Here is a 125601-nt window from a genome sequence, read left to right as displayed (position 1 = left end):
AAATTAATTAATTTTATGCTAGAAGTATTTATCAATTTCCTTATTTTCTCATTTTGCTTGTAAGGTTTGTAGCCATATTGCTCTTTTTTGCTTCTTCGATCCTATCCGTCCATCCTATTCATATCCGTCGATCATGTCCATATATTCCGTCATAAATGTTGTATTTATTTCCCAACAGATATTTGTTATTTTACATTTCAAGAATGCTCTACTTTTAAGTTTATTCAACTATTCCACTTATTATCATTATATATATTTTTTTACTTTTTCATTTAAAATATAGTTTTGTTTTATTATATTTTACTGAGTATTGCTTGTTAAATTATAATTTAGTATTGTATTGGAGGGTTAAGTGTAAGAGAGGGCCGACTGCGCCCTAACTTCGCCCTCCCAGGTATAAAATAAAGGCAGTCATTCTATTCTTTTCTATTCTGCTGAAGGTGGGAGAATTTGCGAGGCTATCATAGCAACATCACTCATACCAGAACATGTCAATACTAATTATTTTCCTTTCAATAAACAGTTTATTTTTTATTGGATAGAGTAAATAATACAGTAGTCGGAAAAGAAAAAACAGCTATTGCCCAAAACTTCTTCAATTTCCTAATTTATATCTATAAAAATCCTTCTTGCTTTCATGTGTATAACTATGAAGTTTCATTATTATCAATCGATTGGAGCATATACTGGATAAATTTGTTGCATAATTTCAAAAAATGTTATCACAACATAGTTGTTTTCTTTTTTAATTACTATCAATTCATTCTAAAAATAGATTACAAGAAAAGGAGAATAATTCACTTTTTTGATGATATGTTAATATTTTGTTAAAATTCGTTTTGATGAGTATTAATAAACTTTTTTTAATCCTCCATTCACTTGTTTTTTATAACATAGCTATAAAGTTCCATTCTTATCGATCGATTGGAACAATTATTGTTTTATTAGCACTCTAATTCAGTAGGAATAATTTTATATTAATTGAATACTTTTGTTCGTTTCAAGAGTATGCTATTTTTTCACTTCCGTACCATACAAACTATATATATTTAAAGCTGAATTTGGATCATTTTCCTAGTTTCATCACTTGAAATAAGGAAAAATTGTCCAGTTATTGGTAATGTGCAACTGAATACATAACCCCACGTTTTTTCCATGAATTGGAAGAGAAGAGGATGTATTAGGTGACTTGGGTCGATCCTATATCGGCTTCTAGCTGTCACAATGATCTATAATACTGTAATTATTGTAATTATTTGAGTTTGTATAGAGATATTCTGCTGTAAAGCCACATTGATACACATCAATCTTATGCTGTTATTCTTATTTAACCCTCCGATAGGTGAGCCATCAAAAGTAACACATTAGAGCGCGCCGGCTACATATGTAGCCCATTTTCTTTTAATTGTATAAAATAGTTAGTTCACTAGGTTTCTTTTCAAGTCACAATCGTGAGAAATGTCTTGTATCATATTTATTACCACGATGAAAAATAAGAGCAATTGTACAGTTGTTTCAGCTTGGACACAATAATAATTCCATGCTACATTCTGCTCAATGTATTCATTAGAAATCAAATTAAAAAAAAGATAATATTTTACAAATTTGGATGTACTAATTCAGATAATTAATAAAATATAGACTTTTGAGAAAAGTATACAGAAAATTTACAATAGGAAGAAAGGAAAATATATCACCTGCTCATTTTATTTTCATTCATAGCTTTTTAATCATAGCTAAGTAGCAGATTTCCACCCCAGTTCCATTCGAGTTGTCCCAGATATTCATTGTTTTTTTTCTACTACCACCGATCACACCTGAGAGCAGTAATATGCCAAAAGATGCTTGAATTTCAGTATCATGTGTGAGTCTTGCATCTCTTTCTCGATGATATTTTTCTTTTATGTGATTTATATAGATATTTGTACCAGAAACTATCAGTCCAATAAAAGTGTTTAAAAAAAAGATTAAAACATTCTATATCAGTTGCAGCATTTTTTGCTTCACCTTTAGAACCAGGTAAATGTAGAACAATATTTCTACTTCTTTTGCAAATATTTGGACAAGAAGGAACAATTTCTCTTCACTTAATGATATTCTTCAATTTGTCCTTGGAAAATTATAAATCCGACAACGGTTCATCATCACCACTATCCTCCTCATCCACATTCATTGGATCATCAACTAGTCCCTGACTGGAATTGAAATTCTCATCTGCATTTTCTGTATTAGAAGGGTAAATTTCTTCTTCAACATGATATATTTTACCATCATTACTATCACTCGAAATTATATCTTTTTTATCAGTGAAATAATCGCATTATAAATTCCACTCTCATCCGACTTTTCTCTTGGGCTACAGGTGTAGCCCAAGCAACTTTCAAGGAAATTTATTAGCACACATGCACTCTTAGAATGTTGACAACCAACTGCCTGAGTAGTAGGGGTTACAAAAGGCAGCTACTGAACTGCTCATCCCACCAGATATACCCATAACACGAGGACAGCAGAAACAAAAGTACTGGTCTACACCTGTAGCCCGCGCGCCTAACGGAGGGTTAATTATAATTTTCATTCAGAATCATGGGCAATTAAATATAAATCATAACGGTAAAGCCCCCGCGGCAGCATTTCATCACTATAGAATAGCAGTAAAACAATTATAGAAATAGACCAATATAATATACCGTATTGAATATAATCACTTTATAAATCACAATTTATATTTTATTTGTAGTCTGGGAATAGAAAGGTTCCATTGTGGGAAATATAAGCTAGGCGCAGTAATTATATCCTGCAGCAGTAAAGTAGACGGATCAGTATAAAAGGTGAGTGAATAGAACTGGTCCCATTTTTCGATAGTAGATTTTTACCGAGCTGATTTTACAAGTGTGTGTGGTAGGTATTTTACTGCACATATAGGCCTAAAGCCACCATCAAGCACCATATTATTATCAACAGTAAATTTCCTGCCGAGCAGAGCAGTAAAATACTGTCTGAGTAGCCGTACCCTTACAATATGTACACATGTGAGATGAATACACACTAATTCAGTAGGAATTAATCGATATCAATCTTGTGCTGAACAGGCCAATAATAATGATCTGGTAAATCAATCATCTCCCGGTTGCACGTAGGCCTACACTTCTATTAAATTTAACCATGATTAGGTGATGCTTCGAGAACCAGATATTGGTTCTACGTGCAACCTAGGCCTACGTGCAACCGGGAGATGATTGATTTACCAGATCATTATTATTGGCCTGTTCAGCACAAGATTGATATCGATTAATTCCTACTGAATTAGTGTGTATTCATCTCACATGTGTAAATATTGTAAGGGTACGGCTACTCAGACAGTATTTCACTGTTTTCTGTACAGGGCTACTTGTAATATAAATATAAAGAAAATAAAAATTTCAGTACCCTTTTTTTGAAATATTTTATCACAACATGTTTCGGACATTTATGCCATTTCAAGTGATATGAAGTAAATAAATAAATAAATACTACTGGAAGATTCTTATTTTGATCATATTTAGTGTATTCATATGTTTTTATTAACAAGAAATATTATTTATTGGCACAGATATGTTGATGATATAATATGCCTGTATAATAATGAAGATAAAACACATGAAGATTTTTAATTATATTTAAATTCAATATCACCTTCTATAAAATTTACGATGGAAGCTCAAGAACATGAAATAAATTTTCTTGATTTAACAATTAGTATGAAAGATAACAAACATGATTTCAGCATTTATAGAAAACCCACACATACAGATTGTATAATTTCTAGAGATTCAAATCATCCTTGGCAACAAAAAAATTCAACTTTCAATTCAATGATATACAGGCTAATAAATATTCCCATGTCAAAAGATAATTACAGAAAAGAGAAGAAAATAATAAAATATATGGAAATAACAAATGGATATAATACCAAAACTATTGATAGAATGATTTACAAACAAAAAGGAAAATTAATACAGAATAGAACTCAAAATAATCAAGTAAATGTAGGAAATAAAGAATATATTTGTGTTCCATTCAACACAATATTTAATAAAGCTATAAGAAAAACCTTTACAAAAAAAAAAAAATTCATTCTAGGTTATAGGACAACAAATAATGCATTCGAACTGATAAAAAAGAAATCAAAATTAAATGTACAGCAAGATAAGTAAATTTAACCATGATTAGGTGATGCTTCGAGAACCAATATCTGACGTGGACTTGACTAATGAGCGGATAAATTTAATAGTAGTAGTATGTATGAATGGGCAACCAGGCTTTTATCTTTGGATAATATTCACGAGAAACTAGTTCTGCTGAAATTGAACGTCTCTCGTAGATGTTAGAAGCAGACGAATGAATAACACCAGACACAGAAATGTTTATCTACATCAAGGTGAAATGAAAAATATGTTGTCAGTTCCAAGATGAACTTTGTCATCTTTTTCATTTCACCTAGCTAGGTAATTTTTCCAATACGACAGCGATTCAAAAACAATCTTAAGTGGTATTATTCGTCCCATATGATAAAACTACAGCAACTGCAGTAGGCCTATTCATCAGGATTCCTCACTAGAAAATAAGACAGTTCTGTAGTGGGGAAATTCAATAATATTTTAGAGATTCAAACCTATCATTGGATGTTGAATTCTTTAAAAAAATAATAAAGGGGAAAGTTATTCAAGATGTTAAAAACAATTCATATAATAATTTTCAGATGGAAAATTATAAATTAAAAGTTTTTCAAGATGTTAGAAACGATTTTCTAAAATGTAACTTTCAGATGGGAAATTATAAAGAAAGGCCCAAATTAAATGTTTACCTGAAAAAAAAAACCAAATAAGCTACAGTAATTCATAATTACAGGAATAGTGATGATTTGAGCTGAACAATTACTTGAAGACCTTTCTAAGCCTTAGGCTCAGAAAATTTAAATTCATGTTCACTCTTTAATATATCATATTATGCGATTATTTTTTATGATCCCCAATTAAATTGTTGGAATTGTCATTGTAAAAGAAAAATGTTTCTTTCTCCATGATTTTTAAGAAATCTGTTTCAGTGTATTCCTACTTTAGGTCCTATAACTAAAGGGTCACTATTGTAGGTCCATATTTCTAATAAATATTTCATGATTCAATAATACTAATAATGTATATATGTTTGTATTGATACTTCAACCACATTTTTATAAAACTGGAATAAATGAAGTATATAATAACATCTTCGAATGTAACATTTATGGGGAAAAACCCAGAACCCTCTATCCTTTAGGGGTATTCCTTCCCCCCTTCATACATTTTTCCTCCCCCCCCCCTAGCAGTTTGGTGAAATGGCGTCACTGTGCGATTCATGAAAATGCTTATTCAGAATCACCGAACACACGAAAATTTCAAATTTGTGACTGTTGAAACACCACCATTATACGTATATTTTTAGTCTATGAATCAGTATCTCTTATTTTTAGTGATTGTTAAGCTGCGCGTTCACTAGGTCGGTGGGGCGGCGCGGCTGAAACAGCTGAATACTTCTCTTACAAGAATAATTTAACAGTAGGTTTTATTGGGGATCCTATTTGAATTGAAAAATTAATCTTCAAATATTAACTTACTCTGTCAATTCAACATCTTAATAATATGTATCCAAATTCATTATACATTTTTCGATACAGTGTTTCAAAAGAATACCGCACAATTATTTCAAGTCATATCATTTTGTAGATGTAAAAGTTGTGAATTATATTGTATATTATCCAGCTGTAATCATGTGTCAGAGCGTGTGATAGCTCATAAATTTTCTCATCTAATGTTATGAATGAATGAATGGAAAAACTGTAGTATAATTCTGTAGCATACAACTGTAACTGTAGCATGCAATAAATTCTTCAGATGACTAATTGATAAATCATAACAATTTTTTCTTATGCACTTTCAATGTTATTTTTATATCCTGAACAAGGACGAAGGAATGTTGTGAATTTTGTTGTCCAACAAATTTGTCCTGTTCAAAGAATAGGTGTTCGTAATTTGAAGCTGATTGATCAATCCTATCTGAAGTTATTGTAGAACATACAAACAGACGGACAACGACGTTTGCCTTCAATAAGTCAAAAGTGAGAACTCGATAACACTCGTTCAATAACCAGTAACTTTTTATTTATTTGTTAAATTTATTCAGAACACACAAAAAAACAAAAATGAGAAAAAGCAATATACAACAACTATGGTTATATAGTTACTGTAGCTTACTGTAGCCTGGCCATGTTCGAATGAAGCAGAGCTCGGAAACAGCCGAGCCATCACGAAATTACCTAAGTGCGGAATTTTTCCGACCTGACCTCCGTGCACTAGGAGCGCGGCGCGACGCCGTTCCGACCCCGAAAAGACCAGAAACTTTTCGACCCCGAAAAGACCAGAAACTTTTCGACCCCGAAAAGACCAGAAACTTTTCGAACTCGACACGCCGCGCTCCTAGTGCACGGAGGTCAGGTCGGAAAAATTCCGCACTTAGGTAATTTCGTGATGGCTTGTCTGTTTCCGAGCTCCTAGTGCACGGAGGTAAACTTGATCTCATGTATTTAATTCCAGGTCGGAAATTCTCCGCGCCGCTCCACCGACCTAGTGCACGCTCTACTTTATATTGTTTGTTGTTCAAGGATTCACAAAAAATTAACAAGATAAACTGATTCATTATAAATTTTTAGTCAAAATATTAATAGACATATTTATTTGAAAATTTAAATGTTATTAACTTAGACGTTCATCATATAGTCAAAAGTTTCAAAATTAATAATTAGAATAATATTAGGTAATAGTAGTAAAGCAGTGGTTTGTAAATTTTCCACAAATGACAACCCCACAATCTGAATTTTAGAATACAATATATACATATTTTTCTGACATGTATTTCCATAACATCAATGATGGATTTTATTTTTAAAAAATGGATAAAATAATCGTGTGCAAATAGTATATTTCCAGTGATAAACTACTGTGGTGTGATTTTTCAATTCAATAACTTTCAAATATTGTTTCATTGTTATACTAGCTTCATTATTCCAATTTATAAAAGATTCATGTCCATTGCACATGGACAAATGAGCTCGAAATTCTATTCCAAGAAGAAATGGCGGGCTCAAAAAGATAATATTTTCAGCAAATTTATCAAGATTACTTTTCACATAAGAGCTACGGTATTATTTGACATTGGAATGATATTTTGACATATTATTTTTCAATTTGCTGTAATATTAGTTCATTTTCCGACTGATCTTGGATATCTATAAATTGAAACTCTCTTAAAAGGAAATCCTTTGCAAGGTGAGTTATGCTTTTATATACAGGTGTTTCAGAAGTAGTGTCGAGAATTTTAGGGTATTGTACCTGGATGCTAGGAGACTACAAATGTCATATTTGAAGTGTCCAAAACTCAGCGGTTATCCTTATAGCTGCCATTTTGTTTTTTTCACTTAAAAATTTTTATCTCAAGAACGAAATGTTGTATTGATCTGAAATTTGGCATGAATATTTATGCTATAAAGACTCAACTATAAAAAATAAAAAAAAATTTTTTCGTTGAAATTTTTCAAAATGGCGGCCATTTTAAATTTTTGATGGCGAATATCTCGAAAACCGTCCATTTTACAGAAAATGTACAAGAGACAAAAAAGTTAGCAAATTCTTTCACAATTCCAATGATACCTAATTTATTAAGATTGGTCGAAGAATAACAGAGAAATTAATTTTTTTCGTACTGCATGCATGACCACTTTTCACCATTTAAAGATCAATATTAATTTTTTAATTCCAGATGTATTTAAGATGAAGCTTTGAAACTCGGTATGGCTCCATATGGGCAAACAGATGATTTTACAATGGTTTTCAGATGATAATGTTTGTCTTGTAAAATTATTGTTGTTTCATTAAAAGTAAAGAACCAGATGTAGTGCTTCCTATTTCTTAGTCTCACGTTTCCTAGGTCTTATTTCTATCTTAAATTTCCAGTTTCAATATTTTCTTACGTTGCTTCTACACAAATATTTAATTATTGTAATGGAATTTAGTTCGCTGGAGTACACCGATATTCACTTCATGTATGGAGCAGCTCATGGCAATGCGACCGAAGCAAGAAGAATGTGCTGCATTTCCAAACCGCCGTCTCCCTTCCGACAAGGTGTTCACAAGAACTCACAATCGGCTGAGAGAAGTTGGTTCATTTGAACGGAACAGGGTAATTGCTGGTAGGCCTCGAGCAGTTCGAAATGTTGCTTTTGAAGAGGAAGTATTGCAGAAATTCGATTTCAATCCTAGAACGAGTACGAGAGCAGTTGAAAAGCAAATCAATTCAAGTGCTTCTTCTGTGTGGCGTGTACTAAACAAGGAAAGACTTCACCCCTTCCGCTTTCAAAAAGTTCACTCATTGGTTGAACGCGACTATGAGCCAAGAGTAAACTGTGCCCGTTGGTTTCTTCAGCAAGACATTATCCAACCAAATTTTCTAGAAAATGTGTTATTTACCGATGAGTCCAGCTTTACAAGAGAAGGAATCTTCAACTCTCACAACAGTCACGTCTGGGCCTTAGACAATCCTCATGAGGTCAAAGTGCGTGGTTATCAGCATAGATTTTCGCTGAATGTTTGGACGGGTATCTTAGGTAATCGCGTGATTGGACCATACATTCTTCCTAATCGTCTGAATTCTCCCACGTACATTACTTTTTTAAGAGACATACTACCAGAACTTTTGGAAGATGTGCCTCTTGCAAACAGATATAATATTTGGTTTCAACATGATGGTGCCCCTGCTCATTTCGGAAATGTTGTTACGGACTTTCTGAACATGACCTATCGTCAGCGGTGGATTGGGCGGGGTGGACCAGTACCGTGGCCCGCACGTTCACCTGACCTCAACCCTTTAGATTTTTTTTCTGGGGCCATATGAAAGACCTTGTTTACAGCACGCCAGTAGAAAACGAAGAAGACCTTGTGGCAAGAGTGGTTGCTGCAGCAGGTGCCATTCAAGATGATGAAAATGCTTTTATAGCAGTTCGACGGTCCATGATTGAAAGGTGCAGACTGTGTAATCAAGTTGAAGGACGGCATTTTGAGCAATTGCTGCATTAGTATCAGTGAACCGATTTGAGTGAAATTAATATTTTTCAATGTAAAATAAAATTTGGAGGAAAGTTATTCTTGTATATTTCTGTAATAAGAACGGTTTTCATGAAATTATAAAAAAAAATTAATATTGATCTTTAAATGGTGAAAAGTGGTCATGCATGCAGTACAAAAAAAATTAATTTCTCTGTTATTCTTCGACCAATCTTAATAAATTAGGTATCATTGGAATTGTGAAAGAATTTGCTAACTTTTTTGTCTCTTGTACATTTTCTGTAAAATGGACGGTTTTCGAGATATTCGCCATCAAAAATTTAAAATGGCCGCCATTTTGAAAAATTTCAACGAAAAAATTTTTTTTTATTTTTTATAGTTGAGTCTTTATAGCATAAATATTCATGCCAAATTTCAGATCAATACAACATTTCGTTCTTGAGATAAAAATTTTTAAGTGAAAAAAACAAAATGGCAGCTATAAGGATAACCGCTGAGTTTTGGACACTTCAAATATGACATTTGTAGTCTCCTAGCATCCAGGTACAATACCCTAAAATTCTCGACACTACTTCTGAAACACCCTGTATATTGTTATACATTGTTATACATTGTTATTCTAGTAGTGAGAGACCTCAAAAGGAAGGCGGATGACAGAGAGGCATGCTCTCATCTGTGGTAGGCCTCTACATGACTCGTATCTTCTTCTAGAAGTCTGAAATTATTAAAAATGAAGATATAAGATTTCTGATTCCATATTTTGGATTCAGCATCTCTAAATTATGAAATAGTGTATGTCCGATTTCAAAAATAAAAGGGAGTGAAAACACCTTAAAACTCAGGTTGCTAAAAGCCACGAGAGGGGTGGCTTTGGTCGCAGGCTGCGTCCTATTTATTCTGGTTCAGGGGCTTAAAACCCAATAATCCTCGGAGATCCCAAGAAAAGGTCAGCAGAGTTAGACCCGGTTGCACAACAGCCGGTTAAATTTTAAAAGTGATTAATTTCACGAGAACCAATCAGAGAAGGCGTTTTTGAAAAGACATTCATTACATTCAAAAGACATTAATCACGGTTAAAATTTAACCGGCTGTTGTGCAAACGGCACTTAGAATTAAGCTTATAGGTGACATTCAGATTCAGACTCTACGACTATTATGATGAATATTATCGTAGGGTAATATTGATATATAGGTCTAATGATAATGAATTCGCTGATAATTGAATAAGCGTAATGATCAAATACATCTCCAAATACAGAAGAACTTTTTCATGAAAAATAATTTCAAAGAAAAATTATACTTCAAGAAACTTCTCAAAGTAAATAGTAGCCTATATGTGATGATCAGAATAGAAGATAAAACTTACTGATTTGAATAAGATGGGTTGATAACTGAAATATTTGAAATCTTATACTACTTGGAGTATAACACAAATTATAAAAATTGATTCACAATATAATAAAAATATATTAAACACTTTTTCATGTTTTGGTTCTTAAAAAACTGAATCCGAATTTTACCGACACCACTGTGTACAACAGCACAGAGAAAAACTGCCTACTACGTATGCTTCCCTTCAAAATTTTTTAGATTTAAAAAGAAAGTACAAAAAAAATATATATATATTTTGGTAATTTTTTCACGACTTTTTCATGTAAAAAAAGAAATTAACTTGAATTTTATCCTTTGAGTTGCAGTTCAATATTATTCTGTGAGATTTATAGGGAGCTTTCATACCAGGACGCAACAGAAGTCGAAAGTGAATTGATAAGTTCTCAGTTATGCAACCGTTGTTATGTTCTCCGTTTGATATTATACTTGTTACAGAGCTACAGGTGAGCATTTTGAAAACTAGATAAAATATTGCACACGCCATAGCAAAACGTTTCCAAATTTGATTATTCTTTATTCATTGGTAGCAGGTAACCCGTGCTTCGCAAAGGTCTATTTTTAACTTTACACATTGAAAACTTGACGTGATAAAATATTGGAAAATTGAAAATAGGCCTATAACCATCCTCAATAAAGAATCTCTATGCAAATTTTAAGTCAATAAGTACATTACTTCAGACGTGATGATTAACTTGCAATTTAAAAATTTAAGCAATTTAAAAATGCGTCAAACATAATTTTCCTATCCTACTATGTGTATAAGGCAGTTCTTTCCATTATTATAGTATAGATTGATAATTTATCAGTGTCTTTGAATGAAAATAACTTTTGAGCGGTTTGAGAAATCTCTCAAAAGACAATAAATGATCACAAAATTCGAGATAAACGGACAGGCAATTTGAAATAAACCAATAGGCATTTACCCAAAACTGATTCTACAGAGTGGGTGAAAAGTCCGAGAACGGCTTAATATCTCATACACAAAGGTAGTTTGATGTTGGGTGTGATTGGGGATCCTACTCAAATTGAAAATGCTTCTTTACTCTGACTTTAAAAATCTGGTCTGCCATATTGAATATGGTGAAACTCTATTTTTTTTAAATAGGAAGGTGGTCAGTCAATACACGATTTCGATACGGAATTTCAAGATAAAAAGAATGTAGAAAGCCACAAACCGTTTTGAAGATATACACATTATTAATCAATACTATTCAAAGCAGACGAGAGAAAAAAAGTCCGAGAATGGCTCAATATCCCATACACAAAGGTAATTTGATGGTGGGTGTGATTGGTAATACTAATCAAATTGAAAATACTACTGTACTGTGACTTTAGAAACCTGGTCCGACATCTTGGATCTGCCATTTTGAATGCAACTTTTTTTCTTATAGAAAGGTGGTCATGCGATATATGATTCGAATACAGAATTTCAATACAAAATGAATGGCGAAAACCGCACGTCGATATCTCGAACCGTTTAGAAGATATCCACATTATTAATCAATACTACTTTTTCTAGCCTGTTACTGTAGGCTCCTAATTTCATTTCTGATTTGCATGGTATTGATTAATAATGTGAATATCTTCTAAACGTTTCGAGATATCGACGTGCGGTTTTCGCCATTCATTTTGTATTGAAATTCTGTATTCGAATTTCATATATCATATAACAGCCTTCCTATTTAAAAAAAAAAATGCATTTAATATGGCGGATCCAAGATGATGAACCAGATTTTTAAAGTCATAGTAAAGTAGTATTTTCAATTTGAGTAGGATCCCCAATCACACCCACATTCAAATTACCTTTGTGTATGGCGGACCAGATTTTTAAAGTCATAGTAAAGTGGTATTTGTAATTTGAGTAGGATCCTCAATCTCACCCACCCTTAAATTACCTTTTTGTATGAGGTATTAAGCTGTTCTCGGACTTTTCACCAAACCTGTATATCAAATTCTAATAATACAAGCCGTCTAGAAGTTATGCTAATAAAAGGATTCACTAATAATTTAAAGTTCTAAATAATTATTCACAGAAATTTCAAATGTTGAAGTTCAATTTCATCCTGATCACAAGACAGTGGCGGCTGGTGTAAATATAGTTTGGAGGTTGCAGATACCAATCCTAACATTCTTAGTAAAATAAGAACGCAATAAAAATAGGGATTATTAAATTGTCATTACATAGAACTTGAATTCACTGTAAGAGATAACAATGAGTGAAATGAATAAGTTATTACAATGGAAAACATTGGAGCAATACGCCTTACCAAAAAGGTTCATTAGTCTAGCAAAAATGACAATGAGTAGGACTGCAGCGATGGTCAAGATTGGTAATAGAAGGAGCAGCACTTTTGAATTTAACACAGGTGTCAAACAAGGCGATGGACTATCTGCAATCCTATTCAATATTGCATTGCATAGAGCTATTGAAGGATTAGACAGGGGAAATATTTTCCACCGAACGTATCAGGTATGTGCATATGCGGACGATGTAGCAATAATTGCAAGAAGGAAAGATGTCCTGCAGGAAACGTATTTGTTGCTAGAAAGAGAGGCGAATAAGATTGGCTTGGTAGTGAATGAAAGTAAAACGAGGTATATGAAAATATCAAGGAGTCAAGCAAGAAGAGTTCCACAAATCCTCCGATTTGGAAATAGAATCTTTCAAGGTGTAAGGAGCTTCAGCTACTTGGGGTTGAACTGAATAACGAGAACAAGATGGGTTACAGCATAAAGCAAAGAGTATTGGCTGGAAATAGAAACATACTTCAGTAACATGGAACTTTTGGAGAAGAACTTTTGGAGAAACACGAAACTTAAAATATATGAGAGCCTAATTCGACCTGTTGTAACGTAGGCCTACGTCTTCTTGGACGCTAACAAAAGATGACAAAAACCATTTAGGCGTTTTTGAAAGGAAAATCCTAAGAAATTTTTATGGTCTAGTTAAAGAAGGAGAGGAGTGGAGGAGAAGAAATAATTCAGAGCTCGAGGCATTGATAAAAGGCCGAAATATTGTAAAATTTATAAAGGCACAGCGGCTTAGATGCGGTTTGGACATATCTGTAGAATGAACGAAAACAGAATGCCTAAAATAAAATTCAAGGAGAGGCTACATTCAAGAAGAAATATAGGAAGGCCGAGAATAAAGTGGGAAGATGAAGTGAGAGACGATCTCCAAAAAATGGGATATAGAGGATGGAGACAATTAACAGAGGACCAAGAGGCGTGGAGAGCTGTAGTGGTGGCGGCCAAAGCTCATATTGGGCTGTAGTGCTAATATAGAAAATAAGTTATTACAAGATTCAAACAATACAATAGAGATAGGAAGCCCAAAACTGTTTTACATAAGATCAGTCTTAATATTATTAGCCTGGAAATACAATAGCGCAATTATTTTTTTTAACTTTTTTTTAAGTTCAATTACATTCTCAATTGTTATCAACTAAATATCCAATCATCCAATAAATTATCTATAGAATAAATACAGCTTTCGTTTATTACACAATTTCTTACATATCCTCGTTTATTAGACACACGTTTATTTCATTTATTAGCCTACTCCATCACTTACAATCCTCAAATCAAAACAAACAAAACTTTTCAACGTGGTCTGTCTTCTGATACTATCGATTATCGATATGAAGACAGTCTTCATAGATCGATATTGTTGGTATTGCTGAATTGAGTTTCTATACAATGACTGGCTGTAGCAAAGACTGTCACATAGCAACCAACTGGTTAGCAACCAATGTTACTCTCCCATATAAGCGACGCGTCATAGGGGGTTGCAAATGCTATGAGTTTCTTTTTCGGACCGCGCAAATTCAAAATGTAGGACTATCTGTTCTGGCTTTCTGCTGTATGAATTTTGTAGGAATTGAGAAAATAATTTTCAATAATATAAACATCAAATTGAAGTGTTATTAAGACGTTTAAAAAAGGAAAGTCTCTTTCTATTGCCTGATTTGTTGGGGGTTGTGCAACCTTGCAACCTTAAGAGGAGCTGCCAGTGTCACAAGATGAAATTACCGAAATATCAAACAATCTTTAAAATATTAAAATTTCATACAAACTACATGGCAAAAACTTCAAACTCCTTGTTAGAAAAAAATTTGAAGTTTAGGTCAAGTTTGGGAGGTTGAGGGTTTGGTAAAGCTGTGAAGTTTGTAAGGTTAGGGTCAGGCCAAAATAGTTTGGTTGAGGTGCTATTCCTTGCCATCACAGCTAGACCTATATACCGGTACACTAATAACCGCAGCTAGAGCCCATCACCTATAAATTTATTAGAGTGATTCATTCATTTCAGTGATTCATTAGGTTGAATGAATGTTATGAAGAAGATAGCGACGCACTATATATCCAGCTAAAAAATAATACTTTCATTGACAATTACTTGCTATGAGGATAATTTGCACATTTTTGAGATTCATTCAATCTACGCCCGGCCGATTGGTCTGAGGCGTTGCAAATTCAAGCTGGATTGGTACACAATCACAATGAATTGTGAAAATATTCCCATGAGTTCTAATGTATTATTGATACTCACTTGGCCGAGGTGAGTGGGAATATTCCGATTATAAGTCGTGGGAATTTTATTTTAACTGTCACTTGCTTTAGTCTGCTCTGCTGTCACTGCGGCAGGTTGTGGGTTCGAAGCCCATCCAGAGAGATTGCTGACAAAGAGGACCCAAATATATTAAAAGCACAAAAATAATATAAATGAGAAAATAATAGAGAAGTAGAACATGAGCTTAAAGAATAATGAGGATAAAAGAAAAACAGCACTTGGAGAAACTTAAAATACATACGAAGAAAAAAAATTCTGCCACATGCTTCCCCATCTTCTGCTGAATGTGCGAGGCTATCATAGCAAACATCACTCATGCCAGAACATGTCAATATTAATTATTTTCTTTCAATAATCAGTTTATTATGATTATTGTATATCTATAAAAATCCTACGAAATTGCTTTTGTAATGGTGATGTTATTGAAATAAATTTATTGATTGGGTTCATTCAAAAGGTATAGAATTAGGACTTTTCCAGTGAGACTTTAGTGATCTTGTAGATGAATTTTGTGTGTAAATTTTATCGTGAGAAATTCATTTTCTGTTGAAAAATAATTTTCTCCCATTAAGATGTTGCTAACTTGCGTCCGGGAAGACTCCAATTTTATGCAGGGTTGAGGAATTCTCATGGAACTGTATTTCCGATAGCGATGGAAAATACAGGAGTATTTGGGAATATTTAAAACTTTGAAACATATAATTGAAAACATATTGACCAAGTCCCCAATTATTCAATGAAGTAGAGAAATGAATAAAGTTCACGCTACCATTGTAAACATTTGGACTTCCAGACGAACAGTTAGCAAAATCTTACAGGCAGTTTTATAGAATGTGCAATGAAACGATACAGATTATTTGTTGTCCAAATTTAAATTGGATTAAATTCATTCGATAAAATTTAAAAGTGAGAGAGAAAGCAAAAATTTGTAGTTTATCAAGTCCCACGACTCGCCCTTTAGAATTTGGAGATCTCTCTCGTCTACCCCCATCTGGGGCGGTTACACTTTCATCTGTATAGCTATGAAGTTTCATTATTATCAATCAATTGGAGCATATACTGGATAAATTTGTTACATAATTTCAAAAAATGGTATCACAACATAGTTGATTATCAACTTATTCTAAAAATAGATTACAAAAAAGGAAAATATAGTTCACTTTTTGTGATATGTTACTATTTTGTAAAATTTCGTCTTGATGAGTATTAATCAACTTTTTTTTAATCCTCCACTTACTTGTTTTTGATAACATAACCATAAAGTTCCATTCTTATCGATCGATTGGAGCAATAATTGATTTATTAGCACACTAATTCAGTAGGAATAGTTTTGTATTACGAGTAATATATATATAATAGTTTTAATTACTCGTAACTGAATATTTTTGTTCATTTCGAGAGTATGCTATTTTTATCACTTCCGTACCATATAAACTATACATAATATTTAAAGCTGAATTTGAATAATTTCCCTAGTTTTATCACTTGAAATAAGGAAAAATTGTCCAGTTATTGGTAATGTGTAACTGAAAACATAACCCCACGTTTTTTCCATGAATTGGAAGAGAAGAGGATGTATTAGGTGACTTGGGTCGATCCTATATCGGCTTCTAGCTCTGTCGCTATGACGATCTATAATAATTAGTTGGGTTTATATAGAGAAATTCTGCTGTGAAACCATATTGATATACATCAATCTTATGATGTTATTCTTATTGGATTATAATTTTCATTCAGATTCATGGGCAATTAAATATAAAGCATAACGGTAAAGCTCCTCAGGCAGGATTTCATCACTATAAAATAGCAGTAAAACAATTATAGAAATAGATCAATATATATAGATCAATATTATATTGAATATATTCACTTTATAAATCACAATTTATATTTATAGTCTGGTTATATATTTGTAGTCTGGTTATATATGGTTAATGAAGCAGAGCTCGGAAACAGCCGAGCCCTCACGAAATTACCCAAGTGCGGAATTTTTCCGATCTGACCTCCGTGCACTAGGAGCGCGGCACGACGCGGCGCGACGCCGTTCCGACCCCGAAAAGATCAGAAACTTTTCGAGCTCGACGCGCCGCGCTCCTAGTGCACGGAGGTACACTACTTGATCACATGTATTTAATTACAGGTCGGAAATTCTCCGCGCCGCTCCACCGACCTAGTGCACGTTCTACTTTATATTGTTTGTTGTTCAAGGATTCACAAAAAATTAACAAGATAAACTGATTCATTATAAATTTTTAGTCAAAATATTAATAAACATATTTATTTGAAAATTTCAATGTTATTAACTTGGACGTTTATCATATAGTCAAAAGTTTCAAAATAAATAATTAGAATAATATAGGTAATAGTAGTAAAGCAGTGGTTTGTAAATTTTCCACAAATGACAACCCCACAATCTGAATTCTAGAATACAATATACACATATTTTTCTGACATATATTTCCATAGCATCAATGATGGCCTCTAAATGACTCATCTCTTCTTCTAGAAGTCTGAATCTCTTAAAAATGGAGATATAAGATTTCCGATTCCATATTTGGATTCAGCATCTCTAAATTATGAAAGAGTGTATGTCCGATTTTAAAAATAAAAGGGAGTAAAAACACCTTGAAACCCATGGTGTTCAAAGGTATGAGAGGGGGGGGGGGGCTTTGAACGCAGGTCAGCAGAGTTAGACCCGGTTGCACAACAGCCGGTTAAATTTTAAGCATGATTAATTTCACGAGAACCAATAATCAACGCAGAGAAGGTGTTTTTGAAAAGATGGCTTCTCTGATTGGTTCCCCTGGAATTAACCACGTTTAAAATTTAACCGGCTGTTGTGCAAACGGCACTTAGAATCTCTAGGTACCAGAGATTAAAGATAAGACGACTTAAGCTTATATAGGTTACATTCAGATTCAGACTCGACGAACTATATGATGAATGTAGGGTAGATTGATATACAGGTCTAATGATTATGTATTCGCTGATAAATGAATAACCGAAATCAAAAAATACATTTCCAATTACAAAAGAATTTCTTCATGAAAAATAATTTCAAAGAAAAATTACTTGAAAAAACTTATTAAAGAAAATAGTAGGCTATAATATAGCCATATTATATGATGATCAAAGTAGTAGAATATAAAACTTACCGATTGAATAAGAAGGGTTGATTACTGAAATATTTGAAATCTTATACAAACTTAGAGTATAACACAATTTTTTTAAATTTATTCACAATATAATAAAATATCAAACACTTTTTCTTGTTTTGGTTCTTAAAAACTGAATCCGAATTTTACCGACCACAGTGTGTACAACAGCACAGAGAAAAACTACCTACGTACGCTTCCATTCAAAATTCATTAGATTTAAAAAGAAAGTACAAGAAAATATAAATTATGGTAACTTTCCTACGAATTTTTCATGAAAAAAAAATTGAATAAACTAAAATTTTATTCTTTGAGTAGCAGTTCAATATTATCCTATGAGATTTATAGGGAGCTTTCATGCCAGGACGCAACAGAAGTCAAAAGTGAATTGATAAGTTCTCCGTTTTGCAATGTCTTTGATATTATACTCTGATACAGAGCTACAGGTGAGCGTTTTGTTAACTAGAGAAAAAATAGTACACACCATAGCAAAACGTTTCCAGATTTTATTATTCGTTACTCATTATTTATACACCGTTAAATTATTTTACACCAAGCCTGTACATCAAATTCAAATAATACAAGCCATCTAGAAGTTATGATGACACTTCTATCCAAAATGGCAGCTGATTGAAGTTTTAGTTTTTAAAGAAATAATTGATAAAGTTAAATCAGCTACCATTTTGGATAAGAGTAATATCTTGGAACATTTTTATTGATTTAATCTTTCTTGCCTTAAAAAGGCCTTTAATACCACACAATGGGTGTTTACATTTAAAATATTTGAGTTACAACCACTGAATCACCCCCCTTATGAGGGGTTACCAATAGCTTATCCTGGAAGTTACAGTATTATATCAACATCAGTCTCCAACTTATTGAAGGGTTCCCATACTCCTAGTCATGACCCTATTTTTTTCTGACGTTAGTCATGACCCAGGGTCCCAGGGACCCACTTCTTTCATATTTGATATTTCAATATATTTCAAGATATAATGTTATTCTATGATTGTAATATGTCCAAGGGTTATTGATGAACGCATTGAGCATCTATGTAAAAAAGAGATCGATCTTTATTATAATTATAAAAATAAATTTGTGAAACCTTGCATTTTTAGGTTAGTGAAAAGTAATGTTTGGATATTATTTTATATGAAGTGAACAAAAAATTGTAGTGATGAATACTATGATGCATCTTACATGCAACACTACTAGAAAGATAGGAAAACAATTGGAAGGTCATAGTTCACTCTTAGGGTAGTTTTTACCCTACCCTCAATTTCATGTTGCACAATCTTTGCAAGACTTATGAAATTATGGTGATGAATACTATTATAACCCTAAAACCTACATGAAACACTAATAGAAACATTAGAAATATATAAGGTATATAAAGTTCACTTTTAGGGGAGGTTTAGTATTCCTGGGATCACCTGAAGTTCATTGGTTCCACTATCATCCCACTCAGGGTCATTATAGTAGTTCATAGTTCAATTCTTATCTTGAACTATGAATTTATTTTTAGCATCACTGATGTCATTGAAATAGAGATCTAGAATTTGTACATTCTTCGAAGTGTCTGTTCAAAATAAACATATTGACTGCTTGAATCCAATCACTATATATTGCATTTGAAAAAAACGAAAAAAGTTGTGTCAGTCATAACCCTTGAGTCCCTGGGACACAGAAACGTCATTTCACGAAAACAACAAGTCACAGAGCACTAACACTCTACATCAAGTTTAAGTGTCTACTGACATGAATTTACATGGGTCACAATATACAGTACAGTAAACGAAAGCAAAATTATAACTAAAACAAAAATTGCCCGGCTCCCTGGGACCCAGGGTCACGACTAGAAGGATATGACTCACTCTGTATCTTTAAAGCTGAATTTGAATAATTTTCCCAGTTTTATCACTTGAAATAAGGGAAAATTGTCCAGTTATTGGCAATGTGCAACTGAAAACATAACCCCACGTTTTTTCAATGAATTGGAAGAGAAGAGGATGTATCAAGTGACTTGAGTCGATCCTATATCGGCTTCTAGCTGTCGCTATGATCTTTAATAATTATTTGGGTTTGTAAAGTGTAATATTACATTTTTCTTCTCACATTGGAATCGAATCTTCAATTCGAGATCTATGGAACTTTATAGTAAATGTCAGAGTTATCAATAGACGGATAAACTTTTTGATGGAGAATTTATTATCGTAAATGTTTGTTGCATTGTTCCATAATGTCACCGAGGCAGGGTTAACAAATTACTGGATAAACAGTTTATTTAAATAGAATATATATAAAAAATTTTAAAATAACATTTTCAAAATAAAGTTTTATTGAGAACAGATGTAGAATATGAATTCTAAACTTGTAAATTATAATATTTTGGTGACGTGTCTATAATGTTGGAGGCGTTGTCTTCGTGACTGGCAACTTGTGTCTTTTTCCTGTTCGATCTTCTTCTGAAAAACATGGCTGGATGTTGCTTGTATAATTTTGTGCTCTGAGTTATTGTCTGTTTAAATGAATTTATTAATGTTTTAGATTGAAGTTTATATAAATTTTTGTGCAAAATTCGCTATTAGTGTAGTAAAGCCAATAGCCACTGTGTTTCAACTGTAAACTAGATAAGTATTTTTAGTTCGTAATAATTCTGAAATCATTAGGCTTGTAAGTTATTGTTCTTTGTATATTTCTGTGTTTTGCAAAAATTTTCATCTGAAGATTATAAGTTAATTTGCTCTGAAAACTGGATTTCTCATTCATAGGCAATAGATCCATTCACAGTTTATCAAGAATCTATTTTATTGGAGCCGACAACTTTCCTTAGGTGATAGGTGTTAAATGCTAATCCAACCGTTTAAGGAAAAATTGGTAGCACGGCAAATGGTACGCCCTGGTGTGGGACTCAAACGGCAAATGTTACCCCTGTGGTGGGACCGAATTACAAAATAAATATGTCCCAAATGGTACACCATGAAATCCCTGGTTATAAAAAATATTAGTAGCATAGATATCTTGATAGGTTATGAATGGTTTGTTGCTGAGTGGGAAATCAGTTCAAGAGAGATCAAGTCCTAATGAATATATTATCTGTGCAGACTAGCAAAATGGCATACAATATGAAAAATATTAAAAATGATGATGAGTTAATAGCTGCCTTAACACAACTGTTTGATAATTTTAAACAAGAGCAAAATGCTAGGTTTGATGAGCAAAATGCTAAGTTTAATGCTAGGTTTGATGATATGAAGCAAGAATTTGCTGAAACATTGAGTGATAATCAGGAAAATGAAAACAAACTGAAGCAGAATGATAGTAGTGTTAAGTTACAAGATCAACTCATTCAAGTTTCTGACAATGTAGGCCTAGTTACTGTTGTTGAAAAAGTCAACCATAGTGAAAGTGTAGAATTGAGTAAAGAAGTAGGTAGGGAGTTGTCTTCATTGAAAGTCAACTATCAAGAAAGTACTATTGCTACATTGAAGGTTAGGAAAACAGTAAACAAATCAAATGTTTCTATGGATCAGATTACTACATTGAAGGTTAGGAAAACTATAAATAAAATGAATGATTACATGAGACAGGTTTCTGTGGAGGTTAGGAACAATGTGAACAAAATGAATGTTGCTTTGAGTCAAGTTGATGAGTTCAACTTTCAACTGAGAATTGAAAAGGTGTATGCAATGCATTCTCAAGTGAGCATGATTGACTTTTGTGAGCAAAATTGCTTTGTTGAAACAAATGAACCCATGAATAAAATCATGCTATTGAAGAAAACAAAACGCAAAGTTTCCATTGATGTGTTAGTATTCAAAGGTTGTTTCAAGTTGCTTATTTACAAGATGATGACTGTGAATCACATGATGAAAGGGTATTCCCCAACACACAATGATTAGGAATCCTGTGTCATGCCGGGATTCAGAATAGCAATGACCGTAAATACTACGTATGGTAAGAGTCCATAATTGTATCTTTTTTCTTTCCTGTAGCCTATTTTTCTTGGCCCTTGATCTTTTCAAATTTCAATTCTTTCCTGTCTTTGTGTAATATTCAGTAAATTTCTTCTATGATACATATCTTAACCAATCTTGTCCATAGTCATTTAAATTTGTATTTTTTCTGAAATAATATTAGAAGTTGAAATAGTAGCTTATTTTCCTAATCTTTTAATTGTTGATAAAACTTAACTTTTCTAAAATCTATCCATTGTAATGTAAATAATTGTTTGCTTGTGGTATATTTTTTCATCATGTATCACTTATTTTGAAATGTGTGTTGTTTTAGGGAATTTATTTACCCAGTTTTCTTTTTCTCTTGTTTGTATATTTTAGGGAACTTATTTACCCAGTATTTCATCTTGATCATCTTTGTATCATAATCTTGAAATGTTTATACTTATTATACAGTCTTTAAATTTTAAATTATTTTAAAAAATAATTGGTTTAATTTAAAACGTTGTGTTATATTATCAATTGAAATGAGTTAAAGGCTAAAATTTTTCTAAAGTGTTTTGTAATTGATATTTTTTTTCAAATTTTAAAAACTGTTTGTTCTATAAATTTTGATATGATTGATTATCGTTTGAAATGGATGCTGGAGTGTATGTAGAATTTTTAGTGGGGTTTGTTGATTAGAGAACAAAATTAAAACTAAATAATTTTGAAACCCTGAATGATAAATCATAAATGTGAAATGAACATGCTATAAATGAAATGTTATATTAAATAATAATGAAATGCAAATATATTATGAAATGATTGAATAGAAGACCAAATGTCTGAAATTATTGAAATATGTATTGAAATTAAATTTTTGTTGTGTTGTTATGATGTTTGTTTTTTACAATTTTGATAATGATACAGGGTGTTATGAAATTATATTTCTATTTTGAAGAATGGATTAAAATGTTGATATTTGAACAGTGAATAAATGAATGATTTTTTTTTTAAAATTTATCATTGATATGTCCATATTTCACAATTTATGTATTGCTGACTGTATACTAAGATGTTAACAAATTTCAATTTTATATATATTTAAAATTAATTTTATGCGTATTAGATTGTATGGATAGCCTAATCAAGTTTTTCTTTTTAGTTTATAAGCATTTTAAGATAACAGGTACAGCACAGACATTAACATTGAAATAGTTATCATGTGAATCTCGAAATCAGTAACAAGTGAACGCCATGAAGAGTGTTAAGAACATTTGGGTGATTTTCAAACTAGTGTGACATAACTACGCCAATATCTACGCCAATATCTACGCTGCGGCCTACACCAATAACTACGCCAATGTCAACACCAATAACTACGCCAAAATCTACGCCGATGCCTGTGCTGATGCCAACGCGAATATCTATGCCAATAGCTATGCCAATGCCAATATCTGCGCCAATGCTGATGCCAAAATCTGTGCCAATGCTGATGCCAACAACAAAAATCAATGCCAATGCCTGCGCCAATGCCAATAGCTACGCCAATGCCAAAATCTGCGCCAATGCTGATGCCAACAACAAAAATCAAAGCCAAAATCTGCGCCAATGCTGATGCCAACAACAAAAATCAATGCCGATGCCTGCGCCAATGCCAATAGCTACGCCAATGCCAAAAATCTGCGCCAATGCTGATGCCAACAACAAAAATCAATGCCGATGCCTGCGCCAATGCCAATAGCTACGCCAACGCCAAAAATCTGCGCCAATGCTGATGCCAAAATCTGCGCCAATGCCAATAGCTACGCCAATGCCTGCGCCAATGCTGATGCCAACACCAAAATCAACGCCGATGCCTGTGCTGATGTCAATAGCTACGCCAACGCCAATGCCAATATCAACGCCGATGCCAAAGCCGACACCAAAGAATACGCCAATAGTAATGCCAACGCCTATTGCTGACCAAGTATCTCAAACTTCAACACTACTGCATTACCTGGAGGTAATTGCCATCCATGTTCACATTCACAACTTTGAATTCAGAAGAACAGTCACAGTATCATGAAAGAATTGATTCAAAAAATCCTCTCCTAAATTATTCCTGTATGCAGAACTCTAAACCTTGAAAGCTGAAAATATCAAAAAACCAAACCTTACCTAAATTAATCCTCACCTAAATTAATCCTGTATGCAGCGTCTATCTCTTTTCCAAAAAACGAATTACATTGTCATTTCAAGCCTGAAATGTACATTGTATAATTACAAATATGATACAAAATTTATGTGACTCTGTATTGAATTTGGAATGCAGCCGTCTACTACAAACATGAAGCAATGCTAACTGAGATGTCACCGTATCAAGTTTGGAATGCAGCCGTCTACTACAAACATGAAGAAATGCTAACAGAGATGTCACCTGTATCGAGTTTGGTATGCAGCAGTCGACTACAAGTATCAGCCCAACACTACGTGCATCCAGATCAGCCCAACACTTAACGTCATCACATTGGAGTCACACTTAACTGAAAATCATACTGAGTGCCTTAACGGACTGTTTTCCAAAATGTGCATCAATAAAATCAAACGCGGCAATAGTGAAAGAAATGAACATTTTTTGATTTATTGAAATTTTATGTGAAAATTAAATGTAACAATTCATCAATTCATTTAAAAAATAAATAATAATAATAAATTTTCCATTCAACATAAATAATTTTTTTTTATGCAATAAAAATTAAACTTTTCTATCTATTAAATTTATGTGCAATTTCAAAAAACTATTCTTTACATATTAAACTTTCTGTTGAGATATTTTTCTTTAAATTATAAAGCTAAATCAAAAGTAATATTGATATTCTATATTTTGAAATATTGTTTGGAAACATATAACAAACGCTATTGATGAATTTTTATAATAATTTTCAATTATAGGGTGACATGTATTGTTTTTCTAGAAAAAATTGTTACTGTTCTCAAATTTAAATTTCAACAATTTTCATTAGGGTCAATGTAAATTTTTTCTTTGAATTTTCAAACAGTAAAATTTTTTTATGTCAAGAGGGGGGTATTTGTAATATTACATTTTTCTTCTCACATTGGAATCGAATCTTCAATTCGAGATCTATGGAACTTTATAGTAAATGTCAGAGTTATCAATAGACAGATAAACTTTTTGATGGAGAATTTATTATCGTAAATGTTTGTTGCATTGTTCCATAATGTCACCGAGGCAGGGTTAACAAATTACTGGATAAACAGTTTATTTAAATAGAATATATATAAAAAATTTTAAAATAACATTTTCAAAATAAAGTTTTATTGAGAACAGATGTAGAATATGAATTCTAAACTTGTAAATTATAATATTTTGGTGACGTGTCTATAATGTTGGAGGCGTTGTCTTCGTGACTGGCAACTTGTGTCTTTTTCCTGTTCGATCTTCTTCTGAAAAACATGGCTGGATGTTGCTTGTATAATTTTGTGCTCTGAGTTATTGTCTGTTTAAATGAATTTATTAATGTTTTAGATTGAAGTTTATATAAATTTTTGTGCAAAATTCGCTATTAGTGTAGTAAAGCCAATAGCCACTGTGTTTCAACTGTAAACTAGATAAGTATTTTTAGTTCGTAATAATTCTGAAATCATTAGGCTTGTAAGTTATTGTTCTTTGTATATTTCTGTGTTTTGCAAAAATTTTCATCTGAAGATTATAAGTTAATTTGCTCTGAAAACTGGATTTCTCATTCATAGGCAATAGATCCATTCACAGTTTATCAAGAATCTATTTTATTGGAGCCGACAACTTTCCTTAGGTGATAGGTGTTAAATGCTAATCCAACCGTTTAAGGAAAAATTGGTAGCACGGCAAAAGAGAAATTCTGCTGTGAAGCCATATTGATATACTTCAATCTTATGATGCTATTCTTATTGAATTATAATTTTCATTCAGAATCATAGGCAATTAAATATAAATCATAAAGGTAAAGTTCCTCAGGCAGCATTTCATCACTATAGAATAGCAGTAAAAAAATTATAGAAATAGACCAATATAATATACCGTATTGAATATAATCACTTTATAAATCACAATTTATATTCAATTTGTAGTCTGGGAATAGAAAGGTTCCATTGTGGGAAAAATAAGACATTCAGTTTTTGACTTTTATTACCATAATTAAGTATTTTCATATTGGAATTTATATCTGTAAAATTATGGCCTGAATCTATCAAGTGTTCAGCAAATGCCGACTTTTGTGTATAATTTTCAGATTTCAGTGCTTGGATATGTTCTCGAAACCTGATATGGAAATTTTTACCCGTTTGTCCGATATAGAATTTGTCACAATCACTACATTTAAGTTCATAGATTCCAGATTTTTTAAACTTATCTTGCTGTACATTTAATTTTGATTTCTTTTTTATCAGTTCGAATGCATTATTTGTTGTCCTATAACCTAGAATGAATTTTTTTTTGTAAAGGTTTTTCTTATAGCTTTATTAAATATTGTGTTGAATGGAACACAAATATATTCTTTATTTCCTACATTTCCTTGATTATTTTGAGTTCTATTCTGTATTAATTTTCCTTTTTGTTTGTAAATCATTCTATCAATAGTTTTGGTATTATATCCATTTGTTATTGCCATATATTTTATTATTTTCTTCTCTTTTCTGTAATTATCTTTTGACATGGGAATATTTATTAGCCTGTATATCATTGAATTGAAAGTTGAATTTTTTTGTTGCCAAGGATGATTTGAATCTCTAGAAATTATACAATCTGTATGTGTGGGTTTTCTATAAATGCTGAAATCATGTTTGTTATCTTTCATACTAATTGTTAAATCAAGAAATTTATTTCATGTTCTTGAGCTTCCATCGTAAATTTTATAGAAGGTGATATTGAATTTAAATATAATTAAAAATCTTCATGTGTTTTATCTTCATTATTATACAGGCATATTATATCATAAACATATCTGTGCCAATAAATAATATTTCTTGTTAATAAAAACATATGAATACACTAAATATGATCAAAATAAGAATCTTCCAGTAGTATTTATTTATTTATTTACTTCATATCACTTGAAATGGCATAAATGTCCGAAACATGTTGTGATAAAATATTTCAAAAAAAGGGTACTGAAATTTTTATTTTCTTTATATTTATATTACAAGTAGCCCTGTACAGAAAACAGTGAAATACTGTCTGAGTAGCCGTACCCTTACAATATTTACACATGTGAGATGAATACACACTAATTCAGTAGGAATTAATCGATATCAATCTTGTGCTGAACAGGCCAATAATAATGATCTGGCAAATCAATCATCTCCCGGTTGCACGTAGGCCTACACTTCTATTAAATTTAACCATGATTAGGTGATACTTCGAGAACCAATAACTGAGGCGGACTTGACTAACGAACGGTTAAATTAAATAGTCGTATGAGCAACCAGGCCTTTAACTTTGTATAATATTGATGAAAACTCGTTCTGCTGAAATTGAACGTCTCACTTAGATGGTAGAAGCTGACGAATGAATAACATCAGATACAGAAATGTTGTGAAATTTATCTACATTAAGGTGAAATGAAAAATATGTTGTCTGTTCCAAGATGAACTTTGTCATCTTTTTCATTTCACCTCGCTAGGTAATTTTTCCAATACGACAGAGCGATTCAAAAACAATTTTAAGTGGTATTATTCGTCCCACATGAAAAAACTACAGCAACTGCAGTAGGCCTACTCATCAGGATTCCTCACTAGAAAATAAGACAGTTCTGTGGGGAAATTCAATAATATTTTAGAGATCAAACCTATCATTGGCTGTTGAATTCTTTAAAAAATTAATAAAGTGGAAAGTTATTCAATATGTTAAAAACAATTTATATAATAATTTTCAGATGGAAAAGTATAAATTAAAAGTTGTTCAAGATGTTAGAAACAATTTTCTAAAATATAACTTTCAGATGGGAAATTATAAAAGTCGCAAATTAATTATTTAACGCAAATCTATTAATGTTTTACGGTACCTGAAAAAACCAGAAACCAAATAATCTACAGTATTTTATAATTACAGGAATAATGATGATTTGAGCTGAACAATTACTTAAAGACCTTTCTGGTCTTTTTAAAACTTTTTTAAATTTTAAAACTCATGTTCAGTCTTTAATATCATATTTTGTGATTCATAAAAATGCTTATTCAGAATCACCGAAAACACGAAAATTTCAAATTTGTGAATGTTGAAACACCACCATTATACGTATATTTTCAGTCTATAAATATACATTATATCTTGTTTTTAAAGATTGCAATATTGGTCGTTGTTCAAGGATTCACACAGAATTAACAAGATAAACTGATTTATTATAATTTTTTATTCAACATAATAGAAATATTTATTTATTTGAACATGTCAATGCAATTACTTAATTTAATCAAGAAATACGTTTATCATATAGTCAAACGTTTCAAAATGAATAATTAGAATAATGTAGGTAATAGTAGTAAAGTAGTGGTTTGTAATCTTTCCACAAATGACAACCCCACAATCTGAATTTTAAAATACAATATATACATATTTTTCTGACATGTATTTCCATAGCATCAATGATGGATTTTATTTAAAAAAATGGATGAAATAATCGTGTGAAAATAGTAGATTTCTAGCGATAAACTACTGTGGTGTGATTTTTCAATTCAATAACTTTCAAATATTGTTTCATTGTAATACTGGCTTCATTATTCCAATTTATAAAAGATTCATTCATGCCAATTGTACATAGACACAATGAGCTTGAATTTCTTTGAAATTCTAGATTTCCAAAAGAAATGGCGGGCTCAATAAGATAATATTTTCAGCAAATTTATCAAGATTACTTTACACATAAGAATTATTATATCATTTGACATTGGAATGATATTTTGACATGAAATGATTTTTCAATTTGCTGTAATATAAGTTCACTTTCTGACTGATCTTGGATACCTAAAAATTGAAACTTTCTTAAAAAGAAATTCTTTGCAAAGTGAGTAATGTTTCTATATATATTTATGTTACGATACATTGTTATTCTAGTAGTGAGAAACCTCAAAAGGATGGCGGATGACGAGAGGCATGCTCTCATCTGTTTTCTCCAACGGAGTTGCTACCAACTAGCCCAACGGCTGTTAACAAAAAAAAAGAGTGAGAGATTACATCAAAATATGTGTCAAAATTGATGAATTCCATTGCTTTAAGCAGTTTTGATTTTCCGAGATTGACATTGACACTATCAATTTGACCCATGATAGTACAATGTTGACCAAACGTTCAACGAACGTTTATCAACGAAATAATAAATCAATTCAGTTGTCTCATGCATCAGCAGGTTGCATTTGTCACAAATCACTAGATCCGCTCCAGGATTTACCAAGGTCATTTGAAATGTGACTCTTGAACATTTTTTTTATTCTGATTGGTGAGATAGACAGAATGGTTGTCTTCAGGGACATTCCTGAGTCACTGACTCGGCTGACCCGGGGCAGACTAGTGATCCCATGGAACGACAACCAGACATCGACCGGTCGATGCAGTTTGGCGCGTACTTTTGAATATTTGAATAGAAATCGTAAGAAAAAGAAGTAGCCTGAATCGAAAGTAAATATATTAATGTAATTTAAATACGACTTGTGTAAATAAATCGATAACTTTCATGACTACACAGAATATTTAATAATCACGATTTCTTGATCAACGCCAAAAAAACCAACAGTTTTGGATAGATCGCATGATGAAAATGCAATAATGCAAACAATAGACTCACCAGCCAATAATACATGTATTATTGAAAATAATAAAATACTAAAATATTAAAATACAATAATGCAAACAATAGACTCACCAGCCAATAATACATGTATAATTGAAAATAATAAAATATTAAACACTCCTTCAAAAACGTACGTATGTTCGTAATAAATTTCATCCTCCATATTAGCATTTTACTTCTTGTTTACTTGTTTGCATTTGCAGACCAGTTTACAGCAGATGACGCTAAAATTATCAACCAATAGGAGCGCTCCGATTCAGGGTGACCAGGGCTAGAACTTCGTAGCCCGTACTATTTAGTCGGGTCACGATTGCTGACCCGGTCGAGAAAAATCAAAGTGTCAAATGGTCCCATGGAACGCGGGTCGTCTAGCTCGGGCCACCCGAGTCAGTGGAGCAGTGTATCCCTGAAGACAACCATTCTTTCTTGATCCATGAACATTTATACCATACAGTGCAAACATTTATAGCATATTATAGATAACACACGCTACACTAAATATTATAGTATATTTCGCACCTAGGGCCGAAAATGAGACTTTTCTCGCTCGAAATTGGTTTTCAAGTCCGAGGCCGTAGGCCGAGGACTAGAAAAGATTGAGAGCCGGAAAAACATTTTTGCCCATGGTGAGAACATTATTTTTCGCCACACAGAAAAATAAACAATATATATATATATGAGAATAATTGTCTATTATAAGCACTTCCCAAAGCAAAAGTGGAAGGTCATAGCTTTAGCAAATCTGAGGTAATCTGAATATCAAGAAATTGTCCAAGTATTTTTATGTTTTATTCTGATTTGTCTAAATATCCTAAAAGATTATTTTCAATTATGTAAGAGGTTAAGTTTATACTTTTTATTCTTCCAAATGACGATAAGATGATATTATTATAAATGTTTTGATTATTGAATGATAAACACAAAGAATGAAAAGTTTTTGATCAGCTGTTGTAGCACACTTGAAATTTGGCCAATCTGAATGTCAATGGAAGTTTAGGTTAGAAGTTCTATCCTACTCTGAAAATAGAATTGTTTGAATAGTTTCTAATATATATCTTATCTGTATTTTATTCATCCAAATAAAATGATAGTATATTATTACAGAATACTTTATTGAATTCTAGAAGCATAAAATGATTCCGTTTATCCACCATGTTCCATGATAAACGCTGTACTATGAGGTTTGAGGTTAGATTCTATTATACTCTGAAAATTGAATTTGAATAGTTTATAATATCTCATTTGTATTTCATTCAACCAAATAAAATGATAGTATCTTATTGCAAAAACTTTATTCAATTCTAGAAGCATAAACTGATTCCGTTTCATAAACTATTTTGTAAACACGTTCACATCAAATCAGAATCAGCTGACTTTAAGGTTAATTTACATCCCTAGGGCCGTAAAAATTTTACCGGCCTCGTCAGAAAACAATCACTTTCGGCCTCCATATGACGCACGTAAACCAGCTCATTACATCCAAGTGGGGCGAAAAATTAATTACCTCTCGGCCACTATCTAGAGCAACCAAGATCGAAATCTACAAGACACTGATAAGACCAATAATCACATACGGCTCAGAAACCTAGAATTTAACTGCAGTTGACGCCTCTAAATTGAGAGTTTTTGAAAGAAGGCGCAATGGAGTCTGGAGGAGACGGTCAAATGATGAAATGAAATTAATTTTAAGAGGAGAGGATGTGGTACGATTCATCAAATCACAAAGATTACGTTGGGCTGATATGTAGAGAGAATGACAGACCATGGAATGCCAAAAGGAATTAATAGGGCCAGGATAGAGGGTAGAAGACGGCAGGGGAGACCACGCAACCGATGGAGAGATGAAGTGGAGGATGATCACTTTGTCTACTTGTCTTCGGTCTCCGTGTCAAAATCGAAAACAAGTTCTTACTAGCGGTATCTTCCACATCTTCGTAAATAGTACCGGGTGACTCAGAATAACGGGAACATTTGAAAACGCCATGAAACATTAGTAGGAAGGGCAAAAATGATTTTATTCAAACTAATGTAAAGTTCAAGACTTGCCATTTGAAAATTATGAATAACATCTATCACTTTTTCACAATTACTTCTTCAAGATGTCTTCCTCCTGCACGAGTAGACTCTTGAAATCTGTTTTGAAATTCCTGAACGATTGCTGCAACATTTCAGCTGGGATATTGTTAATTTCATTTTGAATTGTCTGTTATGATTCAACCACAGTTATTGGTCAAGTTGTGAAAACGTTTGATTTGAGACAGCTCAACAAATAGAACATCACAGGTGGAAAGATCATGGGATCACAGATGTTGAAAAGCAGATGTTGCAGCGATCAATGAGGAATCGTAAACACAGATTTCAAGAGTGTATTCGTTCAGGAGGAAGCCATCTTGAAGAAGTAATTGTCAAAAAGTGATAGATGTTATTAATCAAATGGCAAGTCTTGAACTTTACATAAGTTTGAATACCATCATTTTTGCCCTTCCCACTAATGTTTTATGGCGTTTTTAAAAGTTCTCGTTATTCTGTGTCACCCAGTATACCAATTTTCTGTCTCTCCATATTTCTCGGTCTTCTTTCTTCTTCCTCTTTTGCTGCTGATCTAGTTGCTACGGCAAAATCTGTCTTTAATTATTTTCTTAATGTTCGTTTCTTCTCATTTGCTGTGACTGGAATTTGATTGATTCAGTTCATCACCTTGGCACTCACCTTCTTCATCATCACTGGATGAATGGTTGATGATGCGTTTAAGCACCGTTAGAACTGCTGCCATCCTCTGAACATTCTAAGCCCCTTTTTTCTTTTCTTGCCTATCAGAGTTATTTCCACAGAATTAGACTATCAACTATTTCTATCAGACTAAAATATTTCAATTATATCAGAATTTGAGAGAACTATTCTAGTTCAGGTAAAGAATGTATTCGATAATTGGCAGAGAAAATATTTGTCTTTACTCAGTAAATTTCAGTGCAGATTGTGTAGTCATATTCGTCATATGATTATAGTTGCCATACCAACACCACTATTGTGAATGCCACTAATAATGAAACAAATAGTTCTCTCAAACTCTGATATAATTGAAATAATTTAGTCTGATGAAAATAGTTCTAGTTTTGTGGAAATAACTCAGAAAGGCAAGAAAATAAAAAGGAGCTTAGAGTCTTTAGAAGATTGTAGCACTTCTGACGGTGCTAAGAAAAAAGATGCAACGTATTATGAACCATCAATCCAGAGATAATGAAGAGGGTGAGCGCGAAGGTGATGAACTGAATGATTCAATGAGAAAGACTGTGCAAAGGCTAAAAATAAACATTCTACTCGTGATATTTTTCAAAGTTTTTCGATTGGTATATCATCAAGCTATCAAAATGAATAAGTTTTCTCAGGAAAACATTTTTTTCCGATCATTACTTTTTGAGATATGAGCGCCTGAAGTTTGAACTTTTGGGACAGAACATTTCAATTTCGGTAACACATAAATCCATGAGATTTAGAGGATGGATTCTTCATGGTATTGTTGATCTAGTAAAACAAAAATTATCTGAAAATATCAATTTTTGAAAAAGGTAATGATCAGAAAAAAAATGTTTTCCTGAGAAAACTTTTTCATTTTGATAGCTTGATGATATACAAATTGAGAAACTTTGAAAAATATCACGATTAGTAAGTTTATTTTTAGCCTTTGCACAGCCTTAAGAAATAATGAATGACAGAGATTTTACAGTAGCAACTAGATCAGCAGCAAAAGAGGAAGAAGAGAGGATTATGGAGCGACAGAAAATGTACAATGGTATTTACGAAGCTGTAGAAGATATCACTAATAAGAAAGTAAGTAAAATTGTTTATATTTTGACACGGATTCCAAAAACAAGTGAGTCTAGTGGCCAAAAGAGGAGTGAAGTACATGATACATCTTCTGAAGACTCTTAGCCCCGTTTTCTTTTCATGCCTTTCTGATTTATTTCCCCAAAAAATCTGTATGCATTGAATCACAAAACTAGAACTATTTTTATCAGACTCAAATATTTCAATTACCTCAGAATTTGAGAGAACTATTCTAGTTCAAGCAAAGAATGTATTCTTATAATTGGAAGATAAAATAGTTGTATTTACTCAGTAAATTTCTGTGCAGATTTTGTATTCATATAGTTGCCATACCAACACCACTATTGTGAATGCCACTATTAATTAATCAAATAGTTCTCACAAATTCTGATATAATTGAAATAACTGCCACTAAGAGAGCCTGGTGGTCAGACCTAGTTGAGCCACTCAGCACTTGGACGACATGTCAGTCAGCTTCAAGCCCATTCTGTAGTTCTACTTCCTCAAAATGTGCTACGAGATCGGCGACTTATTTTTGGTGTTCAGCTTGTCGCTGTACTTTGATCAAACTTAAATCTTTCTGGGGGAGATGGACGATGCAACACGGCTCTTGGACAAAGGGACTCCACTACTTTCGGCTCGGTCTCGACCATGGGCGTAAATCGGCTGCCTGGATAGAGTTTCAGTCACGAGTCCAACAAAAATGCCCATCTGTTCCTGATCTTGACAAAAACGGGCGGCCTGGGCATCAACCTGAAGGCCGCAAACCATTCATCAATTGTAGAAAGGTACTACATTTTTTATCGTTGCCTACGAAATAATCTAGAAGGCCAGAACTATCGACCCAATCAGCTGTTCAAAAGCGTACACTTCAACCCGTGTTTACATTGAAAACCCTATGTGGAATGGAATTTTTCGTCAATAAACGTTAATAATTCAACTGATATTCACTATTTTCGAATAAAGGCTTGTTATTTTATTTTTCCAATTCGAATTTTAACCTACATCATAAATTTCAAGGGTGGTAATCATTGAATTCTCTTAATATTTTTAGTTATTGGTTGAGCAATTTGTAGGTTACTTGTTTCAAGATACTAACTTATTAAAATTCAAACTTCTTTTACAAAAGTATTAAGTTTAGCAGAGTAATGGTTTATAAATGAGAATTATTATGTTAGTGAATAACAATAAATTATAAAAACATTCTTAATAAACTAAACTAGTTACTTTTCAAACAAATGTAAGTACGATGTATTTACGATAGGAGTGCGCTCAACTCTATTCTGTTGTTTAAGACTATTTTCATTATTCAAAACTTTCAAGTATAAAAGTATTAATTTTGAATACTAAATTACTGCAATTACTGCAGTATTTAAATGCATTTACTGCAATTAAAATTCATGATAAATGTTGAAATATGTATCGGGAAAATAAAATAACAAGCCAATATTCTAAAAAGTTTTGAATATCAGGTGCATTATTAACATTTATTCACGAAAAATTCCACTCGACATAGGGATTTCAATGTAAACACGGGTTGAAGTGTACGCTTATGAACAGCTGATCACCTGATGGTTCGTACCACCCCATGTAGTTACGTACGTAAGCGACGTTTTTATGTTTACTGTTGTTACTGTATATCTACACAACTCACTGTACGACGATTACAAGGTCACTAAAAATTGAGAGCTTCACACCACAGTAGTAGTATTAGTAATAGAAGTAAAGCTAAAAACTTGATAATATTACTTATTTATTTTTGTACTTAATCTACTCTACACACGAGAAGTGAGACTATTAGGATAAATATTTACTATCTCATTTTTTGGAGCTACAGATTTCTCAGTGGCTTTCCTAGATTTACAAGTTCATAGTTCAGTTAACCAGCTTCAATTACTAAAATTCATGTGCTTTTGCTTTTTTCAAAATTATGAAAGTGTTCAACATTTGAATAGTATTAATATTTAAAAAAAAGTATTAAGCATTTCTACAAGTAAGCTTCGTATGATGCTTATTGCATCATAGTTTCTGCACAGTAGCAGAATATTGGCCCATAAAGAATATAAGAAAGAGCCTTATTTATAGACTAAAGTCGTCCAAAGTTGGACAATAGAAAAACAGAAAAAGATACAATTTTACAATATCGCCCAAAATTAAATCGTTTTGATGGACTAGTCTCGCTGGAAAGTGAAGTACAGTGTTGTAACAAAGTTCATCGAATCAAATGATCAAATCATGAACTACCTGAATCGCATGAATGAAAATATACCAGCTACAATAAAAACTCCCGATATCAGTCACATTTGTTGTGTCGAGTTGCCATTCCATGTTTTGTTATCATCGTCGTCATCTTTACGTTCACGGCTGTCTTTTAGAGTGTGTACGTTGTTTCCTCTTCTCGTTGGATTAGGTTGTCTATTCGACCTGATAGAAGAAGAAGAAAATTATTCTTTGTCTCAAAGCATAATACAGGTATCAAAATTAAATAAACCCGTAATCGAATTCTTGATAAAATATAAATACCTTTTTCCTCGCACTTTAAATTCAATTGTAAATCATTATAAGTTAAGGCCCACTGCAAATAGATATGTCATATATCACACCAATATTGAATGTTTAAGGAAACAGTAGATCTATATAAGCAATAAAATAATAAACCTTATTCCGGACCACTTCCTCATAAACTCTAAGATTAGTAGAAAAACTAAACTAGAAATAAAAACCTGGACATACAGTAACGTTTTCTTCCATATCGACATATGAATCTCGAGATTTCTGCTCAAACTACTGTTTGCAAGGCCAATTCTTTTAGATACATTTTTTGAAAGTGGACTCGCTTACAATTTTTGCATATTTTTTTTCTACTTTCTTCTCCAATACTTCTATTTTCTTCTCTTTACCCTTCATTCCTTACTTTTATACCCTCTACCTGACTATTACATGACATTACATTGGCTAGGTATTTTTCCTCCTTTCTTTTTCAGCACACTCCACCATAAAGCCTGTTTTTGGATCTTATTAGACATTTATTTTTGATTGTGATTTTTTTGTATTTTGATTTATTTTATGTTGCGTGTATTGTGTTGATTTGAATGAAATTATTGATTGATTGTCTGGCATTCCCATATATTGGAACCAAATACTTGTAAATCTGACATTTGAAATCTAGTAATCTAATATAATAATTGGTGAATGGAACATGTTTTGGGGTTGATCGAAAATGCCACTCACCTCACTGGTAGTTGAGGTGCCACATTCTGCCTCGTTGGTCGAAACATATTCACTATGAAAGAACAAATATCCCAAATTGGATTCACCATGAACCACAATACATTTGAAATTCCTGATACCAAACTCACTGCATTTTTGGATTGTACCTGGAAAATGAAAAAAAATCAATCATTCTGCGCTCTTGAATAGAGTGTATTCAAGTAGGTACAACCATTTGGTTGAATTGTACAACATTGGTTGAATTAAAAATAATACTATAATGAGGTCCACGTTATAATGACAGTATTTGATAAACTTTGATGTTGCTATCCTTGTCTATCATTCGACAAAGCAGTTAGTACTATCCTTTTCTAGTTCCGCAACGATGACATAACTGTTTTTGACAATGTATAAATATAATTAATCAAGGCAGACAAACGGCAACGCTGTTCTCCTATTTTTATCCACTGACATTATAACGTGGACCTTACTATAGTAATAAACCCCTAAAAGGTTACCGATGATTCAGAAGACACTTTACAACTGCTAATAATTTATTTTAATATAATTTTATAACCATTCACATTTAGAAGCTAGAATAAGCCCCTAGCTCTTGTCTTCTGAAAACGTTTTCCACAGAAGAACAATTATGTGAAAATACAGTGATTCCAAAATATACCAACAAACTTCATAGTATTTTGCTGACATTAACATGAAGAAAGGGTTCTAGTAAACATGTGTCCCAAAGTACTGTTGGAAGTATGTAACTTCAATGATTGTTGAAATGACAAATATTATTCTAAAAACTTAATTTTCAAATTTAAAAGTTATATAACTAGGATACTAAACACTTATTTGTTTAATAGTATTTTAAATAAGAGAAAATTGTAGCTACTCGTTTATAATTGAAAATGTCCAGCTACTCGTTTGTCTAAAATTCACCTGTATTATGATGTCAGATTACAGCTGTGGTAATTGTCATGGAAACTGTATCATGTCAGAATATGTTTGTGTTAATGAGAGTTATTGCATTAAATGGCGAGTTAATGTTGCAATCGTGTCTTCCTTCCTAGCTAATTGTACAGCACCCAAGACCCATAAATCAGAATTCAGAGGAGACAGAACAGACAAAAATTACACATTTGAAAAATATCAAGTGATTATCAATAAAATACCTTAATCATGAGGTTTGGGTGCGTTTTAAACAAAAAAGTAACAGAACATTTTTTCTTTAAAATTAGAATATCTACTATTTTTTCTGATTTTAAATACTGTTAAACAATAAGTAAGAATAAGAATGTTTACAATCTCCTCTAATTTTAAATACAGTTAAACAATAAGTATTCTGGTTATATTTCAATCAAATTTCATTCATTCATTTATTGTATATAACTCTATAATCATAATACAATTATTACATTGGAGGAAAACTAGGCTGAGCCTGTACTATTTCTCTCCAAAAATTTTGATAAAATTGTAATGTTGTCCAAAAGTTAAGGTTATGTAATCACACACTACTTCGTCACTTGATTTTCGGTCCAGGAATAATGATTTGAAAATTTTGAAGGATGATGTTATACTCTAAATGAATAACAGAATATATCACAATAAATTAAAAACTTTAGTAATATTGCACTTATTTGAAAAATTTGAATAACGTTAATGTTGGTAATAGTTTCTCACAATTAGTTAGTTACAGCTGATCCTCAAAAATTAATGAAGTCACATACTTCTTATTGATTGCATTCGAATCTTCAGCTTATTTAAAATAAGAATTTATCATTTCAGTACTTTCATTAGGCTGCCGCAAAATAATAAAATCATACATTTTGAGAAAAGTATGCAATCTTCAGCCATCATTATATCGGTAACAAAGAATTTTAAGACACATGTTTACTGGAACCTTTTTCTCTATTTTGATGTAAGGAAACCATTAAGATTGTCGGTCAATCTCAGAAACACGGTAGATTGAAAATCGTAAAGCACTTGTTATACGAACATTTTAATTTAACTCATGCTGCATGCAGGCATTCAAATAAATGGAGATTACTCGGCATTACTGGGAAATTTAGTGCTATACAGACATCTAATTCCAAGTAATGTGCTTTCAAAATCATTTCGCAGTTGATTCAAACTCCAAAGAGAGTAAATCTACGAATTATTCATTGTCATTCTACTCAAGCGCTAGTTTGAGATGACTGTGAAGAACATAACACGCAGCAATAGATGATAGTTATCAAGCTGAAGGTATATTTTCAAAGAGAATAAAATAGCGTAGAAAAATATTAAATTAATGGTAACTCATATAGGAGTAGAATATTGATAAAAATTAGTGCTAATAGTTACAGTGGAATAAGTGCAGAGTCTTATTTAAATAAATATGAATATTATAAATGATTTATGATAATAAATTGCATAAGGGCAACATTTGTGATTAATTGTTGAACGTATAGAAACATCAAGTTGAATCATTTTAATATAATTACCGGAACAATCATGAGAGCTGCTGAAGGAAATAGGTTCAATTCACGAATTGTACTTGTTAAATTGTGATATTGTATATATGGATGGTATGTGACAAGCTCATACCTGGAAACAAATTTCAGAATCTTAGTATTGTTACACAAATAATTATATTTTAGATAAAACAATCGGTAGTCGAATAAAACATTAGATAGAAAGAAGAAGAATACAGTTTGGAGAAGATTAGTTTAGATTATAGCAAAACATAAATTAAATAGATATTTATTTACTGAGAGTGTAAAACGCGACTTTATTGCTTGGGCAAAACAGTTATCGCGCGACACGTAGTGGAGAAATTTTAATTTTACGCTACAACAATTTTTCTACAACTGCAGTATGGGACTACAAAAAATAAATACAATTAATACTGTCGCCATTGTTGAGGTTATGTAGCCATCATGGCAGTGCTTAATTTCTAGGTTTGAGTTTTAGGTGTGGGAACTCTAAAGCGGGATGCTCAGACCGGGGGGTCTGAAATACCCCCCAGGAAGGACGAGGGTTCGGGGGCCCTCCCCCGGGAAAAAGTTTTGAAAATTATAACTGTGAACCCGCGTTTTTAGGCCATCCAGACATAACACAATTATTTTTATAAAAAATTGATATTTTAATGGTGATTACTTTTTAAAGTGCTTGATTATGATGTAAGAAAATAAAAACATGAATTTAAATTGAGTTCACCCTTTGCTCCATTAAAATCTTGTTGACTACTTTCACTGACCATTTTGTTTGAAGCAATGAAGCTCACTAATATTACTTTTTTAATGAATGGCAAATAAAAAAACAAATAAAGCCTTATTTAAAATTGTATTGATAAATTTTTATGCTCCTATTTTTTTCAAAACATCCCGTTACTTTCCGGAATTAAGTGAAATATTTTTTTTAGAAAGGTGTGATATTCTATTATCTATTTATTATCAATCTATATAAATAAAAGCGAAATGGCACTCACTCACTGATTGACTGACTGACTCACTCACTCACTCACTCACTCACTCACTCGCAGAACTAAAAATCTACCGGACCAAAAACGTTCAAATTTGGTAGGTATGTTCAGTTGGCCCTTTAGAGGCGCACTAAAAAATCTTTTGGCAATATTTTAACTCTAAGGGTGTTTTTTAAGGGTTTAAAGTTCGTCTTTTAGCATGTATATTCTTCTTATTCTCTCAATTATAATTTAAATAAGGCCATACCATATGTTAATATAAAACTATAATCTAGAGAGAGTACCTCTTCGAAACAGTTGTTAACTGGTAACTAAATTAATAATTTTGTCAGGTTGGCATTAAGTTGAGTTGACTTTGTTAGGTTGGCCCCAAGTTGAAGATTGAAATGCATTTATCGCGGAAAAATTGATTGGGCACTGCTACTTCAATCAGAGCTATTCCTGGAAATATTATGTTACTAGCCGTCAGGCTCGCTTCGCTCGCCATATCCGTTTAGCCAGACGTTTAGTCTGGACCCCCGACTGGATCAATTCAATTCAATTCAATTTATTTATCCTTTTTACAACATAGTTATTGTACAAAGTAGTTATGAAATAAATAACTTAAAACTAAAACAAAATAACTTAAAATAGCAGGTTAACAAAAACACGGAAGGTCCCTGCAAAGGCAAAGCCTGTGCGCAGGGGCCGAGTGTTACAAAAAACTACAGAACCAAAGTGAAAGCATAAAACAAAAATATAAATTATAAGTATGAAATTTGTATAATAAAAAATCTCGAGAATACAGACAATTAACAAGAAATAATGAGCTTATTTAAGAGAAAAAAAGAGTTGAAAGGTGAACAGTTACAAGAAATCGAACAAATCAGTAGAGTTATGCGATGTGATCCATTGACTTATTTCGTTAGAAAGATTTCTGGTCAAATTGTTAGAGATAAAATGATCAGGTATTACGTTAACAAGTTTATGGACAATGTAATTGAACTGCCTTCTACAAATGGATAAAACTGTATGATGAGATTCGAAAGTGATGGATGAGGGACGAAGATTGTACGGTGATAAACGGAGATTGAAAATATTACTATGCTTATTCATGTAGATTATCAAGTTTTTCGTGTGAAGCTGCCTGACAGTCAGCACATTCAGTTCCCTGAAAAGATTGTCACTAGGGAAACGTCTGGGCTTTCCAAGAATTGCCTTTAATAAGGTCTTCTGAATAACAATTATCTTATTCAAGTGATTCATGTAGGCAGCGCCCCAAACGATAATCCCATATTGAAGAAAAGACTGGATGTAAGCACAATAAACCAATCTAGAAACGGCTATGTTACTCAATTTACTGATAGTGTAGAATTTGTTGATCCAGTGTTTAAGCTTATTACAAATGACATTGATGTGGACATCCCACCGAAGATGTTGATCAACAGTGACACCCAGATACTTGAAGAATTTTTCTCTACCTAATTTTGGACAACTACAATCTGATGAATCTGAAAGGTTACAATCAGGACTATGAATATGAATATGAGTGAGATCAAGCGGCAAACCAACAACATTCGGTGAAAAGGCTAAAAATACACTTTTCTTTGCGTTGAGGGTAAGAATATGCTCATCTAACCAGGCTTTAACAGTTCTCAATCCAGATTCAGCCCTATCTTTAACCTCTTCCCATGAATTACCAGTAAATATTAAGGCGGTGTCATCTGCAAAAGCAAGTGTCACACAGTTCTCAATATCAAGTTTGATTAAATCATTAATGTAAATGAGAAAAAGGATAGGAGATAGCACCGTGCCCTGTGGGAGACCAAAATCACTCAAAAGTCTAGAACTAGTTTTATTTTCTAAGGTAAGCTTTTGATGTCTATCACTCAGGTAACTGGTGAATAATCTGAGGGGTACACCACGAATTCCTAATTTCTCCATCTTGTTCAGTAATTTTGAATGAGGAATGGTGTCAAAGGCCTTAGCTAAATCCAGGAAAATGGCTATTGTTTTCTTATTATTAGTGAAGTTATTGGCAATTGTTTGAGTTAAGAGAGTTAATAATAGCTGATATTTCACTTTCGTTTGTGGGTGATAGGAAAAAGGAGCCATGACCATTTACAGATGAGTTCATGAACAGATTACCATCAGATGCATTGGGATTATTACTTATCAGCTTTTCAGCGAAAGTTTTACCTACTTCAACAAAATGACGATTTAAGATGTCTGCATCAATTTTAGGAACAACCTTTTTACGGCACTTACCCAATAATTCATTCAACGAGTCCCAAACTCTCCTAATATTGTTTTTATTCTGATCAATCTTGTTTTTATAATAGTCGCATTTACACTGTTTTAATAATTTATTAAGCATATTTCTGTAAGAGATGTATTCGGCTTTTAATATTACATTAGAAGGCTGTTTAGATAGCTTTTTAAAAAGTTTATCGCGTTTAGCAATTGCCACAATAAGTCCCCTGGTGATCCAAGGCTTCAAAGGTTTTAATCTATGTGGAATATGTACTTTAACTGTAGCCTGTTCTACATGGGATGAAATCTTGTCAGTCAAAAAAAGCATTTGATCATCCAAGTGTAAATTAGGGCTTAACACCTCACTCCAATTTTCTTTTTGAATAGAAGACAATAATTTATCATAATCAACTTTATTGTAATAATTAATAGGTTTGTCAGACCCATCAATATCAGCCGCAAGATCAACGTGAACACTAGTACAAAAATGATCAGTTATATTAGTTTTAATAATAGAGCTGATAACATTATCAGAATTGAACGAAGAGTTCTTGAAAAAAATGTGATCGATACATGATTCAGTATTGTTATAAATTCTTGTAGGTTTATTTATGTAGGATTTCAAACCATTTAACGATAATATTTCAAAATATTCACTGGCTAAATTAGTATTTCTATTCAAATGAATATTCATGTCACCAGCGAATATTACGTTAGATTTATTCCTTAGATTTAACAAACAGTCATTCAAGCTGTTCAGAAAAATATCAACATTGGATGAAGGCGATCTATAAACAGCGATAACAGTTATCTTTTCGCTAATTCCTGGCACTTGTACATCCAAACAAATAGAGTTGGCTTCATTAATCTCACAATTCAGCTCATCTACAATCAAGTTACTTTTAAAAAATATACAGATTCCGTTACATTTATTGATTTTTCCTATTTTATTAATTACTGAATAACCATTTAGGTTAAAATTGAATTCATCATCATCGACCACCCAAGTTTCACTAAGAATTATAATATGAAAGTCAATTGAACAATTACTAATTACGTAAGAGAACTGATCGAAGTTTTTTTTCAAACTTCTAATATTTAAGTGGATGACATTAAAAAAAGAGTTGCATTCTCTATTACCAAACAACTCAGTTCGACACTGGAAAATATTCTCAATTTCAATAGTATTGTAACATTCGAGGGAAATATGTTCGTCAACGTCATTGACAAGAACCATACTTAAAAAAAGTAAGAAAGAAGAAAGAAAGAAAGAAGAAAACGGAAAGTTAAGAAGATATGAAAAAGCTTAGAAGAAGCCAACATATGCACGTTGAGTCTCCACAATCTTATCGTAATGATTCATATTAGAGAGAGAAAAAAGATGACCATATCTGATGCAAATAAAAAGGATCGTCCTAACATATGATAAAAATGCTCAAATGAAAAATGCAGGCGAGCGAAGCGAGCCTGCTGATCTCACTCTTGGACGATCCAGTTGGGGGTCCAGGGGGCGGAGCCCCCTGGCTAGACGGATATGGCGAGCGAAGCGAGCCTGACGGCTAGTTAAATATAAGAAAATTAGTACTTTGTGTATTTTGTTTAAAAAAACTGAAGATTGCCTGAAGGCCCTCTTGCGGGTTACGGTGTAAAATTATTCGGACACTTTTCCTCTATTAGGTATTTAAAAAGTGCGTGTTAGAGGGTTAAGTAGGGCGTTCCTCCTGCCCTTGCGTTCCCACTGAAATAATTAACCACTGCATCATTGAACTTGAATGATATAAACTATCATATGGGCTGAAGCCAGCAATCAATCAGTTGATCATAGACACATGATTTTAGCGAGCGGTAAAGTAAAAACATACTGAGCATGCGCAGCGAGCGTGAAATAGATTATAGGTTGCCTACTCAACAATCGGCTATTTTACGATGAGTTTTTAGAACTTTAAGAAGTTTTTTACGAGCAGTTGTAGAAAAACATTTATTCAAAGGGCATAATACAGAAGAAAAGCATTTAGGTTTCGCATTAATCTAGTTTCACTCAGTTTTAAAAATTGTAATGGGTAAATATAGTTTCAATTAACTGGGCTGCTTTTGTTTATTTTTTGTAAGTATCCTTTTGTTGTTTGTTTTCCAAATAATTGTTTTTATAATTATACTTGACTTTAAAAAGATAGTGATAAGGTTCAAAGTAGAAACGAAGTAATTGGCTTGTAATGCTGTAAATATGTAACAAATTGTTAAACTAGGCATCCGTACCTGAAAGGAGGTTTCATTTGTGTATCCACAAAATTTCTCAGAGTTTGCAATGTGTCATCCAATTTGAATGTATTCGACTTTGAATTATGATCAGGCATCCGAAATATAATGCGGGATTCGACAATAACTGGTTTTCTGTAAAATTATAACATCACATTAGTTGTGGAACACACACATAAATTTGTCAAATCAAAAAGTTGAAGAAACAGTCAATGAATTAGTTAGGAGTTCAAGTTACTGAAGATGAAAATGCCGAACACATCTAAATGGGAAAAGGCGAAGAAGAATCAGCTATTCATCATCTGAACAGCCAGAAGATATTATAATTTAGTAGAACTTATTTTGAATGATTTTATAAAAATGAATTCAATACGAGACCGCACCAATGAATAAGTTGATATCACGCTTCAACTTGTAGAATTTAATGAATCAAGGCCTGGTTTCTAGAACGCTCTTCAACTAGATTTAATCATCGTCACAGTTTATGCTCCATTAAACTTTCTAGAACACTTTTCAAATCCAATTGGGCTTAAAATATTTCATTAAACTAATGGACATACATAAGTCCATTAAATATTTGCTGCCGCATGAACATTTTGTTATAAACAGATGGTTTTTCAAAAGGCACTCAGTAATTGAGTCTATAGTCAGTTTAAGAGTTCTGGCGACCATCATAAAAAGCTACTAAGCATGCATAAATCTGATAGAGACATTGCAACAATACATCGAAGATTTCAACTTTATCACATTTTTAGAAATTTCAAAAAATATATAATCAAAGACTGAATGTTCCTTCGTTTTTCCCGACTCATGCGTTTATTAAATAATCGGGAATTAAAATCGTCCTAGAAACGTCCTTTACGTGGAGGGCTGACTGAAGTCGCTTCAAAATTTTGTCCGCCTTGTAGGATCCGCCAGTTGAATTCAACTTCATTTTTTTTTAAATGGGAAGGTGGTCATATGATGCATGATTTCGATACTGAATTTCAAGATAAAATGAATGACGAAAGCTATTCACATTCAAAGATACTGAACATTATATAAGGATGGAATGAATGAGTACATACCAATATTACGATCAAACCTATCAAATTTTACTTTTTCAAGTGTTAGTAAACACGCATAGTAACATCTACACACATATTTTACAATTTCAAATCAAATCTATTTCCACAAAGAAGAAATAATACAAAAAACAAGATGTAGTGTACAAACTGAGAATTAATAATTCTAAAATTACAAGATTTCTTTATTGCAGAAAACATTGATACAAATCGTCATAGATTAAACAAGGTGAATAAAAAGTATTTACATTCAAATAAATAAAAATACAAACACAAGCATACAAACAGCAAACAAGATACCCTCAAATTAGAAACTCCTTTTTTCTATATGGACATATTTCTATTACAATAGTTCTCTTAAAATTACCCAATTCTAGCTCCTTTAAATGCGCAGGAAGCTTATTATAAGCTCTTATACCAAACTCCTTAAAGCAGTTCAATGTATTCGCATAATTGTACTGGTTCACTCTAAGACATTCAGAATTTCTAGTGTAATGGTTGTGAACGTTGCTATTTACAGAAATGCTTGCTAAATTAATTTTCACATACATAAGACATTCAAGAATTTAAATAGCTGGTACTGTCAAAATCTTGAATTTTTTAAATAAATCTACACAATGAAAACGACTATTCACATTAGCAATGACCCTTACTGCTCGTTTCTGTAACACAAATAATAGTTTATTTACATTCGTATCATTACCCCAGACAACAACACCATAATACAAATGAGAATGAAGATAAGCAAAATACACTGAAATTAAAACATTCTTATCAACAATGAACTTCAATCTATTCAACATAAAAATTCCCTTCGACAGTTTACCACATAATATTTTTATGTGTAAGTCCCATTTTAAATTGCTTTGAAATGTAATACCAAGAAACTTTGCATTGTCAAGTTGTGATCTAAATCCAAATTCCAAAAGTTGAGTTTTGTCCTTATTAAGACACAATGAATTAGAAGCTTTTCAATCTTCAATTATTTCATTAACCGTATGTAAGCTACCAGAAAGACTATTATTTTTTATTTGAACAGCTAAATCATCATCAAACATAAATGGTTTTACATTTTTACTACTAATTGCTGCAGGAAGATCATTAACATATATAATAAAGAGGATAGGGCCTAGTGTGGAACCCTGTGGAACACCAGATGATACTTTCAAATAATTAGAGAAACAGCCATCATAAAAACAGTTTGATATCTATCACTCAAGTAAGATGCAATTAAATTGGTTGACATGTCATCGAAACCATAGAATTTGAGCTTTTGTAATAGGATGGGATGAGATATTGTATCAAAAGCTCGGCTTATATCATAGAAGCTGCCTAGTAGATTACACTTCTCATCAATAGAATAGATACAGTTTTCCATGAATTCAGATATAGCTGTATTTTTGCTTCTATTAGGTCTGAACCCAAATTGACTATAGGAGAACAGTGAGCTATTTTCAAAAACTCAAAAATCTGACAATACAAAATTACCTCAAAGATTTTAGAAATAACTGGAATGATAGAAATCGCTATAAAATTATTATACTCACTTGCCGAACCTTTCTTGAAAAGAGGAATTACTTTGACAAATTTTAAGCAATTAGGAAAAAACAAATTAAGAATAAAATCATTAAACAGAGAGCTCAGAACTTCAAAAATATGAGAAGCCAGTTTCAACAAGTAAGAATTCAAGCAATACACATCAAGGCAAGCACTATTCAAAACACTATTCAAAACACGGAAACATCAAAACACGGATCAGGAGTTAACTAGTATTTACTTCCATAAATTAGATTGTGCGCAACAGGTGAATAATATATTGTGTAACTGTGAAACTATAAAACAAGCACGTACAGTTAAATATCTGGGCCTCATATTGGATAGTAGGCTCACTTGGTCAGATCATGTACAGAAGATAAAAAATGAGTTATTTGTATACATAAGGAAGTTCTATTACCTCAGACAGTTATGTCCAAAAGAAGTATTGTTACAATTATACCATGCAATTATTGGTTCTAGAATAAATTATGGAATAATATGCTATGGGAGTGCATACAATGTTCATATTAAACCTGTGATTACTGGTCAGAAACATATATTAAAAATAATTTGTAATAAACCTAAACAATATAGTTCAATGATGCTCTTCAGAGAACTATCAATATTATCAGTGAGACATTCTTTTCTATTCAAAGCATTGCTGGATTTAGCTGAAAATAATTTCGATATTCAACAGATGAGAGAAAGAATAAACCTCAGGAATTCACAGGACATTAACCTCCCAAAACCAAGATTAGAACATTCCAGACGACACTTCAAATACATAGCTATAAAAATATTCAATTCACTTCCAGTAACAACAAGGAAAATAACGTCACGTCAGTTATTTAGAAAAGAAATCAATAAATTCATTTTACAACTAGACAACCCGAATGATTTTTTTACTAAATTAATATAGGTCTAAATTTAGTATAATTTACACATTACACGACATGAACACTGCAACAATCAAAGATCATTGAACTCACAAATCCCGTCCGGTATGCGTAAACAGTAAGACAGTATCAAATTTCAATCACTGTCTCTTTCTTCTAAACGCATTCATTTATGGTCTAATTACATCAGCACTTTGAAAAAAACGAAACGTTAACTATGAATAAAATTGAACTTAATATGAAAAAAAAACAGCAACCACTCCGTACATAGTTTTAAGTTTTGTGTAAGTGTGTGTGTGTGTGTGTGGTGTGTGTGTGTGTGTTTGTGCGCATGTGTGAATGTGTGTGCGTATGAATGTGTGCGCATATGTGAATGTGTGTGCGTATGTATGTGTGCAAGAATGATTATAAATATTGACGTATTGATTTATTTCAATATAATACCATATTCAATTATTATGTTCTTCATGATATAATATTTAAATTTGTATATAAATATTTTATTATATATATTCAAGTGTCCCCACACAGGGTAGCCTATAGGGAACACATATTAGAAATTAGGAAACAATATTGTATTTGATTTTTGGAATGCATTTGATTGTTTAATTATTTTTTTGAATAAAGAATTTTTTTTGAATATTTTTCAAGGAATCAGTAGCTATTCTTCAAGGATAATATTACACTATGAACCTGCTCAACACTCGTAAGATGAAAAGAGAAGAGGGTTTGGCAATGAATTCTTGTAATTGTAAAGATAATGAAAAACGTCATGGACAGGATCTGCTATTGAACGCGATTTTTCATCTACACTTTCAATTAAAAAATCATTGAAGCCATCTGGTGTATGACTAGATATTTTATCACCTTTAGCCACTTCATTCCTATTTAAATTCTCTCTGACTATTGACCACAATTCCCTTGGCTTATTTTTAGCACGCAAAATACGATTATTATTGTAATCGAGTTTAGTCTTTTTTACCATTTTTTTAATATCTTTTCAACTGATTATACAAGCTTTTATAAGTAGCAGAACCGGAAATCTTATAGAGGTCGTACGTGAGTAAACATTGTTCCTTAATAATTTTTATCTCTTCAGTGTACCACAATAGTTTTACTGGAGGACATCTGACAAAATGCTATAGAGTATAGATAATAATACTAAATTACTAGTAAATAAAACTAATAATGATATTAATAGTAAATAAAACATTTATTGTTTGAACAAAAAGACTCATCTGATAGATTTATAATGTACTAATTCATTCCAGTTTTGTATGATTTATTTGACGAAATTGTAACGGTTTGAGATATCGATGTACGGTTTTCGTCATTCATTTTCTCTTGAAATTCTGTTGATCTTGACCTTCCTATTTAAAAAAATGAAGTTGGATTCAAGATGACGGGCAAAAATTTTGAAGCGACAGAAAAGTAGTTTTTTAATACAAATATGAACTCAATGAAACCTACCGTCAAATCATCCTTGTAACAGAAATATTAAGCTTTTTCCATACCTTTTCACCAATCCTGTATAAGTACTAGTAAATTGTTAGAAGATTTTTTTCAAAGACTGGAGTGTGTTCATCAAACTTAACTTTCATTTTTAGTCCAGACAATATAGACATAAAAAAGGGGTGTGCTTGCAATTTATATTGTAGTTCTGATTTTTTAATATATTATTTGGGTACATAAGAGAAGTCCAAAACCAATTTCTTCATGCAAAATTTCCTTGTGCTAGATACCGTACAGGGTGACCCAAATACCTTGTATTGTCGGCTCATTTTCGAGTTTTCAGCCATTTCTGCCAAATCTCGTAATATAGATTATTCATATAAATCAAATTTTATAATGAGGGGTTACAGAGATACATATCTTTGAATAGATAAATCGGCCATTTTTTATGTATTGAAATATGGGCTAAAGTAGACTCATCTATTTTTTCATTTTTCGACCGAATTTGACTTATGGTGCATGATTTTGGACCGCCTTGACGAGCCGAGAATAATGAAGTGTAGTACGTTGAAATCTGACCATTGTGTCAAAAGTTATAGGTGCTTGAAATTTTGCCTGGAAATCTATTTGAGATAGAGCGCTCTCCCTGATCTCAGATTGTAGAGCACAAAAATACGCCCAGAGGGATTTTGAATTATACATCTAAAGAAGACATCTAAATCGGAAGATATTGTTGATCAAAAACTAAAATTCATCAAAATTGATTTTTCCTTCAAATTTCACTAATTTTTGAAAAATCATAACTCAGTACTCATTGGAGATAAAGAATTCCGAATGATCTCATTTTATTCAGAATTTTATGATCTAAACAAAAGGCGAGAGCAAATTTCTCTGTCCGATTACGAGATTTGGCAGAAATGGCTGAAAACTCGAAAATGAGCCGAAAATACAAGGTTTTTGGGCCACCCAGTATCTAGCACAAGGAAATTTTGCATGAAGAAATTGGTTCTGAACTTCTCTTATGTACCCGAATAATATAAAAAATCAGAACTACAATATAAATTGCATGCACCAATGTATATAGTGACTGGACTATTTGCAATAGCTCCCAAAATTAGCTAGCAAAAATATTTCGCCCAACGTGGGGGCTCGAACCCACGACCCTGAGATTAAGAGTCTCATGCTCTACCGACTGAGCTAGCCGGGCTAATAACAAATTATATGTTTATAACCTTCTTGCTGATATGAGCTATATGAACTGATATGATTGTTCATGCTAACAAAAAGTCCAGTTTCATAAAATATCGTTATCTGGGAGAGGTAATCATGGAAATTACAGATAATCATGGAAATTTATCATAAGACTTTCTTACCATTTAAAAAATGAAGTTGGATTCTAAATAGCGTATCCAAAATGGCGGACAAAAATTTTGTAGCGACAGAAAAGTAATTTTTCAGTTGAAATAGGATCACAAATGAAACCTACTGAAACCTATGATTATGTACAAAGCTCATGGAAATTTCAATAATTATCCTCACAATCGCATTTCTTAGGAAATACAATATAGTATTATCACAATGATTTAAATATGAAAATAATACTTACTCATACTTTTTGGGAGATTCAATGAGAGGTGCACTCTCAACTGGTTTTTGTTTCAATGATTCTCTAGAGCGTATTGATTCAACTTTTTCATCTGTAAATAATCATAAATGAACATCTAATGAAATTATTACAAAAAAATGTCTCGAGAGAAGTATGATGGAACTATAAAATCTAACACGAATATGAATTATGAATAACAAAAGCTACAAAAATAAAAAAAATTAATAATAAAAATTACGTAACTTGTTTTTGAAAGAAGTAAAAGGTGTTTAAAAAAAGGGTAGGCTACTATTTTCATGTTATTTTTATCACTGGTTTGAAATATAGCACTATCTGGCAAGGTCTTCATTGGGATTTCAGGAACGTTAATAAGCGACAATAGGTAATTTATAAAAGTATTATACATCTTACAACATTGTAACGTTGTTGCAATAAAATTAGTCCTGGAACATTTGCCCTTATATTTTTTCACTTCAATACTCTAAACTTTTTCATACATTCTTATATGAATAGTTGCTCCACTCGCCTTATCTGTCTAACAAGAGGGATCCGTCCCTCTGGACCCCTAGCACCTTCGCTTACCATATATCCGAAAAATAGGGAATTTCAAACTAGATTCAATCACCTCTTGATTAAAACTTATAAACTATACAGATCTTAGATTGTTAGTGCAAAGATCTGTGTTTATTATGATAGGTTGACAAAAATATCCTTTCCTGAATAAATATTGTAGAGGTTTTTATTAGGATATTTTCACAATTAGCCTATTGTGCTACACTTGAGTGTTGAAGGATTTCAAATAATAATGATTTGGAGAACATCTATATTTAACCTTTTCAAGCACTCATCTACTTAATGGAACTGCGAAAAGGTTGAAAACGCATAGAACAACTAGTAAACATTAGTACCGGGTGTAATTTTATAATATTTCCCAAACCTTCTAAGGCCACACCTCAGCTGAACCTGTTCTCTGTTCATTGAGTTTAATCTTTTCTATTCCAGACGTTCTTGAAATTGTTGGAAAACGCATTGAAAATGCAAAGAAAAACAGGACAAACGCCCAGGAATGGTATTATATTGAAAAATGACGCCAGTAATAGGCGATTCAACTGTTTTTATTTGGGCTTTTGAAATGTTTTACAGCAAATTTAAGGAACGACTGAACTAGAAAGCTGTTGGTTTGTTTAGAGGGGTTCGATGATATTACCTAATTAATACAAAGATAAAGATAAAATTCAATTTTTTCTTTGCATTTCCAATGAATCTTTTAAGATTTTTGAATAGTTTTTGAAAAAAATTTAGTTATATTGAATTGCTATGTGTGACAAGGCGATCGAAGCGAGCATGAAAGTCCCTATTGATCGATATGGCGGCTAAAGCAAGTATCAATATTTCAAAGAAATAAACTGGTATCATTAGTGGCTGATGGCATCGGGGTCCATGGGGCGGAACCACCTCGCAAGACGGACGACTAATTTAGATAGAAATCTGTTCAATTATAGAGATTGAATTATTGCAATAATTAGAAAACAATTAAATTTATCGTTAATTGATATAATGCTATTGCATTGACCAGTAGGCCAAGTCAAGATTCAAGATTCGTTTATTGTCAGAACATTAAAAACAAATGCAAGACATCGTCAAAGCGGTGAAGGGTTACAAGGTCATAAGACATAATCTGAATGTTGAATTCAAATACTTCAAGAAGGCAATTAATAATTAATTTGATTTTTTGAACTTATTTTATTGATTGAAAAATGAAAATAAAATGGAAACTTACTACAGAATCGAGCAGTTTCTTGAAGACAGCCCAACATGATTCTAGGGTCTGATATTCCATTGATGACCTTCAAAGGGATTCCTTTATTCTCAATGAATGCCAAGCATGGTGTTCCTAGATTGCCATCTGGTTTATTAACGATTAAGGACAACATTCCAATTATATTACTTAGAATTAATCCACATCCAAAAATTATCCACATCTCAGTTGTGTGTTGCGTTCAGAAAACTCCGTATTGACCGGGATTCAATAATAATTATGAAATCAAATTGTATTGCAAATTTGTTAAATACAGATTCATACTTGGAACTAGAAAGAGAGCTTTTTAATAAATTATTATAGGCTAATTATTTGGCGTTACCAGCAAAACTTTAGTTTGAGTGATAGTGACTAGTAACAAAAACAGAAAGCGATAATGTTACTGCAAATTTAAAATTGACTATATTAAAGTAGATATAATTTCATAACAAAGCAATTGAATCAATCACAAAGTAAGGAAAAGCTAAATTTATACCGTACCAAATAATTATGATGGCAATAGTAGAAAATAAAAATCAAAATGTGTATAAATTAAGTGGAAAAAATTAAATACTGTTTGATTTATAAAAAAAAAAACATTTGTAGATTTAATTCATTCTATTATTTTCAAATACTTGATTCAGTGATATTAAACGAAATTAAATATGTTCAGGTAATAGGTTTGATCAATTTATTTATTATAAGGGGAATTGTTTACGCGTCTACGGCATAGTATCAGATGTAGACGATCACAAGGTGTACTATAGCATCGGTTCAAGTGGGTCATTCACGGTCAGATTCGTTTTCCAAATTGTTGGACTACTAGTAGGATCGTGTTTACCACTCACGCTCCAACTTGTATTCCAACATCAGTATTCAGACTCTGACTTCGCGGCTAATTGGATGTCAGACATTAATGTTGGACCTCTATTATGAGGTAACTCATCCGACTCGACTAAAATTCTAGTAACTTTTAAAATATGTCAAAAAAGAAACATCAGCTCTTGTCCACAAGAGTTGACATCTTCACGGTTGAGTTGGAAACTTTTCAGACCACTCTCGTACATTATACATATATTTTCTATAATATAAGAAGTTATATTATAAATAAGACGAAAACTAGTACTATAAAACATCACTAACACAAACTATTATAAATAAAACTGTACTAAGCTGATTCGTTTTAAAAACTATTGAGTAGCCCTGGAGAAATATACGAGTAATAGTACCCTGTTACATATATTTTTGTAAACAGGACATATTTCGGATATAATACCATTATCATACCATATTATATATCATTGATCATACCGTTATAAATCATTATTATTAGTAAGGTGAAATAAAAACGATATTGTCAGTTCCACATAATTTATTTGAGCCAAACTTAAGTTTCAATGCACTAAGACAACATCTTCAGTGGTCTAACGTTACGACCCAAATTTTAGGATAGAACCGTTAGGCTCAAATAAATTATGTGGAACTGACAATATAGTTTTTATTTGACCTTAATATGGAGCGATTCCACAATATCTCTGCTCATCGTTGGCAGGACTGCCTGTCGTGGATGATCATGATCTTTATGGCTCTGTGATTTTTCGGTTAATTATTCTGTTTTACACGTTAATTTGAGTTAGTTTTTGTGCTGTTGTGATCTATATGTTGTATTATCACTCTACCCACCTGGACATATGTGTGGTTCGTAAGTAAGGTCGATTCATTCGTTATACCATATCCGCATCTTCTAGCACTTGGTTCAACATGATTAAGTTATTTGTTGTTTTGCACTGCTGAACTTGATCTCACCAGCCGGTGGCTGTATTGTCGTCTGCTACTACACTGTTTTGCGCTCCAACTACAGTTCTGTGATTCCTTATCAGTTGCCTGCGGCAATACTATTTTTGAGATAAGCGTGCTTCATCAATCGTCTTTCTTCTCTTATCTGCTATCTTCTTCGGTATAAACCCACTGACCTACTTTTTCACATCTATTGTATTATTATTATCCAATTTTTCCTTCTCCAATCTATCTTTCTCTTCCTCAGTCCTTCTAAATTTCAGGAGCTTCCAAATTTTCCGACTGCTTTGACTGCTCTCTTAGCATTCTTTTTCCTGTCAATTTCCTTACCAATTAAAATAGTTTTTTTATACGATTCGCATTTGAACAGCATGTGTAAGAGAACAAAAAAGTACCCTTGTGGTAAATGTAACAAAAATGTAAATAAGTGCAATAAAGCTGTACTTTGCAGGGGAAACTGTTCGCAGTGGTTCCACTTAGTAAAATGCACTGGTCTCTCTAAGGATGATTACGAGTTAATAAAAAATGGTGAAATGATATGGTCTTGTGTCGAGTGTAGTGTACAGGCATCGGATAAGATTTACGATAAGACCTCAATCTCAGTTTCATCTAATGCTGATGGTGAACAAAATGAGGGGGATCTAAATGTAGAATTGAATAGCTTTCTCATAGAGGAAATTGAGAACCAGAAAGCTATCTTAGGAATGCTTAAAGAAGACTTAGAACAGGCTAGGAAGGAAATTGTAAATTTAAAAAAAATTATTTTGGAGAGAGATGAAGAAATAGTTGACCTCAAGCGTAATACTCCGGTTTTCCAGTTAGAACCTACTAACAGGAGAAATAAATTAAGAAATAGTCTGCCTAGCAATTTCAACGTCAAGCTACGTAACTTTTACCAGCCTCTTCAAGTAAATGAGGAGGATATAGATGCAAATATTGCTGCAATGGCTGAAGAGATTGCTACCACAAAACGCAAACGACCTCACAATAAAAAAAATGCACCAGAATTAGTAAAAAACAATCTCCCTAAAAATATGCTCAATGAAACAAAGAAGATACTGTTGGTATCTGATAGTCATGGAAGGAATTTAACGTGGCATTTGAATGGTAGGTTGAAACACTCCTATGAATGTATTGGTTTTGTAAGTCCTGGCGCTAGGACTGAACAGATTTTATGCCATGATAATATATGTGGTGAAATTGCAGATAATGATATTCTAATTATATTGTGCGGCGCTAACGATGTTGCAAGAAACGAGGCAGAAAAGGCACTAACGGGAATCGAGGAGACGATTAATCGATTTCAAAAAAATAAAATTGTCTTAGTGGATGTTCCAAACAGACACGACCTTGTTGAGTGGTCTTGTGTAAACGGGGAAGTAGCGCGGACGAACTGTTTACTCAAAGCTATTGGCGGGAGGTATGAGAATGTGATACTTGTAGAGGCAAGTCGGGCAGAAAGATTCCACCACACTCGACACGGCATGCACCTCAACCGTTGGGGCAAGGGCTGGCTGGCTGGAAGGATTTCTGCGGCTATTGAGGACGGTGACTATGCGATTGTTGACTCTCCTGTTTCTCTGGCCGATGACGGCTCACCTTCGCGGGGGGCTGCTTCTGAAGGCTGCGTGGCCTCTCCACCCCGGTCACCAATTGGGCGGCTCGGCGACATGCAGTCTCCCGAGGTCGAGTCCCAGTCTATCGCTGCATCTCCTGCGGCAAATTTGGGAAACGACTGCCGCTCGGTGGAAACTACTCAACCTTAGCTACAAGTGTCTCACAGGATGGATCCGGAAGAATATCAATTTTACATCAGAATGTTCAGCACTTGCCATCCCGTTTAGACTTGCTAAGAATTAATTTAGAGGAGCTAAAACCTGACATACTGGCAATATCTGAGCACAAGATGTCAGAAGCTGAAACTGCACTGTTAAATATACCCGACTATACTATAAGCTCGAATTTCTCTAGGAGTAATAATATGGGAGGCGGGGTCATGATTTTAGTTAGTAATAAAATCTATTCAAGTTGCAAGCCCGTTGAACTGCCGGCAATAAAGTCTATAACGATGGAAAAAGAATTTGAGTGTTGTGTAACCAAATTTTCTATTAATAGTTTCTCTTTTGTTATGGCCTGTTTGTACAGAACACCCCAACATTGTTACTTAGATTCTTTTTTAGAAAAACTTGAAATTCTATGCAGGAAATACAAAAATGTTGTACTAGCTGGTGACATAAATATTAATGTACTAGAAAAGAATAATGTTTACCTTAAGTTCAGAAATATTCTAAAAATGTATAATATGTCATTTAAGGTCGATTTTCCAACTAGAATAACTACAACCTCTGAAACAGCTATTGATAATTTTATTACAAATATTTGTGATGAGAACTTGAAAGTGTCAGGCATTATAACCCATATATCAGATCATGATGCTCAGCTATTTGAAATTCTTAATGTTAGTAACTTTCACAAAAAACCAATAAGAGGTCTTAGCAGGAGATTTGACGACTGTAATTCCAATATATTTTTCAAAGATTTAGAGAGTGTCAATTGGATGGACGTTTATCAATCTTCAGTAAGTGATAAGTATAATGCATTTATTTCAATTTTTTCATATTATTTCAACATTAATTTTCCAAAGCTATTTATGAATGAGAAGGAAACAAATAAGGATTCGAGCAGCGAGCAGCGAGGTCATTAGGAAAAAGAGAGACTTATTGGAGCTTGAAAGAATATTTAGAAATACAAAGAGTGATGATTTAAAAGATCAAATTAAAACTAGAAAGAGAGATTTGAGACAGGAAATAGCAATAAATAAACAAAAAGTCTTTGACAATAAAGTCGCCAATGCAAGAAATAAAAATAGAGTTATCTGGAAGATTGTTAACGATAATGTTGGTAAAAACAAAAATAAAAACTCAAATTTAAGTGTTATAGATAATGGAATTCATGTAACAAACCCTCTTACTATTAGTAATATATTAATGATTTCTTTGTTACAGCAGTAGATAAGTTTGTCATACCAAATATTCCTGATAGATGTGAACCTGTTGAAACCCCGATTTATCCAAACTGTCAATCCACACTGAGATTCAGATTCAAAACTATTTCAGAATATGAGTTAGTAAAAATAATAATGTCATTTGAAAATAAACTTTCTTCAGGGCCAGATGACATCCCAATTACAATAGTTAAAAAAGTCTTGCCGGCGATAATTAAACCCCTGACTCATATAATAAATTCCTCCTTGATATCGGGCCATTTTCCAAACATTTTAAAGGTAGCCAGGGTTTTTCCAATATTTAAGAAGGGTGATGTCAGAGAACCTGCTTGTTATAGGCCAGTATCTATTTTATCAGTATTTTCTTAAATTATTGAACGTGTGGTGTACATGCAGCTAATAGAATATTTAGAAACAAATAACATTTTGGACAAAGAACAGCATGGTTTTCGCTCTAAAAAGTCCACGATAACGGCTGGAGTCGATTTCATTAACTCTATCGTAAATGCAATCGACAAAGGGGAGAAAATTGTTGGCATATTCTTGGATATGACTCGTGCTTTTGACAGTGTGAGGCATAATGTTTTGATAGATACGTTGAAAACTCTAGGTGTAAATGGAATAGAACAGACATGGTTTGAATCGTACCTGAAGGATAGACAACAATTTGTTGAGATAGAGCATATTGAAGAGACGCATGCGCTTCAATATAAAATCAGATACCGCTCTGACCTGAGGAGTCTTAAATATGGTGTCCCTCAAGGCTCAATATTGGGTCCTTTATTGTTCCTGTGCTACATCAAAGGGTTGCCTAGGGTGGTCCAGGGGAAAGCTGCTGTTTGTCTCTATGCTGATGATGCAAACATCATCTTCTCGGGTGAATCCATTGAAGAGATTGAAGCAGCATCCGCTGTTGGCTTGTATTCCATTAATAAATTTCTAAATAATAGGAATCTTCTTTTAAACGCCAGCAAGTCTATTGTAGTTCCTTTTTCTACAAGGCAAAGAATTAATCATTGGTCCCCAAATGTTGAAATAAATGGCGAAACCTTAGAATTAGTGGATGGCACAAAATTCTTAGGCCTTGATATTGATAGCAGCTTATCATGGGATAAACATGTTTCTCAGGTTGTAAAAAATATATCCCCCGGCCTTTTTGCTTTGCGGCAATTGACAGATATCTGCAGTATACAGACAATGAAATCCCTGTACCACTCTTTAATACATTCTCATCTGGCATACGGACTTGCTATCTATGGAAGTACAACCAAGAGTAACCTTGATAAGATACTATTACAACAAAAAAGAGCTCTCAGAATAATAATGAAGTTAAAAAGATTAGACTCAGTAAAACTCGTTTTTCCACAGTTTGGAATCTTAACAATCTATGGGCAATATATTTTTGACGTAGTCATGTACTTTAAAAAATGCTCGTCAACAGGATCAAGAAACGAAACACATGGCTACAACACCAGATTTGGAAGGATCGAGGAGAGGCATAGAAAAAACACTTTTTATGGGGAGAAAATTTTTCAATATACTTCCTAGAGAGTTGAAAGAAATAGAGGAGGTTGAATACCTACAAAAAAAAATTAAAGGAATATTTGGTGGGACTATCTCTATACTCTTTGCAGGAGTATGTCAATCTGACTGTAAGATTTTAGAATCTTGTTTTTTTATCAGAATTTTTGACTTCTGTATGTGTAAAGGATGATTTTGTGACGATATTAATAATAATTTTTGTAATTTGACACTGTTCAGATGTATTTTGTGCATTTTGATGAATAAATAAATTTTCAATTCAATTCAATTCAATAGTGTAAATTTCATTATGATTATATTATATCATGCCATTATAATACCATGAATAGTACTCTTATAGGTACCTATATTTTTGGAGACACGACATGTATCGGATAAGATATGTATTGAATGTGTCCATTCATTATATCACATTCCAATAAATACCATAGGAGTTTATGATTAAATCATTTCCATTCAGAAATCGTACTTTGAATCGAAATCTAAATCACAATTTATTATGCTCAGTGAAAATCGAAGTCGATAATTGTCAGGTTTGCCAAGGATACAGAGTTCTATGAAGTCTGAATAATGAGGAGAGTTCTGTGGCAGTTTTGTAGAAATCAAATTTGGAAATTTCTTCATATTCAGCTCTGAAACTGCATTTTTAATTATACTGATCTTCTTTTCATCACCGCCTGTAAATAAAAAAGTAATAGAAATTATAATTTATTTTGTAAAAATTTTGATAAGTAAGTTACAAATCAACATGATAAACATTATTATGAAAAATCACATACACATATTGTACATCAAAGAAATGTATAAAAAATAAAATTCAATACCTATATTCATCAAGTGTAATGTAAATATAAAATATTGAATCATAAACCGGTATCAAACAGCACATCCTATAGGTACTATAGGTAGGTATTGACATTTTTGGATTCCTTCTGAACCAATTCAAGAAACTTCAACTGAGTTGTGGTCGATGTTGTAGAAACGTTCCATGATGAAATAAAAACACATAGATGTTGTCAGTTTTCTACACTTTAATTTGGTACACGACCATGGTTTCGTGACCACACAGGTCACATTTTCAAGCTGACTTTATTTCAGCTTGAAAATGTGACCTGTGTGGTCACGAAACCATGGTCGTGTACCAAATTAAAGTGTAGAAAACTGACAACATCTATGTGTTTTTATTTCACCAATTCAAGAAATAAATTTCTTCGATTTAAATAAACTCAAGACAAAATTACTGTGAATAGCCTAATAAACGTTTCATCATGGAATTTAATAAGGAAAGTGGAAGATGTACGATCTAGTTGATCTAAATAGGAGATTCTCTACTTTCTTGAGCAGGGATTCTGGCAGCATCAAATCAACAAAATATTTCAAAGTTTATAAATATATTGACAACAATGAAATTTATTGACTAAAAATCATTCCAATTAGGCCTACTATAGATGGTTAATTGAAGAGACTAAGTTTGAAATTGCTGCGGCTCGAAATTAAGTAAAAAACCATCTATACGATATCTGAATTTTTAGCGTTGCGAATTTTGTTTGGTCGCATTATACAGTGTATGCGTTCTTTTCTATTATTTTTCATTGCGGATGATACCCACAAGAGCTTTTTGCTTGTGTGTGGGTAATGGAAAGTGTGAGGGTGATGAGATGAGAAGATTAAACGTCCATGCCAACCGGTGATATTCGAGCCTGCGACCACGTAGTGGTAGCAGACTGAAGGGTGCAACACCTTAAGGCGAAACCATATAAATATAAGGGGTATTTTCAGGCGGTTCCAGAGTCGGCAGGGCAGGAAGCTCTCCGATTGGCTAATTGGGTTGGCACCTGAAACTGCTTTTCAGGTGCAAATCCTTAGCGACAACTCAATAAGTCCAAGTTATAACTTCAGTGGAGGAAGATAGAATAGCGTTGTTGATTCACAGCTTTGACTTACACACGGTCTTCTATAAAGGATAGCTGATACCTGTATCACAGAATGCATATTAGTCCAGTGAAATGGTCGTTTTTCATGGCAGCGAAAAGAGGTGAAAATTCTCTACAACCGTGACTACTTTTTGGATTTTTCATCTGAAGTATTTCACAAGATACGCAACTTTAGATATGCGAGACTGTGGAAGTGATTAACGTATCAAAAAATTTTCGCATATTCAAAGTTACGTATCTTGTGGAACACTTCAGATAAAAAATCCAAAAAGTAGTCACGGTTGTAGAGAATTTTCTCCTCTTTTCGCTCCCATGAATTGTTTTTCTGATTTCAATACCGTTCAAAAGTTACAGCTAATTGAAAAAATTATTATTTTCATTTTCTCATTTTTTCTGCAATTTTACTGTTATTCAATAGTCTCTAAAACGAGTAAGATACTTGATAGAAACTTGCGATTGGTCTCAAATGAAAGAGAATTACATGCTCTATAAACTAGGTTGCCTTAAATCCATCTTGCATGACTGTTTTTTAACGAAAAACTGTCGAGACTGTGAAAATGAGGAAAATATCGCAATTTTCTCGATTTTTTGAATCAAACGTATCTTAACTCACGATTATATTTTTACAGAATTTTACGAAATTACGGAGATTCTGTTATTCAAATCAAGACCAAGTACTATTTTTCATCATTTCGGGTTACCGAGATACACAGTTTTGAATATATAAATTGGCCATTTTTCTGTGTATTTAAATATGATCTAAAATACACTAAAGAGGAATTTTTCATTTTTTCATCAAATTTCAGTTATGATACATGATTTAGAACCGTCTTACGAGCTGAGAAGAATGAGTTGTAGTACGAGGAGATTTGATCATTTTTTCAAATTTCAAAAGTTATAAGAGTTTAAAGTTTTGATCCTTGACGTATCTATAAAGTGGACCTCACTATAGTCCAGTCAAATGGTCGTTTTTCAGGAAACAGCACCGAAAGAATTTTTCTCGACGGTTGTAAATGTATTTTGGGGCGCTGAATTCGAATCTGAAATTTACTGACACTTTCTGACCTTTTGGCGAGCTGCTTACCATCAGCTGATTAGCGAGCGTAAAGAAACTCTTCTGCGCATGCGAGAATGATTACCGAGCGTAAAGAAAATCTACTGCTCATGTGCGGCTGGTTGGCGAGCGAAAAAGTAGATTCTCCTCAGAAATAAGCTGTTTTACGAGGAGAATTGAGTATGTAAATTCTTTTTTTACGCGCAGTTGTAGAAAAAGAATTTTTGTAACTAACTATTGTATGAAATATTGTAATTTATCTAATATTTTGTGTAATTGATGTTGTAGTTTTAGTTTTTTTTGGAAATAAACATTTATTTATTTTATTTATTATTTATTTTATCCTTATTTCCCCCCCCCCCAACACTAGGAAATACTGAGATTAGATGTTTCAAACGGGTGATAATCATAGAAAATAGCCCTCGTGAGATTATTTCAGCCGAAATATGTATTTTTTGTTAGGAAGGCCTTGAAACGGTATTAGCCTATAATGAAAAATTTGTATTTTGGCTGTAGGACATGATTTTCTATTTTTGGGTGTAATCTCCCTCCCCACTCTACTAAATTCGAACATTTCTAAGGAATCCTGTTTATAATGAATTGTTCTTTCACGTGACGTGTGGTTTTTTATCTATACTAGATAAATATCCAAGTTGTATAGGGTAGAAGTGGAAGGTTTGCATAATTTTGAAAACCCCTTTTTTAAAATTCGTAGCTCCGGAACCAAAAATAGTAGAATCCTGCGCGACCACTGAATTTATTGGAAACTTTATTCTCTTTTATTTTGCTGGGAATGATTTTTCTTGAGAAACTCAAGGTTTACGAGATTAAATGGGAAAATTGAAAAGTCTTAAATTTTGGGGGATTTGGGAGTGAAGCCGCCCTCTGGCGTGTCAGTAAATTTCAGATTCGAATTCAGCGCCCCAAAATACATTTACAACCGTCGAGAAAAATTCTTTCGGTGCTGTTTCCTGAAAAACGACCATTTGACTGGACTATAGTGAGGTCCACTTTATAATGGCAGTGAAAAAGGATACGAGAACGGCATTGCTGATTCTCTGCCTTGCCAGATTATATTTCTACATTGTTGAATAACGATCTGGTAGCGTTGTGGAGCTAGAAAAGGATAGCGCTATCAGCTATATCGAATGATAGACAAGGATAGCAAGACCAATGTTAATCAAATACTGAAATTATAGCGTGGACCGCACTTTATATTATGTATTATGTGCCTGTATATCTCATGTTGTAATATTAACTGTTCATTCGTGTTCAAAATAATCAAATATATTATTTTATTCCTTAAGAAATAAAGATAAAATAATTTGCTAATTATATTTCAAAATTATTTCTATATCATTAAATAATCAGGTTTTTTCGCTAAAGTCACTATTCAACAAAACTTGGACTGGAACTTGACTTGATTAGATCTCAAAATTGTAATTCAATAGGATCAATATTGTTGAATCATACAGATGAACTACTCAACACCTACAATCGACTAGGCTATGCAAAAAATGTCCTTTATTCTTGCCACACAAATAGATTATAAATTAATATTAATTACCTTCAACAATTACCATAACAATTTTGTCATCTCTCTTGCTGACTTCCAACGCATCATTCAAATTCGCTTCAAAATTTGGCATCTCAGTAATTAGGCTATTGGAACTTTTTCGTTTAAAATCCAAGAAAAGAATCAGCTCACACTGTATATTATTATCACCAGTGACAGTGACCACAGGATTTTTCTAATAAAATATTCAGTTCCCTTTTCCTGAACTTTATAACCTCAAAACAAAAACGTAGGTAGATCGAATTGGGGCGGTACAAGTTATTCGCTCCGCCATTTGTTCGACTTACAATCTGTTCGCTTGACAATCTGTGCGCACTAGTGAACAAAGGTCACGTGATGGCATTTTGTGCGCACGATACTTTGAGTAACGTCATCGACTGTAGCGCTACCTACTGCTTTAATATTACTCTTTTTACTTGCCTCTCTAATAATTCTATTTATTTCAATCCAACCATTATTATTATAGCAAGATGGCGCGAAATACAAATCACAATGGTGGTTATTTGGAAATTATGAATTAATTTGTTTATGACAAAAACTTTGTAAGATACCTTCCTCCAAAGGGGGTCCGAGAAGCTTTCCTCAGAAAATTACGTATTTTACTTGACAAGAAATACCGGTAATACCCCAAATATAGTTTTGTTGTGTCCAGTTAGTAGGCTACTTGTTCAAATTTGCCCTTGAAAAAGCTCATTTCATTTTAATAGTATAATTTTGATAATTATTTAAAGTTTTTTTTAAATACAGTATGCTACTTTGTTCTATTGTTCAAATTTGTCCTTGAAATAGCTCATGTCATTTTAGTAGTATAATTTCCATGATTATTTAAGTTTTTAAAAAATACACAGACTTGAACCATTCAAAACCTCCTTCACAAACTAACTCGCGTAGGCCTATATACTGTGTAAGGTTTCAGGATGAAGAAGGGACAGTGGAAAAATTCTACAACTTTTTTCTTTGTCAATTTAACAAATTTCTAAATTTTCAAATCAATCTGTCAAAATTCTGGAAAATCATTAACGTACCGTATTTTTGAAACGCATACCGTGTATCCCATGATTTAACATACACAGTCATTCTTGTTATTTTCGATATTGTAGCCTAAATAATACATTAATATATTCAAGGTTCCCTCTAAAACGTTTACGGTATATATTTTATTAGTTATAATAACCTTCCAAAACTCTAAACAGACATTTAATACTGTACTAATTATACGGTAACGTTTTCTGTGCGAGCTACAGAGAATAATCTATTAAATTTATATAGTTTTCTTAGCTTCATAATGATATGTATCTACGCGCTGTGATGACAGGTATCAAAAAATAACAGTACATTTCTCTCTTTTTCTTTATAATGACGTTCCAGGCGTGGAAAATGGATTTAGCCCACAGCCCTCAACTAGATGTCATTTCTGAAGTTTTACGGAAATATTCCATGGCGCTGTTTCAACGTAGTTAATGTCCACTGCAGAGATGCATTATTTTTACAAATTGAAGGGTAAAATTTTGTCTCCGAAAAATGTATAGGGTATTTCAAGTTTTTGTCCACGGAATGCCTTTTCTAGTAGCCTACCTACATTTGCGCCTGGACTATGTAGGCTACTAAATTTGAACGTTTTCTATCAATCTGTTAGGTACTGAAAAAGCAACAAAACGAAGATTATGGGCGTATGTTTTTGCGTTATTTTTAAGCCATTTTATTTTCAATACAACATTTCAACATCTCAGATGAACCTGTTCACCAAGCTTGAAAATTTCTTGTGAATTAGTTTTTGAAAGAGATGAGAAAACGCAGAAAAAATGCTAGGGAACGCTTAGAAAACGCAGTAAAATCTTGGGCGTAATTCTCAAATTTTCTCAAGACAAAATTTCTAGACCCTTGCTGAGTTTTTGCAATATATAGTTCTTGAGAATGCCTAGAAAACGCAGGAAAAACGCTCAGAAACCGCCGATCTTGGGCGGAACTTAATCTCAAAATCCTTACAGTACAGCATTCATTTGTAAACCTCTGCTGAGCCTGTGTACCAATTTTGAACATTTTCTCTCGATTAGTTCTGAGAATAAGCAAATTTTTGGTTTATTTTTGATTTTTTAAAATCCATTCTTAGTACGCCTTCAGGAGGCCAACTGAACAAACTCGCCAAATTTTAACTTACCCAGTAGATTTTCAGTTCTCTTGATTATGAATGAGTGAGTGAATAAATCAGTGGCATTACGCTTTTCACTACCACTCTAAGTAATGGACAAACGTTTTTATTACTGATCTAGAGGTAAGAATAATGCTCAGAGATATTTGATATATTTTACATTGCTAGCTCTGATAGATCATAGATTCCAGATGACAGAGTGTGAGAGAGAGAGTAATTCAATATCTTTATTTTTCAATTAGAATGTAATAATTATGTGTTGAGCACACCAGTGAGAGTTGTCTACTGGGGACGGGGCGATCATTTCAATCAACCATGGTTGAAACGTTTTCACGCTCCCGTTGCTCACACTGTTGTGCCCAGGGGTTTATATACTAAATTAATTACTATCATAATTTAATCACCATATTTATTTAAAATTCCGACTGTTATTTCAAATCGTAGTGTCACTTCCCATTTATTGATTCATCGCAGTGATAATAATATACTCTCAGATAAGTTTATCAATATTAATGATATAAAATGACTTGTAGTTTTAAAACATCCAGTCTTGATGTAAATTTACTTTTCATGGCAGCTAGAGAAGAAAATCCAGTTTCACACGAATAAGTTGTCGCAAATGAAGTCAATATTTTCAATGCCTTTTCACTCAAAAATGGGTGTTCCTTGTGCACACCAATCCAGAAGGATGTGAGAGAATATTCTCCAAACTTCATTTTAAGCGCATAGTCACCTTGCAGATCAACGAGGTTTTCTTTTTCTATAATGTTGGGGGAGCACTCATTGATTGAGAATTTGAATGGGATTTGAATCCATGCCAAACCATTCAAGTTCTCATTAAAATATTTTCAAGTAGAATTTTAAAAGTAGAAAGATTACTTATAGTAATTATTTTAGAAGTAAATTTAAATAATTTACTTCTAGAATAATTACTATAAGCAATCTTTCTACCAAGCTTTGCGCCCCCCCTTGAACATTCATCGCGCCCCCCTTGGGGGTCGCGCCCCACACTTTGAGAACCACTGATCTAAAGCACAAATGAACAGAGTTAGAAATAATAGGTTTGTTGTGAAGCACACTCACTCCAAAAAATTCTTTCTATATAAGTTAGCATTATGTGCAGAAATAATAATTCTTCCCGAATATTCGCACCTATACCTCAATATAATCTTAGAGCATTCAGCAGATTATACTCAATTCCTAGATATTGTAACAATTTGTACGGAAATAGACAATTAAAATACACTATTCCAAAACTTTCTAATTTGCTTCCAATATTATCATCCGAGATTACTCCAAGGAAGATATTTTCCAACTTACTAGTAGTTCTGTGAACAGTAGACCTCACGCAGTTATAAACCACAGCCTCTTCTTATACTGTCCATACGAGTAAAACGTGTCTGTAAGTCGTGTCGGCGAGATATCGGTGTGAAAACGGCTAATAGCTGTTGTGGTTGTTGTATAAAAATGCTAACATCAAATCCTTATCTCCTTCAATACATACTGGCAACAGGTCAGCCTGAGTTGAAAGCAGAGAAAGGTCGAGAGAAAATACTATGATACTTTCTGTCTTTTTTCTTCAGGGCTACTTTAAATATAAATAAAAATATAAATCTTAGTACCCTTTCATATCATTTTGTCACGACATGTTTCGTCGTGACAAAACATTTAAATTTAATGAATAATGTTTTCTCTTTAGTCTATAGTTAGCATATCATTCTATACTTATGTATTTTATTATTTGTGGGCACCTGCTGTAAAATTCATTTAGGCTTAGCTGGACCAATTTTGTAATTCATTTTATTGGATAAAATGATTGAGTTCAAAATAGAATAGATTCAGTTTTATTAAACAGATCGTACAATGTCTTCGTTTATAAAAATGGTATTATAGCTATTTTTATTAAATGAATTACTATAATGTTTCTTAAATGCAGTATAAAAACCAACACACACAATGAGCAGACTGCGATGAGGACTTTGTGATATGTTTTCTTGTCTGAAATAGAAAACAAAAGGATAAATTAACATACATTTTTGCAACGGGCACAAAATATTTTATAAGATTACGGGACAACATTTTTTTTTCAATAAACTATCTATCAACAAATCTTTGAAAAATGTTATTTACTGTGTCTTGAAATATTAATACAATGATAAAGTGAAAATAACCATTAATAAAATATCAGCCTTTACTATTTAATTTTCATGTGTCAAAATAGTTCAACAACACTCAATGCAAATGATTACTTATTTTGTATTGAATGATATATTATTGTTCATACAACAAATCTCTCAACCGGAATATTATGAATTTTTGTTTTTCTGTCTCAATCAATTGTGAATTTTAAACAAGCAATTTTAAAGATCGCTGACGCTATATGACACGCATCATCAATGCAACGGTTACCAACGTACGGTTGCCTGATGTGGTTAGAGCACATGCCTCAGCGTGTCTCTATGCAGATGATGCTAATATAATATTTTCAGGAAAATCGATTGAGGATGTAGAACTCTCATCTGCTGTAGGCCTGTCTTCTATTAATGAATACCTAAATAGCCGAAATATTTTGCTGAATTCAAGTAAATCTATTGTAGTGCCCTTTTCAACAAGACAGAGTAGGAGTGAATTGTGTCCAAGCTTAGCTATGAGTGACACTCTTTTAGATTGTGAAGATCAAACTAAATTTCTTGGTCTGTTGATAGATAGCAACATTTCGTGGATAATCATGTTGCCAATGTAGTGAAAAAAATATTGCCGGGTCTATATGCATTACGTCAAATGTCCAGTTTATGTAGTATACAAATGTTAAAATCAATATACTACTCAGTAGTACATGCACATCTATCATATGGTCTCTGCATATATGGCAGTACAAGTCAAAGTAACCTTGATAAAATTCGAAAACAGCAAAAAAGAGCAATAAGAATTATGTTAAATCTCAATAGAACTGATTATGTAAAATTGGCTTTCTCAAACCTGGGAATTTTCACAGTATATGGACAATACATATATGATGTTATAGTCTTTTTCAAAAAATTTGGTGACAAAAACTTGAGAAATAAAACTCACGGTTATAATACAAGGTTTGGTCGTATAATAGAGAGGCACAGATTAGATCTTTTTACGAAAAAAAACTATTTACAGGGGTAGGAAGTGTTTTGTAAAGTTACCAAACAGTCTCCAAATATTAGAAGATCCAAGAATGTTTGCAAAGAATTTAAAGGAATATCTGGACAAATTGTCGCTGTATTCTTTTCAAGAGTTCAACATTGATTTTTGACAAAACGTTTGTGTCCATATATATTAGGATAGCCTAGTTATTTAAATATTCATATTGTAATTTATTAACACTGTTCTATGTATTTCTTACATCTGATGGATAAAGTATTTTTCTATTCTATTAATGTATCTGTTGCTCCATATCTCAAGCAGCACCTGCGCTTTAAGCTGAACAAACAATGACACTTGACCACAACTGAAAATGTGATCAAATAAAAAAATGATGAAAATTTATATGTTGGTGTGAACTGTTCAGTAGCCTGCATATTAATACGCTAGGATACGTGATAGGCCTATATCACCCAAAGACGCTCTATGCCGGTCTGAAATGGCCTTAAATGTTGCGACAGTCTGAAACGACCTCAATTTGCATGCAAGCTACTTATGATACACTATATTTTGATAAAACATTGAACTGCAATACGTAGTTATACGCAATTACGTATTTTGCAATACTACAACGTAGTTGTACGTTGTTTTGTTCTCTTTACGTTCACCATCAATAAAATGTATAATTTTGTGGACCCCTCTGTATACTGAATATTCATTGGATAACAATATTAAATTCAAGTAGGACATTACTTACCGTGGAATGACTTCGTCTTTTGGGAAGCTTTCTCAGTTTCTCAACAGTGATGAGGGGGCGGATATTACTGGCACTTTGCGTTTCTAAAAAAGAAAACCCTATTAAACATGACAGTATAAAAACACATAATACAGGAAAACATAGTTACTAAATAAATTATAGGCATATTATAAAAAAATACTAGACAAAAAGAATAGTGTAATAATGAATCCTTCCTCTAATAGGTATTTTCCAATGATAACACCTATTCTATCTTCTGAACAAACACAATTTATTGAATACAATACAATGCAAATAAATTTCATTTCCATTAATATATAAATAAACAATCTAATCAATGAAATGTACATAATATTCAAAAATACAATATATGAAATTTACTACAAATATAAATAAATTGCATTTTTTCGGAAATTAACCTACTCAACTATGGGAAACCCATGTTCTAGAGCAGTTGTAGTAGTAATACAATTAAATAAAATGTAGAGTGGGGGTGCAAATACATTGGGTAAGTGAGCTCACATATTGCTCGAAACTATGTTTTCTATATTATGTCTTCCAGTTGTTGTGATGTTGTGAATGTGAGCATCATCTTTGAACTTTGAATATATTCTCAATCTTCATGATATTTGGATTGATGATCAGTGATAATATTCGATTAAGATTATAGGCGGCTACACGATGTAGATTGACCTTTCAAGGAATTCTTGTTGATCATCTCTGAAATGGTCAAATGTTCATAACATAGATAACCTATTCCAAGAATGACCATTCCAATTATTATGAGTTGAAAATTTATTGTCTCACTGGGCTAGCTACACATACGTCGATTTTTAACGTTCGGTAAAAGTTCGTTTGAATTTTGACATCACGACCAAAGTTTGGCATCTGGTTGCTATGTGGTAGTGAACCCGATGGAACGCTAGACGTTCAAACAAAATCTGCTTTTCACACACATCGATTTTGGACGCACAATAAAAAAGTCGAACGTCCAATTTTGTGGCACAATAAGATGAATGGGTGATTACAGACACATATCGATCAACAATTTTTACGACGTGTAGCAGTCGTCTCTTGTCTGTAATATATACTCCTTTATAATCCAATATCAACTATAGGCCTATTGGAATTTCGACGTTCAATTTTTTATCATAGAACCAAAATCGATGTACGTGTGTGCGAGGCTTTTGGTTAGATACACACACATCAATTTTTGTTCGTACGATATTCTTCCGTCCTTATAAATTCTATTAGATTGAACAGATTATGTTTGTATCTGATAAAATTCTTAAAGACGGCAAAATATCGTGTGAACAAGAATCGATGTGTGTGCAGGGCTTTAGCTAGATGGTCTACTTCTCTTTTTTTATTCCATTGAAGCTGAAAAAACGAATTCTCACTGAGTATGTACTGTAAATATAACCTACTGATTCATTGAAGTCACTGGGGCTGATGAAGCTCCCAATTAAAAGTGATATAGAAATGTGTAAATTAGCGATAATCAATAAATAATAATCTATAGAATAAGCTATAAATATTTGTGACAGAAGACACAGGAGATAACATTATTACCATGCTTTGAAGATCATTCCAGTAATATTGAAATTAGAACTTTTTCTCAATTAGTTGTTCAACACTTTCAACAAAGTCAACACTTTCTGCAATGAAGTTATCAATCCGATCCCTCTAACCAACATAGATGCGTAAAATCAACAAAATAGTTGATACAGTCAGAAACAACGTAGTTGTGTGTTTGAATCAGAATTATGGCGTTGTCTGTAACTATGATCAGTTGCATGGCAATAAAATTATATCTATTTATTTAGAACATAGTTTAAGAACATGCGCTTTCATTCCAATTTTTTTCTTACAATTTACACTTATAGTAAAATTCTACATCTTTTTTGTAAAAAAAACCCTGCTCTAAGAAATTAGTAATGCTTGCCACACCTCACTCATTCTTGTTTATTTCATACCGTATATTAAAATAGAATATCATCTTTATTAACTTCATTTTACATAGAGCATAAACAATAATATAAACATCAAGTGCACTCCTCATTATGCTAGGCCTGCGTTGAGGAATAATTAGTCTTGAAATAATTAAAAAAAAAAACAAAAACATTTTCTATATTGAATAAATATGTTGCAAAATAGTTTTATGAAAAATTAGAGAGATGATGATGTAAAGAGAGAACATGATGTCAACTGCATGCTCTCTTCGAGCGCATGGTGGTTGTTTAGCTTTTCCCTATTTTCAGCATCGAATAATCAAGTTTATAGATAAAACCAAAATACAAAGTATTTTTTCAGCATCGAATAATCAAGTTTATGGATAAAACCAAAATACAAAGTATTATAATTTGAGTGATGAACACATTGTTCGTGGACATTGGTTCCGCTCTGAACTATTGCTACTACTGCCATACAGTCTTCATCTAATTAAAAAAAAAAACAACTGCCATAATAAAAAAAATTAGTTATTTGTTTGGATTCACCCACATTGACTTTCTGGGCCCTGTTGCATGATAAAATATGAGCTAATGTTCTAGTTATTTTCTATTCTAATAGCCAACTGAATACTAATATTATTGGGTTCTTTATTTTCACATGGAATAGCCCCCTAGTGGGGCGTGAATAAAATACAGATATTTCTAAAACTGCAATAGGAGATCAAGTAGAAGATATTGAAAAACACAATTTTATTACATTATTAGTAGGCCTATTGAAAGTAATTAGTAACTTTGATATAGCAAAAACTGAAAATTATCAAGACCTGATAGTTGATATTGAACAAACTGACCTGATACTTGATAAATTTTTCACCAGCCATACATCAGTTTTAACCAGCAGCAAGTTTCAACAAGAGGTCAGAGAGCATGTGCTACATTGGTTGAGTTCTAAGCCACTGTTCAATTCCATCGTGTTTTTTTTACGTTCAGTAAAAAACCTGATCACCGATAAGTGGCGTTGAACGGGTTTTCATGATCATGACAGCTGATGTCTCTTCTGCTATTTATATTTCTAAACAAAACTAGAACCCTAACCTATTTCATTTGTAAAATGGAAAACCATCAAGTGATTGGAGTTGTTTTAAATGCTTTGGAAGATAATAATGTTAATAATATTTTAAATGTTATTCCCGCAGTATTGGACCTGGCTATGCCTTTGCAACAGCCGAATCTGTTTTATAATATTAGAAGGAACAGACCTAGAAACGACAATTATTTTGAAGAAACTATTCCTTTATACAATTTTGACGATTTTAAAAGTCATTTTCGTATGTCTCCGCAAACAATGGAGGTAAAGTTATAAGCATTTTTGGTAAAATACCGTAATGAAAGCAGTACACTATAGCATATTAAACGTCTATTAATACAATTCACATAAATGCTACTTCAAAATTTACCAATAAAAAGATGTTATGCTTACCTTTCAATAGTCCAAGATCCAATATAAATTAAAATTATTAGATAGTATATACGGTATTCTTTTACTATAGGTTCAGTTTTAACATCAATTAATATTGCTTGCATCAATTAATTACTAAATTTACTTGTGGATCGTTTCTTTGTTCTGGCATATTTTTAACACTAACACAATAGTGACCCACAAACAGTCCCCTACATCCTATTTCAAAATAAATAATATTGTAGGTTTCCTAAGTCTTTTATTTGAGCTTTACGTTGCAGGTATTAATCCAAGAAGTTGGGCAAGTTCTCCGAGGGCATCAGCATATTGTTCCTCTTCAAAAGAAAGTACATTTTGTTGTTTGGATGCTAAGCAAACCTGAATCTTTCTTGGCCGCTGGTGACAGATTCAGCTTTTCCAAAAGCACCGCACATCAAATTTACACAGAGATTGTATCTGCACTTTCTGGAATAGTTAATAACCACATTACTTGGCCTAATCCAGAGAAACAGTTTGAAACATCACAAGTAAGTTATACTGATGATCACAGATATCTGCTAATAGACGCTCTATCTATTCGCCTCAAAAATAGCCTAGGCCTAACATTTTTTGGCTTTCCATTTTATAATAGTGAGAAACGTCTATTAGGCATTTTCAGTCAACGGTTACACTTGAAAATATAATTTTTTTTCAGATAAATCACTCACTGACTGGGCTTATGACATCTTGAAGCTTTTTAACGGCTCATAACGTATGTGAAGGTACCTTATTTAAAGGCTGTATTTAACTTTTTCGGATGCGCTATTGCATTGATTTGTTTGTTAATAGTTACATATAATTTGAAAAAAATATTAATTAGTGGTTTGAAATTCAGACATTTGTAAAACATAATTTAACTTGTAGATTTTTTCTGACTTTGTTTAAGCATCTATGTTGTGTGTGTGATACTCTCATACTGGGCCTTTTACAGGTATTTCAAGTAAGATCTCATGGATTTCCTGGAATAATTGGTGTCATGGATTCAACACACATCAAAATTAAACAGCCAGTAGATAATGCACATGATTATTACAATAGAAACAAATATCATTCAGTTAATTTGTTAGCTGTTTGTGATCAAAATTGTAAATTTATCAATGTAGCCACTGGCTTCCCTGGAAGACTACATGATGCAAGGGTATTTAGAGTTAGTGATCTAGGGCAAGCTCTTGCCAACGACCATCACCAGCTGGTGTTCTCAGATGAACGCCACCTACTTGCCGATTGTGCCTACCCTTTGTTGCCGTACATTATGACTCCATTTCAAGACAATGGACACTTAGATGACATACAACATAATTACAACAGAAAATTATCATCTGTTCGGTCAACAATAGAACGCGCTTTTGGACGATTGAAAGGTAAATTCAGGAGATTAAATTTATTAGAATTGACTACTCCACGCTTGATTACCACTACCATCATTGCAGCCTGTGTCCTTCACAACATTGTTATAGAAAATGATGGATTAAGTGATGACGAATATGAAAACGATGAAGATGAACAACCCAATGTCCTTGAACATCAACATGATCATATCCAGGCCAATTTAAAAAGAAATGCTATTGCTCAGGCATTACCTTAAGCATATGAAGGAAGAGTTAATTGTGAAGGAAGAGTTTTGTTTGGATTTGTGTTTGGAAATTTTTGTTTTAAAAGATAGAATATTATGTAAGGAAATAATAATAAATACCGTATATTTTCTCAGTGTTGAATTTCATTAAATTGTATACTGTAATAATGAAAGGCACCTCTATTGTAATGGAGCCTTCACAATAATTTAAAAAATATATAATTAGCTATTATTAAAAACTATCTTATATTATTTGAAGTGCACTTTCATTCAATGACAGTATTAATACTTACTTGGAATAATACTGCTATTAAACAAGTTTGGCCACTAAATAATATAACTTAATTTTTTCTAAAATTTGGAAAAGTGGATGATCCACCAGTTCCAGATGGGAATATTGTAAGATTGTGAGTTGCAAAGCATTTGATGGTAAAGCAAAAATTAGCTTTAAATTTTCAATAAAACAATGGAAATTTATTTAAAAAATGAAGAGAAACATTTTAATTAAGACGAAACTTTTATTTGAATCGAAACTTGATATTATTATGCATGTATAATGATGTTTTAAAGTTGATAAGAAGGTGTCATAAGATGTATCTGGATTATTATCTAGAGTCTGAGCCCATGCTCGCTTAGAAGATCGCAGTAGTCATTCAATTGATGATGTGGCCGAATTTATCATAATATTCACTGTAAACAATCCGGTTACCTATTCAATTACTTGTTTCAAAATTACATCATTAGACAGCAATTCCAATTAATATTTCTCAAACTAAGACTTTATCACAATGATTCATAATTAATATTTGAACAAGAATTTGCTAACTCACTCTACAATTTAGGGCCTTGGTGAAATTATCTGGTCAAACTATTCGAGCTATTTTCCATACTACTTGCTTTTTAAAAGTTAAAATTATAAAGTTTAATCTTCTTTAATACCAAGTGGGACAATTAAATGCGATTTTTCACATGTTTTATGAATTTTTCACGAAGACAAGTCTGTCAACCAGGATAGCTTTTAGAGAAAGTCTTTACTGTCGAATGGGGGAAAAATATTTGCGTAATTTTGAAACTGGAATTGAGATGAAATAATTATTTTAGAAATTGTTATTACTCTGGGATTCGTCTTACTCCGTATACTTTTAACTGAATCAGCTAATTGAAGTTCAAATCAATGATAACGGGTGCGGCAAAGAGGAAGGACAGTTTTAAAAAGTCATAAAATAGTAAATTTTCAATCAAAAACAAATTTATTGATGCAATCAGGTTCGCAAGGGAATACTATTTGAGACAGTCAAGTGTGGAAAATTAATTATTTTATGACTCTTTTAAAACCGTCCGATCTCTCTGCCGCACTCAGTACCATTGATTTGGACTTCAGTTAGCTGATTTCTGTTTAAAGTATACTGAGTGAGGCAACTTATAAAATATAAATCAACCTAATTTATTTAAAAACTCTCTCAACAAATCATTTCTCTCAGACTGGATTCTGTTGCTTTCTTTAATAGTCAGCGTAAGATTCTTTAACTCATTCACCCTTTCTTCTTCCAAACTGAGTGCATCTCTTCGTTGCCTTTCCAAGCGTACCCGCCGTGTATTTTGGAATTTTGTTCTTTTTGGTTGCACATCATCTTCTTGAGACAAATTGTTGTGTGCTCTTTTATTAGGTGGTGATGAAGGTTGGGGGGGGGGAATTGAATGAATGAATGAATGAATGAATTTATTTGCCAAAAACAAAATACAAAAAAGCTTTACAAAAAATAAATATAAGTATATGCTACTGCACTTAAATCAAGATACATACATTTATTTAATTGGATATAATAACGAAATGATATCCTTTACATTACAAACAATAGTTTTAAAATGAAGATTCAATTTATGATCACATGCATAAGTACAGTAGGTGAGGCAAAAACACCGGCAAAAGGAAGATTCCTTGTGCGCCAGTGTGAGTCGTGAATCAGCTTAATCAGGGATGTAATATATAAACTTGAATCTAGCGTATGAAGTGTTCGAAAATATAATTTATAATATGAAGTTGATTATTGTATAAAAGTCAACGATTGGAAATAATTCAAGTTTAGCCATGCCTCTATGGCTCTTTTTCTGTGTTTATTATTTCGGAAATTATTAAGTGGAAATTCACTTTCTAGTATATTTATGAATTTACTGCTAATGTAGTAAAGTTGCCTTCTAAGAAGAGCTGAGTTGGTGTTATATATTTCATATTTTCTTATTGTATTAGGTCTAAGATTATAATTTATGTCATCGGCTAGAGGGAAATTATGCTCGTATTTGAAACTGTAATTTGTTATGCAACTAAGATATAACTGTCGTATAGTTTTAACATCAAATTCACTGAACAAAATCTTACTATCATAAGTTCTAGGTTTCTTTAAAATTGTCTTTATGATGAATTTTTGTATTAGAAAAAGGTTTTTAATATGGGTATCGAAAGTCCCACCCCAAACTATTAAACCATATCGCATTAGGGATTCTACTAGTGCCGTATATACCTGTTTGCATTCTGAGAAAGATAGCACATTTTTCAATTTATAAAATTTATAAGATAGGTATTTTAGTCTCTTACATAGGAAGTTAACATGGATGTCCCATTTGAGACACTCATCGATCCATATACCAAGATATTTGAGGTTTGATTTCCTATTAATAACAGGGCAGGAACATCTATTAATGTTTGGTTGATTTATTGAAGAACAGTTTGAATGGATTTTTAACTTATATTGATTGTTAGGTTTACCCTCTCTATTTGCTGAAAAAGCTATGTAATTGGTTTTTTCTACATTTAAACTCAAAGCATTAGAGTCCATCCAGTTCTTCACAATTTTCATATCTTGCTCTGCAACAATGAAAGTATCATTCCAATTATTTTCTGAAAATATAATCACTGAATCATCAGCAAAAGATGAAATTCTCCCATTCTTTAGCTTAATATTCAGCAAATCATTTACATAAAGAATGAAAAATATTGGTGAAAGAACAGTTCCCTGGGGCAGGCCGTAAGATGACAGTTTCTCTATACTTTTATTGTTATTTATTGTTAAAATTTGGAATCTATCTTCCAAGTAACTTCTTATAAACTTTAATGAATGACCTCTGAAACCATACTTCTCCAATTTGTTGCAAATTTTATCATGTGGTATGGTATCGAAAGCCTTAGATAAATCCATGAAGACTGCAAGTGGTTTTTTCTTGGAATTTAACATATCTGTTACATTGTTTACAAAATACACTAGCGCATCCTCAGTACTTTTATTAGGTTGGAAACCATATTGGTTTTCATTAATAATGTTATTTTTTTGTATGAACTTCATTATTCGTTTTTTAAATAATTTTTCAAATATTTTGGCAAGGTTGCTAATTAAGCTTATTGGTCTATAGTTACCTGGATTATTTTTATCACCTTTTTTAAGAATCGGTTTAATGTTTGCTATTTTGAATGAATCAGGAAATACAGCTGTTTCAAAACATTTATTTACAATGTAAGAGAGGGGTTCAGCTATTAGATCTGCTATCTGCTTTAGAGCTCTATTATTAATATTATCAGGACCTGGACAAGAGTTATTTTTTAGAGTTTTTATAGTTTCTATCACCTCCGGTGGATTTACGGGACTGAGAAAAAAAGATGCATTCAATTCATTGGTTCTCTTATATGGGAAATCTGATGTGGTGGTATTTTGTTCAATTTGAGCAGCCAAGTTTTTACCAACTTGCGAAAAATATCTATTTAATTCAGCTGAATCTATTTCTGGTTCATCATGTTTATTTTTTGTATCATCAATGATTTCATTTATGTAATTCCATAGTTTACGTTTATCACTCCTGCATTCATCTATTTTTGATCGATAATAGTTTGTTTTTGTTTCATCAATTAATCTATTTAATACATTTTTATATGCTTTAAGATCATGTTTCAGTTTTGTGTTGAAAGGTTCTTTTATTGATCTCTTATATAATTTATCTTTAGTTCTTATTGATTTTATTAGTCCAGAAGTAATCCATGGCTTCAAAGGCTTATATCTGTGTGATATTTTTATTTCCTGACTAGAATTTTCAATACACTTAGTCAAAACCGAACAGAATATTTTTAGCAAAGCGTTAACGTCATTGGATTGATTTTCATAAATACTATCCCATTTTTTATTACTCAATAAATCCTTTAATTTTGTATAGTTAATTATTTTCTTATTGCTTATATAGTTGATTTTTTTATCTTGTTTAAAATTACTCAATCCCAAATGTAAAGTCACTGAGTAGTGATCAGTAATAGTTGTTTTAAATATGTTTCCTACCGCACTGTCAAATACATTATCAGTTGTTTTAAGAAATATGTGGTCTATAGACGACTCTGTTCGATTTGTAACTCTAGTGCTACCATTTATACAAGATCTAAAGCCATTTCCATTTAGAGTATTAATATATGAAGTTACAATATTATCGTTAGAAAACAAGTTTAAGTTAATGTCTCCTGCTATACAGATGTTATGATTTTGTGGCATTCTCTGGATGTAATCATCAATACTTTCAATGAATCTTATCGCATTCCTATTTGGAGACCTATAGATAGCAACAAAGTTTATATAGTTATCTAGCCCGGTGTTCACAATTATATTGATTGCATTTGCTTCACAGATATCACAATCTATATTCGTGAAAGATAGATCTTCTCTTATATAAACTATTATACCGTCACATTTATTATATTTAGCGTTTTTGTTTACAACTCGATAACCATCTAGATTGAATAGAGTGGGTTCATACTTTTCAAGCCATGTTTCGGTTAGTACTATTATATCATATATTAATTTGAAATTTTCCAGACAATATACAAAGCTGTCAAAGTTTTTACTCAAACTTCGTATGTTCATGACATAAATATTAAAGTATTTTGTATTAACCCCATATCCTTCAGGTGTATAGTTAAAATAATCATCAATTACATTTGAAAGTTCGTTATCATTTTCTAGAAGAGAATGCAATTCCAGTAAACTGTTCATTGTAGATTATTAGATCGATAATAGATACCATTTTATCCGGTTTTTTATCCACTCGCCTCCTTGTCGTCAGCTGTTGTTTCCTCTGTGTTATCGGTTGATAACTCCTTCAGTGACTGGATGTTGTGTATACGAATAGTCCGAGAAGCTTCATTTTTCTTGACGAAAATTTTTCCAGTCTTTATCCAGGTGAATTTGAAGTTGTTCTTCTTTGCTGCCAGTCTTGTTTCATTGAATAGTTGTCTTAATCGAGGTGTCAAATTTTCATTTATGTAAACAGGTCCATCTTCAAGATTTTTATTTATGTGTGTGGTGCGTAGTCCCTTGAAGACATGGGGGTCATTTTGTCTCATTTCCTTTTGATATGCCTTATAGTTCATAATCCAATTATCCCTGGTCTTCCTTGACGAGAATGCAACAATAATAGGAGGGATTTTCTTCTTATCTCTCGTTGGAAGTCTATGCGCGGCTTCAATTCCCAGCCTCTCATCATTATTACCTATGTTCAGGACCTTTGCTGTTTTTCCGATTATTTCTTCGATATTCTCATTTTTAGTTACTGGTATTCCATGAATCTCTAAATTTTTCAGTCTTCCATACTGCTGCAGTTCTGTTAATTCCTTTTCCATCTCAGAAAGTTTTGTTTTCAATATTTCGTTCTCTTTTTTTAGGGTGGAATGATCGCTTTTATATTCCCCTATCTCTTTATTATATTCATCAATTTTTGCAGAGAAAAATTCCACAGACTTTTTCAGTTCAGAAACATTTTCATTGGTCTTTTTCATTTCGTTTGTGATCTCTTTCATTTCTTGTGCTATGGTATTTCTAATTTCCCTTTTCAGTTCAGCGATCAAGTCACTGTTTCCTATCGTCTGAGTTTTAGACATGTTAATTAACTTATCTTTATTCGAACTCTTACATTCACTGCATCGCCACCTGCGGGCGGATTCTTTAGATAATTTTTTATAATTACTTTCTGTAAAATTAGCGCATAAGAAGTGAAAATGCAGCTTACACTCAGAGCAAACCAATAAAGTTTTTGAACTGATTTCCTTATTGCAATTACAGTCGCATCTTTGCATAACGTGATAAAATCATGTACGTAGCATAGTTAAATTATAAATGAGTGTTCATAATTCGGAAGCAAGACTATGTCATTGCTATACTGTAGAAATTCTATTCCAAATTATATAGTACAATATACATAGGAATTGTTGTGAAAAGGGTGAAAATGCGTCAAGAGGGCTAACGTGACGGCTTAGGAAATGGAGGCCCCTGAAATTTTTACGCAAGGAAAAAAAGGATTCAGATGAATGATTAAGAATAGGTGGGAAGTAAATCAGTACCGTAATAGAAAATATAAAAATAAAATTGAACTAGAAATTGTTGTGGTGCAGTTTTAAAGCAGAAAAATAACCTTACTTTTAGCAGAAATATTCACTAGTCGATGCAGGATTCACTGGTAACTTTTATCTCAGCACAGATAGATAGCAGAGCACAGAAACACAGCACTAACAGTTCGGCGTCCGAACTACGACTGAATTGCTGGGGTTGATGGTGTAAGGACTGTGAATGTTTTAGATGATGATGATGTAGTTGGGTGAGTCTGTCGGTCTATGGATGCAGCATGAGGGGAAGATAGAAAGGGTGATGAGGAAATTATTAAAGACCTATCCAGGTTGACAGACTTGTCCTCGTGAAAAATTTCTAGAAACATGTCAAAAAATTCCCACTTAATCGCACCTCGTCCTGTCTTGTTTTGATTGTCCATTATCTGTGTAAAAGTTCTTTTCAAATTCCGAAATTTGTTGTCGACCATGTCATGGGTCACCGAAGTGTGCCCAAGAGCATGGAATTCTCCGGCAATGACCCTCCAAAGGTTATTTTTCTTCTGTTTCGGATCGCGAAACTGCGCTTTTCTTCTCTTATACCCTGCTAGGAGCAGGGTAATCTTTTCATGCGTCCATCTGAATTCTGGAGAACCTGAAATAAATACAAATGGTGAGTTTTCAAATTGGATAGAAGTTTACATTTGAAACAAGTCATCAATGGGCCTTATAACTGTCATATTTCAGCCGGGACCGACAGTGGTTCTATACAAAGTAACAATGGTTAGTGTCCAGTGCTGGATTTTCCACTAGATCCACGCCTTGAATGCAAAATTTAAGATGTGTAACACAGTATCCAATTTTTCAAACTAAATTGCAAATATAGGCTATAACTTTCCTAGTTTAAAATTTCAAATTTTGACACAGTATCCAGCTCTGCTGGTCAAAGATAAAGCAATCAAGTCTCAATTAAGTAACTCAAACAACAATTAAGTGAAGAATATGAGACGGTAAGAGTTTTAAGAAATGTTTGAAATTATCTTCGTTTGTTAATAATATTAATAATAATAAAAGACTTATATAATAATAAATTTATTGTTAATGCTCGGTTGCAGAGTCCTAACATTAGTTATGTACGTGTAGTCAAAACAACCTTAAAACTTACAATTCTATCTACAAGGTTTAAAAACTGGCCGGGGGGAAGGGGAGGGCCCCCAGACCCGCCTTGACTTAGAGGGTATTTTCTACCCCCCAAGCTCATTGGTCTGCTCTTTCTAAGCTGAACATGTATTTTGGTCCTTGAGTCGCCAATGGCTTTCACTTGTTTCTCTATTAAATGAAATCATCATACCTTTGCTCGAATCTTCAACACCACCCGTGGACCCAGCAACACCCTGCACCTCCAGGTTTCCAACATTTTCCTTAAAAAATGCTTTTGCATTCTCAGGACCTAGAGAAAAATAATTTTCATCAGCTAATGATAAGATTTTATTAGGCTATGTACACATGGTAGCGTCGCACCGCGCGGTTTGAGACGCGCGTCCGACCGCGCGGTGCGATATACAATGGAGATAATGGCAGCGTCCACATGCACAGCTCACTCAAATCTGGACGCGCCGCGCACTGCGCCGCCCAGACTTTCAACCTGAACCGCGCGGCGACAGCGCAGTTCCCAGTACACTACAGACAGTTGGACTGTACACATGAGAGCAGTCGGACGCGAGTTTTGATCTAGTTCACTTGTTTTGTGTAGTGATTTTACAGCAACTCTGTTCAATGTGCAGCCATGGAAATGAACAATTTTGACACAGAATTGTTTATAGAAGAAGTAAAAAGTCGACGTGTCATATGGGATATGGCGAGTCCTGATTACAAGAACAGAACAAGAACTTGATGTCAAGTCGTCTTTTACAATCTCCAACAACTCGTCAAAAGATGAAATCGACATTCGCAAATAGTTAAAAAATTTGGGTTTGTATTTCCTCAAGTTAGGGTAAAGTGTCACAAAAGCACCATGCGTTAATCTATTGGTCAAAATAGGGTGAACGCAATAGTTTCTTTGCCTTCGTTTTCTCGCTTTATATCTACGATACACAAGCCACATACATGTTACCTCTTCAACTTCCATTGCTAAACTGGAGGTGGACGCCGCGTATAAAACGCTTGCATGTGTACAACTGCAGAATTTTGGACGCGCGTCGCACCGCGCGGTACGATGCTACCATGTGTAGGCTACATAGCCTAAGAATAGCCTTCACCCAAAAAACATTAGCCATAAGTTGTGTTGTGAAAGAAATAAAATAATAGAACCTATATAAGTTTAATATTTATCAATAATAATTAATATTATTTCAACCAAAAAACATTCAAGATTCAAGATTTCTTTATTGCAGAAAAAATTTATACAAATGCATAGCATCGTCATAAGTTACATCTGGTAACACCCAATATTATTGCTGACGCTGTATTCCATTGTAATGCTCGATCATAGTACTTTTAGTCAGTCTACTGCCAAACTTCACCGAGAGCACTTCTCTCTTTTTCGATGTATATTTTATAATTATGTGTTTGAAAATAAAGTTTTCTTTTTAAAAAGGTGTTTGGTTACCTTCCTTACGTTTTTTCGAGGTTGTTCATTTAACAACAAGTTTTTTTTCGATTCGCGATCTTTAATTTCGACTTCGTGAAAAATCCGGAAAACCAGTGAGTGAGGTGAACCCTTCAAGACAAGTTCTCTGCGTACCACACCTGCGACCTTCGAAGTTCAACCTGGCAGACAACGAAGACTCCTTCCACAAATTTGAGACGGAAGTAAAACTACCATCAACTGTAAGTACAGATGCGAAAATTTTCTTCACTTCATCTTCTACACTCATTCGACCGTCAAAATTAGACCCTGTGATCATGTCAACCAAATCTATCCCGAAATATTTGCTGGACTATATTCCAAAATTCGATGGAACTTCCAATAAAATTCCAAAATTTATCAAATCTCTCCAAGACATTTTCAATCTGTATTGTAACGATAAAATTGAACAATCACAACGCGAAGAAAATCATTGGCTGTTATTTACTGCCGCCCTCCACAGTTTGGGAGGTGCTGCAGATAATGTTGTACAAAATTGCGAGTGTCCCAACTTAGCTGAACTTATTGAACTTTTAACGAAAAGCTTCTCTGATAAACGCACGGTCCCTGACCTAATAGCCGAAATTGCTGTAATGAAATCATTCCAATACGAACACCCCCTCGACTTCCTACAAATACTCAGTGAAAAACGCACCAGAGTGGTGACCCGCTATAAACTTGATGGTGTAACCGGGGATCTCCTGAAAAATCTTCTCGAACAACTCGATACAACTCTTGTCCGCACGCTCTTTCACGGTGTTCATCCAACACTCGGAGCTCATCTTCAGGTATACAAACTCAAGAACTTGGACGACGCCCGCGATACCCTGCGCAGTGATTGTAGCATTGTTTTGAAACAATTAAAATGTGCAGAGCCCGTAAGTGACAAAAGTGCAGTGAGTGAAAAACAAATCAATTCTCAGTTCCAACCGCGGAATTTCTTTCAACCACAACCAGTGTTCAATCAATTCCGACAATTCTCTCCTCGGAATTTCCGCCAGCAACACTTCAATCAGAATCGATTCCAGCAACCCTTCACTACTCAGAATCGGTTCCAACAACCTCATCAAATCCATTTTCAACAGCCTCAACATTCTAATTTCCAACAAAGTGTAGTTCCCTCTACCTCTACTTTTCAGCAGTCGCAATTCCAAAATTTCCAACCGAAATCTTTCAATAACAATTCTCGTAACTTTTCAAACGGAGCACGAAACATTCAACAGTCTCACAACTGGGACTCGCAGAATACTGTCTCCATGCGTACTGCTTCTACTAATAGAAATGCTAACAATTCGGCAAGAAACAATCCTTTCCAGGATCTTCACTATCTCGATGAATCAAATGATGATATCAATCAAGTAAATGCATCCACTCGTATTAAATTGTTGCAATCGCAACTCAACAATCTAACATCAGCTGTGAATGAAATGGCAGATCATTTTTTAGGGTGTGGCCCCAATCCGGCGGAAACCCCCCCATAGAGCTTGAATTGAATATTATTGATAAATCGCTACCCTATTTTGTCGATGATGTAAACAGAAAATGGCTTGTTGACACTGGATCGATGATGAATTATGTACATCCTGCAATTGTACCGCCAACTGTAACTAGATATAAGGAAAAATTTGTTGTAAAAACCCCGGCTGGTACAAGTGGTGGACATGAGTATATATTTTTTGGTCCATCCACATTATTTCCGAATCTTTCTAGAATTAAGATGTATATATATGATTTTTCCGACAGGTACGATATTCTTTTAGGTAATGAAACTATGCAACAACTCAAAGCCCATGTAAATTATGAGACTAATACGTTAGATTATGGCAATGTATCAAAACCGTTATTATCTGTAATTAATTCTAGTAGAAAACAAATTGAATTGAAACCTGGATTTAATGTAATAACTATCCCAGTTAGGTCTATTCCCACTGTAGGACAGGGATTACTTAAAACTATAAATAATTCTAACTATTGTATTGAAGAAGGTATAGTTGATATTGTTAATGGTGAATGTACTTGTATAGCTTTCTCTCATGAACTCATGACCATCAGTCCTGAACCCATGGAAATTGAGGAAGTACAAACGATTCTTGGCTCGCATAATGACTCAATGACCACACGTCCTGAAAATTTTGCATTGATAAAGAAATTGATCCATGAAACTTTACGAACTGACCACATGAATGACGAAGAAAAAAGAGAGATATTCGATTTGATTATCAAATTCCCTGCGATAATAAAGCTTGATAATATTCCTCTTGGTTCAACAAACTTATTAAAACATAAGATCAATACTGTAGATGACAATCCTGTGTACACACGAAACTATAGGTACCCCCAAATATTCAAGAAAGACGTACAAATCGAAATTGATAAACTACTGCAAAATAAAATCATTGAACCCTCCAACTCTCCATACAATTCCCCAATATGGGTTGTTCCAAAAAAACTAGATGCTTCAGGGAAAAAGAAAATAAGAATGGTGATAGACTACAGGAACCTTAATGACAAGACGATAGCTGATAAATATCCTTTACCAAACATTGAAGATCTTTTCGGTAAAATTGGGAGAGCCACTTATTTCTCCACAATAGATTTGTACTCAGGTTTCCATCAAATCGAAATGGACCCAGAATCTGTTCCTAAAACTGCTTTTTCAACGGAAGATGGTCACTACGAGTTTCTTAGGCTCCCTTTCGGGCTGAAAAATGCACCCCCATTCTTTCAAAGAAATATGAATATATTGTTTGCTAAAATGCCGAATGTATTAGTATATATGGATGATATAATAGTATTCTCTGACAATTTGGAAGAACATTTGAAACATTTGAAATCTGTTTTCAAGAAACTACAGAATCACAATCTCAAAATACAGCTTGACAAAACCGAGTTTTTCAAAAGAGAATTGTTATACCTTGGCCACATTGTTTCAGAACGCGGTATTCAACCCAACCCAGCCAAATTGCAGGCCATAAAGGATTTTAAAATACCTAAAACCGAAAAACAAATCAAACAATTCTTAGGGTTAACAGGCTACTATAGGAAAATGATACAGAACTATGCAAAAATCGCAAAACATCTGACTCAGGCATTGAAAAAGGATGTAAAGATCGATATTAATAATACAGAATATGTAAATGCATTTGAGAAATTGAAAACAATGTTACAGAACAGTCCAATATTACAACTCCCTGATTTCTCTAAACAGTTCATTGTCACGACTGACGCGAGCAATTATGCTATAGGAGGGGTATTATCCCAAGTTTTTGAAGGAAAAGATCTACCAGTAGCGTATGCTTCGCGAACTTTGAATAAACATGAGATCAATCTCTCCACCATAGAAAAAGAGTTATTGGCTATTGTCTGGTGCTGTAAATATTTCAGACCTTATTTATACGGACGGAAGTTTCTCATTCAAACTAATCACAAGCCTCTCCAGTGGCTTCATAGCATCAAAGAACCGAACTCGAAACTCATTAGATGGAAACTATTATTAGAGGAATTTGATTTTGATATTATTTACATAAATGGGAAGACCAATTACGTAGCGGACGCTCTGTCTCGTCCTAATAATGTTCACATGATGGAAAATGAGGAAGATGATTTTTTAGGTTTTGAAGATGGCTTTCGCGGGTTTGCGAACATTGCTACTGACCCCCACGAAACTGGTCTAGAAGATGGCTTTCACGGTTTTGATAATAGTACTCACGACCCTGATCATGAATTCGATGATATTAACGTGGACGAATTGCTGCGATTCAATACTCGTACTGAAGCTCCCTCCATAGACGTTAGTTCCCTTGATGAAATTCTCCAACAAATAGATAACCCGGCCGAAGGAACTGATAATGATGATATTATAGGTATTGATAATAGAAATGACGGCGTTGTAAATAATGATGCTAATGAAAACATTGTGCGTGATATTGATTATGAAAATGTTGTAAATAATAATGAAAATGGTAATGAACGTGAAGATGATAATAACAGTTTAGCCACAATACACTCTCAAGAGAGTTCAAACGAGCAAGTAACTATTGCTGATGACGATAAGATTCTGAATGTAGAACATAACCAATTAGTACTTGAACGAGGTGACCAACCCCCTCGCTTGATTAAGATTTTTGATAAAAATAGATTGATTATTTATTTTAGGAATGCTAATGATTACGATGACATGAAAGACAAATGTATAGAGTATTTGAAACCGAATACAAAGTACAAAGTATGGAGTTTTCTGCTCGCATGCCGGAGCCCTATACGATGAATATGAACGGATTTTTAACAATTTCAAGAACGTACTGCTAGAGACTTTTGATTCAATCAAACTTAAACGGTATAAAAGAATGAACTTAGATGTGACACAAAATGATGAACAAAAACAGGTAATCTCTAATTATCATGAGGGTAAAACATTCCACCGCGGTATCAATGAATCTTATAATCAAATACGACGTAAATATTACTGGCCATCAATGCTACAGGACGTGACTGGTTACATCAATAAATGTGCTGTTTGCTTAAAGGTTAAATATGACAGGAGACCCGTCCGAGTTGACTATAAAATCACACCCACTCCTGAAACACCGTTCGAAAAAATACAGATTGATTGCTTCCAATATGACAAATAAAGTTTTTAACGATGACTGACTGTTTTTCCAAACGGCTAACGGTCCATCCAATAAAAAGTTTGAACCAAGTCGATATCCAAGAATGCTTAAACGACTATTTCTCTGCTTTCCCCATACCCAGAATTGTACAAATGGACAACGGACGTGAATTTGACAATGCAGGCCTACGTGATTTCCTGAGACTTTATGGCATTGAACCATATTACGTTACTCCCGGACACCCAGACTCGCAAGGTTTGGTAGAAAGGACTCATTCTACACTTATTGAAATTCTGAATGCCATTCAACTTGAAAATAAAACCAACACTACTGAAACTAATATGAAATTAGCGGTAATTGCCTTCAATAATACTCTAAACTCTACCTTGAAAATGTCTCCTATGGAAATAACATATGGAATATCGAATAACCCTTTTGTAAACGGAATAACAGAGAGATTAGTAACTGAACAACTGTCCCAACAGTATCTTGAACGAGTCAACCTAGTGCATAAAATGATTAAGAATAAAATTGAAGAAGAAAAACAAAAACGTACTGAGAAATTGAATGTTAATCGTGAGAAGAATGTTGAAATTGAAAACGAGCCACACATAAAATCGACATTTAATAAGAAAACAAAACCGAAATTCATCAAAGTAAATTACGATACAACACAGCAATTAGCTAGGAATCCTAAAGCTATCCAAAAACGCCCTTTTAAATTGCACCCTAACAGAATGAAACGGCCTAAAAAACCGGTAAGAAAAAGGATTTATTTGTTACAGGACGTGATGGTACTGCCCCTAATTCTCCTGTTGCTGGCCCCAGCAACGTCTTATAAGATGGTAGATTTGAGCAGAACATCTGGTATTGCTCCAATCAAGATACAGAATTCTCATATAATTAATGAAACTTTTACCTATGTTCATAATATTAATACTAGTTATTTACGTTTAGAATTAAGTAATATTGAAACATTTGTTGATTTTCTCGCTAAAAGGAATAATATTGATAAGAGTCGCTTAAGTATGATGAAATTGAATTTGAAATACACTAAGAGTAAATTGAATGAGATTCAATCCGTTAATTATAGGCAGAAAAGAGGTCTTTTTAATGGTTTAGGATCCGCGATTTCGTGGATCACTGGGAACATGGATGCTGATGATAAGGAAAGATATGACAAAATTTTGCAGACAGTCCAATCTAATGAATATCATCTTAGTAACAATGTAGACAAGCAATTTGCTGTAAATCAGAAATTAATTAACGAATTCAATAATGAGATGAAAGTAATCAGAGCGAATAATCTAAAAATCAGCAATTACTTTAATTCTTTGTTCAATGAATCCAACCGAATGGAAATGAATCAGCAATCCTCTTTGTTATTCGACTCGCTCCTGCTTCTGAATAATAAAATATCTGACATTGTAACTAGTCTCGAATTTTGTAAATTGGAAATACTCCATTCTTCTATTATTTCTCATGATGATCTTTTTCTCCTACAAAAAAACTCAAATGTCAGCTTTATTTCAAATAATATTAGTGTGTTATGGAAACTAAGCAAAGTACATTGTGGATTATTTAAAGACCATATTTCATATTTTGTGGAAGTACCGCTATTGTCAACTGTTTATGAAACGTTTTTTCTATTGTCTTATCCTGTCATTGTCGGTAACGAAATTTTAACAACTATTCCGCATCCTTCTTTTGTTCTTCGAAATGACAAATTATTTTCTGGAAATTGTGAACTCATTCATGATGATTATTATTGTAGTACAGTAAGCGAACTTAATGATATATGTATTGAGCAATTATTAAATGATAGGAATCTAGACGGATGTAGTAAGGTAGTTTTGAAAGACGGAGATTCTTTCATAAAATATGTAGAAATAGTTGATAGTTTTATATTATTTAATTTTAGTACATGTATGGTTCTGAATACTGATGTGAACAAGAATATTACTCTTTTTCTTAATAAGAAAACGCAATTGTTGAAAATTAATAGCTCAGAAACACTGATTGGTTACTACAAACCAAATATATTTTGGGAAAACGAAATTGTACTTCCAACTGAATTTGTAGTAAAGAAACGACTATCCAACTTCAACTTTGATCAAGTACATATGCTAATATAAATTTTCAAAAACTTGATGTTCTAGATGAGTTACCTCTGACCGATAATCGAAACCTTTGTATTATTCTATTGCTTATTTTTACTGTAATTTTATTGATTGTTATAATATTTCTCAAACGGCTGTTTATCTGGCACAAACTTTGTAACCTAATGTGTTGTAAATCTGAAGTTGAAAATGATACTGTACAGCGTGAACCAGAACAAATATGCCCCAGACTACCATGTACTTAGTTTATAATACTTAAAATATAATATATGTTTTTTATTTCTTTGAAGCTGAGGGCAGCTTCACTCTTAGGGGGGAGGAGTTACATCTGGTAACACCCAATATTATTGCTGACGCTGTATTCCATTGTAATGCTCGATCATAGTACTTTTAGTCAGTCTACTGCCAAACTTCACCGAGAGCACTTCTCTCTTTTTCGATGTATATTTTATAATTATGTGTTTGAAAATAAAGTTTTCTTTTTAAAAAGGTGTTTGGTTACCCCAGAACTATAACTATAGATTAAACATGGTAAATAAATTAGCCATAAGCTGTGTTGTAAAAGAAATAGAACTCATATAGACCTATATGAGTTTAAGTTTAATATCTATTAATAATAATGAATATTATTACACCCAAAAAACATTGGCAATAAGATTTGTTGTAAAATAAATAGAATGGTAGTCTGACCTATATGAGTTTAATATGTATTAATAATAATTAATATTATTTAAAATGAAATAAAACAGTTTTATTCAATATTAAGATGCTATTAATGGTCACAGTCCATGTCTTACCATGGGTTTTAAAATAATAAAATAGGTCTAACAGACTATAGCCTCACTTAACCCCATTTATAGGCCTACATTGTTAACCATAAAAAATAGCATGATACTGAAAAACATAGAGATATTTTGTGTAGAGATAAAAAACAATGTACTACTTACTTGACTTTAAGTAATCATGTAATTCTCTGGTTCCAATAACATTGTAATAGAGTCCATTCGATTCATAAAGAACTTCAAATTCATCCATGATGTTTGTTTACGTTCAGAAAGAACAGAAAAGTAATCGGTGGAAAAAAGCGATGAACAGATCAGTGAACGAACCTGATGTGACGTAATTTTTTTTTCCTGATGAGTTAGAACGATCAGTGCTTCGTTCAGAGCCACGTTCACTCACCGATTTCATCGTTGACTCACCGATTAGTGGCTTTGAACTCAACCATTATCTGAAAAAAGAAAATTTTAAAATTGAATAATAATGTTCAATATTATTATTAATAGTAATAATCTTTTTTAAAGCGCCGCCTCTCGTTACACAAATTGAATGCCTAGGCATGCATGGATGGATCGTGTCCTTAATACATACGATATAACAATGAATTGAATAAATATCAATTATTGTCTCAAATAGAAAAGGTAAAATCTATTGGTGGGGGGAAGGGAGGTGTTTACTAAAATGTGTCCTTGATGCTATAAAAATACCAAATTTTGTATGTATGCTGATGATATAAGTTTGTGCATAGTAGACAAAAAGTTGAATTTTCTAAAAACTCGGTGAAAAGATTCAGCATAGGCCTATTAAAAAAAAAAATTGTTTGAATAGATTTGATAGGTTGATATTGAAAAAATAGACCTGATACTAGATGTTACATTGTTCACCAGCCATACATTAGTTTCAACAAGAGGCAGTGGGCATGCGCTGTATTATCTGAAAAAATAAAACTTCTAATTATTACGAAATTAAATAATGATGTACAATATTGTTGATAATAATCTTTCTAAGAGCGCTTCTCGTTTTACAAAGTAAATGCCCAGGCATTCACGTATGGATCGTGTCCTAAATACATGTACAATAACAAAGCCTAATAGAAAAACAATAAATATATTGGTGGGAAGGGCGAGTTTCCAAAATGAGTCCTTGATAACAAATTTTGTATGTAGCCTATGCCGATGATATAAGTTTGTGCATAGCAGAAAAAATTCAAATTCTCTGAAAACTTAGTGTAAAGATTCAGTATTGATTTTAAAAATTTGAGTAGAAAAAACCGATCACTAGGTAAATAATGATCAAACATGATTTCTACATTTCACTTTAGTTGTAATAGAAATGTATAGTTCTTATATAGGCTACATAAGAAATATGGTATGATATTTTAAAAGAAAGGTAGTTTTAATAATTTGTTGCATTCACAGATAGTATGTCTTTAATAAAGCGATTTATTGATTGCTTGCAAATTCTAGCCAACTTCTCTGGACTAGCATTTTGAGATTTGGATTTAATCAATATCCTAAATAAAACAAACGTTAGATATTATATTATGATGTAGTACAGTACTTTCATAGTACAACTTAAATTGTTGAATTATAATAATTGAATAAAAGAGTAGGTAGCAAATAACATGATAAACTAAAAGAGTACGGTAGCTACACATGTAACAAATTCATAAAGACCACAAAACATGAATACCTTAATTCACTACTTCTTCATAGTCTACATAGATAATTCTTTCAAGTATGTAGGCCTATGTGTTTTCTAACAAAGTATTTCTAATGTACAGATGGAACATAATATTGTGGAAACTAATTATATTTAGCCTATTATCTAATGCCACAAAAATTTGTAATAGCCTACCTAGTATTTTAGTGATACAAGATTGTACCATTTCAGCTTAACACTTTTCTACTTGAGAAATTGTTATTTACATTCCTAAAGTAAATCTGCAGTAAATGCAATTTAATTGCAACACGGTAATAATTTAATATTATAAATTTGTAACTTAAACTTAACCTCTAAACCGATATTGTTAAAATTGTTTTGCCTCTATAAATATTTTTTGTTGCCAATGCCATTGTGATAAATTAAAGAGTCGCATAGTTTTAATAATAACATTCCGTTAGAGCGCAGATAGAGCGCCTACGTCACTAAACGACTAAATTTTGCGCACAACTGTTAGCGCGCACAGATTGCAATGCGAACAACTGTTAGTGCGCACAAATATTGTGCGAAAATATTGCGCACAAATGCGAACAACTGTATACCACCCGATCGAATTCAGGTATATTCTAGTCGATAAGGTAATATCGATAGTAAATAATATCGATAGAATGAATAATGAAAAAATAAAAACAAAAATTGTAATTATGATAAGTTAAATAGTGAGAATAGTGAGAAATAAATGATACCAAGCATTAATATTCTAGATCTTTGTTTTTTTATAAAAATCCTCAGCTATACTGTCTAGATGCAACAGAAGTGAATGGATCAATTCTACGTCGTGGAGCTTCACCATCAAGCACTGTCTCTGAATACTTGTCTGATGTATAGCAACTATTGTAATCTTTTCATGTAGTGAGATTTTCGTTAAAAAGTAAGCATTTAACATAGATTATTTTCTTGTCTGTCATTGGACAAAGCAAATATGTTCTATCCTTTTCTAGGTTTACACATTGACAGATAGTTTTTTTGGACTATGTAGAAAAGTAATGAATTAGCAAAATAATAAATCTCAATTACTGTATGCAAACTTATTAAATCAAAGAAAAGTATATTTCCTTGACAAATAAAATATATAATTGATCATTATTGGAAAGAATGAGCAATAAATATTGTTTATTGGAGTAATAAGATACACTGGGATGACTTGAATCATGCCATCATGAAGGTGATTGGAATGTGAAAATTGGCAACTCCAAAGTTTCAAAGAGCTTTTTAGCATTCTGACTCCATATAATTATCATGAATACTATATTTCAATAATATGCTCACGTCATTGGCAAACAACAGTGACCTGGTTCAAGTATTTGGTGAAGTTTCGGAGGGAATTAAATTTGAATTTGAAATGTGATGGACAAATAACTGTTTCCTACAGGACCCCATTCCTTGTCTTTACCCATAACAACTGATGAAAAATAAGGTGATAATGTAATTCAACTGGCTGATACCTTTCATAGTTTGATATCGAGGAATAATGAGTTCCTTAAAGAACTTTTTTGTACATTGGAAGATGAATTTAAGAATCGAAGCCTAGAAATGATATAGAGAAAACCAAATACATCAGAATGTCATATGCAAATGAACAAAGAAAGCTATGCTACGCTGATGTGACGGGACAGATACGGAGCTTGGATCTAACATTGGGAGATAGGACGTATTTCAGTGTAGCATAGAGAAGCTGAGCGTGAAGAGACCCTTACATAAGTTTATTTCAGTACCATACATGACTTCACATCTATTTGGATGACTTCACAACAGTCTATCTAACCAACTAATTAATCACCAAGCTCTCTTAGTTATTTAATTTAAGCTACTTGAACTGCTAGTGTATTTACTGCCAAGTCTCTCCAACCAACTAATTAATCACCAAGCTCTCCAAGTTATTTAATTTAAGCTACTTGAACTGCTAGTGTATTTACTGGCAGCTTACGAAATACATGAAACTGAGCAGCCAACCATTCATACTTAGCAGATGCAGTAACATCTCTTCACAATAATTAGCCTGAATACAGCCTCTTGTCTCTTTCCTCAACCACCTCAGCTCAGCTTGATTCAATCCTACTGTAAGCTCCATTAAACATTTATAATAAAAAAAATATATAATGAGTTTTGATAAATTTGGTCTATATATATGCCTATATGATAACAATAGAGTTAATGTTGATATTAAAAACTCGATTAAGAATTTTTAAGGATTATTAAACAATGTTCACAAATAGTTGCACCTTATATACCAAACATTAATCTCAATTATGAAAAACTATAGACATATATGACTGATCAAAACCTAATCCAACAATTCTCACTCTCTTCTGGAATGGTATGAGAACAATGTAATAAATAAGGGTAGAAAAAAGGGAATGTTGGTGAGGAAACCCAGAAAAAAGGTAGTTGTAAGTAATTATGTGTAACCTTATTTGAATTTGGGAGAGGAATTGCACAAGGATTCCTTATTCTTTCTCTCCCTATCATATAGTTATTGTATGAATCAATAAAGAATAAAGTATAAAATAATAATAAAATAATCATACACCCAGAAAAAAATTGTGGGCGTAGAAGAGTATACCCAGAAAAAAGAGTAGGTGTAGTTACCCAGACCCAGAATAATAAGGAATATTTTTCCTACAATTTATTTTGCTTACTATTGTCTGAACAACCAATGGTGCATGTTCATAGAATGTTTCATATTCGATAATTCGATTGATGTACAGCCGTCATAATGATAGTATACATTTTGGAATTCAGAGAACATGTGATACAATAAAAATGTTTATTACCAGCAATATTTCCATAGGGGTAGGATTGAGCATTTAAAATAGAGCTCAACATTGTTTAGGATACAGAAATCAAAATTTGATTTGTTTGCAGCTATCATTGAATTGAATTAAGTTTATTACATTAAAATTTTACATAATTATAACTATTCACAGGTTACAATAATGCTAGCAGCACAAACATAACAACAATTCAAATTAAAGCTTGAAAAAGTATAATATTTCTCCTATTCTTTTGAAACCTTAGAATAATGTATCAGGGATTTAATATGTTTGAAGCTGCCTCAACTGTCTATTGAAGATTGGTAGTTTCAGGTGATTTTGGATACTCATGTAATTCCCATGATCTGAATGGAATGTTGATTGGTATATCACTAGGTGTTAAACTCAACATATCAAGACGAACTGTGCCAGAAGCATGTAATGTAGGGTACTTTCCATTGTAGTTTCATGAAATAAATTTTCACTGATTTTGCTGTCTATGACTCAATAATATCTATGACTGATTATAAAATGTATCTATATATCTTAAAAAATAAATCTATCTGAACTAAATCGAAGTATTTATGTCTCTCAATAAAACAATTTCCTGATTAACATTCTATAAAACTTTTCTATAGTATTCCATTACACCTAACCACATCTCCAATGGTATAAAAAAGCAGAATTCATCCAAACTTTTCCCTCCGGTCAACTTCCATCCATGACATAGATAGGTTTTCATGGTTGTTGTCAATCCTACATTACGTGTACAATCAACCTTAACCCCTCCCAATGCATATCTGATTTCATCAAATAGGTATGCAACTTGAGCCACAAATGGCGACCACATGCTCTCCTAAAATTTAAAAATTGTAGATTTATGTTATCTGTTGCAACACGTGCTCTGAACATATTGTATTTGAGAATATGAACGCTCGAAGAGCTAGAATAATAAAAAGAACCGTTTCTCGAAACTATTGAGAATGCATTTGAATAGCCTACCTAGACAGACGCTGGGGCATTATTCTTTTCAAAATAGTTTGAAACAAAATCATTCTGTCATAGAAACTTGCTAACAATATATGATAACAGTAACGTCAGTCACAGACACATTTACAATAGAAACCACATGGCCCACTGTGTTTTGTGTCAACCCTTGTATATATCTATAGCATAAGTTGATGGCAGGTAAATGAAGATTGTGAATAGTAATATAGATATATAGTTAGGAGAGAAGTTAATATAGATATGTAGTTTACAATGTAACCACGTGGTTAGCATATGCTACAATTTTACCACGTGGTCAGCATATATGAATATTATTGGACAATTATTTGATGATCAATTATTTGAATGGTGATCACATAAAACCATAAATATGAAACGAGTACATGTTTATAAAAACTAGGGCGTGAAGTAGATTAGGCTATATGTATAAAGTATTCAACAAATATAATGCTAATTAAGTTAGTTGAATCCGAATTCATAGGCTAAGGACAAATTTATAAATAGAATAAATTAGGTATATTTGATTGAAACATGTTGACAATGAGTATAAGAAACCTGCTTAATTAATTAAGTAGTAATTGATTGGTATCTTATTAATTTGATTTATTCAACTCGATTGTAATGATGTACTGTATGACATTGCATTTTGTTCATTTCATGTATTTATTATTGAAGTATTTGCCATATTAGATTTATAAGATTGATAACTGTATTAATCAAATCAATGCATTCAATTGTCAGTATCCAAACTTCAGAGTTTAAATATTGATAAAATATATGATATCATTTGTTTTAATAATGAAGGGGAGCCATATTTTAAAATGATATAACATAATAAACATTATAGTAAATTTAAATTGATATTTGAATCCAATTTGTAAGTAGAATATTAGGCTGATGAGTTTGAGTGTAGGCGGAGCTAGGGGGCGAAGGGTGATGAGTGGTGGAAAATCGTGGTGCTAGTATATAAATATGCAGGCAGACCCTGTCTTGCAGGTGAGTTGCTGGGAGTTGCTGTTAGTTGCTGTGAGTCTCTTGGATTTTGGACAGTGTTCAGTGTAGGAGTGAGTTTTTGGTCACAGACTTCAATTATCCTATAGGGAATTGATTGAGCCAGGTAAAGATTGTATTTAAAATTTTCAATTTTTCTCATTCAAAATCCACACCACCCCACCCTAAAAAGCCCAAATAAGTATATCAAATTTTATAGCATTATAGTAAAGAGCAAACTTAATTATTACTTCTTTCTAAATTCATATCTAAAGACACAATCCTAATTAATTTCTTGAAGCTTACAGTTGAAATTCGCTTCTAAGCACAAATAATAGTTTTTTAAAGCAAGGCTCCCCTAATCATATTCATTCTTTAAAATTTATCAATTCTCTTATTTTTGACTATAATCATATTTTTAACTAGAGTTGTTCAATACTTTGATTTTATATCTTATTTGTCAAGTTACCTGATAAAAGTAATAAGAACTGTTTGTTAAATTTTGTTGTATAAAATTAAACTTGAACTGTAGTACTTTCGAAAACTCCATAATCTTGTATATTTTGAATCATTACTATACTTAAATCAATTTTATAGATTCTCTTAAATTTAAATTTTACTAATAAATTCATAATTAACCTTTGTTTTGCCTTTCACTTTATACATTCCCTTACACACGACCCTGATCTATCTATCTTTGTCTTTTTCTTCAATACTATTATTAGTTCAGTGAGTGAAATATAAGTATCCACACAGTGAGTGAAATTATAGTAAAGTAATTATTTTATCAATTCATAGTAATTGATTGGCGCCGGGCAAAATACCGTATAGAGTGAGGGAGTTCGAAACCCACTCTAAACAAAGACCAACAGGGGAAAGAGTTAAAAATGGCGCCGCAACTAGGGGCCAGATTCTAAGTTAATCTGCTGAAGTGTATCAAGTGAAAGTGCATAATAGTGAATTGGTATATATAATCACCTTTATTTGTGTGAAATTCTTATTCAGTGTGCTACAGAAGTGTGATATTATTAGTATTGCCAGGTAGGAAAGTTATCCGTTTAGATTTTTCAAATTCCCAGTGTTCAACCTATTCACTTAATTACTTTTTCTATCAATTTTTGAGTTCGAAATTTGGTGCGCTCAACTATGTAGATTCTTATATAGGTTATAGAAAAGTTGATATTATTTATTCTCATCCAATATTACTTTGGGGGTAGCTTTATTTCAAAAGAGTGTTTTTGGGTTCAATCAATCATTCAGTATGTTATTCTTGTGAATATAATTTTGGGTTATATTATTAGAATTGGGTATAGAAATAGAGAATAGGAAGCTCTGAGTATAGTGTCATTTATATCTTTTGTATATTATTTTATCCAGTCAAGCATCATAGAAATCTAATTTTGAATTATTTATTTGTGGGTGTAGTTCATTAAACAGTATTTTAATCTTCTGTATGAACATTACTTGGGTCATGTATGAGCTTCGTGATAAGTAGGATTAGTAATAGGATCGAAGTAAAGGTTACCTATGTCAGGATATTTTCTTAGAAATAGGGTTGTAAACACACTTCAATCAGACACAATGGCAACAAATGAGAGCACCACAACAAATTTCGAAAGCAGTGAGGGAAGCACAGACAACACCATCGAGACCAGTGAGAGTCAGGAGCAATATTCACCGGAGATGTTACCGAATTCTGACATGGTAAATCAACCTGGTGACTCTCATGACGACCAAGAGCAAATTCTGAGTGGAAAAAGAAGTAAAGCAGGACTATCAGGGAACGAAATGGACAAGATTTTCAACTTATTAACAAGTATGAGGGAAGATATGGGTGCCAGCTTCGAAGAAAACAGTAAGAAATTGGAAGAGAATAAGAAAGAAATGAACGAAAAGTTAGAAAGTTAAGTAGCAATGTAGAACAGCTGGAGAGAAGATTTGAGAAGAAAATGGAGGAGAAAACTAAAGAGATTTGTGGTGAGATAGCAATGAAAATAACAGCAGTTGAGAAAAACGTCGAGAGAATAGATAAGAGACTTTCAACAGAGATCGCATCAGTGAGAAAGGAGCTATCAGAGAAATCAGGTGGAATGGATAATGCAGCCTTTAAAAGATTTGAGGAGCAGCTCGCGGAATTTCACAGAGAGAAGGAGAGGATGAAAACGGAATTCGAGAAGGCCAGGACCCAACCGATTATCGTCAACACCAGCTGTAGGGGATTGGATGAAGTGCCAAAATTTGAGAAATATCTGGAGAATCCTATGCAATTTTTGATTAAGTTGAAAGAGTATTTGCGGCGTAGTAGGAAAATGAACTGGAGTGAGCAATCAAGCATCATTGAAAAGTCATTTGATAGTCAACACTCAGCATGGTGGATGATTATTCAGGCTAGCATTGACTCTCTAGAACAATTTGAGGAGCGTTTCACTAATAAATTCTGGAGCCAACACATTCAAGATTCAGTGCGAGAGAGATTGAGAACCGGAAAATTTATTAGAGGGAGGAGATTAAACGCAAGTGAGTACTTCATAAAGCAGATGCTCATTGCAAGGAATTTGACACTGGCACTCTCGGATGAAGAAATCATAATAAAACTAGTCAAACACTATGGAACTGGACTGGAAACAGCTAGATTCAATAGGAATGTTAAGACAGTGCCCGAGATGGAAAAACTATTGGAAGAATGGAGCTTGCAAAATATCGATGTTGAGAAGAATGAATTAAGGGAGAAGCGAGAACAAAAAGAGGAGAAAATTTCGGTTCAAAGAGAGGAACAAAAAAGTCCGTCAATGAAGAGAAGGGAGACTGTTAACATCGGTAACGGACAGCAGCTTCGGGATAACAATCATTCCAACAATGGAGGCAGAGGAGGTAGAAGATACGATTCGAATTTTCATGGAGGTGATCGTTGTAATGATTATCAGCAGAGTCCAGCAGGAGAGAAAGAAGAAAAACAATGTCAACGATTTGAAGAAAGAAATCCGCAAATAAAGAGAACACGATATGTAAACGATAATTTCGGATCTAGGGGAACAATCAATCGTGAGCACTACTCGCAAGGAATTAATGTCAATGATAATGGAGCAAACACCTGTCAACAGAGAACTAACTGGAAAAGAGGAGGACAGAATGACTACTGAGAAAGAGGGTCGTTTCCAGATGATGACTGGAGGAGAGGTGGAGAAAAATGTGGAAGATAATTATCAACTCATTAACTAATTACTACCTGGAATGATTTTGGACTGTGGAACTGTAAATAGACTGAATAATGTAAATAAATAGCATTAGAGGTATCAAGATAGTATTGAAGAAATCATAATAGACTAATTAGAAAATGGACAGTAGCCTGTGAACAATCAATAAACAATGAAGGGAGAAGGACAACAAATGACTCACAAGAACGACAAAATGAAAGTGTAAGGGCTAGAGTAGAAAGAGAAAGTGGTAACACCTGTGAGATGAGCGAGAGACATGAGAAGGAGTGAGATGGAGAATGTATTGTTCACGGAGTAAGTAGAGTGATTTCAAGAGTTAAGACTGACTTTTTTGCTCGAAATCCCCTCCCCCCTCTCACCCCTCGTCCATCCCACCCCCCTTCCCCCCGCCCGCAGGGTGGGGGGTGTTCTAAAAATAGATTTCCCCTTCCCACTGCCCAGTGGAGGTGAGGGGGATGAAAAGAGAGAGATATATCGTTCTCTCTCTCTCTCTCTCTCCCCTCCCCCTTGCCCAGTGGAGATGAGGGGGATGAAAAGAGATCTCTCTCTCTTTCTCTCTCCCCTCACCCTTGCCCAGTGGAGATGAGGGGGATGAAAAGAGATATCTCTCTCTTTCTCTCTCCCCTTCCCCTTGCCCAGTATAGATGAGGGGGATGAAAAGAGATCTCTCTCTCTCTCTCTCTCCCCTTCCCCTTGCCCAGTGGAGATGAGGGAAAAAATAATTTCCCTTTGAGGGGGAAAAATTCCCTTGCTGACAGATTGAAGTGAATCCTTCACTCTACATCTATACTGTCAGATTGAAGTGAATCCTTCACTCTACATCCAATGCTATACTGTCAGATTAAAGTGAATCCTTCACTCTATTGCTATACTGTCAGATTAAAGTGAATTCTTATCTCTACATCTATGCTGACAGATTGAAGTGAATCCTTCACTCTACATCTAATGCTATACTGACAGATTGAAGTGAATCCTAGATGTGGGAAAAAATAATTTCCCTTTGAGGGGGAAAAATTCCCTTGCTGACAGATTGAAGTGAATCCTTCACTCTACATCTATACTGACAGATTCAAGTGAATCCTTCACTCTACATCCAATGCTATACTGACAGATTAAAGTGAATCCTTCACTCTATTGCTATACTGTACTAGTGAATCCTTTTCTCTATTGCTATGCTGACAGATTGAAGTGAATTGAGAAATTCCCTATCACTCCACATCTAATGCTATACTGTCAGATTAAAGTGAATCCTTTTCTCTATTGCTATGCTGACAGATTGAAGTGAATTGAGAAATTCCCTATCACTCCACATCTAATGCTATACTGTCAGATTAAAGTGAATCCTTTTCTCTATTGCTATGCTGACAGATTGAAGTGAATTGAGAAATTCCCTATCACTCTACATCTATACTGTACTAGTGAATCCAGAGAGAGAGAGAGGTCAATGATCTAAGTTCTTTTACATTTTTTATCTGCAATATCGTACAAGCATTTCCAAAGTTCATCGGAATTTTTAACAACAGATAATGGTGAATCATTTGTACAATCATAATGTAGATGACCACTGTCTAGTATATCAAGCAATTCGAATATTTCAGATAAAATTGGAAAGTGTACATTTTCTGTTTTTGTTAACGGTAAATCAACATCTTGACATCCTGTTGAAAATTTAATATTCTTAACAATTGAATCAAATTCGTTAAATGAAATTCCCATCAAGAGACGAGTTAATTTTTTGAATTTTGAAAAACCATAACACTGCATGTTAATGGCTTCCCACATGTTTGTGTCTCTGTTCTATAAATTGATGAGATGCACGTGTTGTAGGGGCTCATGCCTCGCTAAAAAGATCGCACCACACGCGTTGTTGTCAGCTCTAGCTCTAAGCAGCTACTAAACTAAAAAGTGAGTAGGATATTGGAATGAAAAATCATTTGAAGGTAGAAAACGTTTATTTACACATTTCACCAGCACAACTATTCATAATTTCATCTTCAATTTTAATTAGCTTATCTATACACAAATTATGAGGACGATAATAACATAGATAGTCTCTTATGTCATTTAAATTAACCGTGCTTAGAAAAATGTCTTTCAATTGTTTTGCCAAACTATAATTTTCACGAGTTGATTTCCTAATTGCACTTTCACACTCATCATACCAATCAATACAGTTTTTTAACCTCACTTCCAACTCGTTGTCAGCAGCCAACCACTTCCTCGGATCCATGATAAGCGAATGAACAAAACTAAGTGTATGCAGGAACTATTATAGAGTAATTAAGTGGTCTTTCTTCATTAATTGTCAACAGACAACATGTATGTGCTTTATGCAGTCTCAATGCATGCATGCAATAAACACACTGAATCTCTTTTCTGTTGTAGAAGAATCCATAACGAGCAAAGTTTCTTTTCTGCGAATTCGTGTACATTGCGGCCATTTTCATACTTTGCATTCGATTGTTTTTGCACAAGAAATTATTTGTTTGATACATATTTTTAAACAACAAAGAATTATAATGTTGAGCAGAGAACAAAGCACACCGAGCATCTGGTCTATTTTTATGAATGTTACACACAGCATAACACCATGAACTAGTGAAAAAGCTGAAATCGGGTTTTGGAAAATCCTCTGGTATACATTGAACGTTAGTATGTAATCTTCTTAAAAACTTTGCTTTCTCAGTTCTTTTTGTGAAAATTTTCTCATAACCTACAAGGTAATCATGTATTAATGAGTCACTGTATTCTAAATCTCCATCTTCCCATTTTATTTTATGATAGTGACGTTCTAACCATGTTACATTGTTATACAATTTTGCACTCAATTCTGTCTTTGCAAATGGTGATTTGAAATGGAATACAATATAATTATTAAACTGATCAATTATGGCAAGTTCTTTCACAATAATTTGATTACAATCTTCTTTAAACCAGTGAAGATCAACTGTAGCAATTTTCGCACTCGCTTGCTTGTCCACTTCTTTCTCTTTGGTGGGCTCATTGAATCCTTCGTCTTTCTCCCTCTCCTCCTCTCCTTCCCGTTTCTCCTCCTCCACCTGCAGCGGCTTCTGGATCGGTGTACTGCAGGTTGGTTCATAATAGAAACTATCGTAATCAAGATCGCACTGAATACCAATAGAGCGAGTTTGCGGCTTGTCCAAAATATCAGAACACAAAGAATAGGACATTTTAGATGTTACCTGTTCAAAGGTGAAACTGATAATGAACCAAATTTGTCAGAGTGCACACCTTATATAGGCGGTGCGCTCTATCAATAAAATTACTGAACTTCTTTCACCATGCTTGTCAGAGGTGTGTACTCCATCACACAATCGCTAATTAAAACCCAATAGGCAGAAGTATTTGCAGGTACCGCACTATTAAATTCCATTTCAATACAAACATCTGTCGATGATTTCAAATGACTTGCTTGGTGCGAACAATCTACAACAATCAGCAGTGTTGATTCACAAAACGTTTTAAAGTCAATTTCTGTTCCGAGTTTGCTATTGATTGAATGATTATAATATGAGGGTGCGAAATCCAGGAACATGCGGTATAATACCTCCTTTTTACCTAGCAGATTTTCATATGGATAATACTCGCTGTTCAAATATACTTTAACATTGTAAATACCGCAGCTATCGAAATTAGATATTGATTTTTTAATTTTATTCTTATGATCAGTTTGAAATGCAATTATAACGTATTTTGGACTATCAAAACTCGATGTGGTGCAAACTGCCCAAGAATGGTTAAGTGAATTTTGCAAATTTGGTAATTCACAAATTTCCCAATGTCGGAAACCTAATTTCAGTGGAGTGTCAGCATCGAGCAGTCTCAAAAATTTCAGTCTTACATGATCTTCTAAAGTTATGTAGGGCATTCTTCATTGCAGTTTTGTAATTTTCACACTGACGCTTGTTCCACTTGCTGACTCAACACAATTTAGGTCTGTCGGTGACCTCAATAAGACAAGTTCCTGTTTCAAATTTAAAATTATTCTTTGAAAATCTTCAAAAAACGGGAGGATTAATTTCAGCGGTACACAGAAAGTGAATTTATTATCCGTTAGCTCATATCCTGCTCTGTCAAAACCAGCCAAGTGATATGTGTTTTTATCAAGCGTATTCTTCACTAGAATAGCTTTAAATGTGGATGTTAATCCAATCAATCTTGATTTAGAAATTTGCTGACCTGCTAATTCATATCGTATTTCATCAAAAAGGTTGCCGATTATGTTACTGCTTAATTTATAGTCTGCCGCAACTGGTGCATCACCTGGGGCTGTTCCCGGTTTTGTACAGTTAACTGTTCCCTCAATAAATATGAATGATTTGCAAGGTAAAGAATAGACATCTAAAGAATTTATGCCAATACGTGCCTCGTCAGAGTTTTTTATTTCCTGTCCTGAATAAACTGTATGAGTGTGAAATTGGAATTTGGTTATATCATTATAAAACTGAAGGTCTGTTTCCACGTCCAGAATTTCACTAATTGCTGCCGCTCCTCCTCCTAACATTCCGCCAATCAACTATAAAACCCAACTTTTCTAATATTCTCGCGCTTTTAGCCGACAAAGCACGTTTGTTTTTAGGTGTTGACGCTCTCACGTTCGTCTCTCTAATGACATCACGTGTACACGTCTTATTTGAATGTGGATTGAAAACAAGATAACCCATTACTTTTGTTTTTCACGTATGTGTAACCTAATTGTAATTGTATCTCCACAGAAATCAATAAACGATCCGTTCTGGTCTGTTACCTTTACATTAATAGTTTGAATTCGATGCGTATTCAAAGGTACATAAATAATTGGTGATGGTACTTCGTTTATTAAATAGCCGCTAGGAACCTTTGGTGAAAATTCATAGATTATATGTTTTTGTTTTCCGTCAGAGTAACTACCACATGCTAAATTACACTCGAGTACAATACTACCAATGCTTGTTATGTTAACCAAATGCTGAGAATAATGCCATTTATTTGGCTGCAAAACAACATTATCAAAACCAAGTATCTTTCCAATCGAATCAGTACGTGTTAAATCAATGGCTTTATCAGAATGAATTTCAATCTTCATAGTATTTACGTTTGGGCATATAATAAGTTTATTCTTCTTCTCATCAATATTCAATTTATTCTTTAAAGATTTTATAATATCCTCAACTTCATATGCACCCGTATCCAGCTCAATTAATCTATCGCCATATTTGAAGCTGGAATTTGTTCCTTTGTTAATGTTTGCAATACTATTGTAACTACAAAAATTAATCAATCCAATTTCCCATTCACGATTTTTATCCAATTCTATAATTTCTTGTAAATGTTCGTAGAGGTTACTTGTGTTAGATCTTAATGTAATAACAACCATCTTGTAATGTGTGTTCAGCACAAACACTTAATTACAACTGATTTGCAAGAAACAATAATGTAAGATGACCACAAAAATCTCTATTTAATGGTTGCATGTGCTCTACATTATAAAATATATTTACTCCAATTTCTTTTTTCCAATATTTGTCCAATTTGTATGGCGGTTGTAAATTTCCAATTGGATCAAAATACCAAACATTGGAACCGACTTTTTTATATGCAACCCAATGTGTACCATCCTCTCTTTCCCTTGCTAAATTCACAATGGCATTCTCGTTTTTTAGAATTTTTTTGGCTAATGCATCTAGCATATACCTCTTAGCTGAATCTGTAATAATTTTGACCAATCAATCAAATCATAATTACTCAATTCTCCTTCAATATTCATGTCTTCTTCTTCTTCCTACTCTTCTTTGTTGTTCTATGTTTCTTAACTTGTTTTTGAGGGAATAAACTCACTCCATATGATGATGGTGGTGGTGGAGGGGGTAAAACTCTCCCCCCACTAATACTAGGAAAAGGCTTCAAAAAATACCCTTTTCCTGCAATATGCTTTTTCAACTGAGCTATAGCTTTGCGTCTAATATCATTACTATAACTTCTCCTCTCATTCTTCTTCTTCTTCTTCTTTCTCAAAGACCCACCAAACGCTGCTTTAGCTTTCATGACGTTTGTAACAAGATAGCTAAGTGCTTTCTTGGCCGGAGGTGTTTGTGGATTTTTGAAAATGTCCAATGCAGCGTTTGCTAGAGCTCTGTCAGCTACCGCTCGAGTTTTATTATCGCTATTTTGCGTATACGCTATATCATGTACCTTACAAGCTCTATCTAATGAATTTATACCTTGATCACCTCTCTTTAACCTTTCATTAACCTTTGTGCCTGGTCCGCACCACTGGTAGCCCCCCGGGAGGTGAATTTCCTCCTGCAGGTTATCAATTACCTTATTTAAAATAGTTGATGTCACATTACCTGCCAAACCTGACACACCCTTAAAAAGTTATGCCGCTGAACTCAAGATTCCTTTACCTCGTTTCCTCAAACTCTGCTTTCTCCTACCTACCATTTTCTTACCTTTCAACTCAATGGTTGAACATTAACTGAGGTTAATTAATCATCACACCAACTTAATCAAAAGAAAATCGAATTGGTTTAATTTTCAATCGAGTTGGAAATGAATTCACACGCTATGTGCTTATAACATTGCTTGAATGATAAGAATATTATTTCAAATAGCAAATTATCTGAAAAGGTGAAGGCAATTTGAAAAGGGGGAGGTGCTGCGCGCCCACCCACATCTGCAGGAACACGTGCCAAAACAGATATGGGAGGGAACACATACCAGCAACACATACTTTTTACAAGTTTTATCGAAATGCTGTATTTTTCCTGCATCAATGCAGGAAGCAAATCTTTGCGGCAAATACACCTCACATTTGCTTCCTGTATTCCTTATTTTTAAAATTACACGACGACCGTGTTTATTGGTGTCCTCTCGAGCCGAGATGATGGGGTATGATAGATCCTCCTTCAACTCCCTCAGCGGGATCCACGGTTTGGGTAGAGGTTTGTTTATGAGTTGGACAAAGTCCAACTCTCCCGCGCCCTCCACCTCCTTCATTAGCGGGGTAAGTGAGGAGTCATGCTCCATTCCAGCTCGTTTCTGTTGAAAAATATTTTATTAGTGTCTTATTTGTTTCAGATTATCATCATACTAGAGTACTTGATCGATAGATTATTGATCAATAGATTATTGTCATAATCTCAACTTGCCATCATCGAATTGGCATTCTCTGCATAAAGTGAGTAATATCAGTTATTGAAATAATATTGCTAACATTGTTGCATGATCGACTACTTTAAACAATAATATCTCATAATCCCATTTCTAAGCAGTTCAAAAAATATTTCCTTAGCATCAATTTCTAATCAGTTCAAGGAAATATTGCTAACAAATAATTGTTGCATGATCGATTTCTTTAATCAATAATATTTCCTTAGCATCAATTTCTAATCAGTTCAAATAATATTTCCTTAGCATCAATTTCTAATCAGTTCAAGGAAATATTGCTAACAAATAATTTATGCATGATCGATTACTTTAAACAATAATATCTCATAATTCAATTTCTATTCGGTTCAAATAATATTTGCTTAGCATCAATTTCTAATCAGTTCAAGGAAATATTGCTAACAAATAATTGTTGCATGATCGATTACTTTAAACAATAATATCTCATAATTCAATTTCTAATCAGTTCAAATAATATTTCCTTAGCATCAATTTCTAATCAGTTCAAGGAAATATTGCTAACAAATAATTTATGCATGATCAATTACTTTAAACAATAATATCTCATAATTCAATTTCTATTCAGCTCAAATAATATTTGCTTAGCATCAATTTCTAATCAGTTCAAGGAAATATTGCTAACAAATAATTGTTGCATGATCGATTACTTTAAACAATAATATCTCATAATTCAATTTCTATTCGGTTCAAATAATATTTCCTTAGCATCAATTTCTAATCAGTTCAAGGAAATATTGCTAACAAATAATTGTTGCATGATCGATTACTTTGAACAATAATATCTCATAATTCTATTTCTAATCAGTTCAAGGAAATATTGTTAACAAATAATTGTTGCATGATCGATTACTTCAAACAATAATATCTCATAATTCAAATAATATTTCCTTGCATTCTAATCATTTCAAATAATATTCGTATCAAATAATCAAAGACTTGTATGTGCACAGATTTTTTTAACAATCAATCATGGAAAAAATCTGTGCATACACAAGTAAATAATATTTGTTGAAACTAACCTTTGTTTGTGAGTAGATTGACTGCTCCTCCTCTTCCCCGCTAACCTCAGGCTCCTCAAACACCAGCCTCCTCCTCCCCTGCTTCTGCTTGTTGCTCAGCATTGTTAGCACCGCACGCTGCGGTGCCCAGGTAGCAGGTGGAGCCAGCCGATGAATAGGGCTGTCCCCGATGATGATCTCCCCGCCTGGTGATGCTGGATCCAGCAGAGCGGGTGCAGCAGCAGCAGCAGCAGCAGCAGCAGCAGCAGCAGCAGACGACTCAGCAGCTTTGCGCTGCCAATAGTTGAGCATGCGCTGCGGCAGGCTATCCGGCAGGATGTATGTTGGAGAAGATGTTGATGGAAAACTCATCATGAAGTGCACTCAAAGTAGTCTCAGATGTAAATGATAATTTTCCTCTTATCACTTCTGTTTATATAGCATACGTTTCTCTCTCTGTTCCAGGCTCGTGTGAGTGAGAGCGAAGCATGCTACAAGGCGAAAAAAATTCCCCTCTACAGCACGTGCTCCCACATCAGTTTGTAAGTATTCTCTCTCCTATTACAAAAAACTGACACTCAATCATTTTTCAAATAGCATCCTTGTGTCAGAAGACGAAAAAAAAAATCTGGTCTAGAACTCAGCATGGGACGGTGAAAACACCTGCTAGAAGCTGAAAAAAATCTCCTCCATGTCAACTCACTCAAACATATTTTGAATAGGCTCTCGATTGATTTCAGTTCAGTTATTAAATATTTCACAACATAGGGCTCACTCAAACATTTTTTGAATAGCATTCTCGATTGATTTCAGTTCAGTTATTAAATATTTCATTGTTTTCACAGCATTTTCTCACTTCTCAACTTGAGTTCCGCACCTCATAAACAGTTGAGGTCTCGTTGAGGCAACACACCTGAGAGAAATCAATCTGAAAGGAAGCTATAGCTGAGAGGAAGCATAGCCACCTACACAGTTGAGGAGATTCGCGCAGCATCACCCAACACATGTAAGTACATTTTACTTTGATTTTATCCTCTGTGGAGGAGAGGAAAATCGTCCTCGGAGGACAGTTTTTGTCCTCGGAGGACTGTTTTTGTCCTTGGAGGACAGTTTTTGTCCTCGGAGGATAAAAAACCTTCTACAATATACTGCATGCATGCGATTTTACCTCATCTTTACGATACGGTATATCCGGAACATCCAACCCCCGCTCTTCTTTCTCACACTCTTCATATAAACAAAACAGTAAATGCATTACTTTTTCAAATGGATTTTCGATAATATATTTGCAATAGACACATTGCAGATAGAATGGATTTTTATGTAAGAAATAACCATTTCTCGCAAAATACTCTGCTTTATTGGATAATGATTTACAAAAGTCACAATGTAGATGATGCTTTTCAAAATACTCTCCTTGAACGGATGAATCTTCTACACGATTAAAAGTTAAATATCTTTCTTCATATTCTCGTAGAATATTATTATCGAAATTCTCCTCTTCAATTGTTATATTATCTTTCCTTCTACAGTTCGGACTGCAGCTTGCATGTTCTATTGCTGGTATGTCACTTTCTTCCCATTTTCCCAAACAAATTGAACAAAATACACATCGCACAATGTCTGGTGCAGATGAGAATATAAATCCCTCTTTCACCATGTTTTCCGCGGACAAATGCAGAGAAGATTTCGACCATCTTTTATCAAAAGATAATAATCTTAATCTTTCATACAACATTATGTGATCTTGAGATATCATTTTCACACACACACACAAACACACACACAGCCTTCTTCTACCAATGCCAATTCACAACTGATTTAAAAACATGCTGTTGTACTCTATCACTCTAATTCTATATCATCCTGATCGTTATTCTTTTGTTTTTCAGAATCTAACATCATGCTGAGGGAACGCAGACTACACCGTGTCAATTCCGCAGTGGTGCATCATCGCATAACCATCAACGATCCCGAGGAAATCAGTATCAAAAACGTGCTCGAGAGATCGAAACGGCGCGTTTTCGATATAATTAGGGAGCACGCAGCACGCCATGACGCAAACGTGAAGTTGTTCATAGTATTGAATGTTTTGTTGTATAAATTAGTGATGATGGATGATGAAGTTAGCGAGACTGTCTCATCTCTAATAAATCTTTATAGTTACTCCAACATAGCGCTAAACGTGCTTGAGAACTATGAAGATTTAAACGATCATTTCATGTTGGCTGTGAGAAAAATAATGTCATCATTTGACAACTTTGTTCGACACGGCAGCGGTTGGGTTTTGAAGAAAATTGAGTCACTGGATGTGAACGTGATTAAATTTAATCCAATCTTCACATCCAGTTTCATTCAAACACCGCAATTTCTTAAAAACAAACATTGCATTATAAATGTCAAAAATCTGTCTGACAAAAAATGCTCTTTATGGTCAGTGCTCGCGTATTTACATCAGAAACCAAGGAACTCCAACTTGAGTGTAAAGTATTTGAGCAAGTTTGCTCACACACTTAATGCGAGGAGTAAATTTCCCGGTGACGACACGCGATATTAAGAAATTTGAAATGCTAAATCTGGATATTGCAATTCACATCATTGCGTATGACAACAAAAAGTCTTTCCCCTACCGTACAAGCATTTTCCGCACTCGTAAGCACCAATTTAATCTTTTAATGCTAAAAGGCGATGCAGGAAAAAACTCATTTCTGTTTAGTTAATACCGCGAATGGGAAAAACAGGCTATCGCGTCTTCTCTCCCACCTTTCAAAATGCAACGGTCAAGTACATGTTTGCAATTTCTGTTTCCATAGATTTACATCAAAGAAATCTGAAAATTGTGATGGTAAAGCAAATTTGATGAAACATGAACAGCTTTGTTCCAAGTTTCAATCACAGCGAGTTTCATATCCTAAACACGGAGAGACAATTAAATTCAAGAAACTAGGCGCTACATTGAAGAAAAAGTACACCATTTACGTGGATTTAGAAACTTACATTGATAATATCGATAATAATGGTGATGATGATGAATCCGATTGGGATGAAATCACACATAGCTATACAAAGAAAACAGCACGACATATTCCCTGTGGCTATTGTTTTATTGTTATCGATGTGAACGGGGAAATCGCTTACGGACCTGTACTCCATAGATTGAGTAGTTTAGATGAAAAAATCATGGAGAAATTTCTTCAGGAAATTACAGATCTCGGCGACATTTTGTATGAGGATATGAAACGAGAAATTCCGATGCAAGCTTTATCCAAAAGTCAAGAGCGCAAATTTCAAAATTCGGTAAACTGTGGGCTTTGTGCTGAACCGTTTTTAGACACCGATATTAAATGTCGTCATCACGCGCATGAAACCAGAAATTACCTATGTGCGGCACACGTTTCTTGTAATTTATTGGTTTGTACTCCGGTGTACATTTCATGTTATTTTCACAATTTCTCCGTGTTTGATTCACATTTTATTCTGAAAGCGCTCGGTAAATGTAAAAAAGAAATTTCCTGCATCGCAAATACGTCAGAGAGATTTTTGACACTTTCAGTAGGCAAAATTAAATTTTTAGATTCCTACAAGTTTATGTCCGAATCCTTGGAAGTATTGGTGCGTAATTTGGTGCAAAGTACAGACATGGAAAAGAAATTTGAACGTTTATTTCCAGTGTTTCATGATCCCCCATGCGAACACAGACAACTCTTGTTGAAAAAAGGAATATATCCTTACTCATACATGAGTTGTCCCGAAAAATTCGCGGAAACATCGCTTCCTCCCATCGAATGTTTTCATAATGATTTAACTGATACAACTCTGTCTTGCGAAGAATATGAGCATGCGCAAAGAGTGTTCTCAACATTCAAGCTGAAATCACTCGGTGAATATCACAATTTCTATTTATGTTTGGACGTGATGCTATTAGTGGAAGTTTTCGAATCCATGAGGTCTACGCTTTTTAGCTCATATGGGCTTGATGTCACCCATTTTGTTTCCCTCACGCACTTTACCTAGAATTGTATGTTGAAACACACTAAAGTCGAACTAGAATTGATTACTCATCCAGACATACATCTTATGTTTGAGGCAGGGATGAGGGGTGGGGTGTCATTCATCGGTAAACGTTATTGTGAAGCGAATAACAAACATCTACCCGAAACATACGACCCTTCAAAACCGAGTAATTATCTCCTTTATATCGATGCAAACAGTTTATACTCAGAAGCTATGAGCCGAAGCTTACCTGTTGGAAATTTCAAATTCCTCTCAAAGGAAGAAATTTCCAAGCTTGATTTCGCGAATTTGGACAGCAATTCAGAAACTGGATATATAATAGAATGCGATCTCAAGTACCCCCAGGAGTTACATGATAAGCATGCCAGCTTCCCACTCGCACCTCTCCACCAAACACCGCCGCGCAAATTGCTGTCAAACTATCAAACAAATGAGAACGGTCAAACTGGAACCAAAAAGCTCATGAACACACTTTTTGACCGTGAAAAGTACATTGTTCACTACGTCAATTTAAAGCTCTACCTTCAGCTCGGCTTGCAATTATTGAAAGTACATTGCGTCATTAGCTTTTCCCAATCTCCCTGGTTGAAAAGCTACATCGACTTCAATATCCGGAATAGACAGAACGCGAAAAATAAATTTGAAATATCCTTCTTTAAGGCCTGTTGCAATCTGATCTTCGGGAAGACAATACAATCAAGTCGTAAGCAAATCAATGTTAAAATTATCACAGATGAAAAATGGTTAGATAAGTACATTTCAAATCCATTATGTAAACGCTGGCAAATAATTAGTCCGAACGTGATCACGGTTTTCTCTTGCAAGTTGGAACTAAAAATGAACAAGTCTGTCTATTCTGGGTTTTCCGTACTGGAGTTGAGTAAATTCCATATGTACGATTTTTTCTATTGCAAATTACAAAAAATTATACCGTGGGATCGCATAGAACTCGGTATGACCGATACAGATAGTTTTCTTTTAAACGTAAAAGTCGAAGATGTGTATCAGTTGATTAAAGAAAATTTTACCCTTTTTGACACTAGTAATTACCCTCCTTACCACCCATGCTTTTCCATGGAGAGAAATAAAGTTGTAGGAAAGTTCAAGGATGAGACAGGGTTGAGGGCTGTCCATAAATTTGTAGGGCTTCGATCCAAAGTTTACTCATATTTAGTATGTAACAAGAATGAAGAACCTGTAAATAAATGTGTAGCAAAGGGTGTACAGACCGGAGTGAAATGTAGAAAACTTAATTTTAATTTATATAAGAAATTGCTGATTGAACGTTGTGAACACATTGAAAAATTTAATATGTTGAGGTCCTATAATCACACCATGCATCAGATTGAATGTGCAAAAATCTGTTCGAGTCCTTTTGACGATAAGAGATATATTGCTGAGAACGGTGTTGACACTTTACCTTTCGGACATTATAGAGTACCAACAACACTGTGAACTGATTGCTCAGTATGTGGTATGAAAAGCATGCATCACCACTAATTTCGTGTTGTAAATATGGATATTATTAGATCTAAGATAGGATTAGAACTTCATAGTGTACCACGCGTTAACTATCCCACTCGCAAATATGAGTTGAAAAGTGAAAAAGACTTGCTTCAAGCCGATCTCATTGAGATGAGCAGTTTATCACGTTTTAATAAAGGTTATAGGTATATCTTAGCTGTTATTAATTGTTTTTCAAAATTCACATATTGTGTACCATTAAAAGACAAGTCAAGTCAAGTCAATCTGTATTTGATGCACTCGAGCCAATTATTTCTAAAAATAAGGGAGTTAAGTTGTTTCAATCAGATCAGGGAACAGAATTCTTTAATTCAAAAGTTAAAGCGTTATTAGATAGATACAGTATTAAACATTATCATGTTTTCAGCAATAAGAAAACCTCCATAGTTGAAAGGTTTAATAGAACAATTAATGCAAAAATTTATAGATATTTAACTGAACGTGGAACCAAAAACTGGATATCAGAGCTAGACAGTTTGGTTCATGATTATAATGCAACAATGCACACTTCAATTAGAATGAAACCTAAAGATGTGAGGAAAAAAGATCGTAATCATGTTTTAATGTCTTTGAATTCTGCATTCAATAGACGATATAAATTGAAAAATTCAAAACCGAAATTTAAGCTAGGAGATGTTGTACAAATCTCAAAGAAAAGGGTTCTTTTCAATAAATCTTATAACATAAATTAGAGTGCAGAGTATTTTGTAATTCATTCTATATTTCCTTCTCAACCTGTAACGTATAGCTTGCGAGATCTAAACAGAGAAGTAATTAGTGGTAGGTTTTACGGAGAAGAAATTAAAAAAACAGAATTAAACGAATCGGAGAGACAAGTATATCTGATTGAAAAAATATTAAAGCACGACAAAAAAGGATTGCTTGTTAAGTGGATTGGATTTTCAACGCCTAGTTATATTAGTAGAAGTCAACTATTAGATGAAAAATAATCTATTGTAATACATTCCATTCGGTGTAAATATGACAAAGATTTGCTGTAAATATAATACCTCTTTATCAAAAAACGCTTGTCAGTTTCATTTTAATCCAAAGATTCATTTTTGTAATTTGCTAAGGCTTAGATAAGGGCCCAAGCAACAGATGCATTCTAGTAAAGAGGGTGTGGGAAAGAGAGGGAACGATATGTTGAAGTGAGAAACTTCTATCAGTAGGGGAGCGAGCGAACGCCTGTCGGGTCGATGTGATAAGCTATACACAGCCTCCTCCTCCTCCTCCCCCTCACTGATAACTTACGAAAAATGATTAGTTCCTTATCAGATCACATGCTGTACACGTGTCTAACATGAGTAATATCCCGATAGTAAATTTCGACAATGTTATAAGAGAGAAAGAAATGCCAACATGGTTTAAAAATGGTAAGTTGTTACCTCATAATGCGAGGATCCTTATAATAGGCTCTTCAGGCTGTGGCAAGACCAATTTGCTATTTAATTTAATTTTTTCAAAGAATGGGTTGAGATTTAAAACTATATACTTGCATACGAAGAGCGAGTATCAAGATAAGTACTTGTTTATGAGAAAAGTCTTTTCAAAAATGAAAGATGTTGAATTTCATATAAACAGCAATTCCGAATCTATACCTCACCCGAACAAAATATCAGAATATTCTTTAGTAATATCTGATGACTTCCAACTTAATCATGTACCTCAAATAAGAGAATATTTTACTATGGGACGACATCATAATATTGACACTGTATATTTAATTCAGAGTTATGGAGCTACACAGAAACATTTCACTAGGGACAATGCAAATATGATTATAATCTTCAAGATAGATTTATTGAGTCTGAAATTAATTCACAGAGATCATGTTGGAGGAGATATTTCTTATAAAGATTTTGTTAAACTTTGTCATAAAGTTTGGAATCGTAAACCTCATAATTTTGTAACTATTATGACTGAGTGTGGAATTAATAGCGGCAAGTACCGAGATTCGCTCGATACGTTTCTTACCGTTCAGTAGAGATTAATTCTTTGTGCAGTCATGTTGTCTAAAACACACAGCAGGAAGCTGAATAGAAAGAACGTTGGTTTAATCGAAAAGATTAAGAAATTGAGAAAAGTAATCAGCGACAAGCATAAAAGCTTAGTTAATTTTGAAAAACGATCGGAGGAATACAATAGGAAAACGCTCTCGCCGTTGATAGAGCCCATAATTGAACTGGGAAAAAACAAATCTAGTTTTCACTCTAATCATGGTGTAAAACCAAAAAAGGAAGAGGTAAAAGGGGAAGAAGTGAGCATGGAGATTGATGATGAGCAGTCGAGTTATGATAAAAGCTATGGGAGTTCAACAGACAATCTTTTAAGCTCAACTAAATTTGAAAACAGTTTACTTGGTTCTAGTAGAAACGATGATGTGCTGTCACAATATCTAAAAACGTTTCACGTGGAAAAATTGAATAATTCAATTAGTTATGGAATTTCATACAATTCTAAAGATGACGTGTATTATATTGGAAATAAGCAAGTAATATTCGATAACGGTTATATAGATATTAATAATGAAAGATTTCGTTTAACACACGGTCTACTTGAGTTATTATTCAGTTCAAGACCGAATTTGAATCTTTATAATCAGAGAGATCTGGATAAGTATAAAAAAATCTTAACACTTACAGGCATACATTTAGATTGAAGAGGCTATGTTAAACGAAATCAGGGAATTAAATCGCAAATGATTCAGAAGTTATTTCCCAGTAAAAAAATTAGTAAAAAGAAGGGGTGGGGTTTATTGAAATTTGCAAAAAATAATTCTCATGATAGAATTTATCAATACTTTGATAATTTTGACGAATTAGTGGAAAGATTAAATTTACTCTATTCCTCAAAAGCTTCTGGCAACACTGGACATGATGTTGAGATCGCCTCTATAATTGAAGAGCTAAAAGAAGCAAAACTAATTGTTTAGTGTTACGATGACTCTGCATCGATTCGGTCGAATTGATACACCTAGTGCTGGCGGTGCTGCTGCTGCTGCTGTTGCTAATCTCACGTGTGATATTGACTCAATAACACAGAAAATAATCGAATCGATAAATCAACAAGGAATCAGTGAAGCTGTGAAATTTTATTTAGATTCGCAAATAACCAAACTCGTTTCGGAAAATACAAAGACTATTGGAGTGAGCATAATTGAAAGAGAACATATTCTAAGTTCATTACAAAATTTTAGCGCAAATATCGATAAAGTTATTGCAGAGAGAACTCTAACTTTAGAATCTGCTCTAGGAGAAGTGGAAACTTTAACAGACAGCTTTTCATCCCAGTTGGTGAGCATTAACAACGATAAAGTTGATAAAGCTTATTTAGATGAGAAATTAAAAGCCATATCGGATAAAATTAAGAATTTGGAGGTGCTGGACAGAAACTATCTCAATACTAAATTAAAACAGCTTAGTACAGAAATTTTTACTAAAGTAAATGAAACACACCCATCAGCAATATTGATAAGCAATATTTAGAATCTACTTCGCAGAAATTGACTAGTTCTTCATTAACAAAGGAAGAGTTTGAAAAACGATTATCTGAAATGGCGAGTGCAATAAAAGCTAATATTATGGACGGTATTGAACAATTCATTACAAAAGATGCTATTGCTATTCTGATTAATCAAATTGCAGAAAAGTATGCAACTAAAAATTATATAGGAGATTTTATTAAGAAAAACAAGATGGAAGTCGCTGTGAAAAGCGTTCGTGATGAAATAGCTGAGGCAATTAAAAATTCGGAAGAGGGCTCTGTTATGAGACTGCAATGTTCGGCTCCATTCATAGATTATCTTAATTTATTCATCCACAGGATAGCTCACGATATTGTGAGCTCATATGTCCGGGTGAGTTTTAATATGAACTGGATAGAGGCCAAGCAACACAACCTTACAGAAAATCAGGTAGCCGAAATTATTACAACTAAAATGGGGTTAGCACAGTACAAAGGGGTCGTATTGACCCCGAAAACATAGAATCTTGTAAACACTTGCATGAGAGAGTGAAGTATAATGAATTTAAACACATGTCACAGATGATAAATCAGTCTAGACATTTTTTCATGTGACTATGATTGATTGTATCGGTTTTTGCATAAATCTTGTAAACACTTGACATATTATGAGAGAGAATGAAATTTGAAGTATAATGAATTTAAACACATGTCACAGATGATAAATCAGTCTAGACATTTTTTCATGTGACTATGATTGATTGTATCGGTTTTTGCATAAATCTTGTAAACACTTGACATATTATGAGAGAGAATGAAATTTGAAGTATAATGAATTAAAACAGATGCTGCTTCAACACGATAAATCAGACTAAACATTTTTCATGTTACTATGATTGAATGTATCGGTTTTTGCATAAATCTTGTAAAAGGATGACACTTGACATATTATGAGAGAAAGAGAAATTTGAAGTATAATGAATTTAAACACATGTCACAGATGATAAATCGATCTAGACATTTTTTCATGTGTGTATGATTGAATGTAATGGTTTTCGGTGCAGGAGTTATCAGGCTTAGAAAGGGACCTCACAGGGAGCAGAGCGCATGTGTCTAGACAAGGGACATGCACACGAGCAGGCGCACGCGTCACTTTAGACTAATTGCTCGAGCTGTCAACATGCTGTCTAACTATTTCGATTGGGAGAGTTTCAACAAGTACTCTGTAGAAGCAAATCCTCTACTTGATTTGGGTTTTGAATTCTATTCTTATGATTGGTTTGTGCTAACAAAGGTAACATTTGCCGATAATGGTGAAATTCACCTTAAAATTATCAATGTTGATAGTGAAGGCGACTTTAAACATACTATGAAGCTGCCGAAAGAATATTCAGTGGTTTTGAATGAGAATAACATCAGAAGTTTCAATTCTCGTTCATGGGAATTAAATGTGAGCGGAAATCATATCTTCTTAAGGCAGTTTCATGGTAACTATAGACGTTGAGTTCCCCCCGAGTGAAATAGGTCTGAGAATGTGTAAGTATTTTTAGATATGCTAGCTCATTCCAATTATACTTACATATTGTCGGAGAAAACCCTTAAAAAATAATGACTGGCATGTTTGTACAGCAAAAGAGCTCAATTTTTTACACATTCATAAACAGTTTGATTGAACTCTTGACTGTCAGTTGGAAACCAAGCATAATATGACCCATTATAGAACTTAGATTATTGTAGAGATTCACTAGTACAGTATAGCATTAGAGAAAAGGATTCACTAGTACAGTATAGCATTAGAGAAAAGGATTCACTAGTACAGTATAGCATTAGAGAAAAGGATTCACTTTAATCTGACAGTATAGCATTAGATGTAGAGTGAAGGATTCACTTCAATCTGTCAGCATAGCAATAGAGAAAAGGATTCGCTTTAATCTGTCAGTATAGCAATAGAGTGAAGGATTCACTTTAATCTGACAGTATAGCAATAGAGTGAAGGATTCACTTCAATCTGTCAGCAAGGGAATTTTTTCCCCTCAAAGGGAAATTATTTTTTCCCTCATCTAGGATTCACTTCAATCTGTCAGCATAGCAATAGAGAAAAGGATTCACTTTAATCTGAAAGTATAGCATTCGATGTAGAGTGAAGGATTCACTTCAATCTGTCAGTATAGATGTAGAGAAAAGGATTCACTTCAATCTGTCAGTATAGCATTAGATGTAGAGTGAAGGATTCACTTTAATCTGACAGTATAGCATTAGATGTAGAGTGAAGGATTCACTTTAATCTGTCAGTATAGCATTAGATGTAGAGTGAAGGATTCACTTCAATCTGTCAGTAAGGGAATTTTTCCCTCTCAAAGGGAAATTATTTTTTCCCTCATCTATACTGGGCAAGGGGAAGGGGAGAGAGAGAGAGAGAGAGAGAGAGAGAGAGAGAGAACGATATATCTCTCTCTTTTCATCCCCCTCATTTCCACTGGACAAGGGGAAGGGGTTAGAAAGAGATATATCTCTCTCTTTTCATCCCCCTCATCACCACTGGGCAAGGGGAAGGGGAAATCTATTTTTAGAACACCCCCACCCTGTGGGCGGGGGGAAGAGGAGGTGGGATGGACGAGGGGGGAGAGGGGGGAGGGGATTTCAAGCAAAAAAGTCAGTCTTAACTCTTGAAATCACTCTACTGGAGTAAACAAGCCAGTAAGCATTGTGCGGAATTCACACAAGGGGTGGATTGAGTAGCCTTATTGTGTGAAGGATGCACTATGCTGAAAAACTTAACTGTAAATATGTGTAGCTGGTAGTATTAATTGTACAGTACAGTATGATGAGGAAAGATAGAAACGAAAGAAAAAAAAATGGAGCAGCGGACGTGGTGGACATCATCAGCTTACGAGTCACTAGGGTAACGGCCAGTCAGAATTCCACGTAACATGCAGCATCCAATGATCCGGTTGTACAGCGATGGAGAACTACAGTGATCTTCAAACTTCTAGACAGTCCATATTATGAACTCATGTTGTGGTGTCTAAAGTGTGAGAACATTAATTTCATCATGTAGTTTACTCTTAATAACCATCCTTTTAGTGTTAATGTCGCAAAGACTAAACTCATGTTTCACTTAGTATTTGCTCTTGAGAGGGGGGTTTTGAGCCACAACTGGCGTCCACGTGCTCTCCTAAAATTTAAAAATTGTAGATTTCTGTTATCTGTTGCAACACGTGCTCTGAACATATTGTATTTAAGAATATGAATGCTCGAAGAGCTAGAATAATAAAAAGAACCGTTTCTCGAAACTATTGAGAATGCATTTGAATAGCCTACCTAGACAGATGCTGGGGCATTATTCTTTTCAAAATAGTTTGAAACAAAATCATTCTGTCATAGAAACTTGCTAACAATATACGATACCAGTAACATCAGTCACAGACACGTTTACAATAGAAACCACATGGCCCACTGTGTTTTGTGTCAACCCTTGTATATATCTATAGCATAAGTTGATGGCAGGTAAATGAAGATTGTGAATAGTAATATAGATAAATAGTTAGGAGAGAAGTAAATATAGATATGTAGTTTACAATGTAACCACGTGGTTAACATATGCTAAAATTTTACCACGTGGTCAGAATATGAATATTATTGAAGCAATTATTTGATGATCAATTATTTGAATGGTGATCACATAAAACCATAAATATGAAACGAGTACATGTCTATAAAAACTAGGGCGTGAAGTAGATTAGGCTATATGTATAAAGTATTCAACAAATATAATGTTATATAATAAATTATAATTTAATAATTATCATAAGCTAATTAAGTTAGTTGAATCCGAATTCATAGGCTAAGGACAAATTTATAAATAGAATAAATTAGGTATATTTGATTGAAACATGTTGACAATGAGTATAAGAAACCTGCTTAATTAATTAAGTAGTAATTGATTGGTATCTTATTAATTTGATTTATTCAACTCGATTGTAATGATGTACTGTATGACATTGCATTTTGTTCATTTCATGTATTTATTATTGAGGTATTTGCCATATTAGATTTATAAGATTGATTACTGTATTAATCAAATCAATGCATTCAATTGTCAGTATCCAAACTTCAGAGTTTAAATATTGATAAAATATATGATATCATTTGTTTTAATAATGAAGGGGAGCAATATTTTAAAATGATATAACATAATAAACATTATAGTAAATTTAAATTGATATTTGAATCCAATTTGTAAGTAGAATATTAGGCTGATGAGTTTGAGTGTAGGCGGAGCTAGGGGGCGAAGGGTGATGAGGGGTGGAAAATTGTGGTGCTAGTATATAAATATGCAGGCAGACCCTGTCTTGCAGGTGAGTTGCTGGGAGTTGCTGTTAGTTGCTGTGAGTCTCTTGGATTTTGGACAGTGTTCAGTGTAGGAGTGAGTTTTTGGTCTCAGACTTCAATTATCCTATAGGGAATTGACTGAGCCAGGTAAAGATTGTATTTAGAATTTTCAATTTTTCTCATTTAAAATCCACACCACCCCACCCTAAAAAGCCCAAATAAGTATATCAAATTCTATAGCATTATAGTAAAGAGCAAACTTAATTATTACTTCTTTCTAAATTCATATCTAAAGACACAATCCTAATTAATTTCTTGAAGCTTACAGTTGAAATTCGCTTCTAAGCACAAATAATAGTTTTTTAAAGCAAGGCTCCCCTAATCATATTCATTCTTTAAAATTTATCAATTCTCTTATTTTTGACTATAATCATATTTTTAACTAGAGTTGTTCAATACTTTGATTTTATATCTTATTTGTCAAGTTACCTGATAAAAGTAATAAGAACTGTTTGTTAAATTTTGTTGTATAAAATTAAACTTGAACTGTAGTACTTTCGAAAACTCCATAATCTTGTATATTTTGAATCATTACTATACTTAAATCAATTTTATAGATTCTCTTAAATTTAAAGTTTACTAATAAATTCATAATTAACCTTTGTTTTGCCTTTCACTTTATACATTCCCTTACACACGACCCTGATCTATCTATCTTTGTCTTTTTCTTCAATACTATTATTAGTTCAGTGAGTGAAATATAAGTATCCACACAGTGAGTGAAATTATAGTAAAGTAATTATTTTATCAATTCATAGTAATTGATTGGCGCCGGGCAAAATACCGTATAGAGTGAGGGAGTTCGAAACCCACTCTAAAAAAAGACCGACAGTGGAAAGAGTTCAAACTCCATTATTGATTAGTGGATAGTCATTAGTTTCTGCATCATCCTCACCTTCTACTTTGACATCACCTTCAATTCAGAGATAACTTCTACTCGGAAGTAAATAAATATATTCTTATTTCGAAATAATTCGAATATCATCATATAATATCATCATATCATCATATCGAATATATATGGTGTGTGAGTGATATATACTCGTATTTAGTTATACTCTCATCAATATGTACATTCTGATCAACAATTATTATATTGCATTTGTAACTTGTCCTGAGTTTTACAGTATATTTTTATTATAAAGTTTTTTCTTCTCAATGGTGTGGAGGATTTAATGGAGCTTTCAGTGGGTTTGAATTAATCTGAGCTGAGGTGGTTGAGGGAAGAGACGTGTACCTGTATTTGATTGTAAAGAGATGTTCCTGTATCTGCTGTATAGAGTATGAATGGCTGGCTGCTCAGTTTCATGAAAAAAATGCAGGAGAGCGAAGCGAGCCTGCTGGTTCAATTTATGCATGATTCAGCCATGGGTCTCCGGCTAGCTTAGAGGAATAAGGCCAGTGAAGCGAGCCTGCCGGCTAGTATAGTATATTGAAGAAATTGATTTTTTCCCAAATCAACAGGCACAAATAATACACATGTTTTTCAAGCGGTTGTTTAAAATCTAATATTTAAAATTTAATAATTATGATCACTGTGTTAAATGATATGAAAAACAATAAATGATATTATATGACAAAAAAATCACTTTAATAAAACTTTGAGATGTGTAATATTTATTTTTTCTCGATTAAAATTGAATCTTCAATTCGATATTCAAAATATTAATAAAACTTGATAGCAAATATTGGTGTAATCGATATACAGACTAAACTTTTCATAGGGAATTTATCATTTATACTAGTGTTGAACATTCCACTGAATCCCTGTAACAGAGTTATATTTCTGAATAAACAGATAATTCTAAACAATATAAATGTTAATTAAAATTAAAATAACTTTAAAAATAAAGTTTTATTGAAAACAATAGATATAATGTTTGCAGACTTGTGTTTTTTGCTAATTGGCAATCGATGATGATGTGTCTCAGCTTCACCGAAGAGTCTTCTTGTTCTTTTCTCTCTCAAACTTTTTAATGGCTGGCCTATGTTAGGTGTTAAATCTCACTTACCGTTTTCCACTTTTTAGGTTACCTATTTATTTTGTTCTTAGTTTAATAGACGATGTTGTTTTTCTATCAGCTGTCATTTTTTTTTTAATGTCTGCAACTCACTGCCTTTTGTATTGCAGTTGTAGTTTTGTTTTTTGTATCAATTTTGTCTTTTAGATATTTTTATAGATAAATTATCCATATTCACTTTTTGTGATCATTTTCAATTATATTTTACAAATAGATTGTCTCTCATTATATTAGTGTGATCTTCAGTTATGTGTTGACAGCATTTTGAGTCATGTAGTCTTTTCCTTTTTTTTTTTTTTGCTTTGTTGGTTCCGAGCCTAAAACTGTACTTCGTTCTTCCAGCTGTGTTCCTGTCTCTTGTGCACTAATTTTTCGAAGTCCCAAATGTTTCTTCATAACTTCAAGTATTTCTAGGAAGTATGGTCACTGTTAGCATTGATTTCGACAAATCAATCTGTGCTATACATCTCGCAGTTCACTGTTTCAAAATTGATTCATTAGTTTTTGATTTATCTCCGTTCCAAGTTTG

General features: G+C 33.3%; 2 protein-coding genes, 1 long non-coding RNA gene and 1 other non-coding gene across 7 annotated transcripts; all 4 read right to left on the bottom strand.

Annotated features, from left to right (window-relative positions):
• Window positions 1-28557: 28557 nt before the first annotated feature.
• Window positions 28558-64549, bottom strand: LOC111051747 (UBX domain-containing protein 4). Of its 2 annotated transcripts, XR_002606128.2 has the most exons (9): window positions 64249-64521; window positions 60242-60370; window positions 53333-53458; window positions 51553-51643; window positions 44999-45133; window positions 39531-39633; window positions 37066-37211; window positions 36079-36258; window positions 28558-29365 (listed from the first exon to the last, which is right to left on the bottom strand). XR_002606128.2 is itself a non-coding variant. In XM_022338302.2 (8 exons), exons 1-8 carry the CDS (start codon window positions 64328-64330, stop codon window positions 36132-36134), a joined length of 939 nt encoding a protein of 312 aa, XP_022193994.2. In that variant the 5' UTR covers window positions 64331-64549; the 3' UTR covers window positions 34086-36131. The 2 variants fall into 2 exon arrangements, 1 of the variants encoding a protein (XP_022193994.2); XM_022338302.2 differs by lacking the exon at window positions 28558-29365 and having other exon boundaries at window positions 34086-36258; window positions 64249-64549.
• On the bottom strand, window positions 51080-51153 carry Trnak-cuu. Its single transcript has one exon. It is a non-coding gene; the product is annotated as a tRNA-Lys (tRNA).
• On the bottom strand, window positions 59310-60235 carry LOC120354486. The gene is made up of 2 exons (XR_005573067.1): window positions 59430-60235; window positions 59310-59367 (listed from the first exon to the last, which is right to left on the bottom strand). It is a non-coding gene; the product is annotated as an uncharacterized LOC120354486 (long non-coding RNA).
• A 3772-nt stretch (window positions 64550-68321) lies between the features above and the next one.
• On the bottom strand, window positions 68322-94011 carry LOC111049829. Of its 3 annotated transcripts, XM_039441758.1 has the most exons (6): window positions 93637-94011; window positions 91947-92230; window positions 82995-83093; window positions 82059-82298; window positions 70275-70357; window positions 68322-68404 (listed from the first exon to the last, which is right to left on the bottom strand). In XM_039441758.1, exons 2-6 carry the CDS (start codon window positions 92032-92034, stop codon window positions 68333-68335), a joined length of 582 nt encoding a protein of 193 aa, XP_039297692.1. In that variant the 5' UTR covers window positions 92035-92230; window positions 93637-94011; the 3' UTR covers window positions 68322-68332. The 3 variants fall into 3 exon arrangements, with proteins under 3 accessions (XP_039297692.1, XP_039297690.1, XP_039297691.1); XM_039441756.1 differs by lacking the exons at window positions 68322-68404; window positions 70275-70357 and having other exon boundaries at window positions 77860-82298; window positions 93637-94003; XM_039441757.1 differs by lacking the exons at window positions 68322-68404; window positions 70275-70357; window positions 93637-94011 and adding an exon at window positions 93472-93593 and having other exon boundaries at window positions 77860-82298.
• Between the last annotated feature and the right edge of the window lie 31590 nt (window positions 94012-125601).

The sequence above is a fragment of the Nilaparvata lugens genome, chromosome X (assembly GCF_014356525.2).
Source record: "Nilaparvata lugens isolate BPH chromosome X, ASM1435652v1, whole genome shotgun sequence".
Lineage (NCBI taxonomy): Eukaryota > Metazoa > Arthropoda > Insecta > Hemiptera > Delphacidae > Nilaparvata > Nilaparvata lugens.
Note: the sequence above shows the minus strand (reverse complement) of the source record. Positions and strands in the feature narration are given on the sequence as shown.

What these genes read in the sequence shown, in the direction of transcription:
- LOC111049829 (XM_039441756.1), bottom strand. Translation starts at nt 92,034, where the DNA reads ATGGATGAATTTGAAGTTCTTTATGAATCGAATGGACTCTATTACAAT. An exon ending in ACATGATTACTTAAAGTCAA is followed by an intron (nt 83,094 to 91,946) that starts GTAAGTAGTACA and finishes ATTTTTCTCTAG; the next exon opens with GTCCTGAGAATGCAAAAGCA. An exon ending in TGTTGAAGATTCGAGCAAAG is followed by an intron (nt 82,299 to 82,994) that starts GTATGATGATTT and finishes TATTTATTTCAG; the next exon opens with GTTCTCCAGAATTCAGATGG.
- LOC111051747 (XM_022338302.2), bottom strand. Translation starts at nt 64,330, where the DNA reads ATGCCAAATTTTGAAGCGAATTTGAATGATGCGTTGGAAGTCAGCAAG. An exon ending in TGTTATGGTAATTGTTGAAG is followed by an intron (nt 60,371 to 64,248) that starts GTAATTAATATT and finishes TTTTATTTACAG; the next exon opens with GCGGTGATGAAAAGAAGATC. An exon ending in GAATCTCCCAAAAAGTATGA is followed by an intron (nt 45,134 to 51,552) that starts GTAAGTATTATT and finishes ATAATTTTACAG; the next exon opens with AAAACCAGTTATTGTCGAAT.